The sequence below is a fragment of the Sorex fumeus genome, unplaced genomic scaffold, assembly GCF_029834395.1.
Source record: "Sorex fumeus unplaced genomic scaffold, SorFum_2.1 ptg000017l, whole genome shotgun sequence".
Classification (NCBI taxonomy): domain Eukaryota; kingdom Metazoa; phylum Chordata; class Mammalia; order Eulipotyphla; family Soricidae; genus Sorex; species Sorex fumeus.
In genome coordinates this window covers 2,713,335-2,851,531 of record NW_026606074.1, presented here as the reverse complement: position 1 = coordinate 2,851,531, position 138,197 = coordinate 2,713,335, and the positions used below count along the sequence as shown (strand labels likewise).

The following is a 138,197-nucleotide window of genomic DNA, read 5'->3' as shown; positions in this document are numbered from 1 at the left end:
TTGTCCGGAAAGCTGTTCTGTTCAGTTGCGGGTTCTGGTGATCTGCTGCTGACGCTCGTGTGTTTCGAACGGGGCTCAGGCTCTCTGGGGTTTGCCCTTAGGTGGTTCGAGGGCACTACAAAGGCCAGCAAATCGGAAAGGTGGTCCAGGTGTACAGAAAGAAATACGTCATCTACATCGAGCGGGTGCAGCGGGAGAAGGCCAATGGCACGACCGTCCACGTGGGCATTCACCCCAGCAAGGTACCACTTGGGGCCCGAGGCCCACGCAGGCTCCACTGACAAAGTGCTCTGATGGTAGCATCCAGGATTCAATTCTTGTGATTTATCCTGGCAAAGGCTGTGTGCAGGCCGGGGCCGGGGCTGGGGTGGGAGTTTCCACATGTTGCTCTGCCAAGGGAACAGAGAGCAACCTCCGTCTTCAATGCGATAAGCGATAAGCCTTTTCTTTTTTCTTTTTTTTCTTTTTTGGGTCACACCCGGCGATGCTCTGGGGTTCCTGGTGGTGCTCGGGGAACTATATGGGATGCCGGGGATCGAACCCAGGTTAGTTGGTGCAAAGAAAATGCCCTACCTGCTCTACTATTGCTTTGGCCCCGCAATAAGCCTTTTCTTCCTTTTTGTTTGGTTTGGTTTGGGTTTTGTTCTACATCCAGTGCTCAGGGATTACTCCTGGCTCTGTGTTCCGGGATCACTCCTGACAGGGCTTGGGGGAATCCTATGGGGTACTAGGGGTCACACTGGGGCCAGCTGTGTGCAAGGCAAGTGCCCTTCCCGCCGAGCTATCTCCAGCCGCAGGAGAAGTTATTCCTATTTTATCTTTGCTCCAGAGTCTGGGGCCTTCCGGTGGGATGCCCAGCCTCACTGTCCGTCCCATCCACTGGATGGCCCAGCAGTGAGCAGCAGTAAGGGCTTGTTGGTTTTGTTTTTAAATAATGTGTTTGCCAGCCAGGAAGATGCTGTAGCCGGCAGCGTTTCGGTAGCGATTTTCTCACTCACATAGTAGTTCATTCCCTGAGGAACTGTCTCAACACCCCAGCTGGGGGTGGGGGGTAGGGGTGCTGCGTGCGGGTTGGTCGAGCCCCTCCTCGTTCCTCGTAGGTGGTCATCACCCGGCTAAAACTGGACAAAGATCGGAAAAAAATTCTTGAACGCAAAGCCAAGTCGCGACAGGTTGGAAAAGAAAAAGGCAAATACAAGGAAGAACTGATCGAGAATGCAGGAGTGAGCGTGGCCGCCGTGCGGCCTCCCGTGTCTGAGCCTTTGTGCTTCCTCCCTCTTTTGTTACTGGCCCGTGGCTCTATAATCTGATCTTTTATACTTCTTGTGGATTTAATGAATAAAAACTGGGCATGTTCCTGACTCCATGTGAATTTGCACGTTTGATTGATAGCCATCCCACATCCGGTTTCTGGGGCTGCCTTCAGCATGCTGGATCTGCGGAGCATGACCTCGTGCCGGGGTCAGGTTTGGGCTCGGTCCCCTCACCTGTCCTGCATCTCTCAGGCCTTGTGGCTGTGCGCAGACCGGCCTCCTCCCCTCCATCACCTCACCAGAGACCAGCATCCTCACAACTGCGATACCTCAGGCCCCGAGTGGACTCCGCGTCCAGCTTCTACTTACGGCTCAATCCCCGAGCCTCCTCTTTGGCCTTGATGATCTATAACCTGTAACGGAAAATACAGCGCGCTGGACCCTTTGTTGCTCTCTCGCCACAAAGCCAGGTAAACTTTGGAGTTTCTTTATAAAGGTCGATTGAGGGTTATTTCCATGTTGGGTCCGGATTGTATAGTGGGTGCCCATGGCCTGGCACGGGGCTGAGCTGAGCTCAGTTTCCAGTCCCCCATAGGATCCCCTGCTCCCCCAGGAGTGTCTCTGAGAGCAGAGTTTCTTCCATTTGAGCCCATTAAGGAAAAGAGCTATTTAAAAAAATGGGAAAAAATGAGCTTAGTCATCCTTAGACAAAACCTGAGATTTATTCCTGGGAACAGAAGGGATGGAGCCAGGATTTGAATCAGACCCCAGTCCATCAGTGATCAGCCATTTTCTACTATATTTTGCACCACACCTGACTTTGCTCAGGAATCACTCCGGGCAATGCTTGGGGCACTGTATGCCGTGCCAGGTATTAAAGCCAGGTAAGCCACATGTAAGGCAAGTGCCTTCTCGGCTGTATTCCTCACTTTCTTTTGGCAGTGAGGGGGTGGGGGTGTAAGAAAATTTACTGTGTCGTCATCGTCAGAACTTAGGATCTTGCTCTTTTTTACCGTCGTATAAGGCCAAAAGAGAGACTTAAGCTCCTTTAACAACCTTAATGGAACTCTGGGCATGTCACCTTTGCAACTAAATCCAGCAACCAGAATTTCATCAGTTTTCTTAGTCAAGTTTAGCAGCCCCACTGGGGACGAAGGCTGTGACTTTCTGCTGCTTCTGATCAGCTGAACTTGGATGCGATTCCTCTTAGCAGAGTTTGGCTCTTTGACCTCAGTTCCCACTTTCTCCAGCACAGATTCCTCTGCGTGGGGAGTGCCGAACGGCGTGGCCTGCAAGGGCTGTGCCGAAGGGGCTTTCTTGTACTGCTTCTGCCACTTCTGTTGGCGCTGGTGGCTGCGGAGCGTGTGACGACTGTGACGCTTAACCTGCCAGCAGCGTGGGCCAAGTAGTGAAGCCCACTGGCTCTCCGTGTGTCTCGGCTTTCACCCTCATGCTCGGCACCGTTGGCGTCTCCCGAGAGGTGACGTGCGTGGAACAGGAGAATCCACTCGAAGCCTCCGTGTCAGTTGATGAGCGAGACATCGTCACATGTGGAGCCTGGACAGGCCAGTTGCATCTGAGAGCATGGCTCTGAGCTTCCACTTTCTCCGGGTGACGGGAACGCGGCTGCAGGCGCTGGGCAGTGCCAGGCTCGAGTGGGCCAGTCCCGAGCGTGCTGTGAACATCTTGACCAGCCCCCGCCATGACCGCTCGTATTCAGTTTGCGCTTGTTTCTCCCTGTGACTGCTCTGGAGAGGAAATGGATTTTTCTCTTAAGGATGCATCTCAAGCCTCCAGGCTGTCCTCTGGCTTTGGGGCTGTCATGTCACAGTAGGCAGAAGACACTGTCCAGGCTTCGCAGCCACACACTTCTGGGTTCAAAACCTGCCATGGTCCTTGGGCTTTTACTTATTTTTTTCTCTTTTTGGGGTCATACCTGGCGATGTTCAGGGGTTACTCCCGGCTCTGCACTCAGGAATTACTCCTGGCGCTGCTTGGGGGACCCAATGGAATGCCGGGGATCGAGCCCGGGTTGGCTGCGTGCAGAGCAATCATCCTATCTGCTGTATTGCTTTGGCCACTCCCCCTCAGCCCCCTTTTTTTAATTAGGTGGGCTCCCAGGTTCTGCTGGGACCAGGGTGCCAATTCCAGTGATACTTAGCCGACCATGCTGTTTGGTCGGTATTGGGACACGGGGGTGTGCTGGGGACCCAGGGCCATAGCAGCAGAGCTGAGATCGCTCCTGTGGTACTCGGCGCCCTGTGGTGCTGGGGACTGAATGCAGGGCAAGTGCCTCAACCTCTGTGATATCCATCTTCAGCTCTTTTTTGGAGGGAGGTCACACCCAGTGATGCTCAGGGCTTCCTCCTGGCAGTGCTTGGGGAATCATATGGGATGCCCGGGATCGAACGCAGGTCAGACGTGTGCAAGGCAAGGCCCTACCCACTGTACTATCTCTCTGACCCCTATCTCCAGCCTGCTAGCCCTTGTCATTTAGGGAAAATCAGCATCAGGTTTGTTCTCAGTTTCTGTTGCCTTTGGGTATGTTTCTTTACTGTCTTCTTTCTAGACCACATATGAAACCCTGCCACTAGCAAGACTGGAAATCTCAGTGCCTAAATAAAAATTATTTTTTTCAATGAAGCAAAATAGTTTTTTGTGTTTGGGGTACACACAGTGGTGCTAAGGACTTAATCCTGGCTCAGGACTCAAGGATCACTCCGGTGGATCAGGAAGACTAGGGATCAAACCCAGGTTGGCAGTGTGCAAGGCAAGTTGTTACCCACTCCTATTGCTCCAGCCCCAAAGCCAAATAAGCCAAATGTTCTTTTTTTTAAAAAAATTTTATCTTCATAAGCTTCACATTGATTGCATTCAGTATTTCAACACCAGTGCCACGACCATTATTTTGAATTTTCCCACCTCCATTCAAGCCTACCTGTCAGGGGCAGATGCTAGATTATTTACTATTGCTTATTATGAATATAATGAGAAGTGATGTGGCCACAAAAGTGGCTGCCCTGCGCTTCTGGATTCTAAAATTGTAAATGGTTGGGGTCCGGAGACATCTCTGTAGGGTGCTAATCCATTTTGAGATTCAAACTAAATGGTTTTTTTTTTTGCTTGTTGGGTCACAGCTGGCGATACACAGGGGTTACTCCTGGCTCTGCACTCAGGAATTATCCCTGGCAGTGCTTAGGGGACCATATGGGATGCTGGGAATCGAACCCGGGTCGGCCGTGTGCAAGGCAGACGCCCTACCTGCTGTGCTATTGCTCCAGCCCCCCAAATGGTTTTTATTGGAAGAAATTTACTTTGATGTGAGAACAGAGAAAGTTACGTGTTCGAGAGAGAACACAGGCTTCTCCAGAGTGGGAAAAGTAAAAAAAAAAAACAATTCTTGAATGAAGGGAAGGATTCGGGGCATGACCGCTGCAGAGGATGGGGCTGGGGAGTGCCCGGCTGGTGGGTGAGCATGCTTCCTCGAGTGACACTCATCCCCTGACCTTTGCTTCCAGTTTGCGGCCATGTCCTTTTACTGGAGTGAGTCCCGTTGGGCTATTTTGGGAAGCACTACCGACTCCGGATCTGAGCACTGGTAGCGGGAGGGTGCTTGCCTTAACAAAGCCAACCGTGGTTCAGTCCCCAGCACCCCATAAGGTCCCCCAAGCCCTGCCAAGAGTAACCCCTGAGTATCGAGGGGGAAAGCCCTGAGCATTGCTGGGTGTTCTCTACCCCGCTCCCCACAGTAAGGAGAGCTCCTTTTGAATGTCTGTGTTCATCCTGCAGTCGGGCTGGACAGAGCCCGCCGTGGAGCATTCTGTCTGCGAGGCAACAGAACTCCCCTGCCCGCGAGCCCACACCACCTCCTGGTTCTGGACAGCGAGCGGTTCCTCTGGGGTGATCCCGAGACTTCCTGCAGCTATTCTTATAAATAGGTAATAGGAAAAAGAACTGTTGGGTCAGACAAAGTACCGGGAGTGAAGGCCCTGGCTTTGCATGCGCTGGTTCTGTTCCTTGGCACCACATAGGGGGGCCCTGCACACTGTTAGGCATAATCCAGAGGCAACATTGGGAAAATTTGTTTTGTTTTGGGGCCACACCATGTGGTGCCTCAGGGATCAGAGATAGGCTTCCTACATGCAAAGCGTACACTCCAGCTTGGGCCCAGAACCTTTTCTTGGTGGGGGTGGAGAGGGCTATACGTGGCAGTGCTTAGGGCTTACTCCTAGCTCTGTGCTCAGAGATCAATCCTGGACCCAATCCCCTATTGGGCCCATGGTATTGAACTCGGGTTTACTGGATGTAAGACATCCTTACATGCCTTTAGTACCTTTAATACCTTTCCTGCTGTACTGTCTCTCTAGCCCAGTTATTTTAAGTTCATTTTCAAATAGCATAAATAAACCCAAAACACGTTAGCAGAAATAGCACTCTCTTTAGTTTTGGGGGCACACGCAGTGATGCTCAGGTCTTACTCCTGCTCAAGTGCTCAGGGATCACTCCTGGTGTTTCTCAGGAGACCATATGCAGTGCCCAGATTGAACTGGGGTCAGTTGCATACAAGACAGGCACTTTAACCTGTACTTCTCCAGCCCTAGTAATATTTTTATGAAAATGACTTCTAAACGAAAATGAAGAGATATAGAGAAGAGTGACACTGTGCAAAGTCCCTTCATATCTGGCTTTGTAGCATGCTCAGAATGCTGCACCTGTTCCGTTTACTGAGGGACCGAGCAGAGGAAGAAAGGTGAAGGCAGGAGAGTGGACTCTGCTGGGGCACAGACATGAGAAGCCCCACCCTTGGCGTGCATGGTCCCCTGTGTCTGCCAGGAGCGATCCCAAGCACTGAGCCAGGAGTCGCCTCTGAGCACCTCCAGATGGAGCGAAAAAAAAAAAAACAGCAAATCAGCCTCATGTTCAGTAGTTGGAAAAGAGAAGTCGGCATAGATAGGCCTGCTGGCAGATTCTCGGGGGGACTTCCCAGAGCCCTAAGCCCCCCTTCTCCAGTCTGACTTGGGTTTTGAGGAGACGTTAACTGCTGTGAGTGCAGGGAGTCTTCATTTTAGGAGTCATTGATTCCCCCTTCCTGGCTTTCCCCAGAGTTTTCATTTGGCTTCTTGGAGAAAATGTGTTGGGCAGATTGACTGATAGAGGGAGCTGTTGGCCCGCACTAAGCCACAGGCAGCAGCACTGAACTCGCAGCTTTTTCGTACATAGCTAGGACTACACCCCCAACACCGGTTTGAATCCTGCAGTGAATATGGCCCCGAGTGCTTCCAGGAGTGACCCCACAGCCTAGAGCCAAGGGTGGCCCCAGTGCAGTACCGGATATGGCCCCCTCCTCCAAACCACCATCACCACTGAGCAAAAAATCACGTTAGAAATGGCCTAACTTTCCATTTAATTCAGGAATTTCCTCTACCGGGTGAGTGAGAAGTCACGAGGTTAACGGGGAGCAGAGGCAGTGCAAGTAGCAGGAAAGTTGGTGAGGTGTGTCTGAAGTTGACATGTTTCCCAGCCCGCACTGCCTGTGAGCTTCAGAGGGGAACTGGGCGTTGGCTGTGCTCCTCTGTCCCAACCCAGGGCTGGGGCGTTCTGTAATTAACACGTGACACCACTTGACAACTGCTAAAACCTGTTTCCTCTTCCCATTCTGGTTAATTCTGGCCCTTTGTCAAGGTTCAGCTGAGGACCAGCTGGGTCCTGTAGCCCCAAGACTCCAGGGATGTTCTCTTTGCCTTCACACAACATCTAGGAGCACCCCACCCCCATCTCCCTGGACCCCTGGGGCTGAGGTCTAATTGGTGTCTGTCACCCCAGAACACAGAATGCAAGATAAATGGAAAGTAGGGCATTTGGTGTGAGCGCTGGGCAGCGCGTGGGAACGAAGGGGTGGAGTGGGGTGGGTGGTTGGGGGGGCGTACTTCCAGTAGTTGAATGCTGCTACATTTCCTACCTGGTGACTTTCTAATTACTTTGGACAACCTGGCAGGTTACCAAATGTTACCTGCCCACACGGCAGAGTCTGGCAAACTCCCCGTGGCGTATCCAATATGCCAAATACCAGTAACAATGATGGGTCTCATTCTCCTAATCCTGAAAGAGCCTTGAATATGGCATTTAAAAAAAATAAAATCTCAGGGCTAGGACCAATAGATGTTACTGGGGCCAGCTCGAGGCAATCAACGAACAACAGGATGGTCGTGATCGTGACTTTCTAATGGAGGGGGGCACACCCCCAGGCGCCCAGAGGGGAGCCCTGCAGGCTGGCTGCCAGGGACGGAGACCAGGCTGACCTCATGCAAGGCAAGTGCCCTGCCAAGCGTTCTCTGTGACCGCCCCTGGTGCCTCGGTTTCTCCAAATGAAAAGTGAGGGCAATAATTCTCATCACCCCACGGGCTGCTGCGAAGTACCCGGGCCCCTTTCGGGCACCTGAAGTTCTTAGCCCCGTGCCTGGCCCGCAGGTTCTGTGTCAAGGCACAGTCGAGAATCGCGAGACCCTCCCTGAAAGGGCCGCGTTCCCGCGGAGAGATCTGCTGCGCGCGCCGCTTAGCGTCGGGAACCGGGGGCTCCGGGAGGGTCCCGGGGACCCCGACCCGTTCGCGGCGGGCTCAGGAGCGCCGGCCAGCCCTCCGGGGGGCGGGGCCTGGCGCGGGTCACGTGGGCGCGCCTGCGCGTGCGCGGGGTCACGCGGGGCGCCGGCACTTCCGGTGGGACCCGGCGATGGCGTACAGCGGGCTCACGGTGCCGCTCATCGTGATGACGGTGTTCTGGGGCTTCGTCGGCCTCTTGGTGCCCTGGTTCATCCCCAAGGGCCCGAACCGGGGGTAAGTGCGGCGGGGGGGGGCGCGGGGAGGCCGCGCGCTGCGGCCCCGGAGGAGCCGGGCCCGGCCCCGGGACGCGCCCCCGGCCCCTGTGCCCCGGAGGGGCCCGGCCCGGCCTCGGGCGTCGCCCCCGGCCCCTTTGCCCCGCAGGAGCCCGGCCCGGACTCGGGGGTCGCCCCAGGCCCCTTTGCCCCGCAGGAGCCCGGCCGGGCCTCGGGGGTCGCCCCAGGCCCCCTTGCCCCGCAGGAGCCCGGACCGGACTTGGGGGTCGCCCCCTGACCTCGGATGTCGCCCCCAGCCCCTTTGCCCCGCAGGAGCCCGGCCCGGCCTCGGGGGTCGCCTCCTGGCCTCGGGGGACGCCCCCAGCCCCTTTGCCCCGCAGGAGCCCGGCCCGGCCTCGGGGGTCGCCCCCAACCCTTTTGCCCCGCAGGAGCCCGGCCGGGCCTCGGGGGTCGCCCCCAGCCCTTTTGCCCCGCAGGAGCCGGGCCCGGCCGCGGAGAGCGCCTGGGACGCCGCTTCCCGGGGACCCTGCGGGGCGCGGCGAGGCGCAGGCGCAGACGCAGGCGCAATGTCACGTGACCTCATCGATGCGGTCACAGCGGGTCAGAATTACCCTTTATTCGGGTCAGAATTACCCTTTATTCGGTCAGTAGCTCTCCGTTGCCCTGGCCAGAGAAGAGAAGGTGGTCTTGGCCTCTGTAAGTCTGTGACCTGATCCCCTTTTTTTTGTGTCTGGGATAGGACTATTCTAGACTTTTTTGTTTTTGTTTTTGTTTTTTGGTTTTTGGGTCACCCCCAGCGATGCTCAGGGTTACTCCAGGCTCTGCACTCAGGAAAGTGCTCAGTGTCACTCCGGGCTCCGTACTACTCCTGGCTAGGCACAGGGATGCTGGGGATTGAGCCCAGGTCTACCCCGTGCAAGACAAAGACCCTCCCCCCATACTGTCACTCAGGCCCCTAGACATGTTCTTATTTTTCTTTTCAAATCTCACTTAAAAGTAAATCATTTGCTGAAAAAGAATGGGGCAGGGGGCGGAGCCGTGGAGAGCGATAGTACAGCAGGGAGGGCACTTGCCTTGTCAGCCACCAACCCGGATTTGATACCTGGCATTCCGTATGATCTCCGGAGCCCACCTGCAGTGATCCCAGAGCACAGAGCCAGGAGTAAGCCTTGAGCACTGTCGGGTGCGGCCCCTCCAAAAAAGTAAATCAGTAAATAAGGAAAAGAAGAACTGGGTCCAGAGAGCACCACAGGGAAGGCTTATGCCTTCCACCCGACTGAACCAGATTTGGTCCCCAGCGCTGCAGAGGGTCCCCTGAGTCCCACAGGAGTGCTCCCAGAGGCCACAGAGCCAGAAGGGCACCCAGCTGTGGCCCCCAAAACAAAACAAAACAAAACAAAAGAGTAATGGGGTCAGGGCCCTCGGTTCCAGCCCCTGCTCAGCACTGTGGGGTATGACCGCAAAACCAAAAAGAAAAGAAAAACTTGGTAGATGATTTCTTTGATGTGGTAACAGGGAGGCCCCCTAGAAGTGTCAGGATTCTGAAATTCAAAGCATCTGCTTTAACCAAATTTGGTTTCTCAGACTTGTTTCTGCTATTGGAGTTACCAGCCATGGAGTTTTTTGCTTTGTTTACCTTTTCAACAGTTTTTGAACTTGTTTCTGCTAGTGGAGTTACCAGCTGTGGAGTTGATGGCGTGCTTTCATTTTCATTGGCTGCCATCTGCCTTGACGACCTGTATACTCAGAAAAGCATTTAGTAACGTGCTGATTGCAGGGGGCTTGTCTCTTTCTTCCTGGACCACATCCAGCGGTGCTGAGGAGCCCCCCGGCTCGGTGCCTGGAGGGATCCACCTCTCCTAGTGGAGCCAGAGACATAACTTGGGGCCCCCCGAGGGCACAGCACACTCGGCTGCCCCAGCCTTGGTCATGCAGGATCACGCACCCCCTCCTTCCTGTGTGCTCCCTTTCTCGCCCTTATGCTGGTATCCGGTTCCAGTGCAGCCCGACCCCTGGGTGAGAGGCCGCCCAGGCCTCCTGTGTCCTGCTCTTGGCAGGACTGAGCAGGGTTAAGGCCTTGAGATGAAAGGTCCCTCCTGGAAGGTATTTATGTCATTCGGAGAAACTTCCCCGCTGACAGGAGACCTATGACCTTGACGAGTTAGCCAGCTTTTCCACACTTCCATTTCCTCACCACAAAATGGAAACTCAGTGTGGAATTAGTGCTAGTTCCCCATCTCCTCAAGAACTGCAAAACTTTATTTATTGGGGACTCGGGGGTGATGCCATACCCAGTGGTATCCCGAGGCTCTTCCCTTCCCCCCACCCCAAATGATTTGCAGGGCCAGGGTTGTGGGACATTGAAAGGTAATTAAGCTATAGAATGAAGTGATTTTTTGTTTGTTTGTTTGTTTTGGGGCCACACCTGGAAGTGCTCAGGGCTTACTCCTGGCTCTGGGCTCAGGGATCAGTCCTGGTAGGGGTTGGGGGACCATACAGGGTGCCAGATATGGAACCCGGGTTGGCCGCGTGCAAGGCAAGCGCCCTCTGCGCTGTGCTCTGAGTGGTCCCAGTGAAGGAGTTACTTTGAGGACTCCGAGATGGGTGAGAATAAAAAGGGAAGGAAGAAAGTGTTGAATTTGTCAGCAGCGAGGGAACCTGCTAACTTGGGGTGCTGGAGATGGTGAGGGAAGGAACCCACACAGGCGAGGGGCTTCCGAGGACGTGTCCATGGCGTTGGGCGACCAGCAGATGTCGGGAGACGGCCAGAGGTTGGCCTGTCAGCCGGTGCTGTGGCCCCGTGGGGCTGGGTTGGGTTCCTGCCCCCAGGAGCTGCCATCATTTAGTGCCCAGTTGAGGTAGGAGGTTGCGATTCCGATCCTGGGCAGAGGGGCCTTCGCCATTCCCAGGGCTTCTCGGAAATCGTGACTTCGGCGCCAGGCCTTTGGGAGGAGAGTCCTGTGAGTCAGGAGCTCAGAACTTGAGCTGAGCAGAGGGGGGGAGTGGGCGCTTCCCTGCGGGCAGGAGAGCGCCAGCGGGATCTTGAGTCCTCAGACATGTTGGGCTCCTGAGGCCGGAGGGGGAGGGGGCCCCTCACCTGGTCTCCCCTAGCCCAGGCCTGCCCGGAGCATAGCCAGCGTGGCCCAAAATCTAAAAAAATAATGAGTTATTTTAATACAGAAAATACCCGCAACAGGGGAGTCGATGTATTTGGGTGTCACATTCAGTTGTCTGTAAGTCTGTGTTCAGTTGCATGGGCTCATCCGTGGCACAAGATTGGGTCCCTTTAAACTAAATACAATGCCGGTGGCATAAACTCATCATGTTCACCCCCGGTGCGTCGTGGCCTCCACGGCTCTGGATCCGATCCGATCCACTTTCTCAGTCTGTGGGCTCGCTAGTGTCTGCCGCCTGTGCCCTTGGTCTGACGCTGCGCTTTTTTCTTTCAGGGTCATCATCACCATGCTGGTGACGTGTTCGGTGTGCTGCTACCTCTTGTAAGTGTGTTTTACTGAAGCTTCTTTCCCACTCAAGTGAAAGTGTCTGTAATTCCCTAAGGGGGTCCACGAGATAAACGGGCGGGTGCAGCGCTTGACCCGGGCTGGATCCTTGGCAGGACATAGGGTCCCCTGAGCTCAGCTGGGCGTGGTCCAGAACTGAAAGGAAAAGAGAAAGTGGCATTAGTGGCAAATGACTGCTGTGAAATGTCATGCCTTGTTTTCCCTGGCACCTGTCCCGCTCGTGGAATCCAGAAACCGCGGCCCGAGTGGCCCGCAATGGTACAGGCATATTCTTCCTGCGGCCCATGAGTTTGCCTGAGAACTGTGCAGATGCGCTTCTGACAGTACAAAAATAATCTGCTGGGCTCAGACTTAAAAGCTTATGATTAGCTGGATACCGCCATCGGATTACTTGGATTTTTTTGTTTGTTTGTTTGTTTCAGGGCCTCTCGGCAGTGCTCAGGGTTTATCTTGGGTGCCAGGGATTGAACCCGGGTTCTCTGTGCACAAGCCAGTGCCCTACCCCCTGCACTGTTGCTGCAGCCCCCTCTTAAAGTTTTGAAGCAGTGATTCTCCTTCCTTTCAGTTTTGTCACTTCCCTAGGCTCCCTTATGGGGCAGTTTTAAAGGTGTAGACTGAGCCATCATTTCGTGCCCAGGTGAGGTAGGCGGCTGCGATTCCGATCCTGGGCAGAGGGGCCTTAGCGCTTCCCAGTGACTGAATTTCTGGGATGTGTGGGCCTTTGCGCTCAGCTTTTCCTTTTCTCTTTTGCGGTGCTGGGAATTGAACCCAGCAGCTCACACACGCAAGGCCTGCGCCTTCCTGCTGAGCCACATCCCAGGCCCTTCCCTCCGGCACTTCATAGACATTTGTGTCCATTCTAGTTGTTGGCGTAGATTAAAATCCGGCCCTGACACGAGCTCTGCAGTTTGGCGGTCGGGCCACCTCTCGTCCTGTGGCAGTGCGGCCCGCACCGAGGGCTGGAGAGGCAGCTGCCGCGGGGGAGCCCAGGCTTCCCTGTACCAGCCGACTCTGAGCACTGTGGGGGTGCCGCTGGCCCGAGCAGTACCCCATCCCTGGGTCCAAATCGTTAAACTGGCTGACTTGGTAAAATGCTCAGGAGGGTCCCCCGCAGAATCCAAAACCGAACCACACAAGCCAAAGCCTCAAGAGCTGAATCACAGCACAGCTGACAGTTTGGCTGCCGTAACGTGCAGATAGCGCTGCTTCAGGGGATTGTGTGTCGGATTTGGTCTCTGACTAGAGGAGTTGAGGTTTCTCCAGCGTGGTGTGGAACTCGCCCGACACACTTACGGAGGGCCGTGTGCTCAGCTCTGAGGCGGAAAGAGTTCGCTCCTGTCTTAAGTGAGGAAGGTCAAGCACCGGCCTCCCTTTCGCCATCTATGGAAGGTCCTGCGACACTGTACCGTGGGGGGGGCCAGAAGGCCTTTGGAGTCCTTTGACCATCTCAGCTGCACGAAGGGTGTTGGCATGCAGTAGGCATGAAGTGACACGGCAAGGGGAGCGTGTAAAAAAAGAGAACATCATTGCTTAGGGCCAGGTCTGATATTTAACCAAGATGATTTTTTTTTATAATTTATTTATTGAATCACTGTGGGAAAAGTTACAGAGCTTTCAGGTTTAGGTCTCAGTCATGCAAATATCAAACACATTTCCCTTTACCAATACTTATTTTTAACCGCGAACCCCAATAGAACCCCACCTCCCACCCCTCCCGATGCCTGTGAGGCAGATGAGTTCTAGTTAACACTCTATCTACTTTGACTTTCATTGTTTCGGTAAAAGATGCACCATTATTAAATCAGACATGCTGAAAAAGCGTTGTGAAATGATTTGCTTTCTACAGCTGGGATCAAGAATTAAGTGTTGTCGTGGCCGCGCGGTTTTGGATTTCTGCTATTTTACTTATTAACCCTGGAAGTATTTCTACTAAAAGTCAGATAATTAAGAGATTGGTTTCTGTGCTCTGGAGTCTTGGCCGTGCCGGAGAGCCGCTCGTGGGGGGCAACTGGTGACCTCGGTAGGGCGTGAAGGACGGGCCGGAACGCAAGATGAGATTTTTAAAAAATGTTGTATGGTTGTGCTCTTTCTGCCATCTTTGAAATTTGATTTTTGGTGTTGGGGATTGAACCGGGGCCTCATTCATGCAAAACTGCTCTACACCAAACTAGGTGGCCGTGCTTTATTTGAGCAAAGGCCGAATCTTCGCATTCCGTCTCGTGGCTCTTTCAACTCCCTAGGGGCCGGGGAGTGGTTAGTTTGTTGGAAACCTTTCACTCAGGAGCCCTCACTCCTGGGCCTAAGCCCACGTTGTCTCAGTCTGCCACTCTGTTGCTCAGTTGAAGCCTGGAGCCATTCTGTGAGATGATCTGGGATAAAGTTATTGTCATGGAATTGCTTTTCTGCTCTTTGACACTTGTCGTCTGGCCCTTTCTATTAACTGTCCCTCCTAGTGCCAGGGCCTCACGCGTGCAGTGCTCCTCTTTGACCTCTGAGCTAGGTCCTCAACCCCCGCACCTCTTTAGCTACTCCGTGTGGCACTCAGACCCCAAGTATTGTACGTTTCCGTTCCACAAAGGGGAGGGACTCTGTAATGAACTAAACTTAGAGTTCAAGGAAAATGTCACCACGTGACACTATTAAGTGTGTTTTCTTGAACTTTTCGCATATGTGTGAGTGTGTGTGTGTGTGTGTGTGTGGTGGTGGTGGTGGTGGCGTGCAGTGGGGGTTTTGGGGGACATCAGGGGCTGCTGGGGGTCCAACTCACATCCTCTCACAGTGCGAGCCAGAAGATATTTTTTAAGAAAGACATACCCAAGGACTTTGGCTTTCACAAACAAAGGCTTGTTTTGAAATGCATTCATGGGCTCTTAAGTAGCCTACTGTTTGGGGCAATATTTTTCTCTTTCCAGTTTGTGCTGGTTTCAGATTGGACTCCGTGGGGCAGAGTAGGGCGGAACTCGGAACTTGTTTGAGCCTGAGTAAATCGGGACCTCTGCCAGTAGAACCAGTTCTGTTCATTGTTTGTTCCGAGGCAGCCTGAATGCGAGCCTGAATGCTAGCCCGCTGGGTCTCTCCCTGCGGCACAAGATCCCTTTTGTTCCTTCAGCTTGCATCCTTATCAGTTACTGTTCCATACTTTCTCGGAGTCTGAGGTCCATTGATTATGTTACAGCCTGTTCAGAGTCACACTACTCCCATCTTCAGGGTCAGTGAGAAGCCAAATGTTGTAAAAATTCCACTGCTGCTTGGAAAACGCAGCCTACCCTTAGCAGCGGGCTAGTTCTAATCTTCCCAGACAAGTGAGAGAGGAAAAGAAGGACTGATAGGTACAGAAGACCTTGGTTCTTTGAGATAAGATGCTCTTTGGTTATGTTGTAAGGTGGTTGTGTGGTGTTTTTTAGTGAATCAGAACAGTGTGTGTGTGTGTCCATCGGTGTGCGTCCCCCCCACCACCCCCCTTAGCTTACTTCTGTCTCTGTGTCCAGCGATCACTGCTGGCGGGCTTGGAGGACCACATGAGGTGCCAGGGATTGAGCCTGGGCCTAACACATGCAAGGCAAGCGTGCTCCGTGCTGTGCTATCTCTACAGCCCCTCTGCTTTTTATAGAGGACGTGGCAGGTGTAAAGAGTCCCCGGACCAGAAAGTTAAAATCCCAATGCAAAATCCAAAGCAGTAGTGAAGTGGGGAGGGTGCTTGACTTGGGTGTCCACAGCCGATGTTAGGTGTCCGGGTTCAGTGCCCAGCACCCCACAGGGTTGTCCAGATCACCAGAAGAAAGAAAACCCCAATCCGGCTATAACCTGAAGAGCCTCTGAGCATCGAGGGGCCTGTGCTGTCTGCTGCAGCCCGCCGTGGAGTCCCCTCTAGCCCGGGGGGCTGCGTCCAGTGTCCAAACTGGCCAAGGAGGCTGGGCTGCTGGGCGTCTGTGAGCCCTGGACAGGAGGGGCCCAGTCCCCTTCCCTCAGGCACGCAGGTCTGCGGGTGATGGGCTGCATTGGGGGCTGCACGGGTTGGTGTGGGTGCTTCCCTGGGTCCCAGAGTCGAGGCCTGGGAGACGGGTGAAGGGGAGCGTTCGGCACCGGCTGGCGCGCTGTGCCTGTCTCCCCCGAGCAAGGCCAGGCTGGGGGTCTGTTTCATCCATTCACTGCTTACGTCCACTCTACATCTGTGTTGGGCCCAAAAGGTGGTACAGGGGCTTAGGCCCTTGCCTTGCGCTGACTGACCTGGGTTTGATCCTGTTGTTCCCTGAGCCCTTCTAGGCGTGACCCAGATTGCACAGCAGCTTGCGGTGCTGGTGACTGACGTGGCTTCAGTCCCTGGCATCCCAGATGATCGAGCCCCCAGAGCATCACCAGGTGTGGCCCCCAAACAGTAAATTAATTTGCTGGCTATCCAACCTTCAGAAGTTACCCACTCCTGACCGGTTTTACCCTCACACAGTCCCCCAGCCCCACCAGACCAGTAAAAAAAGACCATTAGAAAAAGTTCACAGTGGGTAGGGCATTTGCCTGCTCGCAGCCAACCTGGGTTCAATTCCCAGCATCCCGTATGGTCCACCTGAACACCGCCAGGAGTAACTCCTGAGTGCAGAGCCAGGAGTAAACCCTGTGCATCACCGGGTGTGACCCAAAAAGCAAAAATAAATAAAGAAAAAGTTCAGTTCTTTGTTTCACCAATAACCTATCATATTTAAATTTCCTTATTACTATTTTTTTTGTTTTTGGGCCACACCCAGTGGTGCCACACATTACTCCTGGCTCTGAACGCAGGGGTCATCCAGGTGAGGTGCCAGGGATTGAACAGGGGTCAGCCATGTGTGTGAGGCACCACCTTACCTGCTGGAGTATGCTCCGGCCCCTTCAGTGTCTCTAGTTGTCACTTGGTTTTTGTAATTTGGAAGGGCCCAGTTGAAGGCCGTGGCATTTGTTTATTGTTTTATTTTTTGGTTTTGGGGCCACACCTAGCAGTGCTGAGGGGCTTGGTGCTTGAAAATTATGCTATGCACAATCTCTCTCTCTCCCCCCTCTCTCTCCCCCTCTGTCTCTCTCTCCCTCTCCCCCCACCCACCCCCCGTCCCCACCCCCTGCCCCCAAACGGGCCATTGAATTTGTATTGCAGTTGGTGGTGTGTTTTAAGACTTCCTCTTTATTCGTTGATTTTTTTTTTCTTTCTGGGTCACACCTGGCGATGCGCAGGGGTTCCTCCTGGCTCTGCACTCAGGAATCAGCCCTGGCGGTGCTCAGGGTACCACATGGGATGCTGGGAATCGAACCTGGGTTGGCCGCGTGCAAGGCAAACGCCCTCCCCGCTGTGCTATTGCTCCAGCCCCTATTCATTGATTTTCCTTGTATACTTTCACTAGGGGAAAAATTGCTGCGTGCTGCGTTCTTTGCCCCATAGTTTTCCAGAATCTAGTCTCTATTAGTTGCACACCTTTGCTGTTGTTTAACCTGTTCTTATTTCTATGTATGTCCTATAAGCTGACAGTCCTCTCTAGGGAATGAATCCCATTCAGGTTCAGATTTTTGAGTAAGTCGGCTTTAAGGGCTGCGTTTTTGTTTTGATTTGTTTTTCATTTTTGGACCACACGTACAGTGCTCCGGGTTTACTCCTGGCTCCGCACTCGGGGGTCTTTCCGGGGTGATTCAGGGTGGGGTTCCGGGGATCGAAGCCGGGCCTGCTCCGTGCAAGACAGGCACCCTACTCACAGCGCTGTCGCTCCGGTCCCAGCATCATGAAACTTTTAAACAGATTTGATGTCTTGCCCGAATAAATGATGTTCTTTCGGATGCTCCATTTACTCCTTCCTTGGGCATGGGATTGTGTGTTTTTTCTCAGCTCCCGTAGCTGGTCGTCATTTATCATCTTGACCTCTCGCGTTGGCGCTCCTTTGGGACAGGGCTATGCGGGTGGAACGTCTGTCTCACTCTCCGAGGTCTGGCAGGTTCTGAGTGTGTCTATCTTGATTGGCTCAGATGGTAGAGCTCGTGCCTGGGCATGCGTGAGGCTCTAGTTGCCCCTCCTCAGTCCCAATCTGTGCGCCCCTGTCAAGATTAGAATAGTGGCCTGGGTCCTGGAAAACGGTGGTAGCCAAGCTGCTTCTGATTTTGAAGTGGGGACACCTCCCGCCCGCCCTCCGTCCTGGTCCTGTTGGTTTAGGCCTCTCGGTGCCTGCGAGGAAGCCACCTGTTGTAGCTGATTAACTAATCGGCTGCTTCCTGGCCTTTATCATCGTGGTTTGTTTCTCTGCTTGTGGCCCCCTTCCTTTTCCTGCCTTCTTTCCCGGCAGGATGTTATCAGGATTTTCTTGCTCTGTACTTGTCCACAAAACCTTGGTGTGTGGTTTTCTTTCCATTTGGGATTTGCTGAACTCTTGGGGTCTGTATGTTCGTTTTCCATCAGTACTGAGAGAAATCCTAGCTTGTGCTTGGTGTTTTTTCTGCTGGATTCTTTCTCTCCAGTTATACCTACGTGGGACTGTTCTCCTCTCACTCCTAAATTTTCTCCCTTATTTCTTCCTTTAAAGTCTCTCTGTTTTAAGCACCTTGACAACGGCAGGGTTCCATGCATAAAACATTCCAGCGCCACGCCCTCCCCCGAGTGTCCACTTCCCTCCATCATTGTCCTGCGTCCTCCACTCCCCTGCAGTGACACGCTTCCTAGTAAAGTCCAGTTCTCCGTTCCTGTTGCCGTGGACATTTGTCGGCTCCTTCCTGTTTCTTTATGCCCTGCACAAGGGAGCTCGTGTGTCTGCCCCCTCCTGACCACTTCACTCAGGTGTACGCTCCAGCTCTGTCCTCGTCGCAGCAAGTGGCACAGTTCCATCTGGGCCTGCAGCTGAGTTGCGTTCCACCTGGGCCTGGAATGGGCCAGTCAAGACCCTGGATTTGCCCTTCTTCCTCTGAGAGGTCACGTTTGCCACCGTGAACAGATGAAACCTGTGAGGGTTGCTTTTACCTGTGGAGGTTGGTTCCCTTTCACCTTGGGCAGTGGTGAGTTTTCCGCGAAGGTCCAGCTCTCTGGGATCTCGGGGGGATCTGCAGTGTTGACTGTGTTCTGGAGCCAGGGGTGCCCTTTCCTTTGCCCCCCCCGACCCCCACCCCGTGGGTAGCAGCCGAAACCTCTGCTCGGGTCCTCCAGTCCGCAGGGGCATTCCGCTGTCCTTCGCCTGTCTTGGCACTTGCTGATTCAGGAAGGGAATTTGGACGACACGCCCCGTTGGCAGCCACTCTGGATTCGCGCGGCCTGAAGCTCATCGGTGGGGCCTCAGAGCCCGTCTGGTTGCTGCCGCTTGCACCCGCCGCACACTCGCGCCCTGTGGGAGCTCGACAGTGCCCTTGGGTGCCCGTGAGGGGGCAGCGTGGTGCCGGGCCCCTTCCCCTCGGCTCTCCCTGCCTCGAGACACTGGGAGCCACCAGCGGCACTTTCCCAGAGTCCGGGGCGTGTGTTCGCCCGTCGCTCCTGCCGTCAGTGGTGGTTTCCTTAGTTCAGTGTTCACTCACCTGCCCCCGCGGTAGGGCCCGGGGAGTCTGACCCCGCCAGTCTGCTCTCCTGTTCTTTTGTTTGTTTTGGGGTCATACCCAGGGTTGCTGTGGGCTTACTCCTGACTCTCGCTCAGGTATTTCTCCTGCTGGGCTCTGGGGACGAATGGGGTGCGGGGGATTGAACCTGGGCCGGCTGTGTGCAAGACAAGCGTCCTGCCCTCTGCTCTGGGCAGGGCATGGGCGTACCTGTTGATTCCCACCGTTATGCCCGCCACCGTCGGCTTTGAGTCTCAGTCTCGCTTCCCACCACACCGTCTCCGGCGCCGCTTGCTTGGTGAGGCCCTGGGGTCGTGTGTGTGTGGGGGGGGGGGGGGGGGCAGCCCCAGTGCATTCCTGCTGCCGCCTCCTGCTGGTGTCCTGGGCCTCGCTGTGTCCCCGTGATCTCCTGCCTTTGCCTCCTCCAAGTCCTGGCGTGAAGGTGGGCTCTGGCGAGGGCTGTACCTGCCGGGAGCCTGTGGTCCTGCCAGCGAGCAGGAAGGGAAGTTCTCGTTCTGTGCTTCCGTTAGGCCTGTGGCGGCCCCACCAAGGCCGCCTCTCCGTGGCTGTGCGGCTCCCCTGCCTGCTGCTGCTTTCGACCTGTGACCTTCATCCTCGTCCGGGGAGTCGGGGGTCTCGGCATTATTTGGTGGGTGTGACATCCATCAGGCTCTCCCTTTTATAGGTCCTGGGTTTTGTAAGGTTTCCTGTGCCAGGCGAGCCCAGAGTACTGGAGAAATAGTACGGCTGCTCGGGCGCTTGCCTCGGACGAGTCTGACCTGGCACCACATATGGTCCCCTGAGTACCCCAGGGCAAACTAACTGCCCCCCAGTCACCCCACGGGCTCCCACTCAGATTTAGTACATGCCCTCAAGGCCTGGAAAGTAAGTGTAGTCTGTTAATTTCCTCTGCTAGACTCACTTTCACTTGCTCTTTGTTCGAGAACTGCTTTCCCCTGCCACCCCCAGGGACCCACTGAAATTCTTCTGTGGGAAAGGAGAGATAGTACCGGGAGGGAGGTGTGGCCTGCGTGCGACCACCGTGTGCTCCAGCCCCGAGCCCGTCCTCCCCACTCACGCCCCCAAAGCTTGGGTTCTCGTGGCGGTTTGTAGCAGAAGTCGAGGTACCTGGTCTGCTCCAGCTTCTTCTCTGCTGCATGAAAAGGTCTTTCCTGTATTGCAGTGCTTTGAACTGATGGGCAGGTGTGGAAAGTGTGAGAACAGACCGGGGAGCTGGGCGCCAGCGTTCCTGCAGCATGAGAGGGAGCCAGGAGCACGCGCTGCAGAGTGGCCGCTCCTCGGCCGCTTCGGGCCCTGGCAAGCCGCTGCAGGGAATGGCTGAGGCTTGTTGCCTGCGGTGGAGGTTGGGGACTCCTCACCGCCATCTACTTCAGAGCCAGCAGCGGAGAATCCTTTGTGTCCCTCCTTCCCGTCCTTGGTGGGTGGACTGATAGAGGCCGGTCCGCACTCTCGGGTGAGGAGCAGGTCTGACCTCGGGACCCTCCTCTACGCAGAGTGACTCGAGGGAGAAAATGCCCCGTGACGCCGTAGGGTGGAGGCAGTGTCCCCAAGGCGGGGACGGGTTGGAAGTGTCACCTCCTTGGAGTCGGTGGGTCCGGCCCACTGGGAAGCAGAGAGGTTTGCAGGTTGCAGCTGCCAGGCGGGCCAGGTGGGCCCCTGTGGGGACTCCGGCAGACTGACTCTCAGAGCAGATGACTGCAGAGAGGTAACTTTCGGCCATGAGCTGGCACGGGCTGCCTGAATGCCCTCTGCCCATCCCAGCCGCCTCCAGCCATGCTGCGGTGCTCATTCGGCTCCCTCCCAGCAGAGAGAGGACTGTGGTCTGTAACAGAAGAAAGGAGGCCGGAGAAATGGCGCAGTGGGCAGGGCACTTGCCTTGCATGTGCTTGACCTGGACTCGGGCCCGGCTCCCCATAGGGGTCCCGTCATGGCCAGCGTAGACAGGAGTAAGTGGTGAGCACGGCCAGGTGTGTGTGGCCCCCATTGCCCCCCCCAAAAAAAAAAGAAAAATAAGAGAGCGCGTGCTCCTGGCTTCTGGAGTGAGCCAGGCTGCCCTGCACATGGCACACTGAAGCAGAGTCACAGTCACGGCGGCGCCTCTCCCTTGGTCCCCAGACAGTGGCAGACTCGCCCACCACATCCGCTGCCCCAGCTTTCCACGGGCCGTGACCCCCGGGGACAGGGATCTGGGGGTGTCTTCTGACTTCCCCTGAGCGGGTGGCGAGGACGGTGACTCAGCTGTGGCGAGTGAGTAGGTCCCGAGTCACTGCCGAGCCGAGGAGCCGAGGGGTCACGGGGGTTTCCGGGGCAGCTCTGCCTGCGACCATGCAGGGCTCGTTCCTCTCTTACCTCTCTCGGTTTTCTCGAGGGTGCGTCCAAATTTGGGGCCTTTGGACTGAGATGGGGGCGGGGGGTGCCGGCGATTGTCGTGGTGTGGCGGGGACCTGTGCCCCACTGTCTTTGCTGTCACTTAAGGAGCTCGCTTACAGACTACCCTGTCCTGGCACGGGTGAAGAGACTGCCGTGCTCGCTGGCTGCTGGCTCTGCGCCACCCTGGGCCTTCCCACGACTGTCCTAGCCGCCGCGCAGCAGAGGGCCTGGCCCGTCGGAGAGCAGCTGGTAGCCTTTGCCACCCAGAGGCGCTTTTTCTCTTATTTCTTTTTCTTCTTCTCGTTTTGTTTTGGGGCCACACCTGGTGATCTCAGGGGTCACTTCGGGTGCTCAGGAATTACTCCTAGTGCTGCCGGGACTGTAGGGGGTGCTGGGGGTCGAACCCAGGTCAGCCGCATGAAAGGCAAGTACATGCTGTGCTGTGCTGTGGCTCAGGCCCCAGAGGCACCTTTTCTGCTTGAGGAATTTGCATAACCAGGAGCTGCTGCTGGTGGCCAGGAAGCTCCCGTGGGGACTGTCCCCCAGCGCCCCGCCCCGTGTCTCAGCCCCCCAGCCCCTGCGGCTGGCGCTCCTTCGCCTGTCCAGCGGCGCAGGCCCGTGGTGGACTCTGAGCGTGCAGGGGTCTGTGGCGGTGCCGTGAGGGGGTACCCCGCGTTGCTTGCCGGGCCCCCTTTCCAGCGCTGTTCTCCCTGCTGGCTCTGCGCCTCCCTGCGTCCAGAGCGGAGGGGGACAGTGGGCAGGTCTCGAGGGCACATTCAGTTCTCACTCCTCGGACACTTGAGTAATAGGTTGGATGGAGAGTCTGCACGCTCCCTCCCCCCACTTCCATCAGTTCCAAATGGCTTTTTGTTTCGTCCTGTCTCCTCTGGCGCTGAACCACGTTTACCCGTTTTGAGGGGAAATTTTCAGTCAGAAGGGCAGACCCAGAGCTCAGCTGGTGATGGGGGGAAAATTCCTCTGAAATTTCAAGTGAGCTGGCCTGGGCTGTTTCCCAGGGAAATTTTTTTTCTCGACTGTGGGTTTTTTCTTTTTCCTCTTTCTTTTCTTTTCTTTACTTTTTTCTTGCTGCTTGATTTGATGTGAAATCTTTATCAGGTAGAATGGAATTCAGAGAAGGTCCCGAAACCAAGCTGAGCCAGTTCCGTGGCCTTGCTCCTTGCTGCCGGGTTGACCCTCCCCGACCCCGAGGATGGACCACACTGCTGCGCCACGCACTGCTCACCCACCCGGGGGAGGTTTCAGAGGGCCACACAGAGTACCCTCAGCCTCGACTCGGGTCCCCTGATCACCGAGTGACAGTGGTGACTCCAGGCAAATGCTGGGCCCTGCTTCATTTTCCTCAGCAGCCCCGATGGTGAGAAGGGAGAGCAAGGCCGAGCATGAAGGCGAGGGGTGCGCTGCCGTGCCGGTTCTGGGGCCAGGAAGCCGGGGTGGTGCACAGCTGTCAGCTGGGGAGAGGGGTCCTGCGCCCTGCGGTTTGGGGGAGAAAGGGGCGGCCAGCAGTCAGGTCTCATGTAGCTTTTCCCGAGCTCGGCGTCTTCCGCAGGGCTGGCCGCCCGCTTTGCAGCGGCTGTGCCGGGGGAAGTGCTGGCTCTGTGGAATTTTCCATGGCTGAGCCGAGGCCCCGCAAGCCCCAGCGACCGCTGAGATGAGCCGTGGCAGTTTGCCGTGTGCGTCTCACCCGAGTCCACTGTTGTTTATGAAGCCAGAGGGCGGGGAGGCGTCTGGGTTGGCCTGATTTCCTCAGGTGTCACGCTTCCAGATCCACCTTCAGAGCCCGGGGAGGGCGCAGCCACCCTGTTTCTGGAGGCCCAGGGCTGGTAGATTGATTGATTGATTGATTGATTGGTTGATTGATCCCCCGTAAGTCTAGCCAGGGGTGAACAGAGTGGCCTGGGAGAGGCCGATGAGACCCAGGCACATGATGGTGTTTGGGTCCTTGGCTGCCCTGGTCCGACACCCTTTCCCCTTGCCTGGGACCCCAGGCCCGTGCTCCCAGATCAGCTGATGGAAGTCGTTTTCCTCCCCCACTTCCCCACAAGGAGAGAACCCTAACCCGTTCATAGGGTGCTTGTTTAGGCCACACTCAGAGGCGCGCAGACCGTGTCCACCCGGCCCAGTGGGTGTTCAGAGCAGGGACCGAGGGGGCGTGGAGCCATTCGCCCAGGTCTCGGCCCCCCATGCAGTCGTCATGCCCGCATGGTCTCTCCCTCCGGGCTCTCCCCACGCCTGTCTCACTTTGATTGCGTCCGCTGTGTGAAGGCCGTGATATTTCCCTCTCTCCTCGCTTCCGGCGGCCTGGAACCTCGCAGGAGCTCTTTAAATACTGGCTTAATAAGTAAAACATGGCGTGATTTCAGGGCCACACAGCTTGCTCTCTGGCCTTTGTATTTTCTGATAGTATTTCTCTGATTTTCAGACTTCACTGGGTATATTTGTGAGCAGTCTGGGAATTTTTTTTTAATAATTTTATTTATTGAATCACCGTGAGAGCAGTTACAAAGCTGGGAATTTTTTGGGGGGGGGTCACACCCGACAATGCACAGGGGTTACTCCTGTACTTCTGGCTCATGCACTCAGGAGTTACTCCTGGCGGTGCTCAGGGGACCATATGGGATGCTGGGAATTGAACCTGGATCAGACACATGCAAGGCAAACCCCTACCCGCTGTGCTATCGCTCCAGCCCCAAAGCTGGGAATTTTTTAAAAGACAGAGTTGTGTGCTTTTTCCACCTCTGACTCCGCGGTCCTGTGTAAGCGTTGTGTGTCCCCCACACATCTGTGACGCAGGCTGTCTCTGAAGTGGTTCTGAAGTGGGCCGGGGAGCCAAAGACCCATGAGGTTCCACTCCACGGGGTGCCAGAAGCAGGTCCATGTTTCAGCGGCGCCAGTGTTGAGAGGGGGAGGCCGACGGGGGGGCAGTGAGCAGAGTCTATCCATGGCTGTTAGAGGTGGTGAGTGGCAGGTGGAGACTGGATAGCCAGTCGCTTTCCCCGAGCCTGCACGTGGGGAGGATGACAGGGGCGACCGGGCAGGGGACCCAGAGTTCAGGAAACCTGGGGAAGGGAGTTAGGACCAGAAGGCGGTCATGGGCTGAAGCCTCCCTGCTCCAGGTTGAGTCACGGCATCGTGTTAACCCTGTATCATCTCTCGAGCCCGTGGATCAGTGAATTGTATGAACCTTTGTTGTATTGAAGGTTTGCGATGAGCAGAGTAGATTTTAGTTTTATTGAAGCACTGATTGCTCCTCCTAATCGAGATGGTCAGGATCTAACCCCGCTTCTCCATTTTCTCCTCCCCCCGTTTCCCGTCTAGCTGGCTGATTGCGATTCTGGCCCAGCTCAACCCTCTCTTTGGACCCCAGTTGAAAAATGAAACCATCTGGTATCTCAAGTATCACTGGCCGTGAGAAGACGACCCGCCCTCCAGTGCTCACACTCGAGGTGACTATACTCACCGCCGTTCACGTCCGACAGGGTCACATGGCTGCTGCAGCCATGGGCATTCGCCTTGTCAGAGGGTTTATCCCGTTGTGCGCAGGCGCTGCCGTGGGAAGAACGCTTCCCCGCCCTCTCCGCTGTATGTGAATTGGCAACCTGCGAGTGGCCGAGAGAGCCATAGACAGGCATTGCTGGGTGTGGGGGATCGAGAACAGTGGGCGCTTTCGGGAAATCAGATCTGGTCAGACGCGCTCCTCATGGTCAGCAGTAAAGGAATCACGGTGTCCTGGAAAGGTGTCTCAGTGGCCAGGTGTTCGGGACTCGTCTCCAGTACAGTTCCATTCCTTGTGTGAAATTCTGGTTCAGCTCTTTTTGCAAGACTTCTTGGACTCCTGTCCTCTCAAATCTTGGCACTCATCAGTCAGGATCCTCTTACCCCACCCCATCCAGTGGTGCAGGTTTTTTGTTTTGTTTTGTTTTCTTAAGTTGCTTCTGTGCACACCTGGTGGTGCTCAGGGCTTGCTCCTGACCCCACACTCAGGAGTGATGCCCGTGGGGCTTGGAGGTCTCTCATATGGGCTGACAGGGATTTAACCTGGGCTGACTGTGTGCAAGGCAAGCTCCCTGCCCACTTTACTATCTCTCCAGCCCCTCTGGCAGTACTTTGAGAAATTGGTTCCACTAACCACAGCCTGACGCCCCCAGCTCAAATTGTCTTCCTGTCAACTTTTTTTTTTAATTTATTTATTTGTTTGTTTTGCTTTTTGGGTCACATCCGGCATTGCTCAGGGGTTATTCCCGGCTCTGCACTCAGGAATTACTCCCAGCCATGCTGGGGCGGGGAGGGGGGACCACATGGGATGTTGGGCATTGAACCCGGGTAGGCTGCGTGCGAGGCAAACGCCCTCCCCACTGTATTGTCACTCCGGCCCCCTGTCAACCTTTTCAGGTCATCCATTGAAGAGCTTAACCTGAGTTAAGCTATTCAGTAGAAATTGTGAATGGTGATTTTTGTTTTTTTTTCCCCCACTATTTCTACATTTCATCAAATAAGATGTTTCTGTAAAGATAAATTTTCCTTCATCCACTGGGTTTATTTTGCAAGCTGGATGGACAACCTGGGAAAAGCAGAATGTGTGGTTCTCCTCTTAGCACTTGGTTTCTGGTACAAAGGGCAGACAGTTCTTCTTTGCATGTTATTATTAAAAACAGTATTCTTTGCCCCAAGGTTCAGCCCTGGCATCTGTGATAAGATCCTCCTGCTCCCCTAGCATCCAAAAAAAAAAATTGTTGGTCCCCCAGTTACTTCTGGGCATCCAGTGAGACTTCCTTCCCCTTCCAGTTTTAAGCAGTGACGCTGCTTCCTTCATGTTCCGTTTGTGCTCTTTGAGTCGTTTGTCTTCCCTCCTTTCTAGCAGAACAGCCTCTGCCCCCGGCTGCCTTGTTCGCGACTCCCGTCTTAAACCTGCAGTCAGCGCTTCCTTCCGTTGCTTTTAGGTTTCCCACTAAGGATGCCCCAGTCACTGGCCAGGCTGCAGCCCCGGGTGACATTTTCTTTCTCAAGGAAATGGAAATGGAAGAGAAACCCAGAGAGGTCCAGGCCCTCAGTGCTGGGCATGGGAGTGACCCTGGTATTCCCCAGCACCGCAGTGTAGGGGCTTACACTGCCGAGTCAGTGCTGAGTATCTGGGGGGTACCTTTACCTGCCAACACTGTTGGGTGGTACCCCCATTAAAAAACAATGAGAGGGGCCGGAGGGATGGTACAGTGAGTAAGGCAGGTGCCTTGCACACTGCCAGACTGGGTTCATTCCCTGGCACCCCATACGGTCCCTGAGCACCTGCAGTGGGTAGCCTAGGACTGGAGAGAGACTAATAAGCCGGCCTGCGGGCACACGCCTTGCATGCGGGAGACCCTGGGTTTAGTCCTGGCACCACATGGGCCCCGAATCAATCTGGGGGTGCGCCCCCCTCCGCCCCTCAAATGATAACACAGACGTGAAAGTCAAGAATTGATTTCTAGGTGCATCTGTTTCTGATGGCTGTTGTGTTGTTGGTTTTGAGCACTTCAGCGGAAAGAAACAGGAAGATGCACTTTCGGAAAAAGAATTACAAATTCATTTTCATTTCTCTAATTCAAATGAAACATTTTGATTTCTTTGATTTATGTACTTGAATATTATTCACATATGCTGAAAAGTTTTGGTTTTAAAAAACAGTGATTCAGTTATTTGCTGTAATCATCCTACAGTACATACAAAATAATTTCAGAAGGGTACCGATATAACTACAAACTAAGAGTTTATTAAATGTTAAATGCGGATTAGATCGTTTCTTTACTGTTTTAAAGAAAGCATCACTGGAAGAAATTGCTTCCTCTACCGGTTATCAGTTTGACCCATAACTGGCCTATAATTAGGTTTGTTCTAGTTTGTGTTCAGTTTAGAGTAACTTATTTATTCGTAAAAGGACATATTTCCAAAGTTAAAATTGTAAGCTAGGTATATTCAGAGAAGTCTGTTCTTCCCATGTTTTATTTTTGCAAGCCATTAATGTATATATGTATGCTTTTTATATGTGTAGGCGTTTGTGGGGTTTTTGGATCTGGTGATCCCTAGGACCTGTTTCTGCCACTGCTCAGTGAACCTCGTACACACAGTTGAAGTGTGTGTGTGTGTGTGTGTGTGTGTGTGTGTGTGTGTGTTTCAGCCACCAAGCTCTGTTTTCTGTCCTGCCACCTAGAGAAGCATGTTGATTGGGGCTTAGAGCTGAGGACTTCAGGCCTCAGGCTTCGTTCTTTCCAGGATTCCCTTTCTTCAGACCTCGTGGCCCATTTCTTCCCTTACAGAGAAGTGGGCCCCGTGGCCTGCATAACTGCGGGGCGTGGGCCTGGCAGTTCTGGTTCTTTGAGTCATTTGTTTTTGTTTTTTAGTCTTTGGGTCACACCAGGTGATGCTCAGGGGTTACTCCTGACTCCGCACTCGGGAATGACTCCTTGTGGTGCTCTGGGGATCGAACCCAGGTCGGCGGTGTGTAAGTCAGGCGCCCCACCAGCCCACTATAGCTCTGGCCCCTCTTTGGGTTATTAGTTTTGGTCTCATGTCCTCTGCCCTGATTTCTGATGTTTGTACTGGGGTCCCCAGCACTGGCTGGACTGCCTGAAACCCTTAGGATTCACTTTTTCATTTAAAAGCAAAATTCCCGCGGGGCCAGGTTCAATCCCCTGAGCCTGCCAGGAGTAAGCCCAGAGCACTGCTGGGTGTGGCCCAAAAATCCAACGAACAAAAACGAGCCCCTAAATATCAGCACGTAGGAGGACCCAGCCAGGCAGGACCTCAGTGGGAACATCGAGTCACATTTGTTCCGTATCTGAGGTCTGGCTATCAGTGGGACCGTCACGCCAGGCCCGGGGAGGCGGCAGACAAAGAGCTCTCCTCTCTGCCTGGCTGGCGCTGGGGCGGGCAGAGCTCCCAAGGTCGAGCCTCCCTTCTTGGTGATAAAATCAAAACGAGCAAGCCAGTTCCCTTAGGAACTTGCCCGGCACTGTGGATAACGGACTGTGGATGCCAGCCTTGTTTGCCTCTTGGCATGTTTGGTTTTGTGTGCAATTTCTGTAAGAGCCAGGCTTGGAAAACAGGAGGTGCAGCCATTGTGGTGTTTGGCCAAGAAAGTTGACGCCCGGTCCTGAAAAGCTTCGGACGGTCTTCTGCAGAGACCGTGAAGCTGAGCTGAGGGCTCGAGAGATGGGCCAGCGGGTCAGGGGACCTCGGCAGAGCCCCGCCTGCAGTACGCTCTGAGTGAAGTCAACCCTGCGCACAGCCGGGTATGCCCCCCAAGGAGAAGGAAAGATAGTGATCTCAGGCACGGCACCCACTTGCCCCTTGGCCCACTGTGTTGCTGTCAGCTGCTTCCTGTGCTGGGCGTGGTGAGCTGAGCCCCAGCTGCGGGATCCTCCGAGCGCCGCTCGCACCTTCTCTGTGCCACCGTCCTTGGTGGCCACTCCTGGGTAGCTCGGACGCCTCAGGGTAGCTGCCCCTGCCTGCACGCCTGGCAGGCAGGCACTGCCCTGCTCGCCTTGGAGTGGCGTGGCCGGGCCCCAGGGCCCCAGGAGTGGGTTGATCGCCCCCTCCCCTTGTGGTTCACCGTGGCCGGAAGCTTTTACCCTCCTGCGCCCTCTGGGGGGGGCGGGGCTGTGCCTGGCGCTTTCTCTGGTGACTGAGGATTTCTGGCGGGGGCTACGAAGGGCTGAGAGGCCAAAGTGGAAGCACGTTTGTGGACAGTGGTGCCAGGACATTTGGCGGGCAACACGTGTGTTGTCTCCTGCCTCTCCCAACGCACTGGTTTCCATTCTGGTCCCTGAGACCTTGGCTTTCCCTGTCACTTAGTGTCACGCCCTCAGCTTTCCTGTCTCGGGGCGGGGTGGGGGGTTGGCTCCTGGCTCTGTGTTCAGGGGTCGCCCCGGTTGACCGCCCACCCTGGTCCTCCACCAGACCCATTTCCTGGCCCTTTTCTCCTCACTGGGCATCCATGGATCCCGTGGCCTCCTTCGCTGGGGCTCCTGGTCCCTGACCCAGCTCTGGCATTTCCCTGAGGTGACGGACTCCTCAGCACACCTCAGAGAGCAGAGGCCCAGGAGCCCAGTGTCTGCTTCTCCCTGGCCCTCTCCTGCAGCCTGCCCCTCACTCCTCTCCCGGACCCGCGGATTGGGCCCTGCACTACTGTTTGCCCTTTATTTTGTGGGTGGGGCATCCCAGAGGTGCTCAGAGCCTGCTCCTGACTCTGCACTTGGGAATTACTCCTGGCCCTGCTCAGGGGCCCTTATGGGGTGCAGGGGATCAAACCCGGGGTCGGCCTACCACCGCACTGTCTCTGCAGCCCCTATTTGCACATTCTTGACCTCATTCGTTTTTCCTGCCTCTCGCCACCCCAGGACATGTGCAGATTTAGAAAACAGATTAGGAGCCACAGATCTGCAGATATTCTTTCTGCTCTCCTATCTCTGCTCGTCCACTCAGTTCTTTCTGGTGTCCAACTTGCCAATCTTGCATTTCCTCTCCTGACCTTGATTTCACAGATTCTAACGTCCCTAAATGTCCCCAGGCTCCTGGAGGTTGGCGTTCAGCTTGGTGTCTGCTGAGGCATCCGGAGTTAAATTCCCTGTCTCTCGGAGTAAAACCCCCGCAGTAAATACAGCCTTACCCATGAGGGTAAAGAAGACATGACTGTGTGTTTATCTAAAATGAAAAATAAAGATAAAAATGAAACCTTCCCGGGGGCCTGAGTGATAGCTAGTACAGTGGGCAGGGAATTACTTTGCCTGCCACCTTCCCGGGTTCAATCCCTGCCACCTCCTATGGTTTCCCGAGCTCCACCAGGAGTGATCCCTGAGCACAGAGCCAGGAGTGAGTCCTGAGCACCACTGGGTGTGGCCCAAGGAGAAAACGAAACCTTCCTTTGACCAAGACATATCCCGTCATTTATCCCTGGACAGATTTCCGGGTCCTGGCCTTGATGGATTTATCTTTCAGTCTCTGGCTGTACCTGAAAGTGGCCGTCTGGCTTCCTTTCTCCGACGGGACGCACGCTTGGACTCCGGTCGCGTTCCCCACCCACACACTCCAGCCTCCAGATTGTTGGTGTATGTGGCTTTGGTCTCCGCCCTGCGCACTGCCCCTGGAATGAGCTCTGTTGGGTGGATCCCCCAGGCCCCCACCCCCTAAGAAGAATCAAACTCCCAATCCGTGTTATCGAATATGCCTTGTACAGTTACTTATTTTATTGTTGGGGGGAGTCCCTATGGCGTTGGCTGGGGGGTGGAGAGGGTCCAGCCCATGCTGTGCCCTGAGTCACTTCCCCGGCCCACACAGTTCTTGAAGTGCCGGCATTCAGCCCGCTTACCGCCTGGTTTTATGTGTTGTTTCAAAAAGCAACCTTTGTTTTCCCTTTTCTGATCGTTCGTTGATGAAAAGAGGCCTGAAGAGTAGGGAAGGCTTCCCGGAACACATCCCGTTGGACGTTCCCCCCAGACACCGCAGCTCCTGCCGTCGCGTGCTCATGGAGAGCCTGGGAGCCGGCGGCGGGCAGGGCTCTGGCCTGGGAGGGGAGCCGAGTGGCGAGGCCCGCGCGCGCCCACTGGCTGTGCTGCCCCGGCCCGGCCCGCTCAGGGACTCCTCGGCCCTCAGGCCCACCACTTCCCTCTCTCCAGGCCCATGACCGTCTCTGTCCTGAGGGCACTGAGCCGACGGGGCCCGTCCCCTCCCGTGTCTGCCCTGGCAGGGTGGCAGGCTTGTCCTGAGCCCAGCGAAATCTTGATGTAGAGACGCCTTCGGACACATGACAGGACACACGAGGGTCCTGTCTCCACTGGGGGGTTCTTTTCGGGAGCAACAAAGCGCTTTACGTACGTGGACGCTGAGCTCTGGGCTGTAGGAAGAGGCATTTCTGTGCAGCCGCTGGTGTGTAAAGAAAGATCCTTGAACTGTTCGCGAGCCCTGTCAGGGCTCTGTGGCAGCCTGAGGCTTTGTCACCTACACTTGTGGCAAGAAAGGGAGCGAGCGAGCGTGACCTTGAGGAGTCAGAGCTCGGCAAAGCTCAGCCTGTGAGGACGTGGCTGTCTCGCTGGAAGGGGCCGAGAGCGAGTGACGGGTTTCTCTAAACCAAAGCACCAAAGCACCTTAGAGTTCGTAGGGTTCGGGCGGGCTGTGCGTCTCCCCCTTCCTCCTCTTCTCTCCTGTCTTCCCCTTGGGGGCCTTGCGAAGGTCGCTGGGGCCACTGCTCCCTACCCGCGTTGCGCAGTGGAGGTGCCCACTCTGGCCCGATTGCCCGTCTCATGCCCGGCGCTTGCCCTCTTGAGGACAGCCACTCCAACGGCTTTTTATTTTTCCAGGACCCGAAGAGGTTTCTTCTCCGGTTGCCTCACACCACACCGCCTTCCCGCCTCGCCTGCTGTGGCCGTCAGCCGCCTTGGACACTGGCGCCACGTCCGACTCGATCTCTCTCTCTCCGGTGCAGTGTTTGCCCTGTTGCCTTACTTCTTACTCTCCGACCAACGATGTGCCTACTTCGCCGAAACAGTACGACCTCCGTGAGTTGGTGACGTGCTCTCCTGGAATGGAAGGTGCTGGGCTCCTGAGAAACCCTCCCCCTCTCCTGGGAATTGTGGCTCGGAAGCTGCCCTCTGCCAGCTCCTGCTCGAGAATTCGCCACGCGTTGGGAACTTACAGGACAGTCAGGTCCCGGAGGTGACGGGGAGCGGATAGCATCTGTCCCCACAGACTCACACACCAAAGTATCTTGTTCAGGTCAAATTTCTTATTTCTGCCATGTTCTGGAATAAATTTATTTTTCTGCTTTCTACGGAAATCTGGCATTGGTATTTGCAACGCTCATTTTCATAATGGTCCTATCTTTTGGGGGGGTTATTTGGGGAGCTGTGATACTTAGGAAACTGTGGCGCTCGCGGTCGAACCTGGTGCTGTCACGTGCAAATCCTGTGCTGTAGCCCAGTGACCAGATCTCCCGAGCCCCAGAATAATGCTTTTTTCATGGGGCCAGAGAGATAGTACAGTGGATAAGACTCTTGCCTTGCACATGGCTGACCCAGGTTCAGTCTCCAGCACCCCCGATGTTCCCCGCACCCGCCAGCAGGTTTCATTTTCTGTTCTTCTCAACCCTCTGAACTCCTTACTTGGCTGTTCAGGCACCGGGAGAGTTTCTCATGGAAGCCGCAGTCCCCACTGGCCGGTGTGCATAGCCCATCTGCTGAATTAGCAGCTCTGCATGGGACTTGTAAAGGGGCCTTGGAGTGACTCTGGGGGCTCAGTGAAACCCCAGAGGGTGGAGGGGGAGCGGGGAGTGCTGTCTACCGTGCCTGCCGTTGATGGCGTCTGGGCTGCAACGGGAAACGTGCTCACCCCACTTAGCACAGCTGGTCCGGGCGCCACCATTGGCCGAGCCTCATGTACCCCCTTGCCCCTCAGTGGGAGGGCCAGGAGGGACCAGCCCCGGGGCCCGGGAAGGCAGATGCCACGTTGTCCCCGTAGACGGCTCCTGTGACCCTCTCCTTCAGCTTTGTCGTGGAAGCAGACGGGCTCGCTTCTCTGTGGGCATGGGGGAAGCACCCTCCGTAGGAGGAGCCCCGCCGTTCGGCCGTGACTCCGATCCCTCAAGGCCAGCCCTGCCACCTCCCTCCCTGGGGGCGAGGAGACTTTGTCCAGGCATCGAGGCAGCTGCTGCCTTGCTGTGGGTCTGAGACCTGGTTCCCGGAGGGGTGCGTCCCTCAGGAACACTTCCATGTAGGCTCCAGCTTGGGCTGGCAGGGAGCCTGCAGATCCCGCGTAGCTTCTCTCTCTCTCTCTCTCTCTCTCTCTCTCTCTCTCTCTCTCTCTCTCTCTCTCTCTCGGGTGGGGGGTGGTCCTGCAGATCCCGCGTAGTTGGCCTCAGGGGTGTGTGTGTGTGTGTGTGTGTGTGTGTGTGTGTGTGTCTGGTGGGGGGTGGTCCTGGAGACCCCGCGTAGCTGGCCTCAGGGTGTGTGTGTGTGTGTGTGTGTGTGTGTGTGTCTCGGGTGGGGGGTGTCCTGGAGATCCCGCGTAGCTGGCCTCAGGGTGTGTGTGTGTGTGTGTGTGGGTGGGTGTGTGTGTGTGTGTGTCTCGGGTGGGGGGTGGTCCTGGAGATCCCGCGTAGCTGGCCTCAGGGTGTGTGTGTGTGTGTGTGTGTGTCTCGGGTGGGGGGTGGTCCTGGAGATCCCGCGTAGCTGGCCTCGGTGTGTGTGTGTGTGTGTGTGTGTGTGTCTCGGGTGAGGGGTGGTCCTGGCACTCTGCTGTGACACCTTCCCAGCACTCTCCTGGCCAGCCTAGTCCCCGAGTCCCGCCTGCCTCTGTCGTTTTTTGTCCTGCTCTTGTCCTCTGTCTCCTTCCGAGGGCATCCAGGTGGGTGCAGGGCAGGACATAGAGGCAGCACTTGCTGGTTTGCGCCGGGTCTTGCTTGCCTTTGGCCCAAGCCGGTTCCTCGAGAGGTGAGGAAGGAGAGGGGTGTGCTGACTGTGCTGGCCACAGAGTCGCGCACCAGTGGGCCGGGGCTGCTGTGTCACCACAGTTCTGACTGCCACCTGCCTGTAACAGAGCATAAGGTGCCCTCTGAGGGGCCAGGGACATAGCTCCCTAGTTCGGTCCCCTGAGCACTGCTGGGAGGGACCCCCAAGCACCCCTGTTTGTGACCCAGAACATGGAGGCCAGGAAGGTGGCTTAGTGGTCAGACGCTATGCTTTGAACCCCGGAGCACTGTTGGGTGTGGCCATGGAGATCCCCCGTCCCCTCAGCACTGCAGAGCCCTGAGCGGTCCCTAGCATGACCCATACCCCCACTGGGCTGCGTGTCATCGGGAGTGCCCCCTGAGCACTGCTTGGGAGGCTTCCCCCACCGAGATAGGTAGTAAATGGGGCTGCCTGCCCCCTCTGTATAAACAAGGAGGTTAGCCGAGTGACGCTGGCTGTGGGGCTGATGTTTACCGAGTTACCGAGTACTCCCGGGGTGTTTCCCACGGAATTGACAAAGTGCCCCCGTATCTGGGAAGTGAGATTTCAGGGCGGCACCAGCTGGGGATTCTCCCCTCCCCTCCCCACTACATGTGGCTTCCCTTTGCCGTAGTATTTGAACTTGGGTTGCAGAGAAGCTCAGGCCGTGACTCCAGGCCCGCGTTCAGAGCAGGCAGCCGGAGCTCTCCCATGAGGGAGGTCATGTTCTCGCTGGCTTCGAGGGACGCGGCATCTGGGGAACTCTTGGCTTCGTTGTGCGTTGTTTCTATTTGAAACGTCCAGTGACGGTGCATGGCTTACCCAGGGCCCCGCTTACCGACTAACCGTGTCTCCTGGTGGTGGTCCTTCCCCGGCGGCACCTTCGCGCATTCCCTCTCAGAGTTCCACCATGCAGGGGCAAACTGATGTTCTTCTGGTGGTGGGGGACGCCCACCTGGTGCTGGGTGGGGCTGGCTTCTGGCGCTTCTCTCAGGAACCCCTTCTGCCGGTGCTCGGGGCTACCAGGGGCTGAAGGGGGGTCAGCTGTGTGCAAGGCAACCGCTCTGTGGTACTCTCTGGCCTCTCAGATGTTCTTTTTCATGAGGAGGTGACACACCCAGCAGTGCTCTGGGGGGTGGGGACTACTTTCAGGCTTGTGTTTGACTACTCCCGGTTCAGTGCTCAAGAGACCATGAACCTAGGGCCTCTACCTACAAAGCATGTGCTCCACCCCTGTGCACAGATTTAGACTTGAGAAATGCTCTTTGGTTGTTGCTCTGATTCACGGAGGCTTCGGCCCCAGATTTCTTCTGAAACAAACCTTGAGTGTCCGGGCCAGGGAGATTGCTCTCTGCTGAGCTCAGGCTTTGCGTGTGGGAGAGCAGAGTCAGTCCCTGGATCCCCAAGCACAGAGCCAAGTAGCCTCCAGCCACCGCCAGGTGTGGCCCCCAACCCCTCCCCCCAAAAGAATGTTGTGATTCATTTAATCAATTGTCAATCAGTTGTCTTCACCCCACAATACATGGGGTGGAGAGAATTTCTAAAACTGGGAAGACAAACCAGTAGTAGAGAGATAGGACAAGGCATTTGCCTGCGGCCAGCTGACCCCAGTCTGATCCTGGCACCACTTGGTCCCCTGAGCACCTCCATGAGTGATGCCTTACTCCTGATTCTGTACTCAGGCATCACTCCTGGAGGGGCTTGGGGAACCATAGGGAGGTCAAGGTCAGTCGAACCCAGGTCAGCCATGTGCAAGGCAAGCCCCTTCAACTGTACTTGTACTATCTCTCCAGCCCCAGCAAATGTTCTTAATTTTTTTTCCTATTCAGCATTTTCTTCCCCCCACGTACAAAATGTAATACTTGAATTAAAAAGAAGTAAGTTACATTAGTAACACAAAATAGTAGAATATTATGTTAAGCGGGGGGGGGGGGGAATTCGGATTTAAAACACGTATCTAGGGTGGGAAAATCCTGGTAGGAAACATTCCAAGATGTTTATAACGATCCTTTTATGACTTGGCATATTGTCCACATTCTCCCTCCCTCCCCCCCCCAAGAGTGTGTGCAACTTTTGTAATCAGGAAGAGGCTGGTGGGGGCCGGGGGCCGGGCATCGGAAGCGCCGTGACTGGCGCTCACCCCACGAGGGTGATTCGGGGTCAGGGGAAATGAAGTCAGCTCCCGCCAGTGAGACGCCGAGGCCTGCCGGAGTCTCGGCGAGTTTTCCGTACCGCCATTGGGCACGCAGAGCCTGCGCCTCGGACGGAGGTGCCCGTGGCCAGGCAAACCAGAGGCCAAGGGGGAGCACGGAGTCGGACTCGGAGGGAAACGGGCCCACGTCGCGGAGGGAGATCTCCCTGTCCCTTGTTGCCCGCTGCCCTGCCCCTACCCCCCCACACCCAAGATGAGGTCCAAAAAGGCAAGAACACGTGAGTGACCGAGGTTGGCATGGCATGAGGTTGGTTGTGCGGCCCCTGCCCCTGCCCCTGCGACTCTCAGGGTTCTTGAGGTTTCTGACACACTTCCCAGGGGCTAGGCAGCAGAGCTGTTCCTGAGGGGACGGAAGGAGAGCCCTGAGAACAGGAGCGTGAGGCCGTGTGGAAGCTTAGCGGCTCCCCGAGCCTGCCTCCGGGTGGGCCCCTGGGGCCAGGAGCTGTATGCTAGAGGCTTAGAACAAGCACTGGGTCACCCGCAGGAAATGACTTAGGAAAGCAGTTTTTATTTGGGGGTCCCACGTGACTGCGCAGGGGTCACTCCTGGCAGGGCTAAGAGGGGTCCTCTGTGGGACCAGGGATTAACTGGGTCAGCCACAAGCAGGGCAGGTGCCTCACCCAGTGTGCCAGCTCTCTGGTCCAGGGCATGGCCTTTATTCGGTTTTTGACTTTGAGGCCACACCCAGTGCTCTGGGGACAGAGAGCAAACCTGGCTGGTCATGTGCAAGGCGAGTGCCCTGCTCGCACCAGCCTGGGAGATGACCTTTAAGGGCAAACCCAGAGAACGAGAAGGCTCCAGGAGAGAGAGTTCCCCTCCCATAGGGGCCGTGGTGGAGCTGATAAAGTCAGCAACACCTTGATGGTGGGGTGTCGGGGCCCCGCCCCTACCTGGCTGGGTGATGGCCGAGCCTCTCATGGAGATGGGGCCTAGCGATGGATTCGGCTAGGGGCCTGGAGTCTGCAGCTTCCTGGAGGAGCTACAGAGGCCCGGTGGGCAGCTGGTACAGGGGCCGGGGAGTGCGAAGGCGCATCAGGAAGATGGTCTAGAGGGAGAAGAGAAGGGGGTCTAGGTGGTGGACCGGAAGAACTCCTCTTTCAAGAGGCGAGCGGAGGAAGAGGAGCGTGAAGGACATGCATGGCCAGCCCAGCGCTGCCCTAACCTCCAGCGGACTCAGTTCCATTTACATTATCCTGCAGGTAAATGGGACGTGTTCCTCCTTTTGGTGGGGGAAGAGGGTTGGAGGGTGGCTGGTACCATACCTGAGGCAACTCAGGGCTTACTCCTGACTGCTGATGGGTTACCTCTGGGGGGGCTCAGGACATAGTGTGCAGTGCCAGGGGTGAGCCCAGTGCAAGGCAAGCGCCCTGCCCACTGTGCTCTCCAGCCCGTGGGAATCAGGCCCTCTGCTCCTGCCCACCCACTCGGGGACGTGGGCCTGAAGCCCCAGGGGTGGGGGCTGAAAATTGAAGGGGTCCCAGGAAGGAGACGTCACCAGCTCAGGACTCCTGCCACCAGGAGGCTGTGTAACTTTCTCCTCGGGATGGGTGCCCTGCCCAGGTCGGCAGGCAGCCCAGTGGCCGTCTCACTGAATGTGGGGCCGGGGGGTCATTCCAGTCGTCCTGACGCAACAGAGCCTGCACACACACAGCCGCGTTGGCGTGGGTGCTGGCGGGCTCAGAGTGGCCGACTGAGGGCAGTTGGGAATGTCCCACCCACGTGTCTGACCCATCCTGCTCTGAAGCCGGGCTCCCGGGAGGACAGGAGGGCAGCGGGCTGGGACGTGGCGGACACCGTCCCTGGGAAACGGCTGGTCTCGTGAACCCCCGAAACCTCGGCCCCACCAGGCCCTGTCGGCGCACGCTCCCTTTTCTGAGTGTGGTTCCTCGGTCCCTCGCGCAGCCTCCCCGAGCAGGTCGGCGGCCTGTTTGGAAACGCACGAGGCCGGCTCGCAGGAACAGGCTTCCGGGAGTGTGGCGGTGCTTCCTGCCGCTTATCAGTCCGGCCTCCTCCTCCTGGCCACCCCGACAGAATGTCTCATTGTACCTGCGCTCTGGAATCTCGCCCCCAACAAACGCCGATTGTTCTCACTCCCGGGCTTCCTGGTTTGCGCTCAGTTGGAAGTGCTGATATTAACCGTATTATGTGCAGTGCAACGCTGGCCAAAGAACCAAACCAAACCCCTGACCGGTGGCGACAAACAAACCCGGCGGCATGAGGAGTTGTCCTAGAAGGTATCAGCCCAGAGGCAGCAGGTGGAACAGTTGTTCGGGTCGGCAGCCCCGGAAGATGGGATCACACCGCCCTGCGCGTGGCTTGCTGCCCAGCCTGGCCAGGCTGCATTGCTCTGCTCCTCCCTGGAAAGGGGGTGCGGGAGGGAGGGCAGCACCGGAAGCACCCACCATCCTTCAGGCCTGCGTTTCTTTCTTTCTCAAAGTCATCCAGTGAGCCAAGTGATGACAGACCTGAAGGAACACAATTAGGAGCTGAGACGAAGACACCAGCAAGAAAGGGCAGAAGAGATAGAACAGTACTTGTGCTGACCCTGGTTTGAAACCCACCCCTGCATCGGGTCCCCCGAGCACCCCTGGGTGTGGCTCGGACTGCCTTCCCCATCCCACCTCCAAGAGAAAAATACAAAAGAGAGTGACGTAGAAAGAAGTCTCTCTTGGTCATTGTTCTAGCCCATCTACCAGGCCTTCCTTCCTTTTAAATTCACTGTCACGTTTTGCCTTCCCAGGTCATTCTCCTTTGGTGGGTTCTGGGGTCCTTTGGGGAGTTGAGACTGTGTCACAACTGGGCACTCCGCGAATGTCCAGTTCTTCTCTTCTTGTCTTCTACCTATCTCTAAGCAACAGCTTGAAATGCTGCTTTTGGAGGAGGGGGGCAGAGGGGCAACACCCAGCAATGCTCGGGGGTTATCCTGATTGCACTCAGGAATTACTCCTGGCAGTGCTTGGGGGGCATATGGGATGCCGAAGATCGAACCCAGGTCGGCCACGTGCAAGGCTGATGCCCTCCCTGCTGCGCTATGGCTCCGGTCCGTGTGCTCCTAATGCTTTGCCTGGAGTTCTCTGTGGTTCGGGGACATCGGGTGGATGCCTCTTGCTTTAATGAAGGCAGTAGTATAGTGGACGCGTCATGAGCGCTCTGAAGGCCCGCACACTTGAAGTGCTCAGCGAGGTGCTAGAGAAACAATGAAGTGGATGCGACAGAGACTTCTCAGAGGATGTGGGGGCCTGGGGCCAAGGTCACCTGGATTTGCACATTTATCTGCTCTCAGACTACAAGTGCTTATTCAGCTGCTCTGCCAGAGTCCCCCGGTCTGGGGAACGAGGAATTGGAGCAAATGCTTGAATGACAGACCAGGAAGGGTGTGTGGGACTGAACGTGGTACCTCTGAGAGAAAAGGAACCGCTTCAGCTGTCACATCAAGGGCACGGGATCCCATCAAGGGGTTGAACTGTCAGAACAGAGATTCTACTTCAAAGAGATTTTTTTGGCAGGATGTTTGGGCCACATTCTGCAGTGCTCAGGGCTTACTCAGGGCTCAATACTCAGGGATCTCTCCTGGCAGGCTTGGGGGACCATATGGGGTGCTGGGGATCAAATGGGTTGACCACGTGCAAGGCAAGTGCCCTATGCTCTGTGCTCAATCATTCTGCCCTCCCCACAACCCCAGCAAAATATTTTTCAGGAGCTGTGCGAGAACTCAGTAGACAGAGTACGTACCGTGCATACAGGAGCCCGGCGTTCAGTCCCTGAGCACTGCTTGGAGTGATCTCCGAGCACAGAGCCAAGAGTAGTCCCTGAGTACCACTGAGTGTTCCTGCCCCACCCACCCTCCACCAGCTAAACTATATAGTGCCAATGGCCAATCCATTAATTAGTACCTCCTTTTAGAATCACTTCTCAGGAAGAAGATCCATTTGTTTTTTAAAGTGTTAGGACACAGCCTTTCCTGGAAATCTTCCAGCCTTGAGTTAATTAACTGCACTTTGGAAGCTGTGAAATCTTAACATATCACTCGGGTCCAGAGAGGTCTGGAGAGAAAGCACTGAGACTCAGCAGGGTAACACTTTAGAAAATGTGTGTGCGCCCAGCCAACAGCTTATCTAAGCGCTAGCTGGAGCTCAGAAGACAGTTATTACAGGAAATCAGTGTTGAAAGATCAAAGGGAACGTCCAGTTCTCATCCCAGTCCTTTGTGGGGAAGAGGCTGGAACCCAGACAAGCCCGGTCCCTCCTCCAGAATTCTGCACTTAGTACAGCTCAAATCAGGGTCTTGCGTCCAAGAACAGGGTAGGAAGCCACATTCCACACATCAGGTGCGAGGGTGTGTGGGATAACAGTGGCTGTTTCTGAGGAGGAGGATGGACGGTTAGGAGAGGGGAGGGTGGAGGTGTAATCGTCACATTTTTATCCCTCGTGAAGTTTATGCCAGAGGCATCTTACCTAATTGAAAACTTAATGTACTTAAGCTCACTACTCACGCCCGTGTTCTCTCTGAACACACTTTTCACTTGCTTGTCTGTTTCTTTGCTCTAGTCCCACACTAGAGAAGCCCATGTTCTCTGTCGAACACAGTTCTCTTTCTCCTCTCACTTTCTAAACAAATTTCAATAAAAACTATCAGAATATAAAATAAAAATTATTTTTAAGATGTCACTGGAGTGCTGTGTTTGTTTCTCCCCCCCCCCCCAGGTCCCCCACTTTTGTCTACTGTTTGTGTAAAATGTCCTGGACTAGGCTACTCCCAGGGGGAAATTATTTGGCAGGAACGAGATGAAGTGCTTTGGAAGGGGCTGTGGCGGCCGGTTACTACTTTGTGGCTAAAAGAAGAACCTCCTGAACCTCAAGCCAATGCTCTTCCAGAGCCCCAGCTTCCTGCCAACTCTGGCACTGTCTGGCAGGGCCAAACCCTGAGAAAACACAGCAGTTAGCAGCCAGTGATTTCATTCACATCGGAGCAGGATGTAGTCACTGACAGACCTTAATGGAAAGGCCCCTTTTGCCAACATTTCCAGGACAACGGGAGCAGCAAAGGCGGGAATCCAATGCCATTCACTAGTAAGCACCTCATTGGACCGAGTGCCTCGGTTAGGGGCAGAATCTCTGGCTGCTCCCTGTTCTCAAGGAACTGTTGCCCAGTAGAATGAAAAGGGCTGTGTCCAGAGGGCATGTAACAGTGGGAGAGCTAGCTGGCTGTGGGACTGTTTCCAAATACAGCATTAGGTGAGAGGGGAGTTAGTATTCCGTGAGCCTCGAATGGGAAGATGAATGAGACGGAAGGGACTCAAAACTTCCCCAGCTCGTTTTTCTACTGGGGTTTAAATTTTAAATACCGGTTAATGTGGAAAATTATTAAGTGGTATTATAACTCAAAGCTGACTTTATAATCCTGCCACTTCCTGTGCGGTCAAGGAAAGATTCAAACCTTCACCAGGTATTGAGTTTATGGAGTGCTGGGCGTTGTGGAGCAGAAATGAAATTTGTGCCTTTCCTGTTGGGTATCTACATATACCTACCCACAATCTTGTGCTAAAAATAGCATTTTTAGCAACTACTATGCAAACAGTTCAAGGCTGTCATTATTTTAGCCTCTGATCTTCTAAATGCGGCCCCTCAACCTCACGGGTAGCATCGTGTGTTACGTGCTCCCGGTATGGGCACTCTAGGTAGTGCTTTTTTTAAACTGCTCAAGTCTCATCCCCCATTAGTTATAGAGGAGGAGCCTTCCAGGGATGAACTAATTTGTGCTATTTAATCACACAAGGATTCAGATACAGGGTGATTTGAAAATGCCAGGCACATCATGGCTAGCCCCTGCCTCTTGAAGTTTACGGTCCTTAAGTCCTCTTTCCTGTTACCAAAGCCCATGGTCTTGACATTGACTATACTCTTTCCCCAGATCTGTGCAAAGAAGAACCACGTTTTCTCCTGAGAAAAATGGGCAAACCCAAGAGATCTGGCCAGGGATCCCTAGTTTTCTATCCTTGTGCTTATTAAAATCAATATTCTGACCTCTGCTCAGACGATAAATTCTGTACCCTTAAGAAATATAAACAGCAGTCTGGAAGTACAGGGTGTGATAACAGACTGGGTCATTTATTAATGCCTGACCTTGAGCAAGTAACGCGCCTAAACTGTCCCCCCCTCCTCTCCCAGACCGCATCGACCCCGCTTTGGAAAATCAGGCACGCGAGCTAATTTAGTTCTGCTTGTAGGCAGAACTAAACGGAAGGGCGGACCCACCTGGTAGGTACTGCGCATTGAATGAAAAAAAAAAATATTGTTGGTACAAGTAGGATTAGGGAGCAGAGGAAAACCACACGGGCAGTGCGTTAAGAAGCCCCACGTTATCAGGCTCTGCTGGGCAGCATGCTGGACAACTGTGTGCGGAGTGTGATAGGTGCTGTTTGGGGCACACCTGAGCAGTATCAGCTGAAGTTAATACAGGTGCATGAACTTCTGAAAGCAAGGTCAGCCCCAGCGAACTAAGAAGTTCCGTGCAGGTCGGGAGGGCGTTCAGATCCCATCCCGACAATTCCCCTGCCAAGCTGCCGCCCTCAGCCCCCTCCAAGTCTCGGCGAGCTGAGGCTGTCGAGCGGCCTACGGGCACAGCGGCCCGGCGAAGCGCAAACGGTGCCCGGGCAAACCTGCCGTCACGGACACGGAGCGTCGCGCCTAACGCGCGCGGCTCGAGCCCACGCCCGGGGTCCGGCGCCGAGACCCCGCTCCGCCCCCTCTTCCTGGTTTTTCGCGGCCGCCCGCCCCGCCCGCGTCACGTGACGGGGTGCCGGGCCGGGCCGCGCCCCTGATTGGCCGGGCCGCAGGGCGCCTCGCGATTGGCCCGCGGCCGGCGGGCCCCCGCCTCCCTCCTCCTCCTCGCCGCGGCCCACGTGAGGGGGGCGAGTCACGCGATTTCCGGGAACCCGTCAGGAAGGACATAAACAAAACAAACCGAGGCAGCATGGAGAGGGGCCGCGGTCCCTGCCGCCGAGCCCGCGCCGGGCCCTGAGCCGCCCCGACACGCACGGGTGAGTCCCGCTGCCCGCGCCCGGAGCCCGCCGGGGCTGGCGCCGGGGGGCGAGCCGGGCGGGGGCCCAGGGGGCGGCCGGCCTAGGAGGCGGCCGCCCGGGGGCTCCGGGCCGGCGCGGGGCGGGGGCGGGGGCCGCGGCCGGGCCGGGGGCGCGCGCGGGCCGCGGCGGCCGCCGGCCGGTCACGGGGCGCCGGCTCCCCTCCCCCCACCCCGGCCCGGGACGGTTATATAAAGGCGCGGGGCGGCGACGGAGGGGAGCGCGGGGCGGCGGCGGCGCGGGCGGGGCGGCGGTGCGGGGCGTCCGCCGTGCCCGGCCCCCGAGCCCGGGCCCGGGGCCGCCGGCCACCGGCCTGTCAGCGCGGCGAGCGGGTGGGAGGGGCCGCGGCGGGGAGGGGAGCGGGCCGCGGGGGAGGAGAGAGGGGAGGGTGCGCTGGGGCCGCCGCCGCCTCCGGCGCTGCGGGCGGCCCTGCGGGGGCCGGGAGCGCGACTGCGGCCGAGGGGGTCCGGGCGCGGGCGTCCCGGCGGGGGCCGCGCCCCCTCCGCGTCCCCGCCCCAGCGGCGGCCGAGGGGGGCCTCCCTCCGGGATTTGTTTATATGTCGGCTCCGGGCGGCCCGGAGCGGCGGGGAGGCGGGGCCCCGGGCGCCGAGTGGCAGGCGCGCCGGCCAATGGGGCGGGCGGACGCGGGCGGACGCGCCAATGGGCGCGGGGCAGGCGGTGCCGCCAGCGCCCCATTGGTTGGGCTGTGCCGGGGGGCCGGCCGGGGGGCGGCCATGTTAGATGGGAGGGGACCGGCGGCGGAGGGTCGCCCAGGGGGGCGGAGACTGGGCGGAGGGCGAGGGGGCGGGCGGGGTGGCGGAGGGGTCGCGGGCGGAGCCGGAGCCGCCCCGCCGGACCCTGCCCGCGTCTCCCCGGACCCGGGCGCCCGAGAGCCGCGCCGGGCGGGGCCGCCGTCGCGCGTCCCGCCCGCCCGCCCGGGACAACCTGGGCCGCCGCCGCCCACGTAAGCGGTCGCGTCGCCGGCCCCGCGCGAACGCGGAGTTTTCCTCTCCTTTTTCGCTTCCGTTCTTTCTTTTTTTCTTTTTCTTTTTTAAGGTTTTATTTATTTTTTTTGGGGGGGGGGGCTTTGTCTTGTTTCTGGCTTTGATTTTTGTCTTTCCGATGCCCTGCAGGTGAGGAATAGGACCCGGCCCCGACCGGCTGCTTTTTCCCATGCAAAACTTGCGACCCGCGGCCGGCGGGGCCGTCCTGTGGTCGTGTTTCAGGGACCCCCGCCCCGCGTCATTTTCGACCCCCAGGAGCCGGGAGAGCCGCGGACGCCCGTGGGTTTTATTTTCCAGCCCCCGTCTCTCCCCCGCCTGCGACCGGGGCGGCTGCTGGCCGTGCGCGGCGCGTGGCTTAACGGTCGCCCGCGCTGCTTGCTCCGGCGTGTGCGGGACCCGCGTGCACCGCGACCTCGGGCGGGCGCCCCGGCGTCCACGCGTGTCGCGGCTCTCACCGGGTGGCACGTACTCGGGAGCCGGCTTCATCGTCTCCTTGTTGATTGGGGAAGCGCAGTGGGTCAATAAGTGAGAGCTGGCGGTTTCCGCCTGCGACTGGCCGCGCGGGGCTCAGGATTTCGTTAGCGTGTCGACGTACGTGCCCCGGTGCTGCGGCGGGGGGCTCCGGTCCTCCCCGAGAGCAAATAAAAATATTAGCTCGTTTTGGAAATTTTTGTTTCATCCGTCGTTGTTTGTGTTGCTTTCGCCAGCCCTGGCTCTTTAGGATGCCCAGCGAGGTCGTAGAAAAGGAAGAATAACGGAACTTAACATTGAAGTCGCTTCGTGGGCGACTTGTAATTCTTATTCGAGGCTGTTAACTGTGAATTGAGTGAGCGTTGCTAATATGCTGTTCTCTTTTTTCTAAGGATGACAGGTAGATCTAATAGAGTTTTTTTAATGTAATTTTATATAGACAGCTTTCAGTTTTTTGCATTTTGGGTTTTTTTTTTTTTGTTAAAGACTAGTAAGTGCAGGAGCTACACACATTCGTGGAAAGGGATTTGAAATGTGGGTGCTTCACTTACTATCCCAGTTCTGCCGTCATTGCAGGTGAAAACTTTAACTTGGCAAGTGAAAGCAAACTTACTTTTAAGTGGTTTCCTGTTTAACGAGTTAACAGTGTTTGTGAGTTCTTGGGTGCCAGTGTAAGGAATAACGGAATAATTAGAATGACTCCTGGTGTAGTGACTTAAATACAAAGGGCAGTGGTCGTAAAAGGCGTCTGCACGGTGAGAGAGGACAGCGGGTCAGAGGCTTTCTTATCCTTGGCCAACCAGTCCTGTCTCCTGCATCCCACACAGCCCCCTGAGAACCCGCAGGAGTGATTCCTGAGTGTAAGCTGGAAGTAACCCCAGAGTAGTGACCCCCCCCCCCCAAAAAAACGGGAGTTTGTATGTTGCATCTATTAATGTGGCAGTTTTTTTTAATTTACAGAACAGATCCACCATTTGCAGTTAAAATTGAGATTTCAATTAAGATTGTCAATGATTGGAAGAAATGAACAGAGATTTTTTTTTCTTGTGGAGTTTTGTGTTTGTTTTGGAGCCACACCAGCCGATACTGTAGTGCTCAGAGCTAACTACTGACTCTGTACTCAGAGATCACTTCTGGTGGGCTCTGTGGACCGCTTGGGGGTGGTAGATTGAACCTGGCTGGGCTGTGTGCACAGCAAGCACTCTCCCGCTCTCTTTACTGTTGCTCTTGTTCTGTTTCCTTGTGGATTGGTACCTGGATATTTTTAGGAAGAATTCTGACTCTCCTACTAAATTAGTAGTTAATCTTCCAGGGTAGATAGATTCTTAAAAGAGCTGTGAATTTGTTAGATTATTAGTTCAGAGAATTCTGAGAGGGTTGACAGACTTTTTCTGCACTGGTCGTAAATATTTAGACTTTGTACATTGTATAATCTCTGTCACAACCGATCAGTTCTGTAAACTGTAGCCTGAAGACAGCCATAAATGTTGCATTTGAGCATGTATTCCAATAAAACTTCATTTGCAAGAGGAGGCTGTGACTGAAAAACTGCAATTGGTTCATCAGTCCCTATTCCAAAACATCAGTCACTTAGAAACAAGTTCTTATGCATTCAGATGTTGTGGAATACTTAAGCATACATTTCAGGTAGTTTCTGGGCAGAATGTGCATGTCTCTTCATTTGGGGACCTTCACGATTAATTGCACAGACCACATTGCATTATTTGGTTTTGTGTCTTTAAGGTTAGGGGCCCCAGCAGTGCTCTTAGTGCTGCAGAGGAGGGAGGAAAGAAGGTTCCAGATGGGGCTCTGGCCAAGAGGTCTGCATGCAAAGCTTGTGCTCCAGCCCTCTGAGCCATCTTCGGTTTTTGTTTCTTTTGCATTCTTTTTTTTTCTTTCGCTTTTTGGGTCACACCCAGCAATGCACAGGGGTTACTCATGGCTCTGCACTCAGGAATTACCCCTGGCAGTGCTCAGGGGACCATGTGGGATGCTGGGAATCGAACCCAGGTCGGCCGCTTGCAGGGCAAACGCCCTACCCGCTGTGCTATTGCTCCAGCCCCCTCTTTTGCATTCTTTTATTCCTTAAATTTCATTTGCGAATAGATGTTTTTTGGGAAAAAACTAAGTGTTGGTATGTTAGTCTTATTTATTTTAAAGATGCAATCTGAAAAGCACTTTAGTTTTAGATGAACCTTAATATACTGGAACCGTAAGAATCTTAATATATCGAAAGATAGGGTTCTACTGAGATTTAACAATAAATTTAATGCATTCCTGACAACTGGGTATAGCTCCTTAAGAGATGTTGGTCAAGTGAGTGGTCAACACGCATAGTTTAAAATTTTTTTTAATATATAGTCACCCATGAGCCTAATTATTGGGTGCTCAGGCCAGCAGTGCAGTGCTACTTGAGCCTGGTGGGTTTGGTGGCCACCAGATTCTCACCTGGAAGTGCTTGGACCCAGCTCGTGCCAGGCACGTACTCTACCACTCGAATTCTCTCCCCAGCCCCAAGACTCTTAGCTTATACTCAGCTGTGTCATGCAGTTAATTGGAAAGTCACCTTGATTGTGCCGTCCTCTGAGATGCTTGTAGACCTGTCTAAATTGGGTAGGATGCTTCTTCAAAAGGGCTCAAAAGTCATAGCTTGCAAAGTGTCAGGTGGTCCTAAATGCCCAGCAGAGATGCCTGTGCTAATTATATTAAATATATGTGTGGACATTTAATGTCTTCATAGATAGCTTTTTGCTTTGTTTTCATGTAATATCTGCGTAAAAACTGCGTTTTATATGAAAGCATGAAAACTTAAAAGAGAATGGTGGGAAATAAAGGTGTTGGGAGGATCCTCCCAGGATGGGAGAAGCATGAGAAAAGTAGACTGTAGACTAAACATGATTGTCACCCATTGCCTCTTTTGCAAACCACAACACCCAATAAGAGAGAGAGAGAGAGAGAACAAAAGGGAATGCCCTGCCACAGAGGCAGGGTGGGATGGGGGGGATGGGGGGTGGGAGGGATACAGGGATCTGTGGTGGTGGGAAATGGGCACTGGTGGAGGGATGGTTATTTGATCATTGTATAATTGAAACCCAAGCACAAAAATCTGTAAGTCTGCAACTGTACCTCATGATGTCTCACTATTAAAAATAAATAAATAAATAAATAAAAAGAATGGTGGGGCAGGGGCAGGGTTCCATCCCTGTCATTCATTCCATATGGTCCCCTGAGCACTTCTAGGAGTAATTTCTGAGTGCAGAAACAGGAGTAATCCCTGAGCATTGCCAAGTGCGGCCCCCTCATAGATAAATAAAATGTGAGAAAAGGGAACTGAAGCAGCAGTACAGTTGATAGGATGCTTGCCTTGCATGCAGCTGACTTGGGTTTGATCCCAACCTGGGTTGATCCCTGGCATCCCATATGGTCTCCCGAGCAGCACAGGAGTAATGTCTAAGTGCAGAGCCAGGAGTGACTCCTGAGCATCTCCAGTGAATGACCCCCCCAAAAAAAGTTTATATTCGGGTACTGCAGATCAAACTGAGGTCGTCTATATGTGCTTCACATGCTCTACGACTGAGCCGCCTCCTTGGCCCTTGTATTGACCTTTCAAACCTGCAAAGGATCATCTAGGTGATAATTTTTAGATTTAGTTGGGTAATTAGCTAATCAGTGACCAGAGTTTCAGTTTGTGAATTCATTATGATGGGGATTAATGATTTTCATGTCTCACGAGGACAGTGGGAAATTGTTGGTATTGGTTCTCAAGCTCTCATTCTATGAATAAGGTGCTAACACATCTGCGTTGAGCTACTTCTCAAATCTGGATGAGGTTTTCCTTCTTTGCATTGCTCCTCACTTTATTTTTTGTTAACAGTTGCCACATTCAACAGTATTTTATACTCATTAGTGGTGAACTCCTTGAGATCAAAGTTGGCCTGTTATTTCTGTTTCCCCAGGGCCTCCCTGACACTTTGCCCGACACCTTTGAGTGCTCTGAATTGTTTCAGTAGATGAGTGAATTGCTGAAAACCACGTACCTGCAAAGTAATAAAGTTTACTGTTCCTAGAGATGTTGGACTTTCCTTGGTTGGACGAGAACTTTTAATCATCTGTTCAGCCAAAAAGCTTGCATTTGCTTTATGAGTTTATAGAGAAGCTAGTTTGATGAAAGAAATCTAAAAGTATTCCCTTGAATTCTTTTTAAAATGTACGTTCAGATACATTCCATTTTTGACTAGTCTATGGCTACAAAAGTTAGGCTTTGTTTCTTTGAATCTGTTGTTAGCGCTTGGCACTTTGGTCTCTGGGTCTTCAGCAAACTCAGGTCTAGCCTTTTACTCCTCAGAGGATTAGGATAATGGCACATGGAGAGAGAAGGGTCCCTTGGGTGAGAAGTGCTGTGAACTCATTCTTGCTGGCTAGTGAGAAGCAGCCGGGTAGGAGGTCTCGCCCTGAAGGGAGTTGAGTGCAAGGGCCCGTCCCGATACTTTGTGATTGAAGCACCAACAGCCAGCCCAGTATGCCTTCCACCAAGTCCGGTGTCTGTGCTGGAACTCTCCCCCTGAAACAGCTTCCCAGACTGCATCTCCCTGGGAATTCCCAGAATCTTTGATTAGCCACCAGCCTATCTTTTTACCACCCAAACCTATTTGCATCTTCAGTTACAAACTTTAGTTACATATTTTCATTTATCTTGTGTACTGTTGACTTGGAAGGTTTTTTTTTTAAGATTAAAGTATCATAGCTTATTTTCCAGTTTTCTTCTGATGGTCATATATTATTTTCTTTAGTATAATTTTGTCTGAGAGTTTAAGGTTCTACTTTTATAGAGATGTTCCTTTGCTTCCTCTCTTTTGATGAAATTAACCTTTTTCTCTATTACATCTCTTTTACCTTTCCCTGAGAAATAGAAATCACTGTTGAGGGCTGGAGCTATAGTCCAGTGGGTAGAGTGTTTGCTTTCCATGCAGCCGACCCAGATTTGATCTCTGGCATCCCGTTGGGTCCTCCTGAGTGCAGTCAGGAGTAAGCCCTGAGTATCCATCTTTCTGAATTTCTGGTTATGAAAAATGTTCCTGTATGGTCATTTTCTAGGCTACAATGCAGAAAATATGACTTTTTTTTTTTACTGTTGTTGTTTGGGGGGAGGGGTGATTGGGAGGCACGCCATACCAGGCAGTGCTCAGGGCTTATTCTTGCCTCTATACTCAGGGATAACACATGGCAGTGCTTATGAGACCATATAGGGTACTGGGCATTAAATCTGGGTCCAACCTGCAGTACTATCTCCAGCCCCTAATTTTTTTTTGTTTTTTACTTTGTAAGCACCTTAAAATTGTTCCATGATAAGATCCAACTCTCCGGTTGTTGGATAAGAACCACGATTGTTTCCTGAAGGTCTGCTAGACTTTCCCCAGTAGACATGGCAGCAATTTGTAGGTTTTAGTTTTTGGGGGGAGAGGTGGCACACCCAGTGGGGCTCAGAAACTACTCTTAGCTCACTGCTCCTGGTGATGCTCAGGGGACCATGTGGTACCAAGGGTTAGATGGCTCAGGCCTCCTTCAAGTAAAGCATGCACTCTGACTGACAGAACTATCTTCCATCCCCACTGTATTTTTAAAAATTTGCTTTTCAACTGTTTTATTAAAAACAGTTTACGTGATTAAAACATAAATCGACAAAATGTGAGTCACCTAATTCTTCGTTTTGACAGATGTGTGCAGTCATCCGACTACAGGCATAAGAGGGCACATTGTCGTCTCCATGAAATGTTCTTGCATGCCTCCTTTCAATCACTGATCTAAATATTCTAATAGTTCTGTCTTACGTGGAATTATATAGAATTTCACAGAATGGATTTTATTTTTTCGTCTCTGCTTTTACTTAACGTATATGCATTAGCGGTCAGTTCAAGTCTCAATCAAACACTTGGGATTGTTTGGATGTATCAAAATTTGTCTATTTCTCAGTAAAAGGATGTTTGGGGTTACTTCCAGATTCTAGGCTAGTGTGATGAAACTCCTATAAATATTCATGTGCAGGCTGTAAACACCTCTCTAAGGTGATCTCTTTTGTGTGGGGGTCGGGGTGTTGCACAGTGGTCAAAAACAAGATGCCCTGCAATCAATATAAGCAGGTTTTTTTGCTAGTTTGTGATTTCGAGCTTCTCTAAACTTAAATTTCCCACCTATAACATGGAATTCTAAGGTGGAGATTGGAGCAAGCAGGAGATCAAGAGTCAGCTTAAAGGTATAATTCCCACTTCGGTTCAGGTAATTCATGTCAAGAAATCTTGTGAGGCTATCTACCCAGTGTTTTCAGATTTGACACCCCCAGCCCCCTGGAAAGTGGCATATAATATCAAGATGCAGACATTTTATGCACATTTTTAAACTTCAGTGCTTGCAGTTATATCTTAATTTTTTTCTGTTTCTTAAATTTGTTTTGGTTTTGGGGCCACACCCAGTGGTGCTCAGGGCTTACTCCGGGATCTGTGCTCAGGGATCACTGTTGGCAGGGCTTGGGGGAACAAAGGGGAGGCCACGGATTGAATCCAGGACCGCCGTGTGCAAGGCACGCACCCTACCTACCGTACTGTCACTCTGGCCCCTGTCATAAATTTAAACACACGGGTATGGGCAAATGCATATGTAGGCATTGGTTTGTGGCTGCAGCCCAGTTTTTAGAGTTGAGCTTTAAATGTTCATTTGACTGTTTTCAATGTATGTTTTCCTAGAATGTGAGGTTGTTAGGAGCCCACTAACATCAGAATTTTGTTATGTTCAAACTCCCAGATCAAAGGCTAATGAAATGCTGTAAAATCTTGGTGCTGGAGAGGTAGCACCGGCATTAGAGTGCTTGCCTAGCGTGCACTTCCCACATCCCCTGTGGGTCCCAGTTCAGTTCCCTGCACTGCATATGGTTCCCTGCGCACTGCCAGGAGGGATCCCTGAACACAGCCGGGCATGGCCCCAGAACCAAAAAGGAAAAAAATAAAACCATCATCTTCCTTGAATTTGAGGGACTTAAGAATCCTGAGTGCTGATGGGGAAGGAGGCTCTGGACCTGCTGCTCCGTGTTTCTCCGATGGCTGCTGGTTTGGGCTGTGCTTTCCTCCAGCTGTGAGGATAGTCTGACTCCTTTGACTTACTCTGAACTTTCCTAAGACAACTAGTTCTACAGTAGAGGGTAGTTTTAAAATTAGAAACTGTGTAAGGTACTGTGGAAATAAAGAATTTCACAGAAAAACTTACTCCTGGGCCAGAGAGATAGTGCAGTGTGTTAGGTTTATTATTGACCCGCGTTCAGTATCTGGCACCATATACTCTGAATACTCTTAGGAGTGATCCCTGATCACAGAGCCAGGAGTAAGTCCTGAGCATTCCTGGTTGTAACTCAAAAAAAAGAAAGAGTCTATCTCTTGAGTTGCCCAGAATCTGTGGTGAAGCCAGTATAAATATTCAAAATGAGATAGATTTTATATAATTATTTATTTGAACAAAGAAGAGCTGTGATTTGTCTCAAGAAGCTCTTTGCTGTGATTTATCTGCCAGTTCTTTATTGTGGATAGTGGTGATGAGTTTGCAGATTTCTCAGTTTCTTTATGAACTCAAAGATTCTCTTGCTGATTAAACCAGTATAATTGACATTCGACCTCAGAAGGCTTGGGGCGAGTGTTAGGTGAGCTGTGTTGCCTGCATATTTCCTGTTCACCCTGGTTCCAGACTGTTAGGCTTCGTGACAATTAAATTTGGAATTTAAACAATCTCTCATTCTGAGTTGAGTTTGAGCTTATCCCTTCAGAGTAGCAACATCTCAGGAACATCTTAAACCAGCAAAGGAATCTGAGAATAAAAATAGCCACCACTTATTGGGTGTTTTGTGCCAGAATTAGATACTTCACATAGTATCTTGAGTCACAGCAAATAGAGGATTCTTGTATTTACAAATATGACAAATGAGAATCTGCTTGGAATCCCAACTTTTCAATTTAAGAAGCAGAACTTTGATCTTGACTATATAATTTGGTTTTCATAGAGGCAAGCTTTGAAGAGTAAGACTATTAGAACAAGATGCATTCATTCTTTCTCAATGTCGAAAGAAATGACTAAGCTGTATTCATAACCCTGTGCCTGTCCCACTGCACCAGCTGTTCTCAAGTGCTGTTCCCATTTCACGCAGTAGGGAGGAGTGTGGAGGAAATTTGAAAGTTGTCTCTAGGGGGCCAGAGAGATAATACAGCGGGTAGGGTGCTTGCCTTGCAGGTGGCGTCCTAGGTTCGATACCATGTGTCTTTCGTGGTACCCTGAACCTACCTACCAGGACTGATTCCTGAGTGTAGGGCTGGAGAGATAGTACAGTGGGTAAGGTGCTTGCCTTGCATGCAGCCGACCAGGGCTCCATCTCCAGCACCCCATATGGTCCTCCGAAGCCTCAGGAGTGATTCCTGAGTACCGCCAGGTGTGTCACCAAAACAAAACAAACCATGAGTGCAGAGCCAGGAGTAGCTCAATCCCCACCCCTTCACCCCAAAAAGGAAAAGTCCTAACTCATCCTCAACCCTTTCTTTTCTAGATAAAAATTAACCTCATCTTTAAGAATGTGAAACGGAACTCTTCTTGAATTTTTTTTTTAATTCGGAAGTGCAGTTTTAAGTATTTGTACTATATAGTGCTACAGTGGTTCAGGAAATGAATAAACTTCCACAAGATACTTCAGAGCACATGACAGATGCTCAATAAATATATATGAAGCCACTGAGTTCTTTATTAACATCTTCCTTGTCTGTGAGAGCCTGGAGCCTCTTACGCCTTCTTCAGAAGGGCCTGTGATCTCAGGGGATTTCCCATTCGTTGTCCATCAAAGCCTGTCTGGGTGCTTCGTCTCCTTTGACACTGGAGACATGACATATGATATCTCCAGCGTTTTGCAGTCTTGTGGTGGAGGCAAGAGATTAGGAGGGAAAGGGGGAAATGTGAGCGAGGCATTAAGGGTCAGACTCCCGCTGTAAGAGCTCCTTAGAGGAGTGACGTGAGATTGGAAGTATAACAAAGATTCGGGTGAAGTGTGACATCAGGCTAACAGTGCTGTATTTGGTGAAGAGTGGTGAAAGATTGGGTTAGTAAGTTCCATTTTTGGAGCCGGAATTATAGTACAGCAGGTAGAGCATTTGCCTTGCACATAGCCAACCAGATTTGATCCCTGGCATCCCATGTAGTCCTTCCATGCACAGCCAGGAGTAATTCTTGAGTGCAGGGCCAGGAGTAACCCCTTAGCATCACTGAGTATGACCCAAAACGTTAAAAAAATGTTTTCTAACAGCATTTAAATACTACCTAATACATGTTTGGGGGTTGCTGAAAACTGATGAAAATGGGCGGGAGAGATGGTCCAGAGGGTCGATTGCACGCCTTCCACCTAGCCAACCCAGGCTCGATCTCTAGCACCACTTACAGTCTCTTGAGCACAGCCAGGAGTAAGCTCTGAGCACTGCTGAGTGTGGCTTAAAAACTAAACAGTTGATAGCAGAAATGAAAGTAACTCTTCAGTTCATGTTACTCCAGAAACCTTTTCATTTTTATTTTTTTGTTTGTTCTACAAAACAGTTACAAAACTTTTTAAAGGTTTTGAGCTCAGAGCTACAGTGGGTCAGGCATTTGTCTTGCACATGGACAACCCAGGGTCAGGCCCTGGCATCCCATATGGTCCCCAGAGCCCACCAGGAATAATCTTTGAGTGCTGAGCTAGGGGTAAGACTTTAACACCACCGGGTAGCACTGTAGCACTGTCCTCCTGTTCATCAATTTGCTCGAGCAGGCCCAGTAACGTCTCCATTGTGAGACTTGTTACTGTGTTTAGCATATATATGTCATGGGTAACTGCCATGTGGACGAGATACTCTCAGTAGCTTGCCGGGCTCTCTGAGAGGGGCAGAAGAATTGAACTCGAGTCGTACGCGTGCAAGGCAAATGCCCTACCCACTGTGCTATTGCTCCAGCCCGGTATGGCCCCAGAATAAAAAACCATCAAACAGCAACTGAAGAAAGCATTGATAGATGTTCATCAATTTAGGACAAGGTTACTTTCCCATACACCCTTAAGTTAATGTAACATAAGCGAAGTTAAAATGCATTGACTCCACTTAGCTGCATACCACAGCTTAGCTAAGGCTTTAGTTCCAAATGATTAGCCTGTCATTTAATAAAGCCTATTTGTATGAATAAAAGGCTGAATATCTCATGTTATTTATTAGATACTGTTCCAAAAGTATAAAATAGACGAGCCACATTCTACACAGGGTGCCAGAATCAAGTTCGTGGTAGAGCATTTGCTTTGCATGTATGAAGTATGGAGTTCCAGCTTCAGTTCCTGTCACATGGGCTTACACACGCACACATAAAAATAGGAAGTACGGTTTCTACTAAATATCACTAAGTTTAGCCATTATGGTGGATACTTTTGGCAATTTGGTATTTACTTGCCAGTTTTCTAAATTTTGGAGTCTAGATGACAGTCGAATATAACGATTCCCCTGCAATTGTGTTCATAGAATGTATATTATAGATGTATATAAATGGGGGATGTGACCCCCACCTTCCCCTCCGCCAGCCCCTGCCTATGAGTCCCATGTGTCAGCAGCCACTTCTTCCCTGACCCTTTGGCAATTTGGGGATCTGTGATTTGCTACACAATGAGACAGGTAGTAACTTCACTTACTAAGTATCCGAAAAATTGTTTTGCCCCAGTCTTTTATTGGGGTGGGGGGGCAGGACACACTCGGCAGAGCTCAGTCCTGACTCTTGCGTCTGCAGTTGGGGATCACTCCTGGTGGGGTTGGGGGACTATCTGGGGCGCCAGGAAGGAATCCAGGTTGGTTGCATGCAAGGCAAGAGCCCTACTTGCTATGCTGTCTCCCCAGCCTTGCCTTGTCCAAGTCTTGCAGGGTATTTTCCTAAGGAAATGAATAGCTGGGTGGGATATCAGAAGAGCAACAGGGTGGGTAAAATGTGTGGTCGATGACTCCTGTCTTCTAGGGAACGTGGGCAATCTGATCATGAATCTTTCTGCCAACTAGAGCGTTCCATGGAATATGGAATATGGAATATGCACATGTAGTGTGCTTTTGTCCCCTTGGGGCCATACCCATGATACTCAGAGCTCTGTGCTCAGGAGTCGCCACTGGCAGGGTCAGCGTTCAGGGGCCATATGTCATACCAGATTTGAACCAGGGGCAGAGCTGCCACAGCCGCATGCAGAGCAAGTGCCTTCCCTCTCCTCTGTGTCACCAGCCCCTAAAGTTTAAAATTACATCAGTGGTCCTTCCTGCCTCCCTCCTATTTCCCTGTCCTTTCCCTTCCTTCTTTCCCCTTTCCTCTTGTGGATGAAGGGGAATTGGTTATTTTAAATTAGGTACCAGGACAGTTACCACTGGTTCTGTTTAAAGACCCAAGAAATCTTGTCCCACGTGAAAGAAATAATGAGCATGAATGAGAAAAGATGAAGGGATATAAAAATTGAACAATGATACATGACATGTAAATTTCCTTCCTTCCTTCCTTCCTTCCTTCCTTCCTTCCTTCCTCCTTCCTTCCTCCTTCCTTCCTTCCTTCCTTCCTTCCTTGCTTCCTTCCTTCCTTCCTTCCCTCCCTCCCTCCTTCCTTCCCTCCCTCCCTCCCTCCCTCCTCACTTGGTTGTGCTCAGGGATCAATTCCTGGCAGTGCTCAGGGGACCATATATTCTGCCAGGGATCAAACCCAGATCAGCTGCATGCAATGCCTGTGCTATACTATCTCCAGCCTAGATTTACCACATTTCTTGTCTTAAAGTTTTTAAAAAATACACCATGGTGAACAAAAGATGTCATTTTTAAGCATACAGTTCATTGATATTAAGTACACCGAACAGTATGTGACCATCACCACTGTCTATGTCCAGAACATTTCCCTTTTCCAAACAGACTCAACCAGTTATACAGTAAGTCTCACCTCTGGTAATTTCATTCTATTTTCTCCCTTTGTCTAATCTGGTACTTCATGTGAGTGAGGTCATACATCTTTTTCCTTTTTGTGTCTTTTTTACTTGGCATAGTATTTTCAGGGTACATTCATGTGATATCCTGTAGCATAGCAGTGTTTACTTTTTCTTTTTTCTTTTTTTTTTTTTTTTTGCTTTTTGGGTCACACCTGGCGATGCACAGGGGTTACTCCTGGCTCTGCACTCAGGAGTTACTCCTGGCGGTGCTCAGGGGACCATATGGGATGCTGGGAATCGAACCCGGGTCGGCCGCGTGCAAGGCAAACGCCCTACCCGCTGTGCTATCTCTCCAGTCCCTGCAGTGTTTACTTTTTAAGGCTCACAAATATTCCCTGTGCGTTTGCCGTCTTTCGTATGCTCTTTGACTTTGATTCCTGCAGTCTCGTTTTCTGTTTTGGCGGTCTGACTGCTGAACCTGTTGGAGTCCCTGCTTTCATCCCACTCGGTCCCATGCTCAGTGGTGAAACTGCTGGGTCATTAAGACTTGTCTTTTAGCTCCATTTTTTGTTTCTGTTTATTTGGTCACACCCACCAGTGCTCAGGGCTGACTCCTGGCTCTGTACTCAGGAATTACTCCTTGTGGTGCTCAGGAAACCATACGGGATGCGGGGGATTAAACCTGGGTTGGCTGCACCAAGACAAGTGTCCTACCCACTGTGCTATCATCCAGCCCGGCTCCATTTAATAGCCTCCCCGGCAGTCTGCAGTGCTCTGTCTTTCCTATGTCCTCACCAACACTTGTTATTTTCTGTGTTTTTTTAAGCTATAATAACCATCTTAATGGTTGTGTGAAAAGTGGTTTGCCACTGATTCTGATGAATGTGGGATGAACGAAGTGCTGCCTATCTTTAAATGAGGAACAGGAAAAGCTGGTGTCATAGAGTGGGGGCTGCAGGGATTCTGGAGCTCACAGGACCCGGTGTCTGCTTATTCATAAGACATTCCCCCTTTCTTCTTTCTTCCTTCCTTTTCTTTTTGGTGGAGGAGGTGTTTTGGCCATACCAGCTGTGCTCAGAGCTTACTCCTGGCTCTGTGCACAGGATGACCCCTGGTAGGTCTTGGGGGCAATATGCAGTGCCAGGGGTCAAACAGGCATGTCTGGAAAACGGTGTGAAATGTTGAAGTAGCAGTTTGTTGTGAGCTTGGGTCATTAGCATTTGAGGCTGGGAGTCTTTATTAGTGAAAAGGCGTCCTGTTGCTTGGCAGAGAATTGCCCCTCCTGCCCTCGTTCTATTGGCTGTTACATGCCAGACCAAGAGAAGCAGCACTATCTCAGCTAAACAAGCTGTGTTCTTTTTGTTCTCTCTCTCCTCTTTCTCTACCCCCCACCCCCTCCCTCCCTGGGAATTGCTATCTGTAGAACATTTAGCAAGCAGAATTTCTGAGCAGAAGTAGCTGTGCGTCCAAAGAAAGAATTCCTAAGTAATATCTACTGATAAGCTGACAATAACCTTGGGCAGATGGTCTAGTACAATGGTCCGGGCTCTTGCCTTGCATCCCAGAGCACAGAGTCAGGAGTTAGTCTTGGGCACAGCAGTTGTAAGCCAAACACCAAAATAAAAATAAAATTAAAAGTAAAGCTAATAATAATCTTTCTATTATTAGGCTATTACAATAATAACTTTTCTGTCACAGAAAACAAAATGAATTATTGCTGCATTCTATTTAAGTCAGAAAAACAAACTGTCCTCCCGTTGTTCATCAGTTTGCTCGAGCGGGCCCAGTAACGTCTCCATCGTGAGACTTTTCTATTTATATCCCAGTCAGTCTGCATAACAGCCCTGCCACGTAGTTAAGAGAGAATAATTGTAATTCCTCTGATCTGGGAGCTCAGACATAAATTTAACTCGTGCTCTGATTTATGTAGAAGTTTAATTTTAATTATTGAATCAAAACTGGGATCTAGGTTTCTATTCCATACACAAAAGCTCTTTTGCCAGTTTGATTTATTTGAAGATCAAGTACCTAATAAACTTCTTTTTTAATCTTGGGGTCCCCAAGGGATTTTCCGAGACCAAGTGGGTCACTTCTGGTGACCCTCAGCCAGTGCAGCTGGTGTTTCAGTGTCAGGGCGGAGGGGTGGTGTGCTCTGGTGCTGTGCTGGGAGTTCCCTGGACCATTTCAGCAGTGCTCAGGGTCCATTACGGTACCCAGCGATGCTCAGGCCCGTGGTGCCAGAGATGGAGCCAGTGTCAGCTGCAGACAAGACATGTTCCTTAACCCCTGTGCTCTCTCTCCAGTGCCAAATATAATTTTTGATTTTTCAATTGTTTTGTGTGGTGCTGAGAATTGAGCCCAGGGTTCTACATGCAAGGTTTCCACTTAGCCTTTTTTTTTTTTTTTTTTGGTATTTTTTGAACCGCATTCCTGGTCTGAATTTGAAAACTAAATAAATTGGCTCAGCACCCAGGAATTTCCCCTAGTGGTGCTTGAGGGACTCTGTGGGATGCTGGGGATCGAACTCAGGTTGGCCGTGTGCAAGGCAAACACGCTATCTGCTGTACTGTTGCTCTAGCTGCTTAAGGAAAGTTTGAAATACTTGTACGGCTGAGAAATTCAGCAGCAGGACAAAGTACTGTTTCAGAGAGGAGAAAGGTAAGGCTTACATGGATTTACAAAGGCTCCCTCTTCAAGCCCGATTCTCCCTTGAACATGTGTCTTGCCGTGTTTGTTTGTCTTGCTGTTTCTTTGCTTGTTTATTTCCACTCCAGAAAAGCCTTTGTTCTCTATCGTACACATTTCCTCCCTTTCTTTCCTCTCACATCTTTCTAAGCAAGTTTTGTTAAATAAAAACTTACTCTCCTTCGCTAAAATAAACAAACAGATTTTAAAGATGATATATCAATTGTGGTGTAGATTGCAAGCCAGAGGTGTCACTGAACATTTCTCCTCCCCTTGTGTTTGGTGTGTTTTCCTCCTGACCAAGCTGTTGACGTAGGTGTCTTTAGTAGATACCAGCAAGTTTAGTTTGAATAGAGCTCAGGCTCTTCTTGAGTTTCCAACTCTGTTTCAAGTAGGGTAAGTTTCAGATCAAGAACATGACCAGATTTTTCTTGTACATCCAGACTGTCCATCAGGATTACTGTACCGGTTCACTTTTTGAGTCTTTGACCTGAATCATGTGCTAGGGTGTAGGAGGGGGCTGGTGTCTGCGTAATAGGCCTAAAAGGTGCCTGATGTTGTTTCTTACAGAATCAGGGAGGAGATAGGGCTGAGTTGCGCATCAGCAGTCAGGCCAAGATAGGAGGAGGGCCAGAGGTGGCCTTTCGCAGGAACTGGGTTCGGCCCATGTGGACTCCAGCACTGGCCCGAGGTGCATAGATCATTCTGTTTCTAGACTCAGGTCGGGCGCTTGGCAGTGTTTCCTAGGAAGGAAGGCTCGCCAAGGCTGACAGCTCGGGGAAGGGCCAAATCATCTAATTTACTGGCACAAGTATTGATTCCTTGTTGGTTTGTTTTTATTTTCAATGAGAATCCATTCAGCAGCTTCTTTTGCTTTTGGGTCACATCCATCGTGCTCTGGGGTTACTCCTTCTGCTTGGGGGACCATATGAGATGCTGGGAATCGAACTTGGGTCTGGGGCATGCAAGGCAAGTGCCTTCCTCATTTGTATTGTTCCTTTGTTGATCTTATTTGTTCAGCAAGAGGTGTTTGAAATTGATTTAAGGTGCCGTTCTAACCAATCAGCCCAAAGAATGTTTTGACTTGAGAGGGCAATTCTGCTTAAACTCATCTTTATTTAAGCTAAAAAATGATGGTATTGCATCTAGACCAAATGACAACAGGAGTTATTGTCCTGCGTGGTTCTTAGTATTCAAGGAGCCTCAGAATTACTTGGAGAGATTGTTAAAACAGATACTGAGGTGCTTAGGGGTCACTCCTGGCTCTGTGCTCAGGGGTCACTCCTGCTGGTGCTCTGGGGGACCGTATGGGATGCCAGGGATCGAACCCAGGTTGCCGCCCTCCCTACTGGACTACCGCTTCAGCCCCGATATATGTCCTCATTTCTGACAGATGTCTAGGTTGATGTAATGCTAATCTGCTGATCATGGGTCGCTCTTTGAGGGCTACCGATCTAGGAGAAGGTAAAGTGAGTGTAGCTCTTCAGTCTTCACAGAGGTGAGAAAAAGAACTAAAAGGGACATCACATCCCTGATGCCGGGTGACTTGCAGTCTTTTAAAATTTGACCCTGAAACCACTCTGCCTAGTGGTCCCTACTCCCTTTCCCTGCCTCAGCATGCAAGTGTTAAAAACTTGCTGTCATAATCTTTAGTTCTTGGACAGTTTTCACCTACAACTCTAAGAAGAATGTCTAGACGAGTATGGGTGTGATTTATTTAATGTAGAGGATACGCTAAATTCCATTCTGGACTACTGTTTATTCGTTAGTCATGGAACTCTGTGGGTGCTCACAATGTAAATAGAGTAGTAACGAGGTACAGTTGATGGAATTAAATATTTTCTCTTCAAGGAATAAAATGAATGTTCGCTTTACTTTAAGGGAAGTATAACACATCTTTCAGATTCCAGAAGAAGACATTCCTTTGTTAATTTTGCAGAATATTTATATATATTTAAGTTGCCAACTAGTTGTTAACTAATTATGTTTTACCAAAAAAGGGGAGAAATGGTGAATTTCAGAATAGTTTGTTCTACAATAGGACCAGATTCTCATATTACATCCATACTCCTGAAAAGGTCCTTTGATAATCTCTTTCTAAAAGGCAAACTTGTTTTTTTCTTTCTTCTTTTTTTAAAAAATTTTTATTAGTGAAACACCATGAGGTACAGTTGTAGACTTACAAATTTTTGTGCTTGGGTTTCAATTATACAATGATCAAATACCCATCCCTCCACCCGTGCCCATTTTCCACCACCAAGGATCCCAGTATCCCTCCCCCATCCGCCCCCCTCAGGGCATTCCCTTTAAACTTGTTTTTAACCCGGCTCAGTAAAGTTACTTTGTGTTGTTTGACAGACTCACACAGAATTGTTAAAAAGAAGAAAGAAAAGCAAAGCAGTGATCCAAGCAGTTGAATTAAAGCCTTTCTGGGAAAACCTGCTATTTATTGTGAAAATCATCTTTCACCTTGAAGTTAAAAATAAAGCTGGAAAGAACCTTACAAACGAGAAAAAGAAAGAAGTTTGGAATTGGACTCACAGATCTGGGCTTGGAAATGCCTCAGGTAAATCACACGAGTAGGTGCGGAGTTTTCTACATTTCTGCTATAGAAACTACCCTTGGCGCTGTAAGTTTTCTGAGTTTTAAGTGGGACTTGTCCTACTACCGTTTAAGACATTTTTACCTCTGACCTTGGCTAGCTTTAGTTGCTGTCCTCTTTCCCGCTGCTTCTGTTTTCTCTTTCGCTACAGCTTTGAAGTTAATGATCTTGACTTGGGAGCTTGGTGAGTGAAGTTGGTTAGAAGGTGGACAGATCTCACTTGACAACCACCCTGCCCAGTAATTTGCCACAGAAATTCCATTGATATGCCCTCTGTTCATGCTTACCAACTGTTTAAGGGAACATCTATGCCTGTTAATTTATAAGCACTTAAAGAGGAAGTGGTGAAGGCCTCTACGCTCCCCCACCACCACACACACCTCTCTAAGAAAATTAATATTATGGTGATGACTTTGAATTGATGCATTTTAATTTGAGGAGGTCTCCTAAATAATAATACAGGAAGCCCCGTTGGTCCCTACTCAACAGTGTGGGCCAACTTCTGTCGCTCCTCCCCAGTGGTTGCTTCCCCCCCTCCCCCCCCATGCTGCTGGGGAGAAACCTGGAAATAAGGGCAGGGCCTCTGAGGTGGCTTTCGATGGGCCTGAGCCCAGCCGTTTGCTGCAGTGCTGTGATGTGGAGGCAGGCGGCGGTGGCAGAGAGAGGTCTGCTCGTTGTGTTTAAGGACCCAGACCCAGGCTCCCTGCCGCGGGAACTGGGTGCATAAATCCACTTGAGGCTTTTTCCCGATTTGAGGTATTATAGAATGTTTTTCAGGACTATAAACGCTAACTTTTTCAAGCTAAAATTTTCTTGTAGGAGCCATTTTGCAGCCTAATAGGGTTGGGGAAAAATAAGAGAAAAACATGGAATAGAAAGTGCCCAAGAAGGAAAAACATGACGAGTATGTGAAGAGGTCTGTGGTAGACAGTACTGACTAGAGAAATAGAAACAAATAGACTTTTTTTTTTAAAGCAAAAGCAGACATTTGTAAAAGCTGAACAGAATGGCTGGTTCTCTTCACCCAGCTCAACTTTCCACAGCAAGATCTTTTACTCTGCGCTTGGCCCCTTTAGAAGTCTGCTCCCTGACTCACTTTTGGAGGGATGGGAACAGGAAGGAACAGTCCCCTGCCCACCCCTCCCCGCCATAGATGGAGATGGGTGATGGAAGGAGAGCAAGAAGGAGCGGTCAGCTGGGGGTCCAGAGCCATCCTCCCCACTCCTCTTACATATTTCTGAATGAATTATCCCCTTTCCAGGGGTTAGGACTTAGACGACTGAGCTCATGCCCTACTCACTGGGCTCACCAGATATCTGGCTGTTCTGTTGATCCTAACTTCACATTCCTGCAGGCTTCTTCTGAAGTAGTGATACCCAACTTTCCTCCCGGCTTGTTTGGGAAGTAAGAGGTTGGACTCTGGAGAATGGAGGGAGACTGACTTGCTGCCGCGCAGGCTCCGCGGAGTGGCAGGGCATTCTTTTGGACACTTGGGTAGAGATGCTAGTGGGCTTTTGGTTTGGCCTTGATTTTGTTTTGTTTGGGGGCCACACCCAGTGTTGTTCAGGGATTACTCCTAGCTCTGTGCTCAAGGATCGTCCCTGGTGCTCAGAAGACCATATGGCATGCCAGAGATCAAATCCATGTTGGCTGCATGCAAAGCAACACCCTAAATGATGTACTGTCACTATGGCCCTCCGGGTTTAGTTTTTATAAGTTAGGTATCAAGTCAACAATTGCCTCCCCTCCCCTCCCCTCCTCTCCTGTCCTCTTTCTTTTCTCCTTCCTTCCTTCCTTCCTTCCTTCCTTCCTTCCTTCCTTCCTTCCTTCTGTCCTAATATAAGTGCACAGTTGAAAACATTCAAAATTATTTTCTGAAAATGTCTGGAGGATATGAGAGTGAGGCTTACATGTAATAAATTGGCCTTAAGTAGTTTTTAACTTTCTAAAATTAAATCCCTCTGTTGCAGCCTAGTGTAAGCGGGATGGATCCGCCTTTTGGGGATGCCTTTCGAAGCCACACCTTTTCGGAACAGACTCTTATGAGCACAGACCTCTTAGCAAACAGTTCAGATCCAGATTTCATGTACGAACTGGTAAGTTACTATTTTTTTGGATTCTGCCTTAATTTGGGGTAAAAGTGCTGGAAGTAGAGTTTATAAACATAAGTTCCTGAAAGAAAAAAGGATGCAATTAGGCCAAACTTAATCCTTGTGATCATGAAACTAGTTATTTAATTTTCCTCTATTTTGTAGTGCTGGGGATGAACCCTATGCATGACACCGGCAGTCACTCTGCTCCCACCCTGGCCCCAGGTTGGGATTTTAGAAGGATACACGAACCCATTGAGAATAGAAAGGAGAAGGGTTACCTGCAGATTGATGATGAAGATGGAAAGTTGTCCTTTTTGTTGTTACTTGTTTTGTGTGGTGCTAGAAATTGAACCCAGGTTCTCACACATGCAAGACCAGTGCTCTAACCACTGAGCCACATCCAAGGCCCGATGACTTTTATTTTTTTCAATATGCATAACTGTTAAAGGACCTGTCAGGTACAAACTTAAGGACTATAACATTGAGCAAGGCATGTGGTACCGAGAATGAGGACAAAATGGCAAATCCAAGCAGTATGTGAATATACTTATCATTTATTCTTAGGGTAGACAGACACTCCTATTTCAAGGGAAAATATTTGGAGATAGTTTTTATTATGTGAAAGTTAAACAGCATGGAATTATTCTGGAAGTATAATAAACGTGATAATTTACATTGACCTCTGTACTTAATATAGGTGGATTTTATGATATGTAAACTATAATTCAAGAAGGCTGTTAGGACTGAGAATATAGCTTAGTGGGAGAGTGCTTTCCTTGCATGTGTGAATTCCTAGATTCAATCCTTGGCCAGGCAAAAGAAAGAAAAGAAAGAAAGAAAGAAAAAACCTATTGTGACCAGGGCCATAGTACAGTCATTAGGGCACTTGCCTTGCACATGGCCAACCTGGGTTCTATCCAGCATCCTATGTGGTCCCCTGGGCACCACCAAGAGTGATTCCTGAGTGCAGAGCCAGGAGTAACTCCTGAGCATCACCAGGTGTGGCCCAGAAACCAGAGAAAAACAAAACAACATTAAGACACTCAAGAACACGTGCACATGTACACACAAACAAAAAGCAGCAGTGGGAGAAGTAGTATAGTGAGCGGGGTGCTCGTCTTGTCCGTGTCTGATCCCGTTCGGTCCCTGGCACTGCATTTGGTCCTCAGCATCTCCAGGCGTGATGCTGAGCACAGAGCCAGGAGTAAGCCCTAAACACTGATGGGCTTTTTGTTGTTGTTGTTGTTGAATGCAGGAGTACTGCTATTTTATTCAGCCACTGATTAGCTGATTGAATTGTGCGTGAACTCCACCTTTTTTTTTTTCATTTTTTTATAATTTTATTTATCGAATCACAGTGAGAGCAGTTACAAAGCTTGCGGGTCTAAGTCACGGTCATACAGTGAAACACCGGTAACTTCACCAACACTGATGGGCTTGTGAGGATCAAAAGCAGACAGACGAAACAGGCTGAACACATCCTCATTTTTTTGGCTTTCTTTTTTTACATTGAATCCCTGTGAGATACAGAGTTGAAAAGCTGCTCATGGTCGTGGATCAGTCAAACAATACTCCAGCACCCATCCCTCCACCACTGCGCGTGTCCTACCACCAGTGTCCCCAGTTTCCTTCCCACCCTCCCCCCAGCATCCTTGTTTTCTCCCTGAGCCTCTGTCCGCTAGTCCTTCTTGCCAAGGTTTATTATTTCTGACAGCTTTTCTGTGCATATGTACATATGTAAATATTTTCGGTTGTTGATAGATAATGTTGTTCTCTAATGCGATTCTTTTGAAGGTAGCGAGGGGTCGAAGAGGTAGTAAAGTGGGTAGGGCACATGCCTTGCACATGGCTGACCTGGCTTTGATCCCTGGCAGACAGCCTCATGTGATCCCCCAAGCACTGCCAGGAGTAATTCCTGAGTACAGAGCCAGGAGAAACCCTTGCGCATCGCTGGGTAGAGCCCCCTCCCCAGGCCCCTCAAAGAAAGCATATGTAGTGAGCAGCCTTTCATGCTGTCCATTAGAGTCTAAACTCATCCTCTTGACTGGCTGTGTACATGGTCTGACACTTTAAAACCTCTCTGCTCCCGAGGGGGGTGTATGCCGCACAGCTAATGCTTGTTCACGGTCTCACGGGAGACGTCTTCCGTGTGTGACTTCCAACTCTTTTTGGATTGCTCATTTCCTCTGCGTGTTTTTGGTTTGTTTTGGGGCTGCACTCTGGGTACTCGGGGCTTTCTCCTGACTCTGCATTCAGGGGTCACTTCTAGTGGGGCTTGGGAAACCACACTGGATGCCAAGATCAAACCCAGGCCAGCTGCGTGCAAGGCATTTGCCCTGCCCTCTGTACTATTGCTCCCAGCCCTTCATTTCCTCTAGATTTAAGTTCTCTCTTAAGAAGACAGATTCTTCTATTGCAAAGGTAAGGCCTTTGTTATTTGCTTTGCATAACTAAGCTTATTTCTAAGAGATTCCAAAATCTTTCTAAGTCAAAGGTCAGGAAATGTAAACTTTTTTTCAGGATGAGTGTTTGTAGTAAAGTTCAAGAGCCCTTGATATTTGGACCATACCTAAGCCTCTCAGGGGACGTTTTTTCCCTTTTTTCCTGTCCAAGGAAATATGGAATGGTACAGTGTCATGTAAGTATCCTTTATTTTCAAATAAAACCAGCCAGGGCCGGGGAGATAACTGAAGTAGTAGAGAGCATGCCTAGCATGTGCAAGGCCCTGAGTTCTCACTCGGCCCCCTCAAGCCCCCGTGAACACCTCTGGGGGTGACCCTGGTGCCCTTTGCCAGGCTGAGCTTTGCTGGGTGTGGCCCCTATTTAAAAAACAAAATAAACAGACCAAAGTTCAAGCACTGCTCACTAATTTGGTAAGGATGGAGGTCAATATTTCTTTCCTAAAATAAATTGATTTTTTTTAAAAAAACCTTTCTTAGGACAGAGAGATGAACTGTCAACAAAATCCTAGAGACAACTTCCTTTCTTTGGAGGACTGCAAGGACATTGAAAATCTGGAGTCTTTCACGGACGTCCTGGATAATGAGGGGGCGCTAACCTCCAACTGGGAACAGTGGGACATGTACTGTGAAGATTTGACGAAGTACACCAAGCTGACCAGCTGTGACATCTGGGGAACCAAAGAAGTGGATTACTTGGGCCTTGATGATTTTTCTAGCCCGTACCAAGACGAGGAGGTCATAAGCAAAACCCCCACGCTGGCTCAGCTGAACAGCGAGGACTCTCAGTCTGTTTCCGATTCCCTGTACTACCCCGAGTCCCTCTTCAGTGTCAAGCAAAACCCCCTGCCGTCCTCATTCCCCGGGAAGAAGATCTCGAGCAGGGCCGCCGCCCCTCTGTGCTCCTCCAAGACTCTGCAGGCGGAGGTCGCTTTGTCAGACTGTGTCCAGAAAGCCAGTAAGCCCACCTCAAGCACACAGATCGTGGTGAAGACCAACGTGTTTCTCAACGAGAAGGTGAACTTCCATGTGGAGTGTAAAGACTATGTGAAGAAGGCCAAGGTGAAGGTCACCCCTGTGCAGCAGAGCCGGCCCCTGCTGTGCCGCCTTCACCCAGACCCCGCGAAGGAGAGCGCCTGCCTCTGTGGCACCCCCACCCGGCGGCCCGACAAGAAGGCTGTGCAGCCTGCCCAGGGCCACACCATCCCAGCGTTGCCTTTCAAAGAGACCCACGAACTGTTACTCAGCCCTCTGCCCCGGGAAGGGCCGAGGGTCGTCGCTGCTGCCGGAGAGAGTAGCAGACTTTCCGCCAGCGTGGCCCTCTCTGACTTATCCCAGAAAAAGGAAGAGCACAATTACTCCCTCTTCATCGCCGACGGCTCAGGTGAACAGCCAACCAAATGCAGTCCTAAAGACGATGAAGAGGACGAGGAGGATATTGACGACGATGACGAGGACCATGATGAAGGATTTGGCAGTGAACACGAACTTTCTGAGAACGAGGAAGAAGAAGAGGAGGAGGAGGATTATGAGGACGACAAGGACGATGATATTAGCGACACGTTCTCTGAACCAGGTACTGTCATGCGAGGCTCCCAAAAGACCCTCTCTCTACTGCCTTGAAGTAGAAAGCCTAACTCTAGATGCTTTCCTTATCTTAATTTGAAAATGACTTAGATTTAACATCTTGGCTCAGATAGAATAGTTTTCTTTTAAAAAAATAATCTGTTCAAAAACTCTAAAATAATCATTTTTGCGCATCTGGTGGTTCGCGTGCTGATTCCTTAAGGGCGGCTGCTTCATTTCTCTTATGTAACGTGACCTGGTTTGTCACTCTCTGGAGCAGCTGTGTAAAGGTGTCCGGCTCTGACTGGTTAATGCGCATTCCTGCCTCTGCACTTGTCCCTCTGTCTGTGATGGCGGGGAAGTTAAGCATCCCTTGAGTGGGGAGCCAGGTGACGATGGTTTGTGATACTCTTAACCACAGTCGACAAGGCCTGCTTCATGAGTCATGGGGAAAGGGCTTTTTCTTTACATCTGTGGCATCTTTCATTTGCACAGCATGTTTCCGTTGAAGAGAAGTGTATCCTATAATCTAGCAAGCATGAGTAGAGACTCAGGTGGTATTGCTGTAACGCTGCTTCAGAGAAAAGGGTGAGATAAAGTGAAAGCGTGCACAGTTGCTTCGTGTTAGTTTGGGTTGTTGCCGCTGTTGGCTCAGGCAATTTATGTATAAAAGTGGTATTGCCAAGAGATACACAGTGAAAAATGCACAAAGGCGTGAAGCTCTCACTCTTTGTACTTAGTTTTAAAAAGGTGGGGGGTGGGGGGAAGAAGTGAAGGTCTTCTAGTTTGTGGAGAAATCATTTTCTTCAAAACTGGTATGAAAACTATAAATTCTAAACTTGAAATATATGCTGTCAGAGAGTCCTTTTGTTATTATAAATGCTGAAATTTATGGCAGAATAAGAACTGGTGAAACTAGACCTCTTATTGTCTAGTTCTCACTCTTGGAGAACCCGACAGGCAACCGAGAGTATCCTCCCCGCACAGCAGAATCTGGCAAGCCCCCGTGGCGTATTCAATATGCCAAAACCCAGTTACAATGATGGGTCTCATTCCCCTGACCCTGAAAGAGCCTCCAATGTGGCACTTGCTGAAATCTCAGGCCTAGGATGAATGGAGGCGTTACTGGTGCCTGCTCAAGGAAATCGGTGAACAGTGGGATGACAGTGATCCAGTGAAGAACTGGTACTTTATTTTTGGAAAATTCTTTAAGACCTAGTATTGTAGCCAGTGAAACACCAGAATTGCAGAGAGACCTTTTCCTTTTAGTGTGATCTTTCTGTACACAAATACTTTATGTAGTTGATACACCAAATTGTTTGGCTTGGGTGGAATTTCAGGTAAAGAAAAATTACTTTGATTTTTTATGTGGAGAGAAGGGTTTATGCCCTTCTTGAAATTTATTTTCAAGTTCTGTATAGTCCTAGAACTATTGTCTTTCTACAAAGCAAGAATATTTTCAGATTAATAGTCTGCTCTGAGATGTTTCAGGGAAAGTGGTCTTTGAAAGTAAGTTGATAGCCCCTTCCCTAAGAAAGACCCCGGACAGTTCCTGAGTGGTCCTGTTGCAGGAGTCCCTGGATTTGGATCATGGGTCAGAGGGCCAGGGGGAAGGGGAGACAGCGAGGAGACGCAGAGTAACCTTCCCAGGAGGTACCTTTTCCAGGGGGTGCCTAAGGGCGGATGTGGATGGGTTCAGTAAGCCCGACCATCGTCAAGACCAGCCCTGACGCTGGGTCTGCTGCATCTCTACTAGGAGTTTTGCTTTTATTTTTCCTCTTTTTTCTTTTCTTGCCTTTTCCCCCCCTTAACTACACTTTAAATTATTCTGGATCTTTTGACTTGTTTTCATCTGAAAAAAAAAAGCAAAGTGTCGAGAGGCTGGAGAGAGAGTGCAGAAGGAAGGGCCCTTGCCTTCCATGTGGCGGACCCAGGTCCCACCTCCAGCATTTCTCAGTCCTCCAGGAGTGACTCCTGAGTGGAGATCCAGAAGTAAGCCCTGAGCATTGCCAGGTGTGGCCTCAAACGGATAAAAAAGGTTGAGAGATGAGCAGTTTGTAAAGACCACTTGGTAAGCGGATCCTCACTTAATTTCTCAGCCTTTCTCATAGGGAAGGGAAGCCAGCGTTACTTGTGGTGGTGGTCTATGATTCTGTGTTCTCTTCCCCGCAGTCCTTATAAGAGAACTCAGCTCGGTGAGCTTGGTGGTCAGCAGGGCTTTCAGACCCACACGCTGGAGCTGCCCCTCAGCAGGATAACTCTCCTCTCTGTGTTCTTTAATAGTGCTGAATGTTCAGAGGATATTTGATCCATTCACTTCCATTTGACGTGAAGTGAAACTTCTTTGGCTAGTGACTTCGCAGACATTAATGAATGGTTTGCTTAAACCACGAAAGAAGCACAGTTTTGTGTTCTTACTGAGGCATTATTCACATTTGTTAATAGATACTTTTTTTTCTCAGAAGAAAAACAAATGACTTTAGGAAAGCAGAAGTGAATTTTTGGTGTAAAGCAGGAAGAAATTCTTTGAAGCAGGAAAGTAGGGCCAGCAATAGTGTCTTTAGAGCGCTGGTTTTAGAGTGGGCTGATTGGCGTCAGTGGTAGCGACAAAGGCCCTTTTGTGGCGACTGGCTCTCTTGATGCTCTTTCTGGGCATTTGGCTACGACAGTGCCTGAGCCTGCGAAGCCCCAGGAAAGGTGTGAAATGAAGTTCAGTCCCTTGTCTGGACCGGCTCCCAAGTTTTAATCGAACCTATTCTGCAGATAGTCTATAGCTGTTTGAGGTCATGGGATTACATGGTTCTAAAGCTAAGAATTGAGCCCCCATATGTGAGTTGATTTTGTCAAGTCAAGTCACTGTCCTCCTGTTGTTCATCGATTTGCTCGAGCGGGCCCAGTAACGTCTCTATCGTGAGACTCGTTGTTACTGTGTTTGGCATATCCAATACGTCACGGGGAGCTTGCCAGGCTCTGCCGTGCGGGCGAGATACTCTTGGTAGCTGGCCGGGCTCTCCGAGAGGGGCGGAGGAATCGAACTCAGGTTGGCCAAGTTGCCTGCGTGCAAGGCAAACGCCCTACCCACTGTGCTATCGCTCCAGCCCCAGTTAATTAATTTTGTGATCCCTCCAAAACACTTCACAGTTGACCACCTTCATGGCAGTAGTCTGCACTCATCCCCAGATTGGTGATTGGATTGGAGGGAGTAAATGTGGCTTTTTTACTTCCTCTGAGTAATAATAGGAGGTTAAAATGAGTGACAGCAGCATGCTGATCCATCAAATGAGAAAGGAAAAGGACCATGGGAACTGTCGGATTAAACAAATCATTAATTTGTTTAAAATTTTTGAGTGCCTGCTTTTGTGTCAGAAACTGTATATTGGATATTGACTATGTGCAAACAGAATAGATGTGACCCTTGCTTGTCCCCATCGAACTCGGTTGGTTTATTTACGGTTAGGACTTCTTAGTCTTTTTTGGTTGTCTTGGAGGCCACACTTCAGTGCTCAGGACCTACTCCTGGCTCTGTGCTCCAGGCCACTTCAAAAAGAACTCAGGCTGTGGTGGGGACTGAACCAGGGTTGGCTAGGCACAAGGCAAACTCAGTTTCATAGTCTTTTGGTATGCTTATGCCCGCTGCCACGTGGCAAGAGGGAGGTAAGGACGAAGAACTTCTTGAAACGTATTTGACAGGGCCAGAGACATAGGACAGCGGGTCGGGTTTCCACTTTGCACGTGGCCAGTCAGAATCCCCTGTACTACGTTCTTGTCTGTTGTCCTGAAATCATTCTGTTCTCTGTAGTGGTTTGAAATAACTGGGGAGGGGAGTAATACCTGATGATGCCCCAGACTCACTCCTGGCAGTGTCGGGAAGCCAGGAAGCCAGCGTCGAAACCAGGCCTCCTGCATGCAAAGCATGTGCTCCAGCCTCTTCCACTCTCTCTGGCACCTTATTATTATTTCTCTTAATAAAGGTTGTGTTTATTGAGTTAGAGTTCCCACAGTGAATTTTACCCCTCTTTAAGGGTACTCCCCTCTGAGTTTGGACAGCATGGAAACGTTGCTGCCACAAGCAAGATACAAAAGAGTTCAGTTACCCCTTGGATCTCTCTCTTGGTCCACCACCAACACCAGCAACCCCTTTGATCTTGGAGGTTTATCTTGTACAGAATGTCATGTAACTGGAATCATATTCATGACTGATTGTTGGTCTGAAGAAAACCTGGTCAAATTCTGAAATGCTGACATTTCTCCCAAAATATGTAGATGGAATTATGCCTTAGCATCAGTTCCTGAGAAGCCACTTTTTCATTTTGTTTTGTTTTGTTTTGTTTTAGGACCACACTTGGCTGTGCTGCCAGGTAACTCCTGCCTCTGCATTCAGGGGTCACTCCTGCTGGTGCTTGGGAGACCATGTGGGATGCTGGGACTCGAACCCGGGTTAGCTGAGTGCAAGGCAAACACTCTACTTGCTGAACTATTGCTCTGGCCCCTCGTAGCCGCTTTTTGAGGCAGGAAAGTGGACCTAGACCTTTTACCTGGCCACTGCCACCGTGGGGGTGTCCAACGGGCTGAGCATAGCCCGTCCCCATTAGGCTGTGTACCTCACGTGAGTGGAGTCCACACGAGGGACAATCTAGGGGGGGAGTTTAGATTTTGAAGTCATCATGGATTGAGCTTGGCACAGTTCCAGAAACTCAGAATTAAGTATTTTCAGAATGTTTCCATTAGTTATCAAGTGACTTCTTAGAAAGAGAAGGAAGGGTCAGGGAGATGGATCAAGGGACTGCAGAGAGCATGGTCCCTGGAGCACCACCAGGAACAGACCGTAAGCACCGCCGGGTGTGCCCTCAACTAAACTGAAATGAGCGAAGTAGAGGCAGTTGCTGTCAATAAAATGTGGGTTAGGGTGGACATGTGTCTTTATTTGATAGCCTGTGTAAAAACTGTCATTTTTCCTTTCATGAAACGGGCAGGTGGGAGCAGAGTGCAGGTAGCTGCCTCCCTGGAGTCCCGCCCAGTCAGGAGCCATTCTGTAAATGCACTCGCTTAACGTCTGAGAACCGTCAGGAGGAAGAGACAGATAGCCGCGGGCAGTGTCTTAAGTTTCCTTGTGAAGTTGTGACGGTCCAGTAGCTGTATTTCCTTGTTGTATCAGTATCATGTCAAGACTCGGATACTCATTTATGGAAAACCCAGAAAAAAACTTAAAGATTTAGTGCAAATCTATGTTTATCATCCCTATTTTGTGGAGATTTACATTAAATATTTATAGACCTGGTTAATTATCTTTGACGTGCCATTGATATTTTCTTATGAAAGAAACTGTAGCAAATGATACATGAAAGAAATATTTGTGTTCCAGTTGATGTAATTTAAAATACTGGTGGGGGAACTTCTTTTTAAAAGGCTATGAAAATGATTCTGTGGAAGACTTGAAGGAGATGACATCAATATCCTCCCGGAAGAGAGGGAAGAGAAGGTACTTTTGGGAGTACAGCGAGCAGCTCACGCCCTCGCAGCCAGAGAGGATGCTGAAGCCATCTGAGTGGAGCCGAGAGACTTTACCAAGCAACATGTACCAGAAAAACGGCTTCCATCACGGTAAGAGGGACTATGGGGGTAGCCGTGGTACTTCAGGCAGACGCTCAGCCAGAGTGGCCGGTGTGCCTCGGTGTTAGCCCCTCCTGGCAGACTGCAAAGAGGCGCGAGAGTGTAGCAGCTCTGACTGGCCCTCAGCCACTGCCAGCTCTTCCCAGGGAGGAGAGCATCATCCAGACAGGGAGGAAGCTGGCATAAAGTGACTCATTCCTAGTCACTTTGGCCCGGTTCTGGGGGAGGCCCACGTGGCTGTGCTTGGGGCTTACTCAGGGGACCCCGTGTGGTGCTAGGGATCAAACCTGAACCCCCGTCTGATGTCTCCAGCCCTTAATTTTGCTTACCCACCCAGGGAATAACCAGGAGGCTGCTGGTTCCTCGCCGTTCCCCGTTTCTATAAACCAGCCGTGAAAGGTGGGGCGTTAGAGAGTGGGCTTCAGCCTCTCTCTCCTCCCCTCGCAGCTCATCTTCAAACCTAAATACAAACGGAGGATGGACTGGGGCTGGAGGAAGAGATGAGGGTAAGGGAAAGAAAGCAGAAGAGTTGGGAGGTGAATAGTAGGAGCTGGGGGGTGCCACAGGAAAGTTCCTAGTGCCAGCCACGTTTCAGTTGTGAGCCCTGGAAGATGTGCTGAAGGAGAATTGCTTTGGAGCAGCCGTCGTCTTCGATGGGGGAGGAGAACCAGCCTTGTTCAGGAGTCCAAGGCCACTCCCATTGATACTCAGTCCAGCAGTTCAGACTGGGGTGCGATGGGAATGGGGACCATGGGGGCCACACTCAGTGGTACTTAGGGATCAGACGTTTGAGTTACCTTTTAAGCCTGTGGAAGTGTCATTCCTATGCAGGGCATGGGGTGGAGGCCGGGCCACACCCAGTGGTCTTCGGGGCTTGCTCGTTGGTCTGAGCTCAGTGTGCCGTGTGCAGTGCCGGGGAAGGGAGCCTTAGCCGCGCCTGCACTCTCCCTACCCCTCGACCTCAAGGGCCATTTTTACGTTAATTTGAAGTCTTCCAGAAAAAGGCGAAGGTACTAGTAAGTTTGGTGCTCAGTAAAAATTACTTCTACTTTACATGTCAGCTGCTGAGCAGTTTTTCCCCAGGGAAAAATACTGGGGAGATCTGAGATATCAGCGGAGGTTATTTTGTTTTCATTGTTGTGCTTCATTTTCCTTTTCCGCTAGTACCCAGGTCTGTATGCAGTTGTCTCTCAGTGAATAATAAATGGAAAGACCTAGTTTCTGCCTTCAGATCAATTTTCGGCCAGAAATGAAAGAAAAGTTCAATAAATAGTTCCAAGTATATTGTGGTTCAGACAACAGAGCCGTTCATGTTGCCTGTAATAATAGGACAAAACTTCTGAGTCTTCTGTGATGTTATTCACCAAAATAGCCAAGTAGAGTTTTCACAAATGGTCGTCCTAGGGCTGGAGACGAGCACATGCATCGCATATTCAAGGCCCTGAGTTGCTCCCTGGCACTGCATCTGTGCAGTGCTGGGCATGGCATATGAGTAGTATGTATACATGTATGTATGCATATGTATCAAGGCCATCCTTAATTTTGCCTTTGGAGTCCAACATAAGAATGTATGTCATGGGCTGGAACAATAGTACAGCAGCGAGGGCACTGGCCTTGCATGCCGCCGACCTGAGTTTGATCCCCAACACCACATATTGCCCCCCGAGTTCACCAGGAGTGAACACAAAGCCAGAAGTAGTGCCTGAGCACTGCTGGTGTGCCCCCCCAAGTAAAAAAGAGTATGTATGTCAGATTTTCAGTCTCAGCATCAAAGTTTTCAAACCTCTTCTGACCGTAGCTCTGATTTCTGTGTGCAGACTACTTGCACTCCAGAGTTAAGGTACTTACTACTGCTGTGGAGTTAAGAATCCGTCTAAGTACCCGGGAAAGGTCAGAGCTGTTTTTGTATTATGCCAGCTTCTTGAAGTTTCACGGTAGGAAGGAAAGTTTGTTAGCAGGCCGAGGCATCTGAAACATGCCAAGACTTCCCAACCAAAAGATGTGTCAGTAGACCCAGGAATACATTGTTTTAAAGTATGACAGCGGGAAGCTTCTCTCTCGTCAAATAAAATAATCCAACTTAACTTCTCTAGGGAAATATGCAGTAAAGAAGTCGCGGAGAACTGACGTGGAAGACCTGACTCCAAACCCTAAGAAACTCCTCCAGATAGGCAGTGAGCTGCGGAAACTTAACAAGGTGATTAGCGATCTGACTCCCGTCAGTGAGCTTCCCTTGACAGCCCGGCCACGGTCAAGGAAGGAAAAAAACAAGCTTGCCTCCAGGTAAATGTTCCTCACGTTCCGTCTCGTGACCCACATCAAACTCGAGTGAGTTCACAGCAGACAGCACCTCAGCCATCATGCAGGACACACCCTCTTTCTTATGACTGCTATTATAAGAGTATTCTAATTTTAACTCCTAGTAAAATTTGGTATTTATGCTTCGTGGAAAAACTTAAAAAAGAGAGGTGAATGAACTCTGTGTTAGATATATAGCAATGTAAATTTTCGTCATAGCTTTCATTGTTTGGGTTTGTTTTGCAGAAAGTCAGTTTATTGAAATGTAATTTATTTGTCATAGAATTTATTCCTTTTACTGGACACGTCTTTATGTGTCCACGGGGTTCGACAAGCACAACCAAGCGTGTAATCCCCTCCACAATCAAGATTCTAAGCATTTTCGTCAGTGTGAAAAATGTTCTCATACCTCTTTGAAAAAGAAAACCACTCCTCCCAGACACTGATCTTTTGCTGTCCTTCCAGTGTGACCTTTTCTAGAAGGTCATCTGGATGAAATCACTGTCTGTAGACTTCTCCACTTCATGGGCTGCGTTGCCAGTGGTCCGTGTAGCTGCCTGGAGGAACAGTTTGTTCCTCTCAGTGCCGAGTCGGTGTCTTTTGTAGGGCAGTTTACAGTGTGTTTGTCACTAGTGCAGGAGGGACATTTAGGTTGTTTCCAGGTTTTTACAATTATGGATAAGTCACCATAAACATTCACTCACAGGATTTTGCGTGAACATAAGTGCTTGTGTTTTTTAACGTTTACGAGAAGCTTCAAATTTTGCTATTTATTAACAGAGCAAATTTTTAAAATTTACTATTGTCCAAAGTAGTTACATGTACTATTACATCTCCTCATCAACATACGAATGTTGTACTTGCTGCACATCCTTTTCAGCACTTGTTATCGTCAACTTTTGTTCGCTTATTTTGGTGTACTGGTCATAGCTTTATTTTTGAGTGTTGTGCAAAATTTTTAGAAATGAGTTTGGATGAGTGAGCATACTGTGATTTTGGTAAGCAGTCCCTTGAGAGAAACAGCTGTGACTCAGGGCTGCTATTAGAAATGTCTGACAGCAGAGAAAAAGAAGTGTGTTCTGAGTGTTCACTTCCCAAAAAGTGAACTAATTGCTCCTTCCTTTCACAGAGCTTGTCGGTTAAAGAAAAAAGCCCAGTATGAAGCTAATAAAGTGAAATTATGGGGCCTCAACACTGAATATGGTAAACTTCAACTTTTTAGAATTTGATTAACCTCTGCTACTTTGCTGACCGCTCTCTTTTCCTTGGTTTGGTATATGCTTTCCTGTCATCTGCCCCATTTGGGGCTGTCTCCTTTGTTCATCCATCCAGAAGCCTCATACTCCCTTTCACTCATTCACTTCCTCTCTCAGTGTGAGTCTGTGTGTCTCGGCTCCCCAAGCCAATCTTCATCCACTTGTCACCAGAAATCTCTCACTTGCCTTTTATAGTTGTGTTGCTGAGTTAACCAGTTTTATTGACAAAAGTTTATTTCAACCATGGCCTGCACAGTTTAAACCTGCGTTTCCCTGACTTGGCGGCTCACGGAGTCCTCTGTGTATGTGGTGAGCAAACTCGAGCCCATGCCTCTCCCAGGGTCTCCCTTGGCCCCCGTCCAGGCGGAGCCAAGTGGCCGTCAAGCGTTTCCTGGACGGCTCTCATGCAGTCGCTCTAGCATGTACTGGGAACTGAGCACCCTGGCACATGTAGAGATGGGCCCTTGAGAGGTGTTCCTGGGACAGGACCCCTCCACCCTTCTCCCTTGCCGTGTGACCGTTCCTTGGGCCTGACACCACGAGAGTTTACAGTTGTCCTCTTCACTGTAGTTTTGGACTAAGTTGCATCAGAAAGTAGATCCTGTGGGCTGAATGATCAGTTATTATTTGTTTTCATAGTTTCTTTGGAGGGGTCCCTCCTAGCAGCTCTCAGGGGGTCCAGGGCCCCTATGGTGACCATTAACCAGCTAGGCTAGTGGGTTCAGTGCTCAGGCTTGGTGCTGCTCAAGCCTGGTGGCGCTCTGGGACCCTCTAGACTGAGCATGTGCCTCTCACCACCGAATTGCTTGCATTAGATCAGAGTTTCTTGAAACTAGTGTGATTGCTAGCACATAAGTGCTCAGTAAATGTGCTGCAGCTTTCCGTAACCCTTATTCTTTGGAGCAGAAAGGGTTTCCAACTGTAAAGTTTGACTGGAGAGATTGTACAGCCGGGGGGGCACTTGCCTCGCATGTAACCAACTGGGCTTTGCTCCCCAGCACCCCATAGGGTCTCCCAAGTCACTCCACTACCTGGAGTGATTTCTGAGCAGAGCCAGGAATAAGCCCTGAGCACTGCTGGATGTGGCTCAAAATCAAACAAAAGCCAACTGTAAAGTTCACATTTTTTATATGAACAGGTAGCTTTAATAATAGTAACTCAATCCAGGCGAAAAATAATAGTTCATTTATTGGATGGAAATATGCCCATTTCCTATTTTTCTTGATGTTGAAGCATTTTTGACCTTGAGCTCTGTGTGTGTATAGGAATGTATGTATGTATATATGCATAATACATATATATGTAAAAGATATAGTGTCATGGACAATCCTATTTCATTTTAGAGCCCAGCTGAGCCGCATTGCAGGGAGATGCGGGGCCAACAGGAGTCTCTGGTTCTGCGTCTCTGGACACGTATAGGCAACTATATGTGTGTTCAGTTAACCTGTTTATCCATAATTATGAATATCTGTGTAGAAATCTGTATCGTATTTGCATCTGTGTATATGTGCATGCTTTCCCACACGCATACTTTGTGTCTGTAATTATATCCAGGGCGGGGAGTAACCGGGGAGTGGTACGGGCTGGGAGTGTGTTTCTGAATCTGTTCTTCTGGCTCCAATTGAGTTTTCATGACTGCCTTCAATTTTTCTTGTTTCCAGAGCTACCTTAAAGCCTCTGATCTTTTCATGTAAGGAAAGGCCTGTCTTTAAAAGGTACTATTTTCTTCTCAATTAGAAAAGAGGATCTTCTCTTCTCATTTATTTATTTCTCTTCCACGCCTGCCTTACTAGCCTCTCTTCTCCTCTCCAGCCCCTGGGAAAGAGCGGAGTCACCGGTCGGTTTAGGAGTGGGATACCAGAATCGATACCCTTGTGTAGTTGGAGGTTTCTGGTAGCTCTCCAGGGAAAGGTGCCCTTGGTTCCTCTAAACAGGGGGTCAGTCTGTCACTGCGTTGTGTACTGCTTACTCCTGTTACCTAGCAACACAGCGGCTTCCGGTCATCCAGACCAGTGGCACCGAACAGGGGTTTAGGGCTGGGGACCATCGTGTTAGCAACTTGACGTTTGCCAAGTAGAAACCGTCAAAAGAACAGCATCTACAAGAACTGTATCATTTTTAACATGATAGTAGAGACAGATAGGGGGCCAGGGAGATGACACAGGCTGGGGGAAGTCTGGGGGGGACCCTAGCCCAACCCCCTATACTTCATGACACCCCCCGCCAAGTACTGCCGGCTGTGGCCTGGGTGGTCCCTGGTTCAGCTCCGCATCCTCAGGTGCTAGCATCAGACTGCCTGGTCAGTTGGCTGTGTCCTCCAGGGAGTGCCCCGAGAGCCCCCTGAGCACTGCTTGGGAGCCCCCACCCCAAAACAGACATATTCGTTTTATGATGAATGTAATCCATTGTCTTTTTAAAATTCTTTTCTAACATTAGAATGAAACAAAATATCTGAAATCACTTTTCAAAGGATCATTTGTTCTTGTACCTCACCCTGAACTTCACCTTGGCCTCTTCTCGGGCCTGGCGCTCGGGAGTCGGACCTTTGAACTCGGCTGTCAGACTGTCTGAGGGCCTCTGCAGTGAGTGGCCTTCACGGTGGCACTGAGTCCGCAGTAATGTCCGACCCGGAGCAGCACTCCCTTCCCAGGCTTTGGGAACCTGCTGTTTTTGATGGTGACCACTGAGTTGGCCTGCAGTGAGGAAGGAAGGCTGTCCTGGTGAACTGGCATCCTCTGAAGATCTGTCCGTTTGTCCATTTCTGGCACCCAGAGACCGCTCTGGCTCAAAAGTCTGTCCGTTGGTTGGTGCCAAGGGAGAACTAGAGCCCTTCCTGGACTGGCCTTTCACCCTGACGGGCATATTTTCTCCCTGTGCAGCATGCAGAAGGAAAGCGCAAATGGGAAATTTTGTGAGTAAATCTAATTAGAGGAGGTGGGATCTGTGTGAAGATCTAATGTTTGGCCTCTCCCTACCCCGGAGGCGTGGAGGTGAGAGTCCTTTGCCCTCCCCAGCAGCCCCAGCTTTGAGAAGAGCTATCAGGCGCTGAAGTTCTCACACTTCCTTCCTCTCTTCCAACCCGTCTTTTGTAAATCAACCTTATTTTACCTGGCGAGAATGGGGAACCGTCATTGCTTTGCTTCAGTTTGGCCTGCGTAGAAAAATGTCCTCTGTTTTGTTTTGAGCCAGTGGTGCTCGGGACTTAGTCCTCTCTCAGGCAGGGGTCACTCAGGGATCGCTCCTGGTGGGAGGCGGGGGCAAGCCCGGTTCAGCCACCACTTCTGCAGGTCCATCCTTTTATTTGAGTGAAACGGAGCTCTCTCTGCTAATTATCAAGAAGAAAATAGGAATTTCTGTTTCCTGTGACTCAGGGAGTTAGCTGTGCTTTGCTTTCTTTGTTTAGCAACACGTTTGCGTATGCTGTCCTGGTGGGCGTGTTACACTACGCCGGTGTTTCTCACTTCCCTCTCCAGCGTCAGTCTCAAGCGATCTCTTCGTTCTTAAACAGATGAAACCTAGGAAAACACTGATTTCAGGCGATCTCTTGAGGACGTACGGATGTATTTCAGAGCAGAGGAATACTATGTTTTGAAATAAGAAATACTTTCCCTTTCAACTTTATGGCAGTATGGTTAAAGAGTCTCATATATAAACATATGTACACACATGTGAAAATAATCAAGATAATGAGTAAATATTTTGATCATCTTCAGAATTTTCTGGTCCTCCTTCGTAAGCCATCCTTCCCTCTACCTCTGTCCTGGGTGGCTGTGATCTGCTTTCTGTCACTGTAGGTTGCATCTCCTAAAATTATTTTTTTTTTTACTTAAACGTTTCAACATATTTTAAAACTTTCACCTTTTTGGGATAGGTGTTCGATCATTGTATGACTGAAACTATAACATGAAAGATTTATAACTGTAGCACACAGTGATGCAAGTAAAAAATTTTAAAAATTAAAAAAAAAATTTTACCTTGTTGTTTATAGCAAGAATTAGATCCTTTGGCCCAGGAATGTAACTCAGGAGTAGAGCATTTGCCTTGCATTTGTGCAGCCTTTTTTCTGCAGACTCACAGTAGAAAAGAAAACAATCCCTTTTCAGTACTGCGTAGTACCCAATCATATTGGATGTGTTTATCCATTCATCTGTTGATGTTGAGATGTTTCTAGCTTTTGTCATAACAAAGCTGCTATGGATATTCCTGGATAAGTAATACAACCTGGACATATGTTTTAGTTTTTTTCAGTTACATATCAAGGAGTAGACTGGCTATATCATGAGATATTAAACTTTGTTTAAAAAAAATTGTCAAGCTGTTTTCGCAAGGCCGTTTTCACATTCACCTCACCAAAAACAGCATAGGAAGTTTCAATTGTCCGTCCTCGACAACTCTTGGTAGGTCAGACTTTATGTTAAGCAGCATAAGGCCTTATCGGATAGGCAGCATGTCAGGTGGTCTTAATCTGCATTTATTTGATGATGTTGCATATCTCTTCTATGCTTATTGGCTATGCATTTTGTGTTTGTGTTTGATCAAATATTTTGCCTTAAAAATCACCTTCTCAGTATTCCTATTCTAGGCGTAAATTCTTTGATATGTTGAAATGGTTTATCAAAGTCTTTGCTTGTCCTTTTGTTTCCTTGTTGACTTCTTTCAAAGAACAAAAATGATTGATTTTGATGAAGTCCAGTGTGTCGGATTTTTATTTGTACTCCCTATTCTTTATATTGCAAGAAACTTTGCCAGTTCCAGAATTGCAAATGTTTTCTTGTACATTTTCCCTGAGGAGTTAGACTTACATGTTAAGGCTTGTTAGATGTAAACAAAACACAGGTCCATTTCCGTTCATTTTTCCCCAGTCATATTCAGGAAAGCTAAGGGACAGTTCCTGAGTCCGTGCTTAAGGGTCAGTCCTGGCTGTCCATGGAGGATTATGTGGATCTAGGGATCGAACCTGGGCCTCCTGCATGGAAAGCTTGTGCTCCAGCCTGTGATTTTCTTATTTTGTGATGTCGAGTTTTGGTATTTGGTTTATCCTGCCCTTACAGAAATTATTGGGCTATAATTTTTCTTCTTTGGGTGGGGGTGTCGGGGATCAAGGGTGGGAGGTAGCACAGCAGGTAAGGCATTTGCCTTGCAAGTGGCCAATATGGCTGACCCGAGTTCAATTCCTCTGCCCCTCTCGGAGAGCCTGGCAAGCTACCGAGAGTATCTCGCCCGCACGGCAAAGCCTGGCAAGCTCCCTGTGACGTATTCAATATGCCAAACACAGTAACAGCCAAGTCTCACAATGGAGACATTACTGGGCCCGCTCGAGAAAATTACTGGGTGGGGGTGTTGGGCCACAGCAGGGGTTCTCAGGACTCACTTCTGACTCTGTGCTTAGAGACCACTGCTGCTGGGACTTGGGAACCATATGTGTTCCCAGGGATCCGATGCCAGGCGAATGCCCTACACACTGTGTTATTTCATGGCCCTGTCCTCTTTTTGGTGGGAAAATTTTGGAAAAGATCAGTTTCATTTCTGCATTGTAAGCTTAATAGAATTGGCCATTAAAGCACTGTTTCATTTTCTTTTTCTCTTAGTAGGCCATGCCCTGTAGTTCTCAGGAGCTCTGGCCGACCCCTGTGCTGTTGGGCCTGGTGGTTCCGTCTCCAACAGCTGCTGAGGCCCTCCTGCCTGTGGGAGGGGGCGGGGTTGGCTTCTTGGCCTGATGTGGCCGCCATGTTTGCAGCACTCTGCAGGAGTCATCTCCCTGCCCTCCCTCCCACGCCTGGGTTTTTTTGGAGAATATATTTCAATAAGTTCAATGTCTTGGCAAGAAAAGGCAGTTTGGGTTTTCCATTTCATCTATCAGTTTTTAGTTGCAGTTGAAGAAAAATTATACGTTTTATCAAAATTATGGAATTTGGCATCATTTTTTCTTTTCTCCCTCCTCCTTCCCTTCCTTCTTCCTCCCTCCTTTCTCCATTCTTTCTCCTTCCCTCCCTCCCTCCTTCCCTTTCCCCTCCCTTTCTTCCTCCCTTTTTTTTTGCAGTGTCAGGGATCTAACCTGCATGTGTTCTTCCACTGAGGCCATCCCAGCCTGACACTGAGATTTCTTGTTATTTATTTATTGTGGGTTTGTGGCCCCACCTGTTATGCTCAGGGTCGATTCCTGGCTCAAATGCTCAAGGATCACCCCTGGAAGTGCTTGGGGGACCATATGGGATGCCAGCGATTGAACGCCGGTTGGCCATGTGCAAGGCAAATGCCCTCCCCACTGTACTATTGTTCTGGCCCTTCCTTGTATTCTTTAAAGGCTGTGATGATTCCTTTTTAACTCCAGATATAGGCAGTTGATTAGGTTCACTGCAGGTGGGTGGCAGCAGGAGTGAATGCCAACTGTTGACCTTTTTAGAGAATCAGCATTTGTCTTTGACTATTCTGTGTTCATGTTCTCTATCATTAATTTCTTCTCTTGTTTCCCTCCTGTTAACTCTGGGTCAGCTTTACTTTGTGGGGACTGTCTCCCAAGCAGTGCTCAGGGTTCTGGGAGCCAGTTGTGGTGGTCAGAGCATGCAATACTGGGCTGCAGATCCCAGGGCTTATGCCAGGGATGGCCTCTAGTTCTTGGAGCTGTCTCCCTACCCAGCTTCCCTCATTTTTTGAAAAGTGGCTAAGATGTGGAAACCTGTTTTTGAAATCATCTTTGGAGTACTTGATCCGGTTATTAAGATGTGATTCGATGTACAAGGCACTGTCATCAGTCCTTCCCCACTTTACTTTCAGTACTAGGGACTCAAACCCAGGGCCTCACACACAAAAGGCATGTGCTCTACCACTGAGCCACACTCCCTGCCCAACGCCATTAGTCCTTAAAGCTATGAAGACAAGTGAGGCCGGTTGCTCCTAAGATGCAGGCTAGTCATCATCAAAACCCACAAGGTATTACCAAATGTCATGCGGAGATTGACTTCAGATATTTAAGCTAAGGAAATTCACAAATACCCTTGTTTAGTTTTTTTCTTGCATGTTCTCTAGTTTTGATTGAATGTTACCACATAATTAAAAGCGAATTCTTCCTGTAAGTGGTATATTCCAAGTGTCCTGTTGTATCTTACAGATAATTTATTGTTTGTAATCAACTCCATCAAGCAAGAGATTATAAACCGAGTACAGAATCCAAGGGAGGAGAGAGTACCGAACATGGGGCAGAAGCTTGAGATCCTCATCAAAGATACTCTTGGTAAGGAGAGTCCTGGGAAAATCCACAACAAGTAATAACACCTACGGAAGATATTTGGTGCATGGGAGTGTTAAAATATTTTTAAGGATGAATTCAAGTGATATGCTTGTAATTACTCTTCTTCATGAGTAATTCTATCTTTTTGCTGGGAGGGCATGGGTGGTTTGGGTCACACCCAAAGGCTTCCTCCTGTACTCCTACCTCTGCACTTAGGGATCACTCCTCAGGGGCCCATATGGGGTGCCAGTGATTGAACCCAGGTCAGCTGTGTGCAAGACAGAGACCCCAGCTGCTGTGCTATCACTCTAGCCCCAAGTAATTCTGTTTTAGATGTTGTGTTTGCTTCTTACCACAGTTTGCTATTTAAGCTTCATCACTTAACTGTTTTAATTCTCTTTTTGTTGTTGTTGTTGTTGTGGGGGTTTGTGGTTAGGTTTTTTTTTGGGGGGGGGGCGGGAGCATACCTGGCAGTACTCAAAGCTTACTCCGGTTTTTGCTTCAGGGACCATATCGGGTGCCAGGGATCAAACCCAGTTTAGTTGAGTCAGGCAAGCACCCTACCCTCTGCACTATCTCTTGGGCCCTGAACTATTTTCATTTTTAAGAAACTTTAGCAGCTTTAACCTTTATAGGAAAATAAAGATTCCAGAACTGTCAGACCTGCTTATACTTTAATGGAGATCCATAGCCATTTGTTTTACTCAGTACATTTCCCAGGAGTCTCACAAACTAATTATTTGGTTTTCTATCCCTGAGAAGATTACACAACATGTGAAGGAAGAGAGAGACCAGCATGTGAAAATCAGCAGAGAATTATTCTAAAGGGAGTTTTGAGTTTGCTAATAGAGACAATAGAAAAGGGCCCTCAAGAGGCCTGCGAGTTTAGCTGCCATCGTAGCAAATCACCTTCTAGCTCATGGCATCCAAAGGATGTGACAGCATGAGGCGTCTACCAGCTAACCTGTCACAGGACAGTCAGCTACCTCGTAGGTTCTTCACAGTCACTGTCTTTGCGTTCTCTCCCTGGCCCAGAACTGTCTTTAAAAAGTTGGTTCTTGGTGCTGGAGCAATAGCACAGCGGGGAGGGCATTTGCCTTGCATGCGGCCGACCCGGGTTCGATTCCCAGCATCTCATATGGTTCCCTGAGCACCACCAGGAGTGATTCCTGCGAGGAACCCCTGAGCATCACCGGGTATGTCCCAAAAAGAAAACAAAAAAGTTGTTTCTTGAGGCCGGATAGTAAAGTGGGTGAGATGTCTACCTTGCATGTGGGTGACCCGGGTTTGATCTCTGGTACCACATATCATCTCCCAAGCCCCAGTAGGAGTGATCCCTAATGCAGAGCCAGGAATAAGTCCAGGTTTGTCCCCAAATTAAAAAAAAAAAGCTGTTTTTTACATACTCAGTTGTTGGAGTAGCCAGCTTCAGTTGCCTGAGAATTTTCTTCCTGTTTTTCTCCAGGATTCCACTTGTGTGTTGAATCACTTCAAAGGGACAGAGCTTGCCTTTCAGTCATTGGTTGCTTACCTACGTTTTGAGTAATGAGCACTGTGATTTGTTTCCTTTCGTTCCCCTCCTCCTCTCTCGGTGCTGTTGCTGTGATGGGAACCCACAGCAGTGCTGCGGGGCTCCCAGACTGGGCCGTGGTGCGCACACACACTGGGCTCCAGCAGCAGGGCCGGGAGTCGCCTCTGGTGCTGGCATCTCAGACAGCAGAGCTGCTGGGGTATCAGTCAGCAAGTGAGGCAGCCCCAAGCATCAAACCTCCTGTTTGGCCTCCTGTTTGCAAGACAGTTTCCTTAGACTTTGAGGCATCTCCTGGCCCTATTCTATTTTATCTATAGATATATTGGAATTGCTTATGCTAAGACCATTCTTCTAACTTGCATTTACTGTTTCATCCCACAAACCTCTCCTTGTTTTGGATTTTGGTTTTGGGGCCTGGTGATGCCCAGGGGCTACTCTTGGCTCTGCTCTCAGGAATCGCTTCTGGTGGTGCTCGGGGAACCATATGGGGTGCCAGGGAAATCTGGGTGGCCTCATGCAAGGAAGGACCCTACCCACTGTACTATCTCTCTGGCTTCCACAAAGCTCTCTTCAGTGCCTCTTACTTGCCTGGTGTTGGGGGCTCTAGGAATAACAAAAACTTAGTCACTATTTTTAGAAAGCCTGTAGTCTAAAAAGTGGAAGACAAAGACCAAATAGAAACACAAGAGGAACAAATGGTGGTAAAAAGGTATGAAGAAATCAGGATGCCTGGATGGAGTGTGGTGAACAACACTATCTGCCTCTCTGTTTGCAGAAATACATCTCAGACTACCAAAAAGATTGTATTTCAATAAGCATATATTGAAAGCGTCTATGCATTTAGTATGTCATGCTCTTTGAGGTTACTCATTTAGTTTCTCTTGTCAGATTTTTGTTCATATTGAATGGAAAACATGCTAATGATTTTGAAGGACAATTTGGAATCATTAGTAAAATCAGAAATAAATTTAAATTTGGGTTGGGGGACATTTGGACTACTCCCAGTGGTGCCTGTTACTGCTCAGGGGATTATATGTGGTGCCCGGGATTGAACCTGGGCCAGCTTCCTGCAAGGTAAGAGCTGTATCTACTTAGCTCTCTCTCCAGCCTCTGGATTTTGACTCAGTTTCATGAAATTCGACAACTCTTTTGTTTCATTTTGGTTCTGGAGGTCACACCCAGCAATGCCCAGGGCTCACTCCTGGCTTTGAGCTCAGGGACCACTGCTAGTGGGGCTGGGGACACTTCCAGGGCCTGGAGACCCATCAGGAGTTAGCTGAGTTCAAGGCAAGAGTGCTGCCTGAAGTTTGACAACTCTTGTGCTAGAAGGACAAAGAAGAGATTAAGCAGTCAGCAGAGATTCAGAGCCCGACAAAAGGGAATTTCTAGGTGTTAGGAAACCATACACAGTTAACATGTTTTTAAATGTGACCCAGAGCTGTTTGTTAAGGTTGTTCAGTTGTTTTACTCCCACAATTCTCTGAAGGAAGTGGTGCCATCCTGGATTTATTGGAACGTACCACACCACAAGTCATATCCCCAGTGAGTGGCAGAAGTAGAAGTACGTTCTCCTTGCTCCAGTGCCCACATAAGTACATAAAAAATGAGGAAGGGACAGGAGCAATCGTATAATGGGTAAAACACTTGCCTTGCGTGCAGCTGTCCTGGGTTTGAGCCCTTACATCCCATATGATCCCATGAGCATTACCAGGAGTAGTTCCTGAGTGCAGAACCAAGAGTAAGGCCAAAACCAAAAAAAGCCAAAAACAACAAAAAAGAAGCGAAGTAATACTAGAATAGGTATTTGTACAAATCGTCAATACAGTGAGTGGTCAGAAGTGTATACTTTTTTGTGCCACATGGAGCTATGCTCAGGGCTTACTCCTGGTTCTGTGCTCAGGAATCACTCCTGGTGGTGTGTGGAAAGCCACAGTCAGTGCCGGGAATCCAATGTGGTTGGTGCATGAAAGGCAGGCGCCTTAATCCCTGTGCTATATCCCTGGCCCCAAGCAAAACTATATATCTACTTAAATTCAAAGTAAAAGAGGAACTGGAGTCTGTGATGTGTATATGTGAGACCCCAAGTTTGATCCCTGGCACCGGTGCCTCAGGAGCACCCCCACTTGTAGCTTTGGTAGCTTCCAAGCACCCTGCAGTGTGGCCTCAGTGGTCCTAAGTACTGTTGAACCTGAGCAGCACAGTTTAGCAGGGCCTGAGCAATAAACTGTGAGCATAGCCAGATCAGGCATCTCGGGAGTGGCCCTCAGTTTCACAAGTACCACTTAGGAAGCCCCTCCAAAAGACAAGAAAGTTTGGTTTAGGACAAATTTCCTAGTTTTCTTTCTTTTTTTTTTTTTTTGATAAACATCATTGCATCATTTCAGATGTACAACATAATATTATTTATACAATGAAAATGATAACTACAGTAAGCTTGGTTAACACCTGTCATCATGCTTAGTTGCTTATTTTTCCCTTATGATAACTTTTTTGTTTCTTTGGCTGTTTGGGTCACACCCAGGGGTTTCTCCTGGTTCTGCACTCAGGAATCCCTCTTGGTGGTGCTCGGAGGCCCATACGGGATGCCAGGGATTGAACCCAGGTCGGCCGCGTGCACGGCAAATGCTCAAGCTGCTATGCTATCATTCTGGCCCCACAATGAGAACTTTTTAAAAAATTATCTTTTGTTTGTTTTGGGTTGGCTTTGGGGCCACATCTGGCAGTGCTCAGAGCTTACTCGTGGCTGTGCTCAGGTGTCTCTCCTAGCATTACTCAGAGGACCATATTGGCCACAGAAAAGGACACAGGAGAGGAAGTTTGTCCTAGAGAGACAAGGCTTGGCTCCGTGGAGGTGGAGGCATTTCCCACGAAGGGAGCACTGTGAGAAGGGCTCAGCACACTGGTTGTGAGGGACAGGCGGGAAACAGAGAGAACAAAGGAAGCCCTTGAGAGTGCCTTGACATGGCGCCTCCTGTCGCCTCCAGCTGGCGAAGGAAGAGGACTGGGTCGTGCTAGACTCTCTGCTCAGACCATGTGGCTGTTTGTCTCCTGAGGTTTTTTTTTTCTTTTTGGGTCACACCCGGTGATGCACAGAGGTTACTCCTGGCTTTGCACTCAGGAATTACTCCTGGCGATGCTCGGGAGACCATATGGGATGCTGGGAATCGAACCCGGGTTGGCCACGTGCAAGGAAAACGTCCTGTCCACTGTACTATCACTCCAGCCCCCTACTGAGGTTTCTTAAACGGGCATTTTTGGGGGTCACACCCGGGGGTGTGTTACTCCTGGCTCATGCACGCAGGAATTATCCCTGGCGGTGCCCTACTCCAGCCCCACACACCATCATTGTTATTTGTTGTTCTGATTTGGGTTTGTTTTTTTTTTTTTTTTTGGTCCCCGTCTTGCTTAGTTTTGATTCTTATCAATGCTGGTTCTTTCTGCCAGGGAATTCCCGTGGTTGCTTTTCTGACTTCCCCGAGGCTGGGTGCACTCGCCCTGCACGCCCGTCAAGCTCCCTGGGGCTGGACAGAGACTCCCAGCTCCAGCCCTTCCCAGCTGGTTCCTGTGCCCCAGTGAGCAGCCTCCAGTTATTCTATACTTCTTTTTTCACAGATACATTACTTCTCTGTTGACTCATCCTCTGCTAATATTGGTAACATTTGTTTAATGGTATGCATACCTTACAGCTTGCGATAGATTTTCCCCACTCTCTTAAATTTGGGGGGTTTGTGATTTGATTTTGCTCTTTTAATTGCAGTTTTTGTAGGGAACTCAAGAATTAAAATCTCTGGTGCCACACAGGTCACACAGGTTTCTTCCCAAAATCCCCATCTGGAGCATTTAAAATATGTTGGGAGCCCCCCCCCCCCCCCCACTTAAAAGTTTGGTAGAATACTCTTGAACTCTGAACCAGAGGCTGAAGAGATTGTGCAGGGATTTAAGGCTCTTGCCTTATACTTGATAGACCCTGGTTCCGATATCAGCACTTCATATGGCTCCCCCAAGCAGTGCTGGGTGTGGCCCCCCAAAACAAAACCTCATCTGGAGGGTGGAGAGATAGAACAGCGTTTAAGTGGGTAAGGCATTGGCCTCGTGTGCAGTTGATGTGGGTTCAATTCCCAACATATATTTGGTGCCTGAACTCCCGCCAGGAGAGATTCTTGATCACAGAGCCAGCAGTAAACTCCAAGCCTAGCTGGTTGGAGCCCCCGAACACACACACACACACACACACACACACACACACACAACAGAGGGGCTAGAACGATAGTACAGTGGGGAGGACTTTGGCCTTGGACATATAGCCAACCTGGATTTGATCCCCAGCATCCCATACTCCTGAGCATTCCAGGAGTAATTCCTGAGTGCAGAGCTAGGAGCAACCCCTTAACATTGGCAGGTGTGACCCCAAAACCTAAAATATAAATGAAAGACAATAAGAGAAGATAACTCTTCTGAACTTGGTTTCAATGCTTGAATGTATTTCAAAAGATATTGTTAATTTCCTGCAGGTCATCAAATTTATTAAAATTGTCCGTTTTAATTTTTTTCGTTTCCATGACAATGCTGCATTTTCATTTCTTATTTCTGTTGTGATCTTTTCTTTTTCTTTTCTTCCCTTTGGTATATTATGGGCCACACCCAAAGGTGCACAGCTCTGTGCTCAGGGAGTCCTCCTGTTCAGACTCTTTGGGGTTCAGGGAGTTGAACCCAGATTGGCCATATTCAAGGCAAATGCCCTACCCACTATGCTATCTCTCCAGCCCTTCTTTTATTTCTTTTTAATTTGTTTGGGTTTGGGGGGTTGTACCCAGCTGTGCTCAGGCCTTACTGCCGGCTGCTCAGGGTCACTCTTGGCGGTGCTCAGGGGACCCTTAGTGCAGTTCCAGGCCTGGAACTGGGAAGGGCCGCCCTCTTTTATTTCTAGTATGCATTACAGGTTGCTGGGGTTTTTTTCCCCATTAAACTGTTTTTGACTCCACTCGCCCTCGCCCCAGAACCATCCCCAGACACACTCTCCTTCTGTCCCTGAGATTGCCTTTTGTTCTCCTCAGGTCTCCCCGTGGCTGGGCAAACCTCAGAGTTCGTTAACCAGGTGTTGGAGAAGACTGCGGAGGGCAACCCCACCGGGGGCCTGGTGGGGCTGAGGATGCCGAGCTCCAAGGTGTAACTGGACCCGTCAGAGCTGTCTGTGTTCCTCCAGTTGGTCACTGTAAATTTCCATTCTGTTCTGCATGTCAGTTTAGCATTATGTAAACATTTACAATTAGGTTACATTGTTTTAAGAACTAAGTAGCATAAGTGGAGCATGGTCCAAAATACTTGATTATCACATTCTCAGAGCATAAACCTTGCTGAGAAAGGGCTGCTGGAATCAGAATGGAAACCGACGCGCTTCGGTAAACATTTAGGTACAGATCACAAAGAGTCTGTGAGAGCAAAACATTTGGGCCGAGAGCAGACGGTCGCACATGCCAAATACTGTGGTAGGTTTATGCTCTGAACCACACACACAAAATTGAGGAAGCATTTTTTAAACAGTCATTTTAGATTGTTTTTAGAATTCCGGCTTTTTGTTCTGATTTTCCACAACCATTAATCTCACTTGTATATGGCCCAACCCAGCACTCATGTGCCATATTAGATGTTCATTTTCCGAGCTCAATATGGTATATATAAATACATATAAAAATATATATGTAATGTCTGTGCAAGTAAGAAAAAAAGCATATTCTTTGTGCCTTGTATTTTGGGGAAAACTATAAAAACTGGTAATATTTTGTATGATGAAAACCCTAATGGGACAAACAAGATCTACCGATGGAAAAATTACGGGGTTTAAACGTTTTTTGTTCCAACTCTTTTTCAAATTTTTTGAATGTATATAGAACTACGTTGAAATGTAGATACATGCCACAGAGTCTGTGTATTGTATAAAAAAAACAAAACAAAAAACCACAAAAAAAGATGGCTCTAGAAAACTCCTATTTCGGTATTTGACCGGAAGAAGACAAATACTTGCACATTATTGTGATTGTTTTATTTTTTGTACCAAAGATAAATGCAACTGATATGGCAAACTGCCAGTCTAAGTAAAGTTTTGCACAGCTTACATGATACTGTATGAATGTATGAAACAAAAGGAGAAAACAGAAGAAAGGTCAGGGTTAGGGATCTTACTGAACTGTGAATTTTATTTCTGTTTGGGTCCAATTATCTACAGAAGGAGCATCCACACATACATATTACTTTGCTGTTCCTCTAGTTTGCTTCCATAGTAGATAACTTGGTGGCCGTGTAGGTGTCTGTAAGCCCTTTTCTTTCTGCACATATTGTAGGAAATTTTAATATATTTCATTTTAGTAAGCTATTGGTAAAATAGTTTTTGACCTTGAAAATTTTAAGAGTTTATTTAGTTTCATGTAGTATGCGTCCTCCAAACAACCAAAATACAGATTATTTTTATTGTATTATGTATATATATGTAAAGAAAGGCGAAAAGCTAAAAATAATCAAATTCTTTAGTTGCCACTTTTCCAATTGACGTATTATCGTGCATGTAATATTTTCGAAGATCAACACAAGCTTAAAACAATTTATAGATTTTTATATTTTTGTACAGGTATTTTCAGACGAGCTTCTTCAGACTTACGTGTGACTTCTATAGTTTCTAGAACCGAGAAATATTAACACTTAGTTCTAGGTGCTCTTTGGGCTCCCATGCAGCGGCTTCCCTAGCCAGTGTTGTACCTGTGTCACAGCTTTACCTCTTGACGAGACGTGTCTTGTGTCCCGGCAGCGTTATAAACCTTCCTCACAGACTCTTCATCCCGTCTCCCTGACTGTTCTCGAATCTTGTACTTTGAACTCTGAAAATTGTTGGCTTCAAAGATACAGTTAAGAGAGAAAACTCCTGTCTAGCCAGAAGTGAAAAAACCAAAAACTTCCAACTTAGCTGCTGGGAAAGGATCTGTTTCTCCGACTCTTTCTCTTTCCCCTGCCCCTTGGAGATCCCAGTCTTTTCCTGTTTGTCTCCGAAGCGTGTCCCCTTTTCTTTCACATTCCCCGCCCCGCTCCCATTTTGTGTTGCTTACAGCTTAGAGAGTTAACAGAGGCTTCATTCTAAAACACACAGTGAGGACTCTCCGGTGTTGCTTGTCTGTTCTTTGACATCGTGAGACAGAAACTAGGGAAGGATTGTCTCAGCATCGCAGCTGAACAGTAATGCACTCGGGTTGCCTGTGCGCTTGGTGAGACCGAGGGGTTTTTGCTTTCCCGCTGACTGGGCAGTGAGCCCGACGGGCCGGGTTCATGGAATGCAGTGCATGGTAGAAAGCTGTTCCCACTTTGGGAGGGCGAAGGCAAAGCACAGGTTTCTGCTTGGGGTAGGTGAAGGCTTACCAGGGCGTGTCTGGTAAACAGAATCATATTCCAAAATAACGGCAGTTTTGCAGTCAGGTGAAAATCACTTTATGATAGAGATTCAGCTGATGAGGTTTATAAAATTGCCCCTTTGTAGCTGCTCCGTTAGAAATTCTGGTTTTGATACTTTTTTCCTGTCTGCAAACCAGAATTTGATTTTGGGGTCTTGCATTTCAAAATATAAGACTTTGAATCGTTTCGTAGATTCCCTATCCTTGCATTTCAGTGTTTTATAAGTACTACTTAAGTTAAATAGTCAAAAGCTTTTCAATAGTTGAGCTTTTTAATGTTGACACTTTATTTTGTACCTATTTATATATGTATGTATATCTTAGAAGAGCACTTTGTTAAAAAAAAACAACAAAAAAACGAGCATTTTATATGATTCCTGCCATTTGCTGCTAAATCTGGGCTGGTGAGAATGCTGCAGCGATACTTGATCTCCATAAACCCTGGCAGTCAAATGTAGAGTGCAGGTGACACCCTCTTGCTGTTGGACTCGGTCCTAAAGATGACGTAGGCAAGCTGTGCAGCTTTACGTTTTAACCAGGGGACTCTGTGGCATTTCGAAACCGTCTAGACGTGGTTGTACTTTGATGCCAGTAATAATCTGCTTCCTCTGTTGTCATTAAAATGTATACGTGTTGTGTATCACACAAACAGATCTTACAAGGGTGACGGACAAACCCCAGCCAGTGTACATGTTCTGTTTTTGAAAATTGTGGCATGTATTTCCGGGTGAAAACCATGAGGGAAGAATTCTCTCCAAGTTCTGTGTGTTCATACATGGTACACAGAGGGTTCATCATGAGGTCCAGAGTCTTACTCAAAGCGAAGGCATTGTGAATTCACCTCGACTAAGCCCATGGTTCCAAAACAGTGATAAACTTTGACCCTACCACTACTACGACAAAAAATAAAAATAAAAAAGACAAAAAAGTTCTTCCTCGTTTCAGACACACTGGATTCTTTACCGCGTTTGTCTGCGTATGAAAGCATGCTGTCCAGTTGTTCTTGCTAAAATCGTGTCTGAGTTTTGAATTGGGTGCCACACTTTCTCAGTCCATACGATTGCTTTGTTCTCCTGTACCATGTATGATTCTTGTCCTTCCCTATATCCTTCATGACAGATTATGATGTGGCTTTATATTGTGCCTTACTTGTACATTTAAAACGAAACGTCGTCATTCCCTTCCACTTGCTAAATCTTTCCCTTTTGACCTTTCTGGTAAGAGAATCAGAGCTATTATAAAACCATCATGAAGGATTTCAGGTGGGCATGGTTTCCAATTCCCCTTCTTTAGAGCTATTTTATATTTGTATGGAAGACCAGTTTGAGTGGTCTTTGACTCTGAGGGGGAGGAAGAACAGAACTCTCGCTCTGCCCCCATTTCTGCACTAGCATACATCTTCCTTCTGATGCTTGACTTGATTTGCTCCTCGCAATGGTCTGCATTTAAAGAAAGGTGTGTTCATTTCATCTGTTTGAAATTGACTATTTCGTTTTTCCAGGATTTTTTAGGAGAACAGTCCCCATTTTGTTTGTTTTATAAAACAGATGATAAGTCTCTTTAAAAAGAAACAGAAGTATAGTACTTTTGAAATACAATGCTGTTTGGATTTCTTTTTTTATATATAATATTCATACAATTACCTGATGTTTGCCTTCATTAATAAAGCTGTTAGTTTATTCACCAAAACGTCAAGGATGGATGTGCTTTTTTTTTATTCCACATGTTTAAAATTATTTTAGCTGCTACGATTTAGTTACCTTTCTAAGAAATGAATTCAAGTTGCCTTCAGCAGGAATTGACAAAACTTTATGTTCCCTTTCTTTCTAGAGTCTTTCTAAAGTTCTGTTTAAGTATTTTCTAGTTGATTATGTAACAGAATGTTAGCATCTCTCCGAATCTTGAAACTTGAATTTTGGGAATGCATTGAATCCTTCTTTCAGTGTTAAGAGGTTTCAACTGTTCTTCTAGTGAAGTCTGTTGTGGAATACCATTTCCCATGGAACCGAGGCCATTTCCACAACTTTGCACAGTCCTGCAGTCTTGTTCTTCCCTTGGATCACGATATATAAGTCTCACACAGTGCCGTAATACTTCTGGATTCTTTTGTAATCTTTGTAATCTTAACAAGGGCATTATGAGAAGATGACTCCGTGTTTTTTTAATATTTCAAACAAAATGGGATGTAACAGTGAATGTCAACTGTAGGAATGGTTGTTTCGTTTTAGGAATATAAGCATGTGAGGAAAGATGATTAAAATGTACTACTGAGAGTTTCACACTTCATAGGCAAGTGGGATTATGTGTTGAAGCATAATCCTCGTGCCAGTAAATTGACTAAAATGGCAGAAATTCCATCACAGAACTGAATTATGCCAAATTGCCACTTTTGTTTAGGAAAGAGAGATCTGGGGTAGTCAGAGGCGAACAGAACCTTAAACCTACTCTTGGGATTGAAGACTTGGCGGCTGGTGAGAACTTGAGAGTTGGGTATTTCAGTGTGCCAAGTTTGGGGGGACCCAGTTTGCCTCTTTCTCAGCAGTGTAAACACAGTGGTGTAGTCCATTCAGTCCGGGATGGCAGGCAGCAGCACTGATACTGTCTTGCCTGTCACCCGGGGTCTTTTTTTTTTTTTTCAGAACCAAATAATAGAAATCTGTGTGTGTGTGTGTGTGTGTGTGTGTGTGTGTGTGTGTACTGTATCTGCCTTTCCACCCCATTTTTATGACACTGTATTCCACTGCCTGCTTTTTTTTTAACCTTCGTTTCCTCCGATTCATCCTATAACTCAGCACTTGTGGTGAAACACCAGGGCTGACCACACATAAGAAGTGAAAAGCGTAGAAGGGCAAGAATTCAAAGCATCTGTTCACACAATGTCACAGCTTCATTTGCATAGTCGCGTAGGATCCTATTTGTAATACTCTCATAAATATTCTGTAGTTTTGTTCCCTCCCCATACTGGAGCTATGAGCCCTTTTCTTGGATTCAGTCTTGTCTTTTGTCTAGAAAGAATTTTATCTTGTTGACGCATGAGCTGTTTAAAAATTATTCTATTAAATGTTGGTTAATAGTTGTGCAGTTTTCTTTTCAGAAGAAAAGGCATATCAGATGTTGCCTTTGTTTTCTGTCACCTTCCAACCGCTCAGCACTTCTAGTCAGATACAGATTCATCAGTGTATGCAACATCCTTTGTAATTTAAAATAAAAAAATGAAAAGCTTTTGCATCGTTTGCCTTGTGTTTTTTGCCTTCCTTTCTCTGTGGTTTACAGAGGTAACCATCCACATATATTCTCTTCAGCATAACCCACTGCAAAGGAATTCCAAACTTGTCATCTTTTTTAATGCTTTGGGCTGAATTTTTAATAGCATAGTCACATTTAGTTATAAGGTAGTTATTTGTTAAAACATTTTTCACAATGCAGAGCATAATTTTGTTTCTACTTATTTCTCCTCTGTTTCTCCGTGCAGTTGATCTCTGTGAGGGAAATCAGGTATTTGGAGTTCGTCCAGCTCAGCCATTTGTATGTACTTATGGAGTAATTCTATTTTAATTTTTTTGGCTTTTTGAGTCACACCTGGCAATGTTCGGGGGTAACTCCTGGCTCTGCTCTCAGGTATTATCCCGGCGGTACTTGGGACCAAATGGGATGCCGGGGATCGATCCTGGGTCAGCTGCGTGCAAGGCAGATGCCCTCCCCGCTGTGCTACAGCTCCGGCCCCGCTTATGGAATAACTGTAAGCAGGCCTCTGAGCCAGGTATGTCAGCGGACTCAGGTGAACAGCGCTGAAGCAGCGTGGTGCTTCAGCCAATGAAGATGGCTGTACCTGTGCTGCCAAGCCTCACCCTGGGAGATCAGGGTCTTACGGGAACACAGTTCTTGGGGGCGGGGGTGCGGTGGAGGCGACTGTGCCTAGGATTGCAGGACCTCGAAAGAGCGATGCATGGGCTCTGGACACGACTGCCCACGTATCTGCAAGGATGAAGGTGCCACACCCAGTGAGGTGTGCTAGAGAAGTCATAGGTTGGTCTCTGTGTCGTCCGGGACCCCTGAAGAGGAGCTCCTTTCGCTCCTTTTGCCTGACACTGCAGCTGCCGGAAGCAGAGTGGACATGGCCATCCATGGACTTGCCCTCCTCACAAGAGCCTCTCCTGGGCCAGGAGCTTGAAGGTGTGAACGAACCAGGTCAGTATGGTCCTGAAGGAGTGGAACCATCTGAGGTTAGCACCAGCTGGGCAGGTCATTCACTTGTCTAGCTAACCAGGAGCATGCTGTAGTTAGAAAGGATAAGTTGGGAAATTGGGAAATAACTTCATTTTAATATCTCAGGAAGGTTCACACTAGTAAGACCGGGTTAGAAAGTTCTAGAAGGCCAGGCATCCAGTAAGTGCTTGTTGGGTGCTTTCCAGGCAGGGAACTCAGTTGATGCTTTCAGTAATCCCCTGAGGTGGGTGCCCATGTCCAGTTCACAGAGTCGGGTTGGCCTTACGTGAGGGGGACCCACCTTGTACCCAGTTTAGGAGCTCGAGAGCTCCAGTTGGTGTCTGCATTCAAGTTGGTCATCCTCGTCCCCAAGGAACTGGCCCAATTACTGGTAACACATTGGCATCTGTGTAGGAAGGAGCAGGGAAATGATGGGTGTTTAGAATCTCAAGATCAGAAAAGGCCAGATCTAGCAACCGTTGTAGCCGAAAGCCAGTCTCTGGAGCCCTGGGTAAAGGCAGTGGAAGCAAGACAGTTGGCAGTGGTCACTGGGAGTGGGCTAGGAGTGTGATGAGGATGCTTCAGCAGAATCTGAGCCAGAGCATCACCTGCCACCCCTGCAACAGGCCGCCTCTCCTGTAGGTGCTGTGGAGAGCTGGAGGAACAAGTGGGCAAGGTCAGTTTGGCTCCTGTGACACTCTTCAATTGGGGGGGTGGGGAGCCACACGTGGTCTCGGCGCAGGCACTGCCATGTTCAAGGTGGGAACCCGGGGGCAGTGATGTTTGATTTTGTTTTTCTCTGCTCTCAATCCACCTCCCTGTTTGTAAAACTGAACTATTGGGTCAGAGAGAGAGCGCACTGGGTAGGGCACTTTGCACAGAGCTGAGCCGAGTTTAATCCCTAGGAGTGATTCCTGAGCACCACCAGGAGTGGCCCCAAACCCCAGAAAACCCAAACTGGATTATTATCTATTTCAGGGGTGGACATGAGAATTAAGGGACAAATGGAGTTTGGCAGTTGGGACCTTCTAGTCCACCTTGCTCAGGTGAACAGGGTGGGACCTGAAGGGAAAAGCATTTTAGAAGAGGGAACAGCACAGTCCAAAGCTGCAGAGGCAAAAAAGTGCTGGAGGGATCCGGAAAGGAGCAGGGACAGATGGGGGTGGCTCGTGACCCAGAGGACCTGCCAAGAAACCGAACTAGAAAACTTAAATGACTTACTGTTTGTTGGAGGTTGGCTTCTACCATCACCATTATTTCCATCACACCTATTAATCCACCAAAATCACTCTTTTATTAAGATCCCTTAGCCATGATATATCTTAAAAAGTAAATATAGGGGACTTCTGATACAGTCCAGCAGGTATGGCTTTTGCACACAGCCGACCTGGGTATCATTCCTGGCCCCCCCAATCCTCACCAGGAGCACAGACTCAGAAATAAGCCTTAAGAACCACCTGGTGTGGCTCAAAAACCAAAAAATCACCCCCCCAAAAAAATCAATTGTTGGGGCTGGAGCGATAGCACAGCGGGTAGGGCGTTTGCCTTGCACGAGGCTGACCCAGGTTCAAATCCCAGCATCCCATATGGTCCCCTGAGCACCACCAGGTGGTTCTTAATTCCTGAGTGTAGAGCCAGGAGTAACCCCTGAGCATCGCCCGCTGGGCGTGACCCAAAAAAGCAAAAAAAAAAAAAATCAATTGTAAATGACTTAGAAAAGTCTACTTTTTCTGCACAATTTATAGTCATATGAACAATACAAGAAAGTTTAAACAGAAACAGATAATTCCACTTCCTTTCAGGACCTCCCCATTGATTCTTCCTCTCTCCTCTCCTCTCCACCGTGGTGGGGGAAGAATGTTACTGTTAGGATGGCTGAAGGGGGAAGGTGCCGAAGTGGGGGGTGGGGGGGCCTTTTCCTCTCCCAGGCGCCGCCGCGCTCCTCTCCGCTGGCCTCTAGGGGGCGCCGCTCCAGGCAGGCGTCGGGAAGGAAAGGCGCCGGCGCCGAAACGCGTTTGCCCTTGGCCCCCGCCGCGCCCCGTAGCCGGCGCTCCAACATGGCGGCCGCCCAGGACGTCCACGTCCGAATCTGTAACCAGGAGATCGTGAAGTTCGACCTGGAGGTGAAGGCGCTCATCCAGGTACTCGCCCTCGGCCGCGTGGCCGGCCCGAGCGGGGCGGCTCAGGCGGGTGCCCGCGCTGCGCCGCCGCCCCTCGCCGCCCGGCGGTGCTCGGCGCGGACTCCGCGCTCAGTGCTCGGGGGTCCTGCCCGCGGGCTCCGGGAGGGCCAGGGAACGGCCCCTTGCTCCGCCCGAGCCTTGAGTCCTCGTGGCCTCGCCCCAGAGGCCCCTCCGAGACCTGCCTCCTGTCACTGTCCCCGCTAGAAACTCCCTCTTTGGGCGGGGGGGGGGGGCAGGCCGACACATCCTGGCGGTGCTCGGGAGACCCGGCGGCTGAGGTCCATCCCGGGGTGGGGGGCATCCCGCATGCGAGGCAAGCCTCTTAGCCCCTGCGCCTCTCTCGGGTCCAGAAACAGACCCCGAGACCGACCCTGGGGGCCCGGGGCGACAGTGCGGCGGGGAGGGCGCTGCCTCGCACGCAGCCCACCGGGGTTCCCTCCCTGGCGTCCCAAGCACGCCGGGAGGATTCCTGAGTGCAGAGCCGGGAGTAGCCTCTGGGCACCGCTGGCACGGCCCAGAAGCTCTCCTTTAGCTTGGCTCTAAGAACTGCGGTTCCTGCTTGGGGAAACGGTCGGGTGGGGAAAGTCGATCTGCCCATTCCCTGCCGAGCATGCAGCATCCTCGTGATCCAGAGTTCCAGCGTCTTTCCCTGATGCCCAGATCTTGTTGGCCCCAGTCTAGGGGTCGGGGTGAGCCCGGCTCTGAGCCTTGAGCAATGCCCCCTCTTCCCTTCCCTGCCTCCTAGGACATCCGAGACTGTTCGGGACCCTTGAGCGCGCTGACCGAGCTCAACACGAAAGTGAAAGAGAAGTTCCAGCAGCTGCGCCACAGGATCCAGGTGAGATACTGTGGACGGGAGCGGAGAAGGGGCCAGCCTGAGAGCTGGCCGGGTTTCTCGCCGGCTGAGCCGGGTTTCAGCTCTCCAGGTCAGGAAGAGCCCTGCGGGCGGGCAGGAAAACCACTGCTGGCAGGACACCCTTGTCCTGGGCTCCTTACCCTGAAAGCTCCAAGTCACCCACGTTCCTCTCTGTCTGTCGCATAGTCCCCCCCCAGACCCCCAGCTCTGCTTCCTTCCGTCACTCGGCCCTGCCTCTGCCTTTCAGCTTCCCTAGCCACATCCCACCGTGCTCCTCCAGCGGCACTGTGCTCCTTGCTGCCTCCAGAACCGGTGGAGCCGGGAGGAGGACCTGCCAACTGGGGCGTCCTGCTGCTGTGCCAGGCAGGGGCCAGGGACCAGCCAGTCCTGGGTGGGTTCTGAGGCTGCTGCTTGCTGCAGGGTGTAAAGACTCTGCTTTGGGTCACATCTGGTCCCCTAAACCCTGTCAGGAATGATCCCAGAGCACCAGGAATAGCCCCTGAGCACAGTCGGGTGTGGCCCCCAACCCCCAAGTGAAAGCGCTAGACTTGCTTTAACAGAGACTCTCTTCCTTCAAGGAGCTTGAACAGTCAGCCCGAGAGCAGGACAGAGAGTCGGAGAAGCAACTTCTGCTCCAGGAAGTGGAGAATCACAAAAAGCAGATGCTCAGGTAGGGGCTGATTCCCTGCTTCCGGGGCTGCCCAGAACCCTGCCTGTCCTTCTTCACCAGTCACTTGGACAGAGGCACCAGCTTCCCTCTGGATCAGTAATCCTCAGAGGGACGCAGCGGAGCTGTGCTAGGTAGTTGTCTTGGAATTCCAGACGATCGTCGCTGTTAAAGGGTCTGGCTTAAGGGCTCAACAGTTGGGGGGAACAGAGAAATAGGACAGTGGGTAGGGTTCTTGCCTTTCAGGCGGCCAACACAGTTCCATCTCCAGCACCCTGTACGGTCCCCTGAGTCCCACCAGGAGATATCATTGAGCACAGAGCCAGGAGCAAGCCCTGAGCACTGATCAGTATGGCCCCAAACAAAAAACTTTAAAAGTGACTTCATATGCTAGGGGGACTTTGTCACCCCCAAGTCTAGGACCTTGGTCATGGCCCCCTTTAGCTCCCCAGGATGTGGAGGGAGGAAGGGACCGCCGGTGATGACCATGGGGGTATGGAGGAGAGGGTTTGCACTGGAACAGTTTCTGGGGAGTGGGGGTGCCTTGCATCCATCCCTCCCCGTCCCGAAGGAAGGACTACGGTGAGTTGAGCTCCCTGGTGGGGAGCAGGGGTCAGCAGTGCTCACCCCCCTTCTTCCGTTTCCAGCAACCAGACGTCATGGCGGAAAGCCAACCTCACCTGCAAACTGGCCATCGACAACCTGGAGAAGGCACAGCTGCTACAGGGCGGGGACCTTCTGCGGCAAAGGTACCGCGCCTTCCGCCTTCCTCTGGGCGCCCCGAACCGGGTCCCGCCCTCGCATTCCCACCTCCTCTGTTGGCCTCTAGTGTCCTGCAGGGAAAATGTCTCGCTTTGAAAGAAATGCGCACTTCCTTGCCCTGGGTTACTAAGAGCATGACAGCCGGTGGGAGTCAGACCTCACATATGCAACTTCAGGGGCTGGAGAGCTTACACCACGGGGAGGGCGCTTGCCTTGCGTGCAGCTGACCCGGGTTCAATCCCTAGCACCCCATAGGGTCCAGACTCTGTGAGGAGTGATCCCTGAGCACTGCTGGGTTAGCCAGCAACAGAAAAAAATGGTGTGCCTTCCCCTGCTCTTTACTTCCCCATCTGGAGTATGGCCAGGTGGCTTCCCGTCCTCCCAGGAGACTCTCCGAGCCTCTGGTCACTGGCACACATCCCCTGCTCCCGTGTTTAGCCAGTGAGTGCCTTGGCCGCATCCGGGTCTTTCCTTGGAGAGTCCCGGGCTGAGAGTGTTGGCGCCCAGCACCGGCATTTCTGAGGCTCCCAGTCCCTGCTCTCACGTCATTCCAAAAGGCCTTTGCGTGGCGCCTCGGCATCTGGAACATTCCCTCACCAGGCGCCGTCTCAGCCTGTCCAGGGGGGCACAGGTGCTACCATGGTGCCAGGCACCGCAGGTAGCCCCTCCCTTGAGCAGCATCCCCAGCACCGCCGCTAACGGCCCCCTCCCTCTGCACTTGCAGGAAGACCACCAAGGAGAGCCTGGCGCAGTCGTCGAGCGCCATCACCGAGAGCCTCATGGGTATCAGCAGGATGATGGCGCAGCAGGTGCAGCAGAGTGAGGAGGCCGTGCAGTCCCTGGGTAATGCTGCGCCCGCCCGCCCTCTCCCCTGCGGCCCCTCTGCCCCACCCCTCCTGGCTTGTGCATCCTCTCTGCAGGCTCAGTTCTGCGACAGCCTGTCGGACCCCGTGTGTGGAGGCTGCTCTTCTTCTCTGTTTGGTTCTTCTAGTTGTCCTGGGCCATCTCTCCCCGTGGCCTCTACCCGGAGGCTGCTGTGGGCAGCGACCCTGCCCGCTCGGCTGTGAGCACCGGCACCGGGCCGAGCCCCAGAGCAGGTTGCGGGGAGGTCCTCAGCCCCACAGCTGAGTTTCGTGTGTCTGCCGAGCTGGTCAGCGGGACTTCAGTGCTTTCGCCCGGTTCCTTTGGAAGAATGTTGTTTGGGGCTGGAGCGACAGTACGGCAGAGAGGCACCTGCCTGGGTCCCACCCCCGGGACTCCCCCCGAGCACTGCCAGATGTACCCTCCCCGAGGAATATTTTATTAGTCCCCTCCCTCCTTGTCCTATTGATTTCCGTTGGTTTAGAAGATTCCAGGGTTTCTTGGGAGACTGGATTTAGGGCTCCCTGCACCCACCACCAAGATTCAGACCACTCCTCCGCAGATACACCCCTCCCTCTTGCTGGCAACCCCCAAGTCTCGCCGAGGCTTGCAGCTGCCGGTTGCTTTCTCCAGCGGTTCAGTTCCGCATCTGCATGACACACCTGGCAGCTGTCTCCTTCTCTGGCCTCTCAGCTGGGTGCTTGGGGGCCGGCGTTAGATTCCCAAAGGCCCGGGTCCTTTTTTGCTTTTGATTTTAGGGTTTTTGGCCCCACCCGGCGGTGCTTAGGACTGACTCCTGACTCTGTGCTCAGAGATCCCTCCTGCCAGGGCTCAGGGGCCCTGTGGGTGCTGGGGATGGATGTGGGGTGGCCATGTGTAGGGCAGGGCCCTCTTGTAGTCTGTGTCTCAGGCCCAGGCTCGCCCTTTCACATGGCCGAGTCTGGTGGCCACAGTCCATGTGGGGCTCCTCGCGTGGCCCTTGGTGGGATCCATGTTTTGGCGACTGTGAACTTAAGGGTGGGAAATGGCACTTGGGATGGAGCGAGTCGGCAACGCCTGGGCCTGCGGGGCCGTGGCCATCCAGGTGCCACCTTCTGTCTGTGTGTAGGGGTGCACGGCATGCGGGCAGATGGCTCCGTGCTCGAGCTGCGGGGTGCAGGGGGTCCCAGAGCCAAGCTGGGATCCCAGCAAGGCCTGCACCTGCCCACAGGCCCTCCAGTCCCTGAGTTCCGCCCTCGGGCCACACACACGCTCCAGCCGGCACTGTCCGTGCACATGGTGTGAAATGGTGCGGTGACGGTTTGGATCGGCATTTCCCTGGGGTGCTGAGTGCTAATGCAGCAGTGGGGCCAGCAGTACCTGAGTGCTGCCCGTGTGTCCGAAAACCTAAAAAGTGATAATTCCGAGCATCCCTCATGTGTCTGGGCCAGCGGTGCGCTTCCCTTGGGGAAATGCTTATTCGGTTATTTTGCCTGTTTAAAAATGTCTTCTGCGACTCTTCAGGCCGTCTGAGTTCCTTCTATATTTTGGGTCCCAGCCCCTGTCCCGTGTGTGCCGTGCAGATTCCTCCCAGTGTGAGCCTTGCCATGACCCCGTGTGACCCGTTCCAGTTTGGCCACTTCACAGTGCCCTGCATGCTGCTCTCTTGCCTCTCTCCCTGCGTCTCCCTGGCAACCCGGGCGCAGCTCCCCGCCCCCAGGTCCTCCTGCAAAAAATCGGGGAAGTTTACTTCGGGAAGGTGTCTCCAACCTGGAGGCAGGGTCTGACCACCAAACTCTGCCGCCCGGGACTTTGCTCAGCGGCAGGGCCTGTGCCTCGCGCCTTGGGCTCTGAGTTTGAGCCTTGAAGCAGAGCCTCAAAGCCCAAGGGTGCCACCCGGGCCCTCCTTCCTCTGGCAGGACGGTGCCCTCACCCCCGCTTCCTGCTGCTCCAGCCCGGACCGCACCGCCTCTGAGCCAGGCTCCTCTCTTGCGTTTCAGTCAATTCTTCCCGGACTATCCTGGATGCCAATGAGGAGTTTAAGTCCATGTCAGGCACCATTCAGTTGGGACGGAAGCTCATCACCAAGTACAACCGCCGGGAACTGACCGACAAGCTGCTCATCTTCCTGGCCCTCGCCCTCTTCCTCGCCACTGTCCTCTACATCATCAAAAAGCGCCTCTTTCCCTTTCTGTGACTGTGGAGTGCCCGACTCCTGTGTCCGGGGGGCCACGTTCCTGAATGCGGCCCACTGCGTGCTCAGAAGTTGGGATCTAACGGCCCCAGGCAGCTGCTAGTGACCCGCTAATGGAAGGCCAGCAGAGGACAGAGAACGTGACGCCCAGGCCCGCCTCTGGGGCGTGCGGGTGCTTCTCCCGCTGCCACGGGGCGTGTGGGTGCTTCTCCCACTGCAGTGGCAGGAAGGGGTGGGAGCTGGTTGGAAACTCGTATTCATTCCTTGAATAAATGTGACTATTTATTTATTTATTTCCGTTGTTCTGGCAGCACTCGCGTGGCACTGAGCCAGCTAGGCTGGATGCTTCAATGCTCAGGCCCAGCTGGACCTGCCAAGGCCACCCCAGCGGTGCTCGGGGGGAGGGGGGGGCTCGTGGTACCAGGGACTGAACCAAGGGATTGAGCTCTCCCGGAATGAAGCGTGTTGGGTCGTTTCCTTGGGAACTGGCATGCCTCTTGCCAGCTTCTGCGCCAAGATTGTAGACCCGGGTCCGCCCGGGCTTAGCTGGCAGATTTGCTCATTCGGAAAGGGATCCCGGAGCAACCGCCACACAGCATCTTACCCAACCTGTGGACACACATAAGCACGGGGGGGGGGAGCAGCCACAGCCCCCCCCCAGGAGCAAGAGGATCCTGCAGGCTCCAGAGGGGGGCACACAGCCTCGCTTTCCCTCCGCTGCCGCCCGCTCGCCCGCCCCTGCCTCCCTCTCTGTGGTTCTGAGCTAAATATAACCAGGGGAGTGAAGCCAGCGATAAGCCACGGCCAGGCTGGGCCAGCGCCAGGGCGGGCAGGCTGGGGTTGGGGAGCCTGTGCAGGAGCCCGGAGCCCGGGGCAGGCCCGCACAGAGGCAGAGGGAAGGCTCTGCCCGACTTTGGGTCTCGAACTCCCAACTGCGTGACCAAGGGCCGGTCGCCTTGTACCTCCCAGGCCCCGTCCTCGTCCTGCAAAGTCAAGAGTCCAGCTGAGACCCCAAGAACGCAGAGCTGCCCATGAACCCTCCTCTCAGGCCTCCCGGGGGGCCGCAGCTCTCACCCCTGGACCCTGGGAAGGCGGCGGGTCCTGGAAATGTGTTGAGGTCTGTTGGCACAGCGGGTATCAGGAGTTGCGGTGTTGGCGATAAGTGGCAGTGGGCACGGGACCAAGCCAGAGAGACTGGCAGCCGGGTTGCCCCCCACCGGCTGGCTAGCTTCAGGAGAGACAGAAAGGGAGGGAAGAAAGAAAAAGGGGGGGGGGGGAGCGTGCACTTTTTATTGGCGGCCTTAAACAGCTGGGATGCTCGGTGCAAACGGCGCCCCTGGGCCTTATTTCTAGTCCTCGGGAGCGGAGGAGAAGGCGCCGCTGGGAAACGCCCGGGATTCCAGCTGTCGGTGCTGCAGATGGCTGGGGTCAGCGGGGCTGCTCTGGCCGGCATTTTTCTTGACTACTTCCTGTGCCCTGTCAGCGGCGCACCTCCCTAAAATTCTCCCTGTGTCACGGGGTTACCCTTCCCCTTGCCGCCTCATCTGGAAAAGCCCATAAGGCGGTCCCGCCACCCTCTGGGCTCCGGGGGCACACTCGGCCAGGAGGGGGCGCTGTTCTCATTCCCTCGCGGCTCCCAGGGCTGTCGGTCCGTGAAGTTCAGCAGAACGGGAGACGTTCCGTTCCTCCTTACCTGCCGAGAGCCAAAAATGTCAATAAGCGTCCAAAGCTTCCCTCTCTGTGTTGCTTGGGGGAAGCATTCCGTCAGCGTTCCTTTGCTGGGAGTGTAGGGCAAGCTTGGTTGCGGCCCGGTATCGAGCAGAGGGCCCGGGGCCAGATTCTGGAGGAAAGGTACTGGCCCTGCTTTGGGCTGCAGCGGCTGCATCCAGGCACCATCCTGGCACTACCCCGAGCACCCCCCGGAATAGCCCCTGGGCACGGCCAGGTGTGGCCCACAACAGAAATGCCCAGGGCAGAGCTCCTTTACCCTGGCAGTATTAACTGAGCATCTGCTTTGTGCGAAAAAGCCAAGTCTTGGCGCTGGGCAGTTGATCCGTGGTGAATCTCCCCAGTCATTGTCGGGAACCAAGTGTGTGGGGGGCTCGGGGTGGAGCAGGATCTTGGGGACCCGGAAGGTCAGTGTGGGGCCTCCTGAGGTGACCCAGCATGAGGCGGCAAGCCGAGTTGGTGTGGTTGAGGGGGTGCTACGGTGGGGCACTTCGCCCCAAGTTTGGCCCCCACCCAGGCTCCAGCCCAGCCCGGGACTTGTCCTTGATGCTGTACCCAGTTGTTGGTTGGGTCCTCTCGAACCCCGGCATTTGGTGGCACAGGCGGGGCACAGATCTGAGCAGGTCTGAGTGAGGTTCAGGACTGCCAGAACCTTCAGTTCTGGTCTGTTTGGGGGCGCTGGGTGGGAGTGTGAGAGGCGGGAGGAGTCGCTGGGGGGTGGGAGAGCAGAGCCGTGGGTGGGCCTGGGCCTTAGGGATGGGGCAGCGGCCTGGATGTGACTTAGGTGAGCCAAGGCTGGGGGCGGCCGAGGGGCAGAGTGACGCCGGAGCGGGGTGCCCCACAGAACCCATGTGTTCTCATTTCGTTTTATTTTCCCTTTGGTTTTTGGGCCACACCTGGTGGCGCTTGGGGCTTACTCCTGACTTTGTGCTCAGGCTTCGCTTCTGGGACCTTTGGGATGCCGGGGATCAAACCCAGCTGAGCCACATGCAAAGCAAGCGCCCTCCCCGCTGTACTGTCCTCCCGGCCCCGCCTGGTTCTCAAGCCACAGAGCTGAGCCACCTTAGGGAGCTGTGGGGCACGGGCTGGTCCCCGGGGAGCACCAGGCGGGCAGGGAGCCGAGTCACCACCTCCCAAAACTCTCCCTACACGCCCCGGGTCCCCCTGTCCTCCTGACTTCTCCCCCACGTCCCCTGGACGTGGGTGGGGGTGGGTCCTTGTCCCTTCCCTTCCCCAGGCAGAAGGGACAGCTGTGTTCTGGGAAGGGGGGGACACACTGTTTCCAGTCCCACCATGTTGTCGCTCATATTGGATCGGGGCTGCTTGTAGGGTGGGAGGGGGGGGGACAGGAAGAACAACAGGGGTGACAGGGAAGGGGAGCGCTCTGCTTTCTCTCCTGGCTAAGGTGGTCTCTCCCCTGGGGCCCTGCCTGAGGCTCTGCCCCATCCAGCAAGGGCAGAACAAAAATAGCTGGGGGCTAATCTAAGAGATAGTGCGGGAGGCCCACAGAGTTGCCAGGAATGAGGGGCTGCGGGCTGGGGGCAAGGAGGGGGGTGTTACTGGCCCCCCCATCCCTTCAGGCCCCTCAGCAGAGCCCCAGGGTTCTCAGCAACTTGCATTTCTGGGCGGCTTTGGGTGCAGGCGGGGAGGCCTGGGTTCCAGTGCTCCTGGCGGGTGCGCTGGGTAGGGATCCCCCCACTCCCCAGAACAGCAGGAGCACTGACAGCAGAGGGCCCCACAGTGTCCCCAGGGCACACGACCCTGCACTCACCCCTCAACCACAGTGGGGCCTCTGGGGCATGACTGAGGGGCCCAGTGTCTGGGCAGAGAGGACGCTGGGGGGACATCTCTGGCCACTGGACGTGGCGTGCTCAGGCGTGCGGCTTGGCGCCCTGTGAACTTTCTGAGTGCCTTCTCTGGAAAACCGGCTGGTCACATCCTCTGCCCTGGTTTTGAGTTCGTTCCTCTGCTGTTGCTCTGTTTGCTATTCTTTGGATTGTTCTTTATTGGGGGGCGGGGTCACATCCGGCAATGCTCAGCGGCCACTCCTGGCTCTGCACTCAGGAATTATTCCTGGCAGTACTCGGGAAGCTATATGGATGCCGGAGATCAAAACCGGGTTGGCCACGTGCCAGGCAAACACCCTCCCCGCTGTGCTGTCACTCTGGCCCGCTTTTTACTGTTGTTAAATCTGTTTTTCTTCTCCCGGTCCCATAATCCTTTTGGGGGGGGTGTTGGGGCACACCCAGCTCTGTCCAGGGCTTATTCCTGCCTCTGCGCTCAGGGATCACTCCTGGTGGGGCTCAGGGCACCGAGGCTTTCGTCGTAAACTGGGGTGGAGCCAGGTCAGTGCTCTGAGCCCTCGGTTTGGTCCCAGCACTGCGTGGTCCCCAGGCGTTACTGGGAGAGACCCTGAGCCGCAGAGCGGGCTAGCCCCGAGGCCACCTGGTGTGGCCCCCCAAACCACGCCAGCCCAAAGGCATCTCCAGAGCTCATCGTGCCGTCCGCCCCCCCGGGAGAATGGCATGCCTTTCCTTGGCCGGAAGCTGCGTCCTCTGGGCTCGGGCAGTTTGTCCACTTCCCTGCTGAGGGGCATTTTCGGGTTCTCTCCACTCCGGAGCTCTTGTGAGTATCTCTGAGCATTACGGCTACTTCTTATTTAGTTCTTTGGTCGGTTCAGCGGCCACGCCTGGTGATGCTCAAGCACTCAGGGGCCACTCCTGGCGGGGCTCCTGAGCGTTCAAGGCCAGCCCCTCCCAGCTGTGCTGTCTCTGGGTGGACTCCCTTCTTTTCCTGCAGTCGCTCTCCGAGTTTGCCAGGGCCCAGGGGAACTTGCACTTTCACTCTCGAAGCGCCCAGCTCCCTGCACAAGTCCCCTGCCTCGTCATCTGTGAGCTGTGTGACATAAACCAAGTGCCTTAACCTCTCTGAGCCGCATCTCCTCTCTGCCATTGAAAGAGACGAAAATTCAGGGAACCTGAAGGAGGTGAAAACAAAACAAAACAAAACAAAACACAAGGCTGCTGGGGAAAAGTGCTGCCCATGCTCTGAGTGTGTCTCTGCAGCGCGTCTCTCTGTTGCGTTGCCTGCTTATTCGCACGCCGGACAGCCCGTGTTCTCTCCTGAAAACACAGTTCTCCATCCTCTCCCGCCACATCTTTCTTCCCCCCCCCCCCACATCTTTCTAAAGAAGTTTCAATAAATACTATCTTGCTTCACGAAGAAAACAGCGCTGAGTGGGGCCTTGCCTATGGGCGGCTCAGCTGAGGCCTTAGGCTCCTGGTCCCCAGGCGGCTGGGAGTGACCCTCCCCCCAAGCCCCAAGCCCCAAGCCCCAAGCAGCCCTTGAATTCCACCGGGCGGCCCAAACCAGAATCCCACACTGGAACATGAGCGTGCGGGCACATTGCTGAGCGAGCGAGCGAGCAACTGAGAACGGGTCTCGTCGGCCTACGAGAACTTGCCATCGCTCCCTGGCCGGTCGCGTGTTCGGGACTTGGCTTTGGGTTTCGGGACTCGCTCCCTGCCAGGACACGGAGGTGTCCTCATCGCCTCTGACCTGTTCCCGACAGAGGCAGGAAGCCAGCCAGGGAGCTGGCACTGGGGCGGGGTTCTCAGGGAGCCCGCCCCGCGCCCCCCCTAGTTTGCAGGAGCTGGACGGGGCGGGGGGGGGGCTCTGAAGGGTCTCATGGCACAGGGACGGGGAGGGGGGAAACAGTGGGTCCATCGTGATTGGCCCAGATCCTGCCCCATTTCCATGGGAACTTTGCCATCGTGGCCTGGAGGTCTCTCCGGAGGCACCAGTGAGCGCATGTACCCGCCACTGAGCCTCTCTCTGCCCGCCCCCAGGCCATGCCAGTTGCCCCTCAACCCAGGGGGTCCTCCAACAAGAGGAAAAGGAGATCCTTTCTGGCTGGTTTTATTTATTTGGGCTTTCTGGATCACACCCAGCGGTTCTTAGGAATTACTCAGGGACCATATGGGGTGCCAGAGATTGAACCTGGGTCGGCAGGGCAAATGCCCTACCTGCTGCCCATCGCTCTGGCCCCTCTGGATTGCTTTGGGGCTTGGTCTTGGGGCCATACCAGGTGGTACACAGGGTCACTCCTGGCTCTGGTCTCTCCTAGCGGGCCTCATGGGGGGACCGTAGGTGGTGCCAGGGATAGAATTCAGGCTGGCAAGGAAGCACCCTCTCCACTGTCCCATCTCTTCAGCCCCCCTTATTGGATTCACCAGGAACCAGGGAGCCCTCGGGTGATTCTCGGGAGACCAGGAATGACCCACGTTCTGGCAACACATGGCAATGCTGGTGAACCCTGCGCCACCTTCGCCCTGAACTGGCTCTCCAGCACCTGAATCGGGGTTCCTACTCCTCTGGGGGAACTGGGGCTCTAGCTGCCTTCCTGGCCCTCAGCTCCCCAGCCCACAGCAGTGTCTCTGAGTGAGTGAGTGAGTGAGTGAGTGAGTGAGTGAGTGAGTGAGTGAGTGAATCCTGGCTTGTCAGGGGAGGGAGAAGTTTCAGGAAGCTCCCGTGAGCCCTGGGAGGGCCAGAGGCCTCAGGGGGCACCGAGGGGCCTCCACAGCCAGAGCTAGCATCAAGAAAGCCTCGCCTTGGAGAATTGATCTGTGGCAGTTTCACCCTGAAAGCGAAATTGCCAGCCTGAGCCTTCCGGAGATAAGGCGTCCTGCCGGAGATAAGGGTGCCCCGAGGCGCAGCCGGACTCGGACAGTCACCCGGTAAATATAGCAGGACTTGAAAGCCACAGCCCGGCGCTCCCTCCAACCCGCAATGGTCACCTCTGACCAAGCGAAGCTCGGACCCCCGCCCCCCGGCCTTCCGCTCCTTTCCTTCCTGGGCTCTGGGTGCAGCCAAGGTGCCCAGGGGCTGTGCATGGGCAGAGTGGCAAGACACAGTGGGAGTGGCCGGCAGCCACCCCCAGCAGATGTGGCCCCTTTGGTCGGTGCAAAGCTGCGTGTGATCCAGATGCCTCCCAGCCACCCTCTACCATGGCGCCGCTGTCCCTCCCAGCAGGTGGGGAATCTTGGCCACATGGGGCAGGGGCAGTCTTTGTCCCCCGCCCCCCCGCAGCTCGGCTGCTCTGGGAGCTTGGGGGGCACCAAGTGACCTGGGCTTAAGCCCAGTGTCCTGCCTGGGGGAGCACCCCCAGGCAGCAGCCAAGCCTGTTCTGAAGCTCCTGTCACCTCTTCTTCCAGCCCCCAGTCAGTCCCTGGCCATGACTGTTCTGGCTGGCACCCCTGCTGGTGCCCCTTCTAAGAGGAGGCTCTGTCCTGTGGGGTGCGCATCTCCAGCCCCAGCGCTGTGGCCTGCAGAGAAGGGCACAGGATGAGCGGGTGACAGGAAGGGACTTCCTCCCATCGCTCCTGGAGTGAAGCAGATGCAGAGCCGAGAGCCTTCTCCTCTGGGCAGGCACCCCAGACACCCAGCCTGCCCCTGACTGGGGTGCTGAGGCAAGCAGGCCTGAGGCCTGGGTCACTGGCCCCAGAAACCGGACGTAAAATGCCTTGAGGCTGTGTGTGAAGCGCCTGACCTAGCAGGAGGCGACAGACCGGGACAGAAGCCCTTTGCTCCATCAGCCACGGGCCACCTGCAGTGGAGCAGGGACCCTGCTCTCCGGGCCAGGAACGGGCCCCGGCCAGGAGACAGCTCGGAGCACTCTGCAGGCCAGCACCGCGGTCCTGAGCCCTGAGCGGGCGGGGGTGGACGGCGGAAGATCCCCCAGCACTGCCGGGCTGGGGGCAGAAACCAAAATAAAAGGGAACATTCCTTTGGGGGGAGCGCCCCAAGCACGCCATACACCATCCTCATGCTCGCGCCACCGCCACCGGCACCGTCCCTGTAGGAAGGAGCAAACAGAAAATTGATCTGGACGATGGAAGGAAGATCAAAAGCCAGGCTGGGCCAGAGGGATTAGAGCAAATGTCTCCTTTCAAGTATGATTCCTGAAAAACAACGGGAAGACGGCAGGAAGCGGCGGACAGTGGGGAAGCGCCCGTTTATCTTCCCAGTGAGATTGCAGGGGCCACGGCCTCCCAAACACGAAAATACTCCTGGAGGAGACAGTTACTCTCACCGGAATTTTTGTTCTGTTTTCTGTTTTTGGTCTACACCCAGCAGTGCTCAGGGCTTACTCCTGTCTCTGTGCTCAGTCCTGTTTAGTCAGGCCACATGCAGGGTAAGAGCTGTACCTACTGTGTTATTGCTGAGCCCCCCGTGATTATTGGATTTTAAAGAATAAATGGAAGAACTGCAAGAAAGTTGACTGCTTACCCAGTACTGAACTGGTGAGTCTCAGGACAATACTCCCCAAATGCAGAGGATAAGGCTGGAAGAAGATGATGGTCACATTGGTGACCCCCAGTGGCCCCCAGCATATGGTTGATAAATGCAGAAAGAGATGCAGGGAAGGGCCAAAGTGCTAGTGCAGTGGGGAGGGCATTTGCCTCGCACACAGTCGGCCCAGGTTCAATCCCCAGTGTCCCATATGGTCCCCTAAGCACTGCCACAAGTGATTCCTGCGTGAAGAACCAGAAGTCAGCCTGAGCACTGCTGGGTGTGCCCTCAGAAACAAAACTTGGTCCATTCCCACTGCCTGCCGCTTCACCGCCTTGGCGCAGTGCCCACACACACACACACACACACACACACACACACACACACACACACAGACAGCTCTGATGAAGTCCAGCTATCTTTCCTCTGGTCGTGACCATTCTGTCTTCATCTGTTCCCTTCTGTGCACTGGGGTAAGGCGTTCAGTTTCTCCAAAAGCCTGGTGACATGTTTGGAATCTGGTAACGGTGGTGGGGTCCCCTCAAACGGGGCTTAGCATTCAAGATACCTGACATCCCGGTGTCTTCCCGGAGATGCTGCTGCTCCCAGTAGAGCCCTGGACAAAATCTCGAGTGTTTCTACTGAAAAGATTAGGAACGTTAAGAAGGAGCAGCTAATTGCCCGCAGGGCCTCCTGGCATGCCCCGGGGCGCTCACCCCACACTTGACTCCAGCCCCACAGGCCCCAGAGGCTGCGGATGAAAGAGCAGAGGATGAATTCCGGCCTCTTGATTTCAGCCCCCAGCTTGGACAGCTGCGTGGCACAGGCCCCCTCAGCCCCGAGGGGAGGACAGCCCCGCCATCTGGCGGGTGGGAGTCAGGGGCACGCTTGGCCGCTAAATGCCGCGCTTAGACCTGGTCCTCCGGCTTTGAAGATGATGCCTGCAGGACCGGGAAGGGAGCCGCCTCCAGCGCGCTTACGGGCGGGGACAGGAGGGGACTCGTCAGGGTAGCGGGACATCCCAGCAGACAGGCGGCCCAGGCTGCGCTGCGTGGTGGTGCCACATCTGTGGTTCTGGCGGGGAGGGAGGTTTAGGCTGCACCCAGCTGTGCTCAGGCCTTACTCCCGGCCAGCTCGGTTTGGGGGGGGGGGGGATCAAGCCAAGGTTGGCCATGGAAGGCGAGCACCTGACCCGCCGGGCTGGCACTCCAGCCCCTGGAATGTGGGCAGAGCTGGGAGGACGCCTGCGCGGGCGGGTTGGGATGCTAAGGGGCACGGGCCTTGTTCCCCAGCGCCCGCCCATGGGCACAGACCTCGCGAGAACTCGAAGTCTCGTTCTCGCCTCGTGCCCTGCACGCCGTGCCTGCTCCCAGCCTTGTTCCCCAGCTCCCCCCTACGGGCCCAGATCTCGCGAGAACTCGCGCTTTTGCTCTGCCTCGTGCCCTGGGCGCCATGCTGTCCCCGGCCTTGTTCCCCAGCTCCCGCCACGGGCACAGACCTCCCGAGAACTCGCACTCTCACTCTCGCCTCGTGCCCTGGGCGCCATGTCTGCTCCCAGCCTTGTTCCCCAGCTCCCCCCTACGGGCCCAGATCTCGCGAGAACTCGCGCTTTTGTTCTGCCTCGTGCCCTGGGCGCCATGCTGTCCCCGGCCTTGTTCCCTAGCTCCCACCCACGGGCACAGATCTCGCGAGAACTCGCATTCTCGCTCTCGCCTCGTGCCCTGGGCGCCATGCTGCCCCCGGCCTTGTTCCCCAGCTCCCGCCCACGGGCACAGACCTCGCGAGAACTCGCAGTCTCGCTCTCGCCTCGTGCCCTGGGCGCCATGTCTGCTCCCAGCCTCGTTCCCCAGCTCCCGCCACGGGCACAGACCTCGCGAGAACTCGCAGTCTCGCTCTCGCCTCGTACCCTGCACGCCATGTCTGCTCCCAGCCTTGTTCCCCACCTCCCGCCATGGGCACAGATCTCGCGAGAACTCGCAGTCTCGCTCTCGCCTCGTGACCTGGGCGCCATGCTGCCCCCGGCCTTGTTCCACAGCGCCCACCTATGGGCACAGACCTCGCGAGAACTCGCACTCTCGCTCTCGCCTCGTGCCCTGGGCGCCATGTCTGCCCCCAGCGCTGACTCGGAGACGCGCCCCAGACGCGAGACCGGGAACCGGGCACCCGCGGAGCGCCGCCCGCGTGGGAAGCGGGGTCTCTCGGCGTCGCTCGACCCGCGTGAAGGGATCCGAAGCGGCGGGGTGGCCCGCAGGGACGTGGCGGAGAGGCCACCGCCGTGGGTCCGGCGCTGCGCCCCCAGGTAGGTGGCCTTGGTGCCCCGCGCACGGCCAGCTGCAGCCCGGGGACAGGAGGCCTGGTTCGTCCTTTCTCTGACCCAAGGGGCGAAGGGGAAGCGGGTCTCGGCTCCCGACGGCTCGGGCCGCCTTGCCTCGGTGTAGTCTGCGTTCGCCGCGTTGAAAAGACTCGTTTTCTAATAAGGAGACTGATAGCTGGGCGCCTGCCTGGTGCGCGGGGGCAGAAGGCGGCCGGGATGGGGAAGGGGCCGCTGGGGACGGGAGGTGGGTGCTGGAGGTAGATCGAGGACCAGATGGGATGGTCTCTCAGTGTCTGCATTGCAGACCATAGTGCCCCAAAGGGGAGAGAGAGTATGGGGGAGAGTGTCTGCCATCGAGGCAGGGGGAGGGTCGGGATGGGGGGATACCGGGGACATTGGTGGTGGAGGAGAATGTCACTGGTGGAGGGGTGCTGTTTGATCGTTGTGTGACTGAAACTCGTGTGTGTGTGTGTGTGTATCTGTCACTGTCCTCCCGTTGTTCATTGATTTGCTCCAGTGGGCCCAGTAACATTGTGAGCCTTGTTGTTACTGTGTTTGGCATATTGAATATGTCACGGGGTGCTTGCCAGGCCGTAGCTTGCTGGGCTATCCAAGAGGGGCGGAGGAATTGAACCGGGGTTGACTGGGTCGGTCACGTGCAAGGCAAATGCCCTGCCCACTGTGCTATCACTCCAGCCCATATATCCATATGTATGATATATCTCGGAGAGCCCGGCAAGTTACTGAGACTATTCCACCTGCACAGCAGAGCCTGGCAAGCTCCCCATGGCGTATTCGATATGCCAAAAACAGTAACAATAATGGGTCTCATTCCCCTGACCCTGAACGAGCCTCCAATATGGCAGTTTCGTTGGGGAAGACGAGTAAGGAGAGGCTGGTAAAATCTCAGGGCTGGGTCGAATGGAGACTACTGGCGCCCTCGAGTAAATCCATGAAGGACAGGATGACGCTGACACAGCGATGCTGTGATGACTGAAACTGAAACACGAAAGCTTGTAGCTATCTCACAGCGATTCAGTAAACAAAATAGTGCTAATAATAAGGGAGGGGGGCTGGAGCAATAGCACAGCGAGTAGGGCATTTGCCTTGCACACAACCGACCCAGGTTCGATTTCCAGATCCCATGTGGTCCTCTGAGCACCGCCAGGAGTAACCCCTGTGCATTGCCAGGCGTGACCCAAAAAGCAAAAATAAACAAGGGAGACCTACAATAGACCATTTTTGAGAAGTTCTTTTGCCCCCGCCCCACGTGGCCATGCCCAAGGACTCATTGCCTGGCTCTCCCGGTGGTGCTGGAGGGATCCAGGCTGCCTTCCGCGTGCTGAGCGTGCACTGGTTGAGTTACTGTCTTTCCACCCCCAGAGCATCTTAATTATCTTGGCTTTAGGATCACTCCCGGTGGTGCCAGGGCTTGCTCCGGTCTCTGTGCTCAGGAATCACTTTTGGTGGTGCTCGGAGGATCCTATGGGATGCCGGGCTTTCTGGGTCAGCCACGTGCAAGGCTTTACTCCAGGCCGTAGAGCATCTTATTTTAAAATTCAGTTTTGTTTTTTTTTTCCTCACTTTGAGACCTTTTCTTGTTTTGTTTTGTAGCCACTCCCAGCTGCAGGGATCACTCCTGGGGGCCCGTGTGGGGTGCAGGGATTGAACCTTGTCCTAGCGCTCTGACCCACTACTATATATTTCCTAACATAATAAATATCGAGAAAGGAACTGAGTCTTCAAGGAAGGTGGAGGCTTCCATCTGACTGGCTTCAGCAGGGCTAGTCGGCCTTCAGTTTCCCTATCAAGCCCCGTCATGAAGAGTCCAGGTCTGCAAAACGTCTGCAAGCTCCCCCAGATCACTCTTAATCCCCTGTTAGTCTTTCGTTCTCCTTGGAGCCATTTCTCCTGTCCTCACTTCTCGATTTTCTCTCTCTTCAATTAGCTGCCAGGCCCCACCTGCCTGTGGCTTCTCATGTATATGATCTAGCACTTCCTGCACCTTCCAGAAGGTGGGGGAAGCAGTTCTCTTCTGTGTGATGGTGGTGATGTTTAAAATTTCAGATTATGGTGAAAGAATAGACCACTGTCATTCAGAGCCAGATGTAAGTGCACAGCACACTAGGATCACTGCAGCCGTCCTCTGTCAGTCTCCAGAGTGGCCTCCTCCCTGTAGAAACTGTTGCCCCTCAGCCACTAGCTCCCTGTTCTCCCCGCCCCCAACCCCACTTTCTGTCTGAATTTCACCAGTCGGGATCATTCACTGTTTGCTTGTCTGTAACTGGTCATTTCACATAACTCAGTGCCTGTGGTTGTAGCCTGGGTCGGCGCGTCCTTCCTTTTTAAGGCTGAGAGTCCCACTGCATGCTCAGACCATATATCATGTTTATCCTTTCACCTGCTGATGGATACTGGGGCTGCTTCCAACTCTGAGCCGTGTGAATAAGGTCACAGATAGCCTTTGAATTCCTGCTCTCTACTTTTCACACGCACATGTATATAGGTTAGGGAGCATTACAATAGTGTGGATGTTCATGGTTTGTAGTACAAAGTCACTGTACCTTTACCACCACCAAAATCTCTGTCCCTATGCCACCTCTCGTCTGGGTCTCTTCCTGTCCACCCCTATGCCCAGGCTGGTTAATCAGTTTCATAATCCACAGCCAAGAGTTTGTTGTCATTTGATATTGTCTGTGTTGTCGGTTCCCTTATTTTGTCTCTGCATAACACAGAGGAGTGAGCTCATCCAGTTTTTGTCCTTCCTCTGATTTATTTCTCTGAACGTGGTACCCTCCAGTTCCATCCACACTGCAGGAAACTGCATGATTTAATTCATTTTTGTAGCTACTCAATATTCCACTATGTATGCATGCTGTGGCTTAAAGAAGCCATTCATTTGTGGGGTGTTTTTTTTTTTTTTGGTTTTGACACCACACCTGGCGGTGCTCAGGGAACCATATGAGATGCCATGGATTGAACCCCGGTCAGCCATGTGCAAAGCAAGGCACTGCCCATTATTCTGCCTCCCCAGCCCCTTCTGTTGGACATTTGGATTGTTTCCTTATTCTGGCTATTGTACTTAGTGCGCCTGTGAACCCAAGTGTGCACATATCTTTGGGGGCAGATGCCAAGAAATAGAGTTCATATATGGAAGCTCTATTCTCACTTCTCTGAGAAATCTCTCTTCTATTTTCCATAGAAGTCGAGGCTTTTCTTTTTGAGCATATGCCTTGGAGTGGAAGTCCTGGGTCATATAGTGACCCTTTCTTTCACTGTTTGTAGGATTGCAGTATAGATTTCCACAGAGGCTGCACCATTGTACACCTCTCTTAGCAATGCTCAAAGGCTCCAGTTTCTCCACAACCTGAGTGGCACGTGAATTTTCCCTTTTGCACCACACTAAATGAGCATGAAACAGTATCTCTGGATTGTTGATATACATGTCCCAAGTGATTAGTGATATTGAGGGTTATGACGTTCCTTTAGTTTCTGCTGCTCGCAACTCCAGCGTTTGTGTTTAGTGGGTGAATTCTGATACGGGTGGAATCAGAAATGGGCCTGTATCCTCGGAGAGCCCGGCAAGCTACCGAGAGTATTCGATATGCCAGGCACAGTAACAACAAAGTCTCCAATGGAGGCGTTACTGGGCCCGCTCGAGCAAATCGACGATCAACGGGAGGGCCTTTACCTTTACCTTTATCCTCAGGTGATTGCACCACTGCGTGAACAACGTGGAGTATGACTGCACAAACCCTAGTGAGCCAGTCCAGTGCTCGACTAGGGGCCTCCAGGAGATCCAGAGAGGCCACAGGTGAAAATCAGATGAGACCATAGGGCCAGAACATAAGACTGGGGGACTGACAGGGAGTACGGGGGAGCAGCAAGGAAACCAGGGCAGAGGGGGTCACAGGCAGGCATTGGGAAACACTGGTGTTGCCTGTTAGGACCACCGTTGTGTAGGTGTTTCATCATTTGAAGAGTCCAACCTCAGCAATACTTGTGTTTGTGTAGTGCCCATGGCACCAGTGAATAGATTTTGGAGCGACGTGTGCTTCTGCATGAAATTCCAGATGATTTCTCTAGAGTTTCCTTTTGAGTAACTTGTTTTCTCATTCATTCTCTCATTCTTTTATCAGTCACATTTTACTACGCTTCCACAAACACCAGGCATTGGGATGTAGACTGGACCAAACAGTACATTAGAAGGTATCGAGGGCTCGGGAGAAAAATACACAGGGGCTTCCAAGAATGCGGGTTAGGGTGGTGCCGTTTAAAGTAGGGTGGTCATGGGGCTGGAGCAATAGCACAGCCTGTAAGGCATTTGCCTTGCATGCAGCCAACCCAGGTTCGATCCCCAGCATCTCATATTGTCCCCCCCGAGCACCGCCAGGAGTAAATCCTGAGTGCAAAGCCAAGAATAAGCCCTGAGCATTGGTGGATGTGACCAACAACGCAAATAAAATAGGGTGGTCAGGGAGGGTCTTGTGCTAAAGTGGTGTTTGAATCCAGACATTTGGCAGGCTGATAGCAGTCCATTCCGAGCAGAGAAAACAGCCAGTGCAAAGGCCTTGGGGCAGAAGCATGCCAGGTGCGGCTGATACACCTTCCCTCTGAACTCGGGGGCAGAGGAAGCCAGTTTTGTGGAGGAGAGACAGCTAATGTGAACCCATGGCACCAATGGGATTTCTGCAAATGGTTTGGGTGTGGTGGGAATAGGAGCACTGGAAAGGAGGGGGCTGACTGCTTGCTCACTTTGGCCAGGGTAAGTGACAAATCCTTTTTAAATCTCACTTCATCTGTTAAATGGAGTCCATGGAGATCAGCTGATTAGGAGGCTTTGATGACCTCATGTGAGGGAGGCCCAGCGCAGCCCCCTGTGAGCCCCAGTGGGGACACTCTCCCGGCTTCCTGTGGGACCCCAGGCTGGAGCAGAGGATCTGGGCAGAACAGATGGGCTGTCTGGGAACAGCCTCCCCCACTTCCCCTTCCCTGGGCATGGCTTTGCGGCCAGCCCAGAGTACCTCCCAATCTCCTCTGCGTCCAGTCCAGGCTGCTCCGGGCTCCTCCCCTGCAGGACTGCAGCCTCAGGACCATCCAGGGAAGGTCCTGAAACCCGACCTGCTGCTGCTTCTCCCCTGAAGGGCCAGGGCCTCCTGGACAGTTGCCGGTCCCCCACTGGGCTGCTGAGGAGAATCACCTGGCTCAAAATGCGCCTTTGCAGGAGGTCCCCGGAGTCCAATTGGAGGGGGGTGGGGGAGGAGCTTTGGATCTGTCCTGCCTCCTGTCTGCACCCTGTCTTCAAGCAAGTTGAGAGGGGCTGTGATCTGGGCTCCAGGGAACCCCAGGCCCCCCCTCCGACTCCACATTCTATAGCGGCCGGCAGGCAGTGTCTATACTTGGGGTTTCCACTTTTCCTTCTTTGGGAAATAAGGCTGGGATGTGCAAATTCAGCTCATTCTGGCACGGAGCTGCGGGGGCAGATGTAAGACAGTAATCCACGCAGTGATCCCCTGCAGCTGTGAGCTGGGGCAGGGTGGGGGCCCAGAGGTGCCCCTGTGTCACGATGGAGATGGACAGCCCACTCTTCTCCTACCCAGCTTGCTGGAAGGCACCTCTGAGAAACACAGACTACCCCCAGCCCCAGCTGCCATCGACCCCCAGGGTGGAATGTTTCGTCAGCTTACTCATGCCTCAGTTTCCTCTCATTCTACACTGCAGAAATCCTTCCTGCCAGGGCCTTAGGAGGGCATTTGCCTTGCATGCAGCTGGCCGACAATCCTGGGCATACCATATGTTCTCCTGAGCACTGCCAGGAGTAATTCCTCGGTGCAGAGCCAGGAATAATACCTGAGCATCGCAGGTTGTGACCCAAGGAGCCAAAACAAAACAAAACAAACAAACAAACAAAAAACAAAGAAGAAAAAATTCTGCCTACCTCCTCCTGGGCTTTCTCCTGCTGGGACAAAACCTCCCCGGCTTGTTAGTATAATAGGATTAGCAGCCCCCACCGTGCAGACTCTGAGCTGCAGAGGGTTTGGTTCCAGCACGCTGACAGGAGACCCACCAACATTGATTCTCCATCTCACTTGCAAAGCTCCAGGATTGTGTCTGGCATATGATAAGCAATGTACAAGTGATAACCCTGAGCTATGGCCCCCTTTCCCAGGAAGGGGGGTGGTCTAGGGAGCCTGTAAGATCCTGGGGCAGAGGGCAGAGCCAACGTGAGGGGCTGGGTCCTGAAGGTGCATTGGAATTTCCGAGTCAGGGTTCCTGGCAAGCCAAGTTTGCTGGGCTGCGACCAGCCAGTGAGTTCTGTGCCTGCTTAAATATAGGCATTGAAAAAAATTAAATACAGGTATTGGGATACACTCCAGCTTTGGAAACTGTGCATTGTGACTTTAAAGAAAAAAGTTTAAATTAGGGGCTGATAGTACTGTGGGGAGGTTGCTTGCCTTGCATGCAGCTGACCCAGGTTTGATCCCTGGCACCCCACATGCTCCCCTGAGCCTGCCAGGAATGATCCCCCCAAAAAAAGTTCTAAAAAATTATGATTCAGTGGCTGGAGGGATAGATTGCGCAGAGGGTAGGGCGTTTGCCTTGCATGTGGCTGACCCGGATTCGATTCCCAGCATCCCATATGGTCCCCCGAGCACCGCCAGGAGTAATTCCTGAGTGCAGAGCCAGGAGTAAATCCAGAACATCGCCGGGTGTGACCCAAAAAGCAAAAAACCAAAAAAAATTATGATTCAGCACCAGTAAGTGTATATTTGGTTTGTATACCAATTTTATATATTTTTATACCCAGGGTTGCATATAACTTTCTCGGGTACAAAGGGGTCAAGGTTTGGTGAATGGTTTTTGTTCAAGAGGCCCAGAGAGGGGCTGGAGCAATAGCACAGCGGGTAGGGTGTTTGCTTTGCCGACCTGGGTTCGATTCCCAGCATCCCATATGATCCCCCAGTACTGCCAGGAGTAATTTCTGAGTGCAGAGCCAGGAGTGACGCAAAAAAAAAAAAAAGGCCCAGAGATATGTGCCCCCACCCTTGATTCAAGGGGGAATCTTCATCTGCAAATAAGATGAGGAGAGCTATTGAGAGTTGGCTATGTCTGCTGGCGGGAAGTCATCAGAAGAGCAGAGATGGGGCGGCTGCATGGAGGGCACTGGCCCTCGTAGGGGACCCAGCTTGCCTCTTCAGTGGCTATCCCAGCGGCTTCTTTCACTTGGGGGGTGCTTTAAAATAGATGTGACGCTAGAGAGAGGGTGAGGCGTTAAAGCGCTTCCCTTGGAGTTCTACTCCCTGCACCCTGTGGTCCCCCCAGCCCCTCCAGGAGTGATCCCTAATCTCAGAGCCAAGAGTGAGCCCTAGGCACCTGAGTGTGGCCTCCCAAAAAAACATAAAAATAAACATTACAGGCCCCCCCCATGCCAGCTCAGGGCACCCCCCCCCCCCAATGTCAGCAGCTTGCACTTCTGCCACAGAGGCGTCCCGTTGCTTTTTTTTTTTCCACTCCGTATTTGTTTAAATAATAATGAACACAGATATCCCAGATTTAATCTGGGTAAAGGTGGGCATGTGCCTATTTCTCACCCTGCATCCTTGAGCACTTTGGACCGGGTGCGCGTCTTCATAGAGCTTCGGATAAGGCTGCATCTGAAGCTGAGATCCCCGTCGCTGTGAGACAGGCCGTCTGGGGCACTGGGTGTTGGACATGAAGCCTCCGCCCCAGCTCAGTCTAGGGCTCCTTTGACCTTGACCAGAGATGGAACCCCCGGTCAGCAGCTTCCTGGTTTGCAAATTCAGGATTACATGTGAGAACTCCGGCTTGGCTAGCCCAGTGGCAGTTACACAGAGGAGACCTTAAGGGCGAAGTCCCTGAAGGTGACAGAGTATCAGCACAGACATCCCCAGCAGTCAAAGCATTGTCCCCAATGTCCCTAAGGCCGTGTGGGACGAGCAGCGGTGGGATGCCCTGTGATCACCCCACTCCCACCCCAGCAGGCCCAGTGAGAAAGGACCAGTCTTGTGAAGACCCCTGGAGTGGGTGGGCAAGTCTCACAGGATTGCCTTGTGTCTGGGAGGCTGTGCATGGGAAGAACCGGCGCGGGGGTCCCGTGGAGCCTCATTGTGGGATGGCCCTCAGAACACTGACCATTCGCCCGCGGGGTTTGGGGAGACCTGGGCTAAACCCAGCCGCTTGCCCAGTCTGGGCTGGATTGAACGACAGTTTGAGTCCAGGGACCTGACCTTGAGCTACAAAAGCCAGCCCTGAGCCCTGCACAAACCCTAGAGGCCCTGGGCATTTCCTCTCCCGCCCAGCGGTCTGACTGTGGATCAAGACCTATGGCACCACTGTCCAGCAGGGACCTGCTGGTCACACCCAAGTGGGCACTGTGACTCCCAGTGTCGGGGGTACATCAGCCGCATTCTAGGAGTGTTTGAACTGTGACCGGGAACTTTCCCCCTGACAACACCTCACCAAGACCCCTGCCCCGTTACAACACCCGCGCTGGCCCTGCACAGCCTTCAGCAAAGTCACAGGAAAAAAGAGAATCACTAAAGCACAGAAAAACCTGCCTCCCTTCCCCACTTCCATCCTTTCTGGAGAAGCCTGGGTTAGTTCCCCTGCCCTTGGTTGGGAGAGGCACTGGAGGTCTGCTCCGAATCCCTGTGGCCTGGCGGGACCTGAGCTTCCAGACTATTCTTAGTAGCCTCTTTTTAAGAGGAAAAATCCGACTGTGCCTGTACGGCGAACAGGCTCAGGGGACAGTGGGGTCCGAGCTGGCGTGTCACAGTCTAGACGTGTGCAGTAGTAGCGCTCACCGGTCGGGGCTAAGGCCAGATTCCTTCACCTCTCTGAGAGAAAAGAGAATGTCAGGGCTGGGAAATCCATTTCATGTGGCACAGACACAGCCTCAGGCTCAGAGAGGGCAACACTCTCTGGGAGGTGCCCAGGGGCCTCTTGCCCGCTTCCATCACAGTAGCTGTGGTATGGGGAGTTCTGAGAGGCTTGGCAAGGGCTTGGGTTCTGGACTTTTCTATCTTAAGTGGGCTGGGAGGAGTTCAGAGTGCCTTGTTGCACCAGTGCTAGAATCTGCAGAGAATCCAATCCTCCCCACCCTGTGCTCAGTTTTAAAAGAACGTCTCCCAGCGGCATTGGTTAACTGCCCAGAACTGGTTGGAGATGACTGGAAGGTGACCCCAAGTAAACGCCTAACGGAGCACAGCGGGGCTGCCCGTGCACGATCATGAGTATCCATTTGTTTATGGGATGCCTCTAGCGAGGAGACAAAAAGCACACCTGGTGGGCTCAGCGCACTCTCTTTAATGGGAAGGGGTCTCCTTCGTTACAGCAACAGGTAAAAACATAAATACGGGTGGGTGGGCGGCGGCCAGGCGAGGGCCCGGGCGCCTGGCCCAGGCACGGGGAAAGGGGACCGGACTTAGGGGCGGCGGCCGGGTTCCCAGTCCGTTGGCCCGTGGGGGCGGTGGCCCCTGGCACTCTGCAGGCGCGCCGGGAACCGGCCAAGGCTCCAGGCTGCGTGCGGGATCACTCACCGCCAGCTGCGTAAACTCGGTCACCAACTCCCGCGCGGGGGTGGGGGACAAAGGCCGGAGGGAAGTCGGGGGCCGCCCTCCCCAGCCGGCGCCCCTCTCTCAGGTCGGGGTCGGCCGGCCGGCCGGGAGCCCCGGGCAGGTCCCTTCCCTACCAGGCCCGGATGCCGTGCAGTGTGGACACGCCCGAGTTGCCCTGCGGAATCCCGGGGCTCTGCACGGCGTTCAAGTCCCCGACGCCGAAGTTCACGAAGTTGTTGTTGGCGGCGGCCGCGGCGGTCTGCGCGGGGGGCGGCGCGGCGGGGTAGGCGGCGGCGCAGCTGTAGCCGGGGCTGCAGGCCGCGCCGCCGTAGCCCGGGTAGGCGGGGTAGGCGTTGTAGCCGTAGGCGTTGAGCCCCACGCCGTAGGCCGGCGCGTAGGGCGCCGAGTCCCCGAGGCACGGCTTGCCGTCGCGCACCAGCACGGGCACCGCGATCCTGCGCGCGGGCGGCGGCGGCGGCGGGGGCAGCCCCACCAGCTCCAGAGTCTGGTCCTGCCGCTGCCGCTTGCACTTGTAGCGCCGGTTCTGGAACCAGATCTTCACCTGCGTGGACGTGAGCTTCAGCACGCTGGCCAGCTGGTCGCGCTCGGGAGCCGACAGGTACCGCTGCTGCTTGAAGCGCCGCTCCAGCTCGTAGACCTGCGCCTGCGAGAAGAGCACGCGGGGCTTCCGCCGCCGCCGGGCGCGGGGCCGCTCCGCGCCGTCCTCGGGCTTCTCCAGCTCCACCGCCTTCTGCAGCGCGCACAGCTCTGGGGAGGGCGCGGGGAGAGGAGGGCGGTCAGGGAGGCGCGGGGGCGGCCGCGCGCCCACTCCCCAGCGCGGCGCCCGCTCGGCTGGCGCTGTGGGAGGGTCCCTGGGTGCCACGCAGAGCTTTTAGGCTCTGGGGCCCCCACACAGAAGCGGTTCCCAGCCTTCTCTCCTTGGACAGTCCCCTTCTGGTGAGATGGGCAGCAGCCTAGCTTTAGGGGTGCTGCAGAGGAGATGTGGAAGGATGCTCTGAGGTGAAGTAGGTGAGGTTTGAGCTGAGAAATTAGATGGAGTGACAGAGGCTTCATGGGGAGGGGTTGTGGGGTGGAGTGTCCTGTTGTTTCAAAATTAAGAAAGAGTTGAAGGGCCCTTGGTTTGGTGATCCAAAGTCCTTAGGTGCAAAACGAGGGCTGTGGGTGGGTCGGCGCCTGGAGAAGCCACCCTGCCCCTGCTCCAGCGTGATTCTAAGAGGGGACCGTCCACTCAGGCCCCCTGGCCGCGGGCAGCTGTACCGGGGCCTTCCCTGTCCTTAGCCCAGCCTGTCCAGGCTCAAGAAGATCCTTCATGGGCCCCAATTGGATGCGGCCTGGCTTCCCTTTCCCAGCCCTCTGTGGTCCTGAGACGCCACGGCCCCTGCCCAACCTTCTGCTCCCTAGGATTTCCTAATGTTCTCTGCGAGGGACCCTTGAGGCCTGAAGCAGGGACCGCAGGGCAGGATGGTGGCCCTCTCTCCCGGCAGAGGGGACAGCCTCCACCCCCGGTCATGGTGCGACCAGGGTTTCTGACCCCCAGCACAGTTGTGCAGACCCAGGAGCACCCTCCAAGAAGTCCAGCAGTTTCGGCCAGCGGCTCAGCAGGACCGTGGAACGCGGCCGCGGCCACGGCAGTCGCTGGAGGGATCGCTCGGCGGCGCCGGGCCACGGCCGGCTTTGTTAGGCCCGTTCCCCCTTCTTTTGTCTCCGCTCGACCCCGACCATCTCGCAGTTTCCCCAAACCTAGTCGGTGGGGCCGGCGGGGCCCTGGCGACAGCCCCTCTCGCTCCGCACCCCCGTGCCCTCTCCCCAGCGCCGGGCACCCGCGTCCCGCCACCCCCGGGTCAGGGCCCCCCTCCGCGGCGCTGAGGGACGGAGACCCCGGCGCGGGCCCGGCGCGGCTCCGCCTCACCTTTCTTGTCGGCCCGAGGGTCCTTGGCCGGGTCGGGGTCTCCGTAGGCGCGCGGGTAGAAGGCGGGCGCGGCGGGGAAGGCGGGCGCGCACTTGGCGGGCGAGGGCGCGGCGCGCAGCTCGGGGAGGCCGGGCGCGGCGGGCTCGGGCCCCGCGTAGGCCTCGGGCTTGAAGGCGGCCAGCATGCAGGAGGCGGGCGCCAGGGTGGCCTCCAGGCGCGCCGAGAGCTCCCCGGCGGCCAGGCTGCGCTGCTGCTGCTCCAGGTTCAGGATGTCTTTGACCGAGAAGGGCGTGGGCGTGAGCGCGGGGCTGGGGAACATGGTGGCGGCGCGGGCTCAGAGCGCCAGGTGGACGGCGGAGCGCGGCGCTGCCCCCGGCCCCCGGCAGCCTCTCTGCATGGTGCCCGCCGCGCGCCGCGCACCCTCCTCCTGGCGCTGGATGTGGCCCCCAGGCAGGTAGTGCGGAGCACTGGGACGGGAGAGGCGGGACCAGGCCGGAGGAGGGGGGCTCACGCTGCCATTGGGCCAGGGGCCGCGATGACAAGAGCGATGAGCAGTTTAGTGTCACCTAATATAGTCATACGGCTCAAAAAAAAAAAAATCCTGCCCGGCTTTTTAAAGGGGCCGCCACGCATTTGGAAGGAGATCCGTTGTGCCTCTGCAGCCCAGATCTCTCCCAGGACTTTAGGCTGAAAAAATAAAAAAGATACCGCGGGGCCACGCTGAGAGAGAATCCAGTCCGGCCTCTGCCCACGGTGGGCGGATGTGGTTTGGAGACATTGGCACCTGAAACAAAAAGCAGAGCAAGGGTGGGAGGCGGGACAGAATGGCTTCATTTTTGAAGGGGTGAGATGCAAAATAGGAAGAAAATCTTGGGGGATAGAGGGAGATTCCCCACCAGCCCGGGGTGTGGGTTTGACTGGAAATACAGGGGCTGAAACTGAAGGAGGTTGGCGGTTATGAGGTGTGTATGTGGGGGGGGTGTTGTAGGGGTCACCCCCTTGAGCAGAGGAAGTTACATAGGCCAGACTCCTGTCAAAGAAATGAGCTCTTCCTTTTATAAGGAAACATCCAGAGTGGGCCCGTCCCCGCTTCCCAGAGGAGAGCTGTCCTCTCCGGCATTCCAGCTCCCAGCCGCCCCACTTCCCTGTTCAGTGTTCCCTGTTCAGCTCAGTGTTGGGGCGACCCTGGGAGGGGGGGGTGTCAGGTCTCAGCCCCACAGCAGGGGTGCCGCTGGGTTGGGAGTCTGTGGGTCCATCTCAGGCCATCCTAGAGGAATAGGGCACTCCCCCCCCACCCACTCACCCCCACCAGAGGAGGGGGCAGGCCAGGCCAGTCCGGAGGGAGGACTGGGCAGCCAGGGGGGATTCTGAGTGGAGCTCAGTGGAATGGGAATCCGTTGCCAGGTTGTAGAGCACAGCAGGGTTGCTTTTTCCTCAGCCTCCCTACAGCCCCAGAACACTGTCAGGATGGGGGCACTCTGTTTTGCGTATGTTTTCCAGAGGATCCTGGCAGGCTGGAGGCCTAAGGCCGAGGACAGCGAAGTTTGTCAGGGAAAGTGACAGTTCTCCATGGCTGGGCTTTTGCAGGCACGGATGCTGAGAATGGAGGTTTGGAGGGGCAGAGGCCACAGGACAGGGTTCCAGCTGGGAAGAAGTGCCCAGAGCTGCGGACGAAGGAGGAGAAAGAGCCGCGGAGGGAGTGCTGAGGGAGGCTCGGTGTAGCCGGGACCCTCTGCCTGTCCTCAAGCCCACATGCAGGGCTAGTGCTGCAAAAGAGAGGGGAGACACGCAGGGTCATTCTGCGCCCACCCCAGCTTCCAGGGGCCACAACGAGGCGCAGGCCCGATATCACGGAAAAACCTTGATGGGCGTCTTGCCCTGGGGACCATACAGTTTTGGGGTCTTGGCATGTTCTTTGAAGAAATGCCTCCCAGTGTGGGGAGCCGCAGGAACTTTGCCCCCTTACGCTCCTCCGAGCTTCCGAGCCTGCGCCTCCGGCCAGGCTTTCCTCTGACGGAGCGGCCGGCCGCCCTTTCCCCTCGCTTGCCAGTGACCGCTGGCCTGGCCGCCCGCCTCACTCAGCCGCCTGGCCTTTGAAGGTTGTTTTGGGGGAGTAGAAGAGGGTGCCTGTCGCCCAGGCGGTGACGTCTGGCAAACGAGCCACATCCGATTCAATTAAATGTCTCGCTGAAAAGAGTGCGGAGCGGCTAGGGTCCTGGGAGCGCTAAGTGAATGGCCGGCCAGGCAGCTCGCGATGACAGTTTGAAAGATTAGGGTGAGCTGAGGCCTGAAATATTACCGTTTAATGGGGGGGGGGGAGGGACATCGAGGCTGCATCCGGAATCCCTGGTTTTAGTTTAGTTTTTTTTTTTTTCACCAAAGAGTTTTGGAGGAAGGCAAAATTTTTTTTTCTTTGTCAATCCGGTGGTGAGGGTGAGGATTTACCATCTCTTTCAGTGTATGGGGACACCTTGAGCTGACAGCTGGGTCAGGTGTTATGAAAAGGGAAGGAAAGAAAAACCTCCCGATTTGGACATAATTATGGCTTTTTTCATGCCCTACCTGCTCTGTGGACCCAGCAATCAAGTCTCGTAACAAAAAAGGACCTCGGGCTTACTGCAGAGAGGAAATGAGGTGGGGGAGGGAAAACAGATAAATAGATGCAAAATCAGATGGGAGTGAATGCTGGTCACTGCAGAGAAATCACTAACTTTTCTTTGCCAGTCCTGTTTCTGAGCGGTTTGAATTTTTAAAAAGGAAAGCTTCCTTTAAATAGACGTTGCAAAGGTTGGGGGTGGGGAGGGAGGAAACCTGACTCTCAGCCCCACCGGGGGACGCATCTTTCTCCCCTAGACAGGCCGCCCCAACCCCGCCACCTCGCTAAGCGGCTCTCCGGCCAAACTCGAAGGACAAACAAACCGCCCGGAGCCCAGAGAAAGGCCGAGGGAGACAAAAGCTGGCCGGAGAAGGGAGAGCGAAATATCTCCCCATCTAATTTCCTTGCCTTTTAAAGAGCTCGGGGCTTTCAGACTCGCCAAATTCCAGCACGACTGCAGTGCCCCGGCCCGCACATAAAATATTATTAATTGAGAAGCGGTGGGCGCGCCCCGAGCGGGTCCCCCTACACTCCTGCAATCTGCAAGGCCAGCCGCAAAAGGTATATATGATTAATTGAAAGATAAGCTGGAACTATCACCGGGAATGTCATTAATGCGCCGGGGAGACGCGCGGTGGAGACAGGCGGCGTTATCCGCGGCGCTATCTTCAACAACGCCTCGCTCTCGGCCCGCGCCGGGGAAACAGATGGGGGTTTCTGTCTGGGACGCTCGCCCCGTGTTTATATTCCGGGAAGAATCGCAACTCGAGGGAGTCCCCGGCGGGCCCCCTGATAAATGAACATTAGCACTTTTTCGGACTACTGTATCAACAAAGGGGCCGCGGTGCGGCAATAATGGGCGAGAAAGCAAACAAGAGGGCCGAGAGCGCGCCTCTGCTCTTCGTCCGGCTGATGGATGAGCCGCGGCGGCTGCGCGCCCGGCTCCGGCCCGGCCCGGCCCGGTCTCCTTCCGGGCCGGGCTGGAGGGGCGAGGGCGACGCCAGGGGCCGCCGCCCTGGCCCCGGGCTTGTGCCGCGTCCCGGCGGCACCTCCTCTGGCCCCGGCCGAGCGCCCAGCCAGGTGACCCGCTCCCGGCGTCTTGCGCGCCGCGGGCCCGTTACCTGTCCTGGCGGGTGCCCGCTTACCGCGCTCGCTCCGCGAGGGGACGCAGACAGGTGGCCGACCCAGGGTCACCCCTGTGGGAAAGGAGAGCTTCAGGGTTTCAGCGTGGAGTGGTCGATGTTAACTTGCCTTCCAGATTCATAAGAAACAAGACTCCCCTCCCCCAACTGGACACACTTCACAAATCCCACCCAGTAATGGGGGAGGGGGCATATTGTGAAGGTTCTGAGGTAGCAACTTTATCTTGCCATATAATGGAAAGAGTTGCGTATCCACTTGAGGTCTACAGCAGTGATTTTCACTGTAGTGAAACCATCCCGCAGTTGTTTCTAGGACTTCCTCACCCTGGAAAAGGAACCTGTAGACTCTAGCCAGGGACTCCAACTCCCTTTCCCCATCTCCCACCTTCCCAGTTCTAGACAGCCACAAAATCCATCTACTTCCTGTCCAGAGATCTGCCTTCTCTGTACCTTTCCAGCAAACGCACCCCATGCCCTTGTGTCTGGCTTCTTTCACTCACATCTTTTTTCAGGAGCGCACATCTGAACCCATCCATGCTTGGTTCCCGATTATGACCTGCTCATGGACTATTTTATGGATGCACCTTATTCATCAGTGGCATATTTGGGCCATTTTCATCTTGGCCCGTTTAGAGTCTTCTCTGCACCCCCTCTCCGTCAGCCCAGACTCCCCTCCAGGCAGACTTTGAGGCCCGAGAACCATCTCTGACCGGCCAGGTACCCTGCGCCATAGGCCCCTGAGCAGGGGTCGGTAACAAGCTCCAGCTTTTCACTTCCCGATGCCTCCCTCCCTCCCCCACACCACCCGACTTAGCCACTGCTGCTTTCTGTTTGGATCTCTCTCAGGAAACACCTTCTTTGGCTTTTGACTCCCCTGGCCCTAGAGCCTCTCCCCCTGCTGCTCAGGTGGGGCTGAAGGGGTTTCCAGGGCCTGGCCCAGTCTGACCGATTGCCACAGGAGGGAAGAGCAGAGTAGGCAGACCCACCTGGCCGTGCCTGTCAGTAGGGAGGCGGGGATGGTCAGAGGAAAAGGCTGAGTGACTTGGGTGCTCAGCCTGAGTTCGGCGATGTTCCGGAGCTGCTCCCCAGTCTGCCCTGGGTCCTGTCCTCCCTGTCCCGCCATGGGTGGTTAAGGTTGACCTTAAACATAACATCTCCCTCTTTCTCGCTCCCTCGTCTGTTCTTGGTGTTCCTTGGTGCTACTTTTGGTGTCCCTGGATCCTTACTCTTGGGGGAGTATGCTCCCTGATGGGTGGTGAGGGGGACAGGGGTGTGTCTCACCCACGAAAGGAAACCACAGGGGTTCACACGGGGCCCAGGGTCACTGCCTGAGTGAGCTATGTGCCACCACTCAACTGAACCTGAAAGGTCCAATCAAGCGAAAGCAGTCGCAATAAAGTGAAAGTGTTCGCAGCGACAGTCACTCAGAGAGCTGAGAATTCCAACTTCCTAAAGAAAGCAAATGAATTCAGCAACCAATATGATAGGCGATTGAGATGATTTTTAGGATTACCTTAAGAGTAGTAAGATTAAGATGCAGTTTGATATCTTTAAAGCAACGGTCACTATTGCTGTTATGCGCTTTCAGTATTCTCATTTATCTGAAGGAACAGATCTTTGTCACTTTGAGAAGTGTCTTGATTTTTACACAGAGTTACGTATTCAGGATATAATAGTAAATGTTTAAAAGTAGCATTATGGAGGCTGGAGAGATAGTACAGTGGGGAGGGTGTTTGCCTAGATCGCAGCCAGCTCGGTTCAATCCCCAATACATGGTCCCCCGAATACGACCAGGATTAAGCCTGAGTGGAGAGCCAGGTGTAAGCCCTGAGCAGCGTAATCACCTGCAGATAATGTAGTGGTGTGTAAAGGTTAAGGTACAGCAGATGATTAAAATACTGATTTTTTAATATTTGCGTATTTGGGAGAATAAATGAAGAGACAAGAACCCTTATGCACAGCAAAACAAAAACACCCAAAAACAAACAAACAAAAAAAAAACACCATGAGTGGAATCAAAGAGAAAACATGCAGATTTAAATCAAGACAGCAGACACTGATTTCCACATGTGGAAGATGTTTCTCTAAATAAGCCTGTTCACAAAACAGCTGGAAAATTGATTTAGAACTGGAGATCCTCTCTCTCTCTCTTTTTTTCTTAAGAAATAGAGGGAAGGAACACAATAAAGAGAAAAAAGGCAACTTAAACAGGGAAATGTTTTTTCACTTAGCATATTGACAAAGATTTTTTAAAAGTTTGACAGTTTGGGGCTGGAGCGATAGCACAGCGGGTAGGGCGTTTGCCTTGCTCGTGGCCAACCCGGGTTCGATTCCCAGCATCCCATAGGGTCCCCCGTGCACCGCCAGGAATAATTCCTGAGTGCAGAGCCAGGAGTAACCCCTGTGCATCGCAGGGTGTGACCCAAAAAGCAAAAAATAAATAAATAAATAAAATTGACAGTTCCTTTGCTCAGTCATCCTCTTACAATGTGAATTGGATATGTAAATCAATGCTAAGCCTCTTCAGAGCAATTTGGCACTTTCATAAATTAAACATGCAGAACAAATATTTTCCTTTCTAGGACTATTCTGTAGTCATTCACACCTATGTAAGGTATTTTTAATTGCATCTCATTGTACATATATGTAAAAGAATAAAAGTATTTAAAAAACTCAGACAACGAATTAAAAATTAGGTTCATCAACAAAACAATAGTAAAAGCCATGAGAAAGAATTATGTTTTTATATACTGGCACAGATACGCATTGATATGTATCGAACTGAGATGTCGACATTTTTGTCTTAAATGCAGCTACATGTATGTATATATGTTTCTGTGGATTTCTTTTGGAAGTATAAACAACTGGATAACTAAGTTAGGCTTCTGGAGAGTAGAAGAGAGGGTGGGAGTCAGGGATAAAACATGGTATTTTCCATAATAGTTTTTTCCCCCAATGTTCTTTTTTCTCATTCTTCTTCTTAAAAGACAAACAGAACCAAAAAATAGATGATGTAGTCAGCCTTAAGGAGATGTTCTAAAACACCAAGATAGGAATTGGGGCGATAATATAGTTTGCATGTGTCAGATCCTGGTTCTGCCGCCAGCTACACATAAGATTCACTGAGCAGAGCCAGAAATAGCCCCTGAGCACCACTGGGTATTTCTCCCCACACTCCAAGGCAAATCTCAAATGTAGCGAATGACTTTCTGCCTTCACAGATGGGGATGAGACTCGGTTTGCGGGACGTCTGCGCTGGGGGCCTCCTCATCTGGCACCCACTAAGCAATCCAGGGAATCTACCTTGGGGCCAGGACAGGACAGCCAGTGCGTGCAGCGCTCCAGAAAGGGAAGGGCGGCCTTTGGCACCCCTTCCTCCTCCTCCGGGGTCAGCTGTACTCATGTCCTCCCTGCAGTGACCCTTCATAATTCCTCCCTGACTGCCTGGCGCCTGCAAACAATCTGGGGGGCACTGGCCCCCCCAGGCTCTGGTCTGGGGGTTGAGGTGATAGTGAGTAGGGCTGTGCTGGCTCTGGCTCGGCCCCTCGGCCAGCCTTAGTGTCTAGTAGTGCTTCTCCACCCCCCAGGTCTTTGTCCACCTGCCCCTGTGGCCCGGGCCCTTCCCAAACCCCTGGGCCTCTGCTGGATCTGGAGGCTGCGCTCACCAGGCCCAAGCGCCGCTCCCTACCTTCAGGGTCATGAATGGAAACATCTCCTACCTAGCCTTTACCACATACACCTAGACTGCTGGGACTGTTCACCCCAGCCCTTCCGGTTCTGGGTCCACCACGGCAGCCAGGACTCCTCTAAAGGGGGTGCTCTCCAGGTCAGCAGTGCCATGGGCCCAGCCTTCACCCAGCCCCAGCCCCGCAAAAGGGCTTGTGTTCTTTGCTCCATGCGGGATTTCTTGCTGTTCGTAGTGGCCCTCCATTTGGCACTGGGCACTGTGGTCCCAGGAGTTCCAGAGGAGATGACAGCCTCCCACGCAAACGAACACACACATGTTGGGGGATGATTTCTGGGTCTGCATTTTTAGTTGATTTGTGGAACATGTACTTTTTTAAAAGGAAGAAAGAAAAGTACATTTGAATATGCAATTAATTCCTTTACCTCCAAGTTGCTAGCTCCTGTTTTTCTCACTCTGAGGGTTTTGTTAGTTTCCTTATTTTTTTTTTATGTACATACTCCTAATTGTATCTTTCCAATAAAATACTGTATACACACTGGATAAAAGAGATACTAAGTAGTTTGCGGGGAGGAGAGTCCCTCGCAGCCACCAAGTTCCCTTCCCCAGAGGCAAACTGTTGCAGTTTTCTGCATTTTGTAAATCAGTGTTAAGGCAGAATGTGGCCTGACCTAAATAACGCAGCTTAAGTGCACAGTTCCGGGAGTCTTGACACGTGGGCCGGGTTAGAACCGCGCTCTGGATATAAAAACAAAAACCAAAACATCAGCACGCCCCAGAGGGCTTCCTTTGCCCCGGGGTGGCCCCTTCTCTCCAAACGTGTTTTGCAAACTTAGAGTCCCTCTACGCTGGTTCCCGCGTTGTTCCCCGAAAGCTGTAGTTTCGGCGGACTCCTTTGCTTTGGGCTAAGATCTTCGTCTGAGTCACTTTCTCCTAAAACCTTTTCCGAGTGGCCGGGATCCGCGATCAGACTCCAGGGAGTGCTTGCGGGCGTTCGCCGTTGTTCGTGCCGTCGGGCCCTTTCTCTCCGGATTCCCGCCGGCTGCCCCCACCAGCACCCGCTCCCGAGCCCCCCACCTTACTCCGCGGCGGGGTTGCGCAGAGCGGCGTCGGCGCGGAGAGGCTCCAGGAGCCGACCCTGTCCCCCGGGCTCACGCGGCCGAAGGTCACGGTTGGAGGCATCAGGTGACGCGGATCGGGAGTGAGAGGGGGTCCCCGGGGAAAGTGGGCTGGCACGGCGGGGGTGCTCCGGGCCCGGCCTCGTCCCGCGCCTTCCCCAGCAGCCTGCCCACGTAGGCGCGCACCCCGCGGACGCGGAACCCCAGCCCGCGTGTACTCGGAGCTGCGCCCGGTTGCGCGGAAAGCGGGCACGCAGCCCCGAAAGCGAGGGTGGCAGGGCGCCCCGCGGTGCCGAGGAGCACGGAGAGCCGGGGCCCCGCGCACTTCGGCCAAGGCCACAGCGGCCCGCTCCGCTCGCGCCCGCGGTCCGCGGCCCCGGCGCCCGCTCCAGAGACGCGCGCCGCGCGTCAAACGGTAACAAAACCAAGCCAGCACCTGCAGGGCGCCGCACCCGGGCACCCCGCACGCCCCCGCTCGGTACGGCCCCGGGCGAGGGCGGTGGCCCCGTATCTCTGCGCACTGCCCGGCTTTTGTCTCCGGGCGAGCGGCTTTCCTTCGGAAAGATAAAGTAATCGATAGCGTTTCTTAAATAGCTCCGCGTTTCCTGTCGGGAGAGGAGTATCGGCGCGCACCAAATCTGCTCTGGTATGTCACCTTATCTCCCCCGCTGCTGTTGTCCCCAAACGCCGCCTGTCAAGGGAGACGCCACCCGCATTAGGACCCAGACTGGGGCCCTTCCGCTCGGGGTCACACGCGGCGCCCTCGGCGGTCCGCTGCCGCCCCGGCGTGTGGGGGGGGGGGGGCGAGAGGGAGCCGAGGGAGGGGGTGAGGAGAGACCCGCAGAAAAGTTTGGCCTACAGCTCCGCAGTAAATGGCCCTTTGCGGGTGCCTAAGGGCGCAGATTGCAGGGCCAGGAGAGGAGGAGGAACTTATCTTCTCTGTTTCTCTCTGGGGGGCCATAGCCAGAGATGCTCAAGGGTTTCCCGGTTCTGCATTCAGGAATTACTCTTGGTGGTGCTGGCCGGACCCTATGGGATGCCAAGGATTGAACCCAGGTCCGCTCCATGCAAGACAAACGCCCTACTCTGTACGCAGCAGCCCCTCTTCTCCTTTCCCTCTTCTCCTTCCCAACCCCTGTTGCTGACCTGGCTACAGGCTGTTTTCAGGCCGCCCAGCGGGCTACCTGCTTCTCCCTGGCCCCTTTGGAGAGGAGGCTGCCGGCAGCGCCAGGTGTGTGGAGGTTGTAGGAAGTGCAGGGGCCCCTAACCTCCTGGCCTCTCCCAAGGGGACCCAGCAAATGATAAGGCCAGCGCTGTGGAGACTTACGAATTCTTTCCGAGCTCTGGAGGCTTCACCTCCCGGCCTGAGGCAAGTTGCAGCCAGAGCTGACACCCGTGGTGTAGTGCAGAGGAAAGGCCAGTCCTTCAACCTAGCAAGGCCTGGAGGCCCACCCACCGGACTTGGGAGGCCTTCTTGGGAGATCTGTGGGGCCGGGGCCGTTAGGGACCGACTGAAGGCCTCTTTCTGCACCCGAGTGGGTTGTATTAGACTTAATGTTTTTGTCTTGTTTTCGGCCACACCAATCAGTTCTCAAGGCTGCTCAACTGGGTGCTGAGCCTCCAAATGCCTAGTATCCACCCTGGCCCTCAGAAAGCAGCACAGGCTTGGGCAATCCCACCGGAACTTTGCCCATGTGCATGCACAAGCCCCCACCTCCCCCCACACAGGGGATCCTGCCTCCCAGTTCCCGCCTGGGTTCTTTCTCCTGGGAAGCTGCTGGCTTCCAGACAGCCTCTCTCTTCACTTTCTAACTTCCTGGGATCATCAGGGATCAGCCAGGTTCCTCCAGTTGCCCGGAGAGGAGACCACCCAGCAAGGAGCGCCATGGCAGATGCAGGCCTCCGGTGGGATCAGAGGGACTGGCAGTACCCTGGGACACATCACCCATGGCCTGAGGACAGCCTTTTTTTTTTTTTTTTTTTTTGCTTTTTGGGTCACACCCTGCAATGCACAGAGGTTACTCCCAGCTCTGCACTCAGGAATTACTCCTGGCGATGCTCAGGGGACCATATAGGATGCTGGGAATTGAACCCAGGTTGGTCCCGTGCAAGGCAAAAGCCCTACCTGCTGTCTAGCCTTCTCAGTCCTTGTGGCCTGCCCTCTTCCCTCTGTACCTGTCTTTATGGTTTCTGATTCTTTTTGAGGGGAGCGTGACACACCCAGCTTTGCTCAGGGATCACTCCTGGCAGTGCTTGGGGACCATATGTATATGGTGCCAGATTGGCCATGTACAGGGCCAGCACCTTCCCTCCCGTTCTAGCTTTCTGGCTCCCTCAGAGTATTGAATTTGATTAGGAGCAATAGCCAGAGACTGGTAGCACGGGAGGGGTGTGTGTGTGTGTGTGTGTGTGTGTTGGACCACATCTGGTGGTGCTTAGGGGTTACTTCTGACTCTGCACTCAGGAATCACTCCTGGCCAGTTTGGGGAGCCATATGGGATGCAGGGATTGAACCCGGGTCAGCTGCATGCAAGGCTATCCCTACTCCAGCTCCCTGTGTTTCGCTATTCGGATGCTATCTGCTGGGTGATGTGTTGCAACAAGCAGAAACTAAACTGAATCTG

At 52.4% G+C, this 138,197-nt stretch overlaps 5 protein-coding genes across 8 annotated transcripts in view; 4 read left to right on the top strand and 1 right to left on the bottom strand.

Annotated features, from left to right (window-relative positions):
• Positions 1–1,361, top strand: part of RPL26L1 (ribosomal protein L26 like 1) — a 3,912-nt gene extending 2,551 nt beyond the window's left edge. The window contains exons 2-3 of the mRNA XM_056112310.1: positions 102–242; positions 1,101–1,361. Coding sequence (XP_055968285.1) covers positions 102–242; positions 1,101–1,310 — 351 coding nt within the window. The 3' untranslated portion in view covers positions 1,311–1,361. The remainder of the gene's footprint in view (positions 1–101; positions 243–1,100) is intronic.
• A 6,572-nt stretch (positions 1,362–7,933) lies between these two features.
• Positions 7,934–32,335, top strand: ATP6V0E1 (ATPase H+ transporting V0 subunit e1). 2 transcript variants are annotated; one of them, XM_056112312.1, is made up of 4 exons: positions 7,934–8,084; positions 11,533–11,580; positions 24,856–24,983; positions 31,866–31,969. In XM_056112312.1, the coding sequence occupies exons 1-3, from the start codon at positions 7,981–7,983 to the stop codon at positions 24,947–24,949; spliced, it is 246 nt and encodes an 81-aa protein (XP_055968287.1). In that variant the 5' UTR covers positions 7,934–7,980; the 3' UTR covers positions 24,950–24,983; positions 31,866–31,969. The 2 variants fall into 2 exon arrangements, with proteins under 2 accessions (XP_055968287.1, XP_055968286.1); XM_056112311.1 differs by lacking the exon at positions 24,856–24,983 and having other exon boundaries at positions 31,866–32,335.
• Positions 32,336–43,129: 10,794 nt separating this feature from the next.
• CREBRF (CREB3 regulatory factor) lies at positions 43,130–96,712 on the top strand. Of its 3 annotated transcripts, none has more exons than XM_056112243.1 (9): positions 43,130–43,240; positions 61,769–61,976; positions 63,983–64,108; positions 67,045–68,140; positions 73,537–73,731; positions 75,834–76,023; positions 77,168–77,241; positions 84,403–84,525; positions 91,108–96,712. In XM_056112243.1, the coding sequence occupies exons 2-9, from the start codon at positions 61,968–61,970 to the stop codon at positions 91,221–91,223; spliced, it is 1,929 nt and encodes a 642-aa protein (XP_055968218.1). In that variant the 5' UTR covers positions 43,130–43,240; positions 61,769–61,967; the 3' UTR covers positions 91,224–96,712. The 3 variants fall into 3 exon arrangements, with proteins under 3 accessions (XP_055968218.1, XP_055968220.1, XP_055968219.1); XM_056112245.1 differs by lacking the exon at positions 91,108–96,712 and adding an exon at positions 78,956–79,009 and having other exon boundaries at positions 84,403–84,527; XM_056112244.1 differs by lacking the exons at positions 43,130–43,240; positions 61,769–61,976 and adding an exon at positions 66,626–66,743 and having other exon boundaries at positions 63,980–64,108.
• A 3,030-nt stretch (positions 96,713–99,742) lies between these two features.
• On the top strand, positions 99,743–105,363 carry BNIP1 (BCL2 interacting protein 1). The gene is made up of 6 exons (XM_056112379.1): positions 99,743–99,833; positions 100,618–100,710; positions 101,307–101,398; positions 102,043–102,144; positions 102,882–103,000; positions 104,998–105,363. Exons 1-6 carry the CDS (start codon positions 99,750–99,752, stop codon positions 105,192–105,194), a joined length of 687 nt encoding a protein of 228 aa, XP_055968354.1. The 5' UTR covers positions 99,743–99,749; the 3' UTR covers positions 105,195–105,363.
• A 19,698-nt stretch (positions 105,364–125,061) lies between these two features.
• Positions 125,062–127,457, bottom strand: NKX2-5 (NK2 homeobox 5). The gene is made up of 2 exons (XM_056112377.1): positions 127,033–127,457; positions 125,062–125,870 (listed from the first exon to the last, which is right to left on the bottom strand). The coding sequence occupies exons 1-2, from the start codon at positions 127,349–127,351 to the stop codon at positions 125,233–125,235; spliced, it is 957 nt and encodes a 318-aa protein (XP_055968352.1). The 5' UTR covers positions 127,352–127,457; the 3' UTR covers positions 125,062–125,232.
• Between the last annotated feature and the right edge of the window lie 10,740 nt (positions 127,458–138,197).

What these genes read in the sequence shown, in the direction of transcription:
- ATP6V0E1 (XM_056112311.1), top strand. Translation starts at nt 7,981, where the DNA reads ATGGCGTACAGCGGGCTCACGGTGCCGCTCATCGTGATGACGGTGTTC. An exon ending in CCCAAGGGCCCGAACCGGGG is followed by an intron (nt 8,085 to 11,532) that starts GTAAGTGCGGCG and finishes TTTTTCTTTCAG; the next exon opens with GGTCATCATCACCATGCTGG. An exon ending in TCGGTGTGCTGCTACCTCTT is followed by an intron (nt 11,581 to 31,865) that starts GTAAGTGTGTTT and finishes TTATTTTTCCAG; the next exon opens with GACCCGAAGAGGTTTCTTCT.
- CREBRF (XM_056112243.1), top strand. An exon ending in CAGATTTCATGTACGAACTG is followed by an intron (nt 64,109 to 67,044) that starts GTAAGTTACTAT and finishes AACCTTTCTTAG; the next exon opens with GACAGAGAGATGAACTGTCA. An exon ending in CGACACGTTCTCTGAACCAG is followed by an intron (nt 68,141 to 73,536) that starts GTACTGTCATGC and finishes TCTTTTTAAAAG; the next exon opens with GCTATGAAAATGATTCTGTG.
- BNIP1 (XM_056112379.1), top strand. Translation starts at nt 99,750, where the DNA reads ATGGCGGCCGCCCAGGACGTCCACGTCCGAATCTGTAACCAGGAGATC. An exon ending in AGCTGCGCCACAGGATCCAG is followed by an intron (nt 100,711 to 101,306) that starts GTGAGATACTGT and finishes TCTTCCTTCAAG; the next exon opens with GAGCTTGAACAGTCAGCCCG. An exon ending in GGAGGCCGTGCAGTCCCTGG is followed by an intron (nt 103,001 to 104,997) that starts GTAATGCTGCGC and finishes CTTGCGTTTCAG; the next exon opens with TCAATTCTTCCCGGACTATC.
- NKX2-5 (XM_056112377.1), bottom strand. Translation starts at nt 127,351, where the DNA reads ATGTTCCCCAGCCCCGCGCTCACGCCCACGCCCTTCTCGGTCAAAGAC. An exon ending in CCCTCGGGCCGACAAGAAAG is followed by an intron (nt 125,871 to 127,032) that starts GTGAGGCGGAGC and finishes CGCCCTCCCCAG; the next exon opens with AGCTGTGCGCGCTGCAGAAG.